This window comes from Sinohyriopsis cumingii, chromosome 18 (genome assembly GCF_028554795.1).
Source record: "Sinohyriopsis cumingii isolate HCF-2022 chromosome 18, ASM2855479v2, whole genome shotgun sequence".
Classification (NCBI taxonomy): domain Eukaryota; kingdom Metazoa; phylum Mollusca; class Bivalvia; order Unionida; family Unionidae; genus Sinohyriopsis; species Sinohyriopsis cumingii.
The window spans coordinates 75,070,572-75,175,132 of NC_142978.1; the positions used below are offsets into that span (position 1 = coordinate 75,070,572).

Genomic DNA, 104,561 nt, shown 5'->3' on the forward strand with positions numbered 1-104,561 from the left:
GGTCTTTGCCCGTTTGCAGCAAGACATTTTTACCTGCCCTCAAGAAGGCTTCTTTTGGATTTTGTTTGTCGATGATGACATTTTGGAGAAATTCTTTACCGTGTGTCAATGCCGCATCTTTCAAGGCGTGCAATCCGCGTGTCACCATCGGTTTCAACACCGGAGCCACCGAACGAAAGGCTGATTTTAGCATATCTCCTAAACCGTGTCCTCGCTGTCGAGCAACTCCTCGGTACACTGGATACATGTCTTACGAGTCGTGAGAGAACCGTTTTCGAAAATGGAGTTTCACCGTGACTTTTCCTTTGGTGAATGATATATTTTGTCCCAGATCTCCTTTTATAGCAATGTTGACCGTGTCCAAATAAGACTTGCTGGCAGGCAAATAATGAGGATGTACAAATTCGCGGTGCACGTGATAAGTGTTTCCACCTTCCTCATCAGCGGCCGTTACAGAATCCACTTTGAAAGGAATGACACGCAGTAACGGTACGGAGGTGTGTCCCACCACGTTGTACACCACCACATCGGAGTACACAAAGATCAAATTCAGTCTTTGGTTCAGTTCTACTGGGGAACGAAATAACTTGCTAAAAGAATCGTTGCCGGAAATGACTGGCAATTCATTTTTCTTGAGCAAGGCCATCCTCATCTCCGTATCCCCACCCAACATGTCAAACAATTCAGGACAAAATAAAATGGACATGATTTTCCTCCTCTTAGGAAATTTCATGAGGAAGCGACGAGATACTTTGTGGTATTCCAGGGTGACACTTTTTTTTACACTCTCCAAAGCTTTAAGAAACACGACATTAAACCTGGAAGCAATGGTGCTCACCAAATGTTGACCACTAAAATAATAGCCTGGAGGAATGAACAAGTGATAGGTGGTCGACTTTTGAGTTTTTGTGCCAGGGGTTTTCTTATCATATTTGACGTGGGCATCCAAGTACTGTTGCAATGGCTCGTCATGAACTTCCACCGTAAAAATATTTTGATTGGGAGGGACATTGAGGACTTGGTTCGGGTGAATGATTTCCACTAAAGCCACTTCCCAATGGGCTTCGTGATCTAATTGTATGGCCTGAGGTAATTTGGCCGTGTAACAGCACAACGTGTTGTTAGGAAACACCTCCATGGAACTGTCACTGGGTAAGGTTAAGTAAAATTGGTTGTTAGTGTGACTCATAATTCCAGAGTTCTGTGGCTGTCGGACGGGTTACTAGAAGTGAGAGGAGTGTCTCCGCTCAAAATGGGGGTGTTATTGTTGTTGGAGTGGTGACTGGCACTGGCACTGGACACAAGGTTCCCGTTGTTCCCGTTGGAAGAGAATTTCAGGGAGGGATTGGGAAGCAGGTAACCGATGCAACTGCTTAATAAAATGGTCCACAATTGTTTGTCTCCTTGTTGCAAACTCAAATTGGCAATGGCTGCCCCGATGACACAATGCACCACAAAGATTTGGCAGAAAAAGACGATTTGCGTTTTAGGCACACGTTCTCCACACCACACCCACAAGGGTTGTTTCTGTAAATCTTGCAGAGAAGAACTAGGGTGAAGGAGTGGTCGACGTAGCTGTGTCTGTGTGAAAGGGCATGATGGTCACTTCTTTTTATAGTCGATGACTTGCTAAGCGTCGATCCAAGAATCAAAACTGGGTGGATATCCTTTCCAACGTACTTTGACTTCTTTGACACGTCGTTTGCCCACTTTACGGGTTCTGCGTTCGAGAATGCTTTCGATGTCGTACACGTCGTCTTCTCTTTTTTGGTGACACGTTGTAACTCGGGCAAATAAAACGTTCCTTTGAGCACTTCTCCGTTCATGTCTTCCAATTTATAGACGGCAGGATCACGACCATGCACTTGTCCAGTGACACGAAACAATTCGGTAGTCCAGTTAGGTAAGTAACCTTTGTCGAAAGTGCGTTTGGTTTTGCCAATGCGCACCCAATCTCCTACGGCCAACACTCCACTTTTCTTGGGGACAGCCCTCGTCGGGGACGTACCAAACAGGCGCTCAAACACCAGCACATCGTTGTCGGGAGTCACTTCTTGCGGGGCACGTCCGATGCTTCGATGGTAAGATTGGTTGTACGCTTGCACTAGGTGCGGTAAGATGTCGATGTACTTCAGAGTGTGGTGATGCGTAAAATATTTCCACATGCGTTCTTTCAAAGTGCGTTGAAAACGTTCCACGATGCTGGCTTTGGTTTCGGGATTCTCGGTGGTAAAAAAATGAATGTCACGTTTCTTTAATTCTTTATGGAAAGCTTGGTTCAGAAATTCGGTGCCTTTGTCCGTTTGCCATCGAAGAGGGTGACGACCGCTTTGTTTCAACACTCGTTGCAGAGCTCGCACTAACTCACTCTCGATTTGGAAGTCAAGGGTACGACCCAGGCAAATTTGGAAAAGACGTCGATGACACAAAACAAATATTTGTAACCGCGATTGTAGCTGGCCAAATAAGATACATCGGCTAAATCGGCTTGCCATTGATGATCGATGCCTTCCACTCGGGTGCGACTTCTGGAAAACTTGCGTCGAATGGGTTTGTGTAAAGTGTAAGTAGCTTGTTCTTGTAACCATCGTTGCACCTGGGGTAAACGGAGGCTTTTCAGTCGAGTTTTGGCAGCACGATACAACTTTTGAACTCCTGCGCAACCTGCAGGATGCGAGGGATCGTAGTAAATGCTGGCTAACACTTTTTCCATTTTTTGTTTGTGTGTTAATAAGACACCCACTCCTGGAGGATGCTACTCTTTTTCTCTTGGGGTATTTTCTTGGATTGTAATGCTTTGCGTGTGCGACCGGCAATAGGTGTCGAGGAGGAGGATGTCTGAACAGGGGATATCGGTTCTTGTTCCACTACTGTCTTCACCTTCTTTTTCTCTTCTGATGAAGAAGGGGTGGTCATCATCTTTTTAATCCATCCAATTCTGGAGGTAGGTGGTGTTGTTAACTTGCGTACTTTTTCTGGTGGAGTTTGAAACCCTTCTTCTTCTTCTCCTTTTTCTGTCTTCGTCACTGGTAGTGGTGGGGGTAATGGTGCTGGACTTTTCATCAAGGTCTTAAAATCTTTCAGAGTGGGAAGAGCTGTTTCGTCTGAGGCTTTCTGGTGAAAGAGTTGCAGTCGTTGCAAGAGTTGACCGTACTTTGCGATTTTTCTGTTTCGGACAAATCTTGGCAATCCATCAAGGTCTGCAATTCGTGTTTAAACTGATACATCTCAGTCAAATTGGGATTGGGAGGTAAATGCGGGGTGCGTTGTTCTTGCCAACGATGGTATTCCATCCATCGTTTGTAAGGTACTAAAGCTAGTTTTCGTCCTTCCATGGGATGTCAGGGGTCGATTATGAGATCTTGGGACTTCAGAGGGCCTTTTTATCTTGCTCCCATCAGTCCTCCCAACACGGTTCCCAAGACTCCTTTCAGTAAGGGATCTAGCAAGAGGGGTAAAATTCCTCCACGTTGGACCAGCATCTTCTTCTTTTGGCGAAGGGGGATTTTCTTTTGAACCATTTGGCGAAGAACGTGACGATGTTTGCCTAAGCATTGTTTCTGGTGTTTGGACAAAGGGATTGTGTCTTTCAAGACGTTCAAACAACATTCGCACACGGTATCGATGACCTCTTTGGAGGCCGATTGAATGAGTTTTTTTTCGCAGGGGTGGAGAGGCTTTGGACAGGACAGATAACATGTCCCCATATTTGACTGAACGTGGAGGCAGTCCTTTCCTTTTCTTTCCTTGGGGTTTAGAAGAGGAATGTTTACTGGAGGGTGACATTTTTGCTTGTGGGTTCCGGGACATTCACCAAACATACACTAACGTCGATGACTTAACATACACCCTTTTATCTTTTTTGGGGGGACTATCGCTTTGTCATAAAGGTGACAATGTTTTTTTCCAAAATCGCCAAGGAATCCTCCCCTTTGTTGACGCCTCTTTTTCTTGGAACGACTGTATCTTTTCTTAGGGTAACGTCGATGCTTGGCTAAGGGCTTTGTCGGATGACGAATCTGCCTTTGTCTCTTTCTTTTTTGACTTCTTGGAGGTGACATCGTTTGCAAGTTCACTGATACCCCTACTTGGTCGCAGGCCTTTTTTTTATACTGGAACGCGTCGCCACTGATTGTCTTTACGTCGTATCAACTTCAGGACAGGCATGATACGTCGTGCAGGGGTACGTAACGGACTAAATCGAGCCAGTTCTTGCTTGGACAAATCCAGTAAACTCTGTAACATGACCGATCTTTCTTGAACTTTGATTTTGGGAGAAGGTACTTTGTGAACAGCGGCCACTGCCACTAAATTGGAGGGTCCTGCCACTGGGGAAGTTCTTGGGGTCATCAACGGAGAAGTTCTTGGTGTGATCAACGTCTCCAAGTACTCTTCAGTTCTTGGTGTCATCAACGGGGAAGTGGATGAACCTGAGGCTGCCGGAGACGCGGTCACCGCCGTTGCAGGTCGTGGTTTGCGAGTGTAAGGTTGCGTCCTGGCCGAAGCGCCTCTCTTGCGACTAGTTTTTTGTGGACTTTTCTTTATTGGGGACTATTTCTCTGTTTCTTTTTCTGGGGGCTTTTCTTTTTCCGGGGTGGTGTCTGGTAAGAGGAGGGTCCCGCCACTGGAGAAGTTCTTGGAGACACGGGTCTCCTTGAGGACCTGGTCTTGACACCGTGGCTTTTTTTCTTCTTCTTCTTGGAGCTTCGTTTGACTTTTTTCTTGGGGAGAACTTTGGGGGCATTAGGATCCCATCTTAAGAGAGAGCGAATGATGACCTCTCCTAGAGTACCGCTCCCTCCAGGTTTCAAAATGATTTGTTTTTTGGTTTGAGTGTCGATGCGGGGATCGGCCAGTTGGGTCAAAGCGACTTTGTTTCGATCAGAAAAGCGTTTGATTTGATGAGGAATCTGAATGATCCCTTGCGGTAATTGACGTGCAGTCACCGTGAACCATCGTAAGACTTCTTTGAGACTAGCTTCTAAGACACGAGCCCGTATTTGTGGATTTTTTTCTCGACTGATGCCATACAAGGCACGAATCAATTTGACGGGAAGATGCGACTGAAGGGACGTCATGTTGACGCTGTGTGAGACAGACGAAAAAGGGTCTGAGGTTTTTATAGATTTTTTTTGGTGCGGTTAAGTCGAGGACGGAGACGTGTACAGGACAGGCTCTACGTCTTGGCCCCAGTGGTGAAACAAGTGGGTACGAAATCGCAAATCATCGGGGGTCGTAGGTTTCAAATCGACGAGTAAATATGCGTGTGGAGTTTGAGTGGCATCTTCGTACGCCTGAGTCAACCAAGGCGTTCCTAACTGTTTGGCTAAGACTTGCACTTGCGATTTATCTCGAGGGCTTTTAAACAAGACCACGTAATGCGCATTGAGACTGATGGTGCGATGGGCTTTACTTTGTTGAAACAAATTTTGGGTGATGTAAACGACACTGGCATTACGATGATGCCCTTTGCGCGTGAAGAACAGTTTAATTTCTTCTTCGTCTTCTCCTAACATGTCGTCAAAAATGACCAAATGGGTTTGACGGGAATCAGAGACGATTCCGTCGTCTTCTTTAGGAATGCCTTCCACAAACACGATGGAATCGCCTTGACTTTCTCGCAAGAGGCTGTACGCCGATTGCCACTCTTTGTAACACCACACGATGCGTTGAGGTGGCCGATCAATCAAATGATGTTTATGTTCGATCAAACGTTTGACGAATTCGGTTTTGTCTGAACCGCTAGGTCCAGCAATGAGCATGTTAAAGGGATGGCGAAGATACAAAGCCTCCCAACTGGCACGATCTAAGTGTTCGTCGATGACTTTGACAGTGGAGGAAGAGGGAGCAGAGACAGCAGAGGTAGTCATAGTGTCAGGAATGTCACTTGTGACACGAAAACAAACAAGACAAGAGTTTATATACTTTTTTCAGAACACGTTTATTGAATGTTTTAAACATGAATACGAAAGACAAAAAATACATAAAAGCCAAAGGCTTAAGTATAACGATAAAAGGGACATGAAAACCATTAACGTGGAATAAACACAAGTGTCTGTACAACATGTTTTGGGTAATGTTCTGACCAGTTCTATAGGGGGTAAGGTCACACAAGTGTCCTCCCGAAAGGGTCTTTCAGGCATGTCCACCACAGTCCTGTCCTGGGTAATGGGTTCTTCTGACACCGTCACTAACACTGGTTGAAAAGTGACTTTTTTCCTTGAACAACTCTCGTGCATACTGGGCCACTTCTTGGGTCCAAGCCTCAAAACGCCCTTTTTTCCAGGCACGGACATCTGTCCAATGGGGGTGTAAGTCACAAGCTACACACACATCGTCATACACGTCTTCGTTAGCTAAAAGTTGACGAATCTTTTTTTCCAGTTGAGGTCGAGAAGTATCCAGATGAAAACGCAAGGCTTTGAGCAAAAGGAGTCTTTCCTGACCATTTAAGGACATTTGGGTGGTAAGTACTGTTCGTAAAGAGTCCACAAGGAATCGGCTGGTAAACGAAAGCCCAGAAAACAAGTCACTAAGACACACACTATGCGTCGTCCCAAATTAATTGGATACAGTTCTTGTAATAATTGATGGTAATGATCCACAGTTTGAATATGGTCATTGAGTTCCTTCCACGGAATCTGTTTAATCACATGTGGTAAAAGTCGTGGCATGGCAACCTGTTTTTATACCCTCTTTGTTTCGGAAACAATACACGTACTTTCTAGCCAGAGATCTTCGTTCTCCAGTGGGGAATCTAAATGCTCCAAACTGTAACCTAAACTTCAAAGTTCGTTTAGAAGTTTCCTCTTCCTCTAAGTAGATTCCACGTAAAATATGTTGGTAATCCTTTAACTTGTCTTCCTCAATGCGTTGTACTAGGTGAATCTCGAAGTAACCAAAATGATGAACACGTGGATCATCGGGGGCCTGGAAGTATTGAACAAGGTCTGACCACTGAAACAATTTCTGACGAATCAGTTCTCTTATACCATTCAGGTACCAGTGGTTAAAGATTTGGTGACGTAACGGATGCACCTGTTCTTTACGTTTGACTTGTATTTTGACCAGCTCTCGGTAAATGCGTTCTCTCAACTCCACAGGCAAAGCACGAATGTTCTCTTGTAAAGTATCCATGAATAGGTCATACTAAATCCTCTTTCTGACACAAGAAATGTACCGTTTGCACAGACATGGTTTTAATTCATTGTCGAATCTAAATCGTTTAATCACTAATTTACACATTACATTAAATCGTTTAATCACTAATTTACACATTACAGTGGTCTAAGGTTGACATTGCCCGGGGTGGGAGTGGGAGACAAGCGCCCCAATCCTCCAAAATGCCCCATACGGCCTGCGTCACTTACTGCGTCTGTAAACTAAAATCCAGCTCCTGGCCTTCGCGAGTGGCTTAGATGTGAAGCCCGGCAGACCATATTTTCTACTAACAGGAGAAGGGGTGAAGGCGGCCCACTGGCGCCTTAAAACCAGTTGCTTCGGGTAGATGGGACTCGTAAACCTTGGATGGTAGCTCATCTAGGAGAAGGAAAATTCCGATTCCAAACCTCTGCTACCTTGTGGCTACACCCACTCATGGGAAAGGCTAAGGGAGTAAACCCCGACAGAAAATCCGGAGATGGAGTCCCTAAGGCGGTATGACATTGACTTCAAAGTCATTCCGGCAACTCCTGCGACGCCGTTGGTGCCAAGCTGTATCGGCATTCGTCGTTCCCTTGGGCACACCAGCTGCGTGGAGAGGGGGGATCTGCTGCATGGGCAACAGCTGATTCTCCATACCACCCTGCCCAGGCTTCATAGCTCCACTGGAGAGGACACTCCAGCGTCGTCGTACGGCGTCGGCACAACACGAGAAGTAGCAGTTTACCGGTTCTAAGTCAAAGCTCGATTGGCGTAGAGCTTGGCGCCAGGGGTTACTTCTGACGGTGGGAGAGATCATCAGGTCTCAATGGACAGCTACCGCCCGCCTCAAGCTGGGCAGCCCACAGTCAGTAAGGTGCTGCCCGCCATGGCCTGCCTGCTTCACTGGGTGCGTGGAGCTTAGAGAACCATCTCGACAAGTGGGCCACAAAACTCTGCACCAGGAAAGACTAAAAGAAGAAATAAAAAGACTCCAACTCTTCGTTTTGCAACCTGGAACATCAGGACCATGTGTCCTGGATTGACCACTGACCTACAGCAGATCGACGATGCACGGAAGGCTGCCGTCATTGCCAGAGAACTCTCCCGACTGAACATCGACATTGCCTGCCTCCAGGAGACCCGACTGGCTGACAGCGGCACCATCAGGGAAGCCAATTACACATTCTTTTGGCAGGGGAAGCCCTTGGATGAATCTAGGCAGCATGGTGTAGGCTTTGCCGTCAAGAACACGCTAATCGCCTTCATTGAACCTCCATCATCAGGTACTGAGAGAATCCTTGCCCTCCGGCTGTCAACATCCTTAGGCCCTGTCAACATCTTCAGTGTGCACGCCCCAACCCTCTACTCCACCTACGAGGAGAAAGACAAGTTTTATGAGGCTCTGGATCAGGCAATATCCAGTATCCCCAACAATGAAAGCCTTTACTTACTAGGAGACTTCAATGCTAGAGTGGGAGCTGACCATGAGGCCTGGTCTACCTGTCTAGGCTTTCACGGAAGGGCAAGATCAACGAGAATGGTCAGCGACTGCTGGAGATGTGCTGCTCCCACAGCCTATGTGTGACCAACACTTTCTTCAAATGCAAGGAGATCCACCAGGTGTCGTGGAGACACCCACGTTCACGCCACTGGCACCAGCTAGACCTCGTCATCACCAGGCGTGCAGAACTGGCCAGTGTCCTCCTTACCCGCAGCTACCACAGTGCCGACTGTGACACGGACCATTCCCTCGTGGCCAGCAAGGTGCGAATATTACCCAAGAAGCTGCACCACGCCAAGAAGAAGGGTCACCCACGTATCAACACCTGCTGTGCAAGCAACCCAGAGAAAACACAGCAGTTCATCAGCAAACTGAAGGAAGCCCTCACCAAAGTGACACCTGATGACACCATTGATTCCAAGTGGTCCCATATCCGTGACTCTGTGTACAATTCAGCCATCACAGCTTACGGGAAGAGGGAGCGAAAGAATGTCGACTGGTATGAGGCAAACTGGGAGGAGATGGAGCCCGTGACTGAGGCAAAGAGGAAAGCCCTCCTGGCATACAAGGCTGCACCTAGCCCCAGAACACTACAAGCCCTCAGGATTGCAAGGAATAACGCCCAGAAGACCGCCCGCCGCTGTGCCAACACCTACTGGCTGAACCTTTGCAACAGTATACAGACAGCTGCTGACACCGGGGATACAATAGGAATGTATGAGGGTATCAAAAAGGCGACAGGCCCCCCAGCTACAAGACCGCCCCCTCAAGTCCAAGACGGGCGAAGTCATCACAGACCAGGGGAAACAACTGCAGCGATGGGTTGAGCACTATCTCGAGCTATATGCAACCCAAAACAATGTCACTGGAACTGCCCTGGACGCCATTCCAGACCTGCCTGTCATGGAGGAGCTAGACACACAACCCACCCTGGAAGAGCTCGGAAAAGCCATCGATTGCCTTGCCTGTGGGAAGGCTCCTGGAAGCGACGGCATTCCGCCTGAAGTCCTCAAGAGCGGAAAACCAGCACTGCTCCAGCCCCTACACACACTCCTCTGCCTTTGCTGCGAACAGGGATACATCCCACAGGACATGCGTGACGCCAACATCGTCACTTTGTACAAAAACAAAGGAGACCGTAGCGACTGCAACAACTATCGGGGCATCTCCCTCCTCAGCATCGTCGGAAAGTCCTTCGCCCGTGTTGCTTTGGCGCGCTTGCAGATCCTAGCCTCCCGCATCTACCCAGAGTCCCAGTGTGGATTTCGAGCCGGCAGGTCAACTGTAGATATGATCTTCTCACTACGTCAGCTGCAGGAGAAGTGTCGCGAGCAGCGGATGCCCCTCTACATTGCTTTCATAGACCTGACGAAGGCGTTTGACATGGATAGTCGGAGTGGACTCTTCAGACTCCTGCAGAAGATCGGCTGCCCCCCACGTCTGCTTGCTGTGATTATGTCGTTCCACGAGAACATGCACAGCACAGTGTGCTTCAGTGGCGCAACATCTGAAGCATTCGCAGTCATTAGCGGAGTCAAACAAGGCTGTGTCCTTGCACCGACGCTCTTTGCCATCTTCTTCTCCATGCTTCTCCAGTACGCATTCAAGGACTGCAGCGAGGGAGTGTACATCCATACCAGGGCTGACGGCAAGCTGTTCAATATCGCCTGTCTCCGTGCTAAGACTAAAGTCACAGAGGTACTCATCCGTGAATTGCTCTTTGCCGACGATGCAGCCTTGACATCACACACGGAAGATGGACTTCAGCAGCTGGTATGCTGCCTCTCCCATGCATGAAAGGAATTTGGACTGACCATCAGTTTGAAGAAAACGAATGACATGGCACAGGACACAGACTCCCTTCCCTCTGTCTCCATCGATGGGTACAATTCGGAAGTTGTCGAGAACTTCACATACCTCGGGTCTAACATCTCCAGCTCACTCTCCATTGATTCTGAGGTGGGCGGCAGGATTGCCAAGGCAGCAGCAGTGATGGCCAGACTTAACCAGAGGGTCTGGAACAACCCCAACCTCACAGAGAAGACCAAACTGCGTGTCTACCAAGCCTGCGTGCTCAGCTCACTTCTCTACAGCAGCGAAACATGGACCACCTATGCAAGACACGAGAGGAAACTCAACAGCTTCCACCTGAGATGTCTGCGGCGCATTCTGCACATCCAGTGGCAGGACAAAGTACCCAACACAGAGGTTCTAGAACGCGCCAACATGAACAGCATGTTCTCCATACTCAGCGAGAGGCGCCTTCGCTGGCTCGGCCATGTCAAGAGAATGGACCCAGGTCGCATTCCCAAGGACCTGTTATATGGGGAGTTAGCAGAAGGTGCACGACCAACTGGACGACCACATCTGCGCTACAAAGATGCTTGCAAGAAGGATATGAAGACAGCAAACATCAATGTCAACGACTGGGAGAGCTGTGCAAACAACCGTTCCAGCTGGCGTCTAGCTGTCAGGCAGGGAGTTCAAAACGCAGAGGAAAAGAGAAGAATAAAGCAAGCTGAAAAGAGAGCTAAAAAGAAGGATAAGCAAAAGCGTACTTTGGAGCTATGCCATCGTCTCCCGTAGACGGACGGATGCCAAGATTTCAAGACACATTACAATTCGTTCAGAAGTTTCCTCTTTCACTAAGTTGACATTGTGTAAAAGATGTTGGTAATTCGTTAACTCTTCCTCTGGAATTCGACGCAGTAAGTTTACAATGTAGTAGAGAGAATCATTAATAGCAAACCAATCCTTTTTAAAACTAGGGGATCGTTGATCAATGTCTGTCCAATGGAACACTTTCAACTGAATCAGTCCTTGTATAGCATTCAGGTACCAGTGGTTCAAACACCGGTGACGTAACGGATGAAATTGTTCTTTACGTTTGACTTGTATTTTGACCAGCTCTCGGTAAATGCGTTCTCTCAACTCCACAGGCAAAGCACGAATGTTCTCTTGTAAAGTATCCATGAATAGGTCAGTCCGTACAATTCACAATCTTCTCCTAGAGCAAAAGTAATCCACATAGTGAGTAATTTCTGACCACTGCCATTCAGGGTAATGTCCAAGGATCTCATTGAACTCTGTTGATGTGAACGGTGTAAAGCGATATAATAGGATGAATGCACCCTTGACCCAGAGAAATCTAACACACTGGTTGACTTTTTTTACTTTCCTCTTGTGAATTTCTCGACACAAAAGTTCTACAGTTACCCATTGAGATTTCACTCTGGCAAACCCCTGCCAAACTTCCTTGTAAATCTTCTCTTGCAGTTCTTTAGGTAATGATTCAATATCGTTTTTGAAATGGAGTTTAAATACTGGCCTCGGTGATGTCCAACATTTAACTCCTAACCAATCTGGTTTCTTCTTCAACGAGATGGTAAGTTACTTCAATGTCTCGGTCCCACTAAGGGTAAGTAATGACAATTCGGTGACCATCGAGCATGTTCTACGTAGGCCGAATCTTGTGGTTCCCATTGGTGAAGTGACACACCGCAACTGAAGCACTTGACTTTATCTCCTTCGTCCAAGTAGAAAAATCCGGCTCTGGCTAATTCTTCGGGGGTCGGTCCTCCCAGATACTTAGGCCATTTTCCTTTGAACGATTGAAGACGATTTTCAAAGTCGCAGTATTCCGACAAACGCACAGGAAACGAATATTCATCTTTCACAGGTTCGTTTCGATGAGGGTTGGGTGACATGGATAGGAGTTTGCTCAGGGCTGGATGACATCCGTAGGGAGGTAGACGTGAAGATGGACATCCACCTTTAAAACGAAACCCAGTAAAGTGTCCAAGAGGACGAGCGGCATCGCTTTCGCATCCCTCAGGTTTGACACGCACAACATCACTTTCCATGATAGGGGCAGTGAGAACAAAGTTCCCATGATGATTTACGGCATCGCTAAGGTCACAGCGTACAGCATCGTTCCCATCGCAAGGCTCACAATCGCATTCTACTTCAGAGTCCCCAAACTTGAATTGTGCCTGTCTGAACTTGTTTTGTGTTTCTCTGAAAGTATTCATCCTGTTCGCTTGGTCTTGTAGTCACAATGAACTATCGATCTTGACCATAGCCCCTTTTTATACTAGTCGCAATGCAGTCTCAAGCTTGTACATCGTTCCTTTTTTATGCCTAGTTTTGGAAGGTACCGTCTCTAAGGTACCGTCATAATTGTACCGTAGTGTAATGGGTGGAAAGGCCATAGAAACGTAAGGGCAGTACGGAGACCATCGAGTATGTTCCAGAATAGCTGAATCTTTATAGATACATAGATCCATTCGTAACTTCAGTCCGCAAGCGAAACACTGTACTTCGTATCCCAATCCAGACTCAGGTCCCAAGTAGACAAATCCTGTTCTAGCTAAATTATTCGAAGAAGGTAATCCTTCCCTATCCGTAGGCCATGCTTGAAACGTGTCCAATCGACGGGCACAATCACAATAGTCAGGTAAGAAGACCGGAAAATGGTAGGGTTTGAACTTGGAGTTCTCACTGGATTTTTCACTCGATTCTTGCTGTGGCGAAGTCATACTTCTGGTGGGTGGCTATCATCTTACAACCAATGTTTATATACAGACCAATACCAACATGTCCATACGGTAAAGTGAAATGATTGGGAAGTCGCACTCGCTTCTGGTACACGATTTGATAGACTTTTTCCAAGGATCGACTGACGATGTGGTGAGTGGGTAAACGTACAATCTTGTTGGGCTGATAGGGGGTCACTTTGAAGTGTTCATCTTCTCTAGACTGCAAGGCTTCTTTCAATACGTCAAAGTTCACCACTCGACTGGTACGATAATTCAGAGTCAATCCTTTCACTTTACACTTCGTGTGCACTTCTCCTTGTTTGTCCCGGTATTCGTAGCCGTAATTGTTAGGACCACCACTGGCGAAACTTAGAATCTTGTCCTCGGGGTGCTCGTCTGTCCAGGCTACTAAACGGTCTCCTTCGATGTCAGGGTGCTGTTGACTCGGGTGATAGATGTAAATGCAACTGTCCGTGTCAAAGTACAGGACGCGATCCCCTAACAGTTCTAAAGCTTCGTACAATTTTAAGCGAGCATGAGCTGTCACGTAAGCCGCAATGATGACATTTCCAAAGGGGTCGTCTTGTACAAAGTCCAGATCTTCTTCGTAATTCACTAAGATCGAATCCTCGCGAACGAGGTCCACGCGTGTCATGAATTTGGTTTTGTCGTGAATCATCTGGAAGTAGCGGGAAGGTTCTGTCAAATATTCCGTCTTGGGTAAACACGGTCGTTGTGCCATTTTACCCCACAAGCAATTTAACATCACTTTAGCAAACGATCGCCTGCCTTCGTTTTTCTCGATATGATCTAAAGTGATGCCTTCTTGTGCCTGGTATTTCTCTTTGAATTGTATTTGGTCTTCGGGAGTGTGACACCAGGAAGGATAGCCGCTGGCTTCTTGCTTCAGTTTCAAAAAGGCATCCACGTAGTCGGCGAAAATGCCTTTCTGAGTGGGGTCACCCTTGTGGTATTGTTCTGTCTTGGGAAAGTGGTAAATTTCGTACACTTCTAACAGTTGGTATCCCATGTCCAGAGCTTTAAACAATTCTACGCTGACCCAGGTTTCCGTCAAGGCCCGTTCTTCGTGGGTGTGATGACAAGGTTGATCTTGGTTGTACGTTTCGGCACAAGTACGGCACAAAGGAAACATCAGTTTGCCTTGACAATGGTGAGGTAAGACGGGATTTTACAAGTCCGTGGGAGGCAAAACTTTGCACTTGATCAAGCCTTCGTATTGTCGAATGTTTTTCGGGTCGATGTGTTCCGTGAACAATTGTGGGTGCCTTGCAAGAAAGCGACAATATTTGCACACGTAGGGATACAGCGAACACACGTCCAAGTATTTTATTTCTTCTCCTTTCTCTTCGTCGGCTTGGTACAGCAAACAGGTGGCATTTGTCCTTCCTCCGTACAAACTATCGCTCAGGTTCAGGGGGTCCATGAACTGGTAACTTTCCACGACACATTTAAACTCGGGATCGGTTTTCAAACGGCGATCGTATTTGTGTTCCCACATTTCCACCACTTGGTATCCTTCCTGTTCTAACTTTAGACGTCGCTGACAAGGGGCCTGGTACAAGTCTTCCATGGTTCGTTGTAAAAACTGATTTTTAGTACCACGGTCAGGGTAACAGACGGGACATCCGTGAAATAAGCAACCGTTAAAATCGTACACCATCTTGGGGTTTTCTAAGTCCCAGCCATCGACCAAATGCGTTCCGATGGTCTTTTCGCCTCCTCCGTTGCGGGCATGCTGAATCAATTTGTCTTCCTTGTCGCACAAGTAATGTAACCAGCGTAGGGCTTTGACCGAGTATTGACGTTTGACTTAGTTGGTCATTTGAGGACTGATGACAGCCACGGTGTTTTCAGGCATAAATCGTTGCCGGTAGACTAAGGAACACGCTTTGGCAATGGTGCAAGCTTCTTTCAAAGGATCGACCCCTCCGTGTTCCATGAACAGTTCTCGAAATTTTCCACAGCATCGCCGTAAAATGTCCACGTCGGAACGACAATACTTTAACATTTCTTCCTGAAAGTCGAAAGGGTCCGAGGCGTGAGGCTGGTACCAAGCGTAGAAAGCTTCTCGTTGTTCGGTACGCATGTTGTCAGGGTCGTAATAGTGAACCTCAGGCAAATGGGGTAGAACGGCGTGTTGATTGGCTTCCGTATTGAAAAAGTGTGGAAAGTACCCTTTAACCATTTCTGTCATTCCAAACGTTTTAGGCATTCGACTCAAAGGCATGGCCAAATAGTTCATCGAATCTTTAAACTGTACTTGTCCCACTTGCTATAAAATGATTTTGGCTCCGTTCAAAGTCACTTTAGGACGTTCGGTGCCATGTTCTGTATAGTATCTGAGAAGAAACTGTCCATCGTATCCGGAGAAATTGTGAGCCATCACCGTGGCATGGCGATGACAATCTCGGTAACGTTCGATGTCCTCTTTGCTCCACGTCTTGTCGGTGGGGTGTAAGACCCATTGTGCAAAATCGGCTAACGTGTTCGGTCCTCGAAAGATTTTTTCACGCTCTCCAGGAATCTTGCTGCAGTGAGGGCAATGACTGAAAATAGTTCTAGAATGCACTTCTTACATGCTCGATGAGCCACACAGAAATTAGGAATGTGAATACCAGTCTCTTGCATGCATTCAAAATCGAAAAAGATGAAATTGCCTTTTTTCTTCTTGTGACCGCCCTCTTTCTCTGGTTGGGGTTGGTATTTTTGCACGTAGCATTCGTTTTCCAAGTCCACGATGTGGTGACAAATGTGACATTTTTTCTTTCCTCGACATACGTGTGCCTTGGCACTGTTGGTACATAGGCCTTGTTCACAGGTAGGGAACAATCTCAGCAGTTGACAAGCACATTTCTGCTGTGAACCTTGCGTCTTCAGATGTTGTTGGTAACAGGCAGGGCTGACAAACGTGCGCAGACAAGCTGGACAATGCACTCATTCTTGCCCTTCGTTCAGACAAGGCTGAGAGGTCAAACATCCTGAGCATTTCGATCCGCAATGCTTGTGTTGCTCTCGATTGTTATAGCCATAGTCACATTTCTCACAGGAATAACCGTATCCCAGGAATGCGATGATACTGGTAATGGTATCGAAATGTTCATCGTGATGATAGAGGTGAATGTATTTTCCGTCCTTAAAGTCTTTCCCTCGAAACAACAGAGACCCGCGCACTTCTTGAGGGTGCATTTTCAAGGTGTAGCGTGGAGCTAGGAGATCTTGCAATTTCAGCATTTCAGGAATGCCACAGGGCTTGTCTTTGGGCAAGCCAGGTTGTTGCAACAGGAGTTCTGCTTCCTTTCGTTGTTTGGCTCGGTCCGATTGTCGAATAGTTTTCCAGGCTCTTTTCCATTCTACCGTGTCGTTTTTGTCGACATATGTTCGTCCCACCACGACAGCCCTTGCTAAATACACCTGGTCTTGAGAATTGTGAATTTGGACGAGGATCTTTTTGGTGCTGCGAAGGTTGTTGACCAATAACACCTTATTGCTTTGTCCGGTCCCTTGAGGAGGAGAGACGTGGGTCATGTCCAGTGTGGCTTTTCCATCGGTGATGTCAAACTGGTCATTAGATTGTTGCACGTGTTGAATGTTGTCCATGACTTTGGAAGCAGTCAATTCTGCAGGGCTGCTAAACTCGATCCAAACAGGGGATTTCAAGCCCCCGTGTTGTATGGAAAGTCTCAAGTGATCGTCTTATTTGGGTTGGCATTGACGCTTGAGTGTGGTGAGCAAAAAATCCCACATCTCGGTGATGAACCCGTCTGCTTTCTATAACGGTACTTCGGACCTGAAATCTTTAAACTTCACCGTGTATTTGTAAGCCGTGGTTCTAAATTTTCTAGAGGGACGCTTTTCGGTCTCTTGAATGGAATAGTACTTTTCAGGGTTGACTAAGGGTGGTGAACTTTGTTTAGAGGAAAACTCTCTCGGTTTGGATTCTGGTTCACTCATGTCCTCTTCAAAATCACTGGCATGAATTTGTGCCAAGACTTCAGCCCTGGTAAGAGGCGATAGATCACGTTTCTGCCTCTTACTTTCTTCTTCTTTCTTCTCAAATGAATTGGATCGTTTCATCTTGATAGCAAAACGTCAAATGACTAAAAGTTAAACACCATAGGTTACTTTATAGTCATGACAGACCAGCGTATATAAAGGGTGTGTGTCTTGTCCTTCCACTATTCATTTCACTCTCAAACCGAGCACAACGATGGAAGAGACTACACAGATCGAACGTTTCATCAGAGCTTTGCGAGGGGTCATCCGAAAATTCTCTTCAGACCTGCCGAGGAACTACTCACCCTCCTATCGAGGTAAAAGTCAAGATACGTGCTATATCTGTCAGAAGAAAGGGCATTGGTCTTCAGAGTGTCCAGACCGTAAAGAAAGAAAAAAGGGGCTAGAAGAGACAAAAGTCAAGATACCTGTTATTATTGTCAAGAAAAAGGACATTGGTCTCCTGATTGCCCTAAGAAACAAGAGGAGTCAGAAGAAGAGAGGGATTCTGGAAAGGAAGAAGAAGAGGAAGAAAGCAAACAGGTGAAGAAAAAGAAACAGGAGAAGGAAATAAGAAGGGAAGAAAATGAAGATGAAGTGGAGGAAAAGACTGTGACGTTGAAGAAATTTAAAAAACAGAGAGAATGAACAATGAGACAGAAGAAGTCTATGAACTTTTTAAAGTGCTCTGCTGTGAATTGTGAATTGGATTGTTAATATTTATAAAAGAATAAATTAGGTATACAAAGTAAGTGTCTTTGGGTTTTGATTTTAAAATAAGAACCTACACTCACGCACACTCATACACAGACACGTACTATAGGGGTAAAATGGTTTTTTTTTTGAGTTATTGGCAATTGAAAGTCTATCTCTTTTCGAGAGACATGGGTGGCCCTGAAAAGGCCCTTTTTGGTGTAGGGGTGAGTTTAAGCAATCAAATTTAGCTGCCTTAAGCCTTGCCACGGCCGAGGCCTACTTCTGGACTGCGTACTGTTGATGATGATGATGATGATGATTTGGTTGAAATCACTAAGGGTGGTACGGTAGGCTTAGTCACAGAGTTGGAGTGTTAAACTCGGGAAGGTCGTATTCTCTTCGGTCGTAATAAAGAAGTCTGATACATTTGTTTCAGACTTCTTAACTCCTCTAAAATGTCTAACAGTACCGTGACCGTTTGATTTTGACACCCTTGTTTCTTTGCTGCTGCTTCTTCTTCTTGTTGTTTTTTCTTGCCTCTTCTTCTTGCTGCTGTTGCTGTAGGAGAAAAGCTTGTTCCGCTTCCTTTTGCTGTTGTATAAATTTCTCCAATTCTTCTTTCTGTCTCTGTCTAAAATTTTCCACGTGCGGTAATAAAGGAGAAGGTGACGAAGGTTCCGGAACAAATTCTTGCGAGGTAAGAAAATCCACAAAATCCCAATTCACCTCTTCTGAAAGTAAGTCCGGGTTCCCTTGGGTAGTCTCCACGGCTGGTGCACCCCAATTTATCGTTTTCTGAGTTTCCGTCATGTTGAAAAAACTGTCGCATGGATTGACTGCACACAGGCGCTAGCGAATCTATATAGGACATGTGACGTCACGGACTACTCTCTTCGGATTGGACTTGGGCAGACTGAATTTTGTAACGCGTGTTTGGATTGGTTAACCAGCTCAATCCCTTTCAATCCTTCCTCTCCCTATAAATAAGCGCAGTTCACTGCATTCCTTCACCTGTTCTCGGCACCCCAACATGTGGACCGACGTGCAATCATCCACTCTTGTGTCTTCTATGATGTTCCGGACGGACATACCGATGTATGTCCGATCCAACTGGACAGTTATCCACAGGACAGACACCAACCTGTGGATGCGAAGAATATATGTGGAGCGTCAAGGATGCCTCAAAAGAGTACTCATTTACGGTCCTGCAGTCAGGCGCAGCCTAAGGACAAGAAGAAGACCAATGCGGTGCCCTTTATATTAACATACCCTTAATATTAACATAAACCCAAAGGCCCTTTTCAGGGCCCCTTCATAGGTCTCGAAAACATCTTGACTTTCATTGCCTACCCCCTTTTTTAAAAAAAAAAAAATAAAAATAAAAAATAGAGACCTCCTTGTTTCAAATTTCCCCCTGTTCCATTTCCATAGACCCATCAGGTCGGGACCGTATTGAAATAGGGTCCCGACCCTGTTCCATTTCCCCTTGACGCTAAACAGTCCCAAGATTTTTTTCCCATGTTAAATTCCCTTGAGGCTAAACAGTCCCAGGGGTTTTTTGTCCATGTTAAATTTCCCTTGAGGCTAAACAGTCCCAGGGTGGTTTGTAATGCTAATTCCCCTTGAGGCTGAATCGTCCCTTTACACTACTAACGCATTCAACTTTAAGGTTCGATACAAATCAAAATTCGACACTTTACATACATACATACATACACACACACACACACACACACACACACACACACACATATATATATATATATATATATATATATATATATATATATATATATATATATATATATATATATATATATATATATATATGTGTGTGTGTGTGTGTGTGTGTGTGTGTATGTATATATATATATATGTGTGTGTGTATATATATATATATATATATATATATATATATATATATATATATATATATATATATATATATATATATATATATATACGAATGACGTAAAAATCATGCATTTGCAACTTGTGTTTGTTTTTAAAATAAAAATGACTATATTCAGCTTGTTAAAGGGTGAAATATCGTACTCGCTGTATGTCACTGTATGCCACTCAAACCCTAACATGTGCCAATACATACATATTGGATGCCGACCACTACTAGTGGAAAAGGCGTGACCATGACGTTTTACAGATGAATAGGCAGGTGCCTTAGGGATATATTCCAGGTCAGTTTTTTTTCCATCTATCTCGCTACCATTATATATCGTATACAGATCCAAATTCTCACAACGTAGACATTATTTTACCGTTTCTTCATGCAATTTTCTATATGCAATAAGTAAATAAATAAATAAGAAAGAAAGAAAATATGAAAGGAAAAAGACCATTTGCACGAGGTAAGTGCCGGCATAAACTACTTTGATTTTGCATGCTGTAATATGCTAATGATTAGGGCGTGGTTTCCAGGTGATAGGGCTCCAGTATAAATTTCGACTGAATCCAAGTATCAGTGTGCGTTTAAGCCATCAGCACACAAACCGTGTTCTTTCCCCGTTCCGAGAAACCACCAATCTCAATTCAGAAATGCACCCACATGCACGGTTAGACATGGAATCAACGTTATTCTTCATTCTCTGCATTCTTAGAATCTCTCTTGCTGCAGAAGGTAAGCAAAACAATTTTCTGTCTACTTCTTTCATGCTTAGTGCGTCAAGTGTTGACTTTTTATTTATCAACAAGGATATATATTATACTCCCAGTTATAATCGACAACGTAAAAAGCAACAGAAAATGTATACATTGTATTCGCTTATCATTTCCAATGTTAATAGTTTTAAAACATAACTCTGTATTACTTGTTATATAAATTTTGAATGAATCACGAAACTCTGCGGCTAGGCTTTTTCATTTATTATATTGCTTCATTGTATGTATGACACAGGTAAAATATAATACAATGCTCGATCTGGTTATAAACAAATTAGATCAAATGATCTATCATATTTAAATAGCTTTGTGCATATAGCTGATGTAAATTCCATCTTCCTAGCGCGAGACTTATTGTGCACTTAAAATCTTACCTTTGTGTTCGTTCCATCATGTTTTGGGAATATACTAGCATGGACGTATTGTTAGCTTACTGGTACAACGAGATCGTGTGCGTGTGATTTGGATTTTTAACGTAGCTTTAACAATTCTTCATAATGCTACGATTTCTGCAGTGTGACAGTTTATAGTGATGTCTAGTACAGGGGCATCATGCCGCAGACATATAGCATGATGTCCCACCCAGTCACATTATCCTGACACCAGGCCGACCAGTCCCAACACTAACCTCTTAATGCTGAGCACCCAGCAAGGCAGTTGTTAGTATTTTTTATAAGTCTTTGGTATGACTTGACCGGGAATCGAACCTACGACCTGACGCATCCGATGCGGACGCTCTAACCACTAGGCCGCCGGAGAGGTCGGTACACGAGAGTTTGCGGCAGTTGTCATTATATGCGACATGGGCTAGATCCCAGCTTGAAATGACTTCTAACTCTCTAGCCTGTTTGATTATATTGGTTTCATTCTATTCAATTTTCGATATTCATGTCTCCACAGGCCCGGCCCTCGAATGTGCGATCCCTAAGGCAGCATGTGGGGTCCCATTCAGCAAGCGATGAGCGCTGGGCCCCAAGCAAAAGAATTGCATTGTGGAGTTGACTTCCTGAAAGCGCGGGCCCCAAGGCGGTTGCCTCGTTCGCCTTGCCCCAGGGCCGCGCCTGTGTGTCTAAACATATATTATAGATCTAAGGATGAACACTTTTCGGTATCTAGGTTTCAGTTTATACACCTGGTACTTTTAAACATGAATTGGGTAGGTTTCTTCCTAAAGCTGAGTGTTAGATTCTGCTTGCGTAGCGAGTGAGTTTCCGCACCCCTTTGACCATTTGTCGTAGAATGTAATTGGTAGGAGTAGCAATGAATATCGAACAGAAAAACGTCATCATTTTCTCACCCTAAGTTCATCCAATGACAATGTGCACGATTCGTGTGGAAAGTATTCAAAGTAACATAATACTTGAAATTTCTCGTTGTTTGGAGTTTGTGTTTGGATTTATACCTTCACAATGCTTCCGTAAATGTAGAGTGTTTGGCATATTTTAAAATCTCCTGCTCGTGAAGGCTGTTCCTAAGGTGATTTAGCCACAAAAGCGATACGCTTTTATTGAGCAATGCCCGTTTATGTCCTTAAGTTTTGGGGCCTGTAGCCTCAGTTTGGTCCATCACAGAAAAGTAAATGACGACTTGATGAATGAAAAAAATATATCAGGAGTTAAATGTGCCATAGATTATGGCTAAGGGGCGTTATGGGCGGGAATAGCAATCAGATATATAGGGTCAGATATGCAGCGGAGTGTTTCAGACGTCAGAATGAACATAACAATTATCTTAGGAATTTGTATTTCTTGGTATGATTTGTTTTTCCTTTACGTTATTGCTTTTGTTGAAAATTTAGCTTGCGTCAGCGACCTATCTCTTCTGCGAGAAAAGTTATAAAGGGAGGTAAGTCTTGTTAGAGTTTGTTTTATTAGGCATTCCTTGTTAAACAAAAATCCAATATGGGTGAAGAGCCTTTGTAGCCTCGTTCTGTCTGTGACCAATGGAGTCTTGTACAAACTTCTACAACTACAGGCCGCACACAACTATTAGGATTTCACTATATCTGATGAAATAAAATATTTCTAATCAAAATTAAAACATATCTTTGAAAATTCTTCCTCTACATCCGTTCGCACAGAGATATCTAAAAAACAAAGCGGTAAAGAGAAAATATGTGCTTTGTAGTATTTAAAAAGAAAGTTGCAGTACAACGATAACATTCTATATCTTTTACTTTCCTCAATTTTAATCCATTCATTGAAATGTGGACTATTAATAACCCATTATTTAGAATTTAAAAACAAAATAGTGAGCTTAACAAAATTCGTCTATACTTCGTATATCGAACTGATTTGTGCGCTTATACATTAAGCCTCTATTTACTATTTTTCCACAGCATTACGTAATTTTAGTTTGATTTTTCTATAAAATATATGTTCATATCATATTGTTATATCAGATTAATGTTTTGCTTTACACATTCATGTATCCCCTGTATCTTGTATTTAGTTTTTCCATTTCCATATCAGCATTTTATTTCGTATTTATAATAATTTGCAGCAACCTTATTTTTCGGAAGTTTTGCCATATCACGCGTTAGATCTTCATTGCAAGACAAACATACGCTGATGCCACTGCACTATCACGCGTTAGATCTTCATTGCTACTCACTGATGTTGAAAAGTACCGATTCATCATTTTAACATTCCAATAAAGAACGACTTCTGAAGTGGAACCACGATCTTTAGTTTGAACATATTTTTAAAACACTTTATTAATAAAAAAAGTTTATAAGTGACCATATCATTTGGAAGTAAGTGCAATTTGCATATAAATAAAAAGTAATGTAAATACATGACTTGTAAACATATCATGCAGAAGACACATATACATGTATATGTAATACAGAGAGAGACAGAGAGAGAAAGAGAAAGAATATGTTACCTAGATAAAGAACGTATGTATCTAGTTAATTAAAACGAAAATGTACAATACTGTTTGAATAGAAATACATTTGGAAATCATTTGCTAAACAATCATTAACATATAATTCGGCATGAAATGGTTTATTTTGCTATGTAGATAAAGCATTCTTGTCGAGATTAAACTGGACTGGCCAGTTTCTAAATCAAACTCGTATTTGATCAAGATCTGAATTAAAAACTGCATCAACCATTGATGATATTCTACTATTATGTGCAAACTAGTATATTACGAGTCTATGCTCTTACAAAAAGTAACATAAAAGAGTGAAGACATCAAGCTTTGTAAAATTTAGCAAATAATTTTATTTCCCTAGAATATCAAGTGAAACAAATAGAAGAAAAAAAATTACGGTTATACGAATCAAACGCAAACATAATCTAAGAATACAAGTCCTAGTAATAAAAGTCCTGAATGAAACTGAGTTCGAATTCCGATTAAATCCAAAATGGAAGACGATGACGTATATTGTAGCCTGCGAAGTGCTGTTATTTCAACAGTTTCTTGTTGAATCACAGAAGATATTATTCCGGTTTTGAATACAGTATAACTTCCAATAAATGTTTTAGTCCAAGAATTTATCTGAAGTACTTATGTATCATAAGGGAAAGAATCACGTGAATTCAAAGTAATTTGAAGAAAATACAATAACTATCCCAAACTGGTCATAACAACAAAAAAAAAACTTGACTTTCCAAGTGTTCAGGCACGACTGACTAAATTCTTATCAAAGTATGAGTTATAAGAGTAACTAAAACGCAAAACAGATGCCCGGATGGGGGTAAAGATTTCATCTTTCCAGAAGGAATAGAAGTTTGTTAGATGATAATTATCATGTCGTCCAGGTATAGCCTTGACTTAACAAGTCTTACTCTATGAAAGAATTTAAAAAAGTTCTTCACCAAAACTCTTACTGGTTCTGAATCAAGGTCAGAAACTAGATACATTGTTTCTGTTATTAGGTGTGAAATAAAAGTCAGGTCAAACAGAACTTAATTCTGATAAAAAAATCAAGTCCAGTAAACAATATTACATTACAATAACATGTAATGGAATTTTAAAAAATAAACTAACAAACAAATAATTAAATTACATATACATAACAAGTATCATCTGCAAATAAATAACAGTATATGAGATTGATTTTTTTATCTACATTGTCATCAATGAAGAGAAAAGGACCATGGGTCCTCGAATCGACCCTTGTGGTACTCCTGTACTAATACTGCTCCAAGAAGACTTTCCACCAAGAATACCCACTCATTATAAAGATCACCGCGAAACTATGGCAAATGTTTTAGAGAATTTCTCACCCTACACTGTTTATAAAGACGGCCGAGGTGCCAGAATCTAAAATCTATTTTTAACCTAGTTGATATCACAGACAACGACCATGCCTTTTTACCAGCTGGATCTTACAGTAAAAATTGTTCTTGTGAAGTAGCTGGCTAACAGTCCAGTCAGCCGAAAAGTATAAAAAAGAATAAATAAATAAATAATATATGCAATCAAAACCAGATTGAAATGTGGATATTATATGATTAGACAGGAACTATTCTAAACCATTTTGTGTGCAGAAATTTCTCGAAAACCCAAATCGTGTCTTCAATCTTCTTTAGCATGAACTACTATTTCCGCTTTGATTACTATGTCGATCACGTTTGCGTCCTTCAATTTTCTTTAGCATGAACTACTATTTCCGCTTTGATTACTATGTCGATCACAGGTTGCATCCTTCAATCTGAATATCATCATTAATAATATTATCGTCAAACCAAGATTCCGTGAATATCAGTACTTCAAGAGTATTTAATTCTGCATATACTAAGCCTCGTTTATGTACACTTGGATATTAAGCCTCTCTTATGAGTTATACTTTTGTACATTAGGATGGATTAACTCTATGCATTTGTAAAATCTACTTATGTCAGAGATACTTCTGCCTGTTGAAAACGATTAGGTGGAACTGCTCTCTATGCCGGAATTAGATTCAGTATCGTCAGCCGGTACGAGAATTATGATGGACCATTCAGTGGCTATGTGAGTCAGGTTAAGTACATGGATTTGAGCCTTGATATTCAGATATGTGACTTATGAGTAAGATTAGGTACCTACAGTTTAGCCTCGATACTCGAGTATGTGACTCCTGAGACCGAGTAGGTACATGGATTTGAGCCTTGGTACTATAGCATGTAACTCTTGAGTCAGAATAATTACATGGATTCTAACGTCGGTTCTCGAGTATCAAGTTCCTGGGTTAGAGTAGATACATGGGTTCGAGCCTAGATATTAGAGTATGTCACTCCGAAGTCATAGTATGTACGTGGATTTGAGGTCTGATACTATGGTATGTAACTACGGAGTCAGAGTAGGCAAAAGGATTTGAGATAGATACTCGGGTATTTAACACCTGACTCAGGATTGATACGTGAATTTGAGCCTTGATACTAGAGTATGTAACTTCTGTGTCTGAGTAGGTACATATCATTTAGCCTTGATATGCAACTCTCTGAGTTATAACTCTTTGGCTCGGTACTTTCAGATAGTTAAAAGTTATACTGTGATGACTTTGTAATCAGATAGGAGACTGTCAGTGACAAGGTTTGCTCAGGATAATTACCCCTCCTCTTCCTATAAAAGAGGTCATAACGTAATAGTACGTAAACTACCGTATCTTATCCAATAAAATTCTTTTATTAGATATTTCATAGTGAGATGTTCAAATATATCAGTAGAATATCACTTTTGAAACAAATGTTGTTTCATATATAATGTATATCTGAACTTACGCATGTTATTCAGACGTGCATTTCCATATTTAAGCATAATTAATTTATTCTCTCTCTCTCTCTCTCTCTCTCTCTCTCTCTCTCTCTCTCTCTCTCTCTCTCTCTCTCTCCATCAGGATAAACATATCTTAATATGTGTCAAGAACGTTGACCCTCAATTATACATTTATGTAATTAATGAGAAGGCGCCGTCAGGAATGACTAAAAATGAACCTTAAAAAAATGCAGCCCTCAAGCATTGACTTTTTATAATTAGTTTTCCAAATGAATCATGCAAATTATCAATGACTGAATTTAAAGGACCTGTTACAATTCGATATTCTGTCACCACTACAGTATCCTATACATGTTATACGCAAAACTCTTGATTACATATAGTAATAAAACTGTTTAATCAGCAGTTTAACTGTCATCAGAATCAAAGTCATATCTGAAAACGATGGGAAAATCAGATATTAAGTAGTGTCGATTTCAAATCAAAATTAAGTGATAATCAAAATTTGGGTGCAGCGTCTATTACCGAAAAAAAACCTGCAAGTTCTGCCAACACTCAAAATTTACGTCTGAAATAAACATAGGAACCAATTTACTTGCATATAGATGATACTCATTCAGATCTACTCCTTAATAATGCTAGGCGTCGAAAACTGTTGCAGCGTTTGTCATGTTTCAAAAGTAATATTCATTGCATGAATTCGCGCAAGAAATGTTAGAACTAAAATCAAATTCTCTTGAAATGAAAGCATTCATTAATTTGATAAAACACAATTTGAAGCATTGCATGAGCAGTCGAAATTTGCAAAATGTTGCTGTCCAAACATTATTGTAAAATTTAGGAACTACTGTTTATCGATTTTATGATGCAGCTGTTAATCGCATTGACAAAGAATGGAGAAACAAATCCATGTAAATGGAAGGTTTTGGCTTAAAAGACACATAATACCAGAAAAGCTACTTTTTTGAGTGGATATAAGGAAATATTGCCACTAGTAAGATTATAATGTTTCCACTTCGCTCTTTAAATATTTCCTTATCTATAATAAAACAAGATAAATATCCTCTATGACATTTTGGCAGAGCAACTGAATCCGTAAACCACAGCCAACACCAAAGTCTTATGTAATATATTAATATCAAGCGTCCTTTCCGATTAAATTAAAACTACTCGTGATTAGATCACACAATATCATAGCAAAGCTAATAGGTGCTCATATCATGTGCTATTTTATATTCGTGGGCAATTTCGAATGAGTGAAGCACTGTAAGAGGAAATATATTTATTGTAGAAATATTGCAAAGCATAAACAACCTTTCTTATTCTTGCGATGTTTACGACTTGTGATTATGTATTTGATTAATTATAGCGAAATGAAGGCTGTCTTGCCACACTCTAAAACAAAGTGCCATGCTCAGACCAAAAAAGGTAATTGAACTGGTACCTATACAGACCCAAATTTATAAGAAATGACTAAATAACATAACCAAGATGACAGGTTTGAAGACAAATTATGTGTAATTTGCATTAATTTATTCAAAATTAAGTAAGCACTGGGAAAAATACAATTCAGATTTTTTTATCTGATCAGTAAGAAAGTTTACCTTTTCTTACAATTAGACCTACATTTGAACTATATAACTATGTTTTCCTTTATATAATCTATCGTGCATTCACTAAGTCTTAGCTTTTGTAGATTTTAACTTCTACATGTAATGTTAAATTTACAACTCCCTTCTTGTGTAACTCTTTTCTATACACGTATATTTAGCATAGAAAATATATTTTGTGCATGACATTTAACTTTAGAATTTAAATATAAATTTCAGTCTAACTTTCAGTGTTGCTGTCTTGTTTTTTGTCATACGGAAATACCGACTTTAAATAAAATATTGCCTATGTCTACGTTCTGTTAATACGAACACCTTTTCGGGAATCAGCAGTACGTTGTCTAAGAAACTTTTTGGTCAGATTACAAATGGAAATATTATCAGCCCAAAAGTGGTGCAAAATCATATCTGGACATAATTTAGTATATTCACCTATTTGTTAAAAGTACCATGCTATTGGTTCGGATTTGCGCGGAAAATATATTGCCAAGGTTGCATACGCCTATCTACCATTAGACCGCTACGCTTGTTGCACCCTACATCATATGATGTTTTGGTCTTAACGACACTTTAGACCTCTACGTATGAAGTACGCTACATCATGTGATGTTTTGGTCTTAACGACACTTCAGACCTCTACGTATGAAGTACGCTACATCATGTGATGTTTTGGTCTTAACGACACTTCAGACCTCTACGTATGAAGTACGCTACATCATGTGATGTTTTGGTCTTAACGACACTTCAGACCTCTACGTATGAAGTACGCTACATCATGTGATGTTTTGGTCTTAACGACACTTTAGACCTCTACGTATGAAGTACGCTACATCATGTGATGTTTTGGTCTTAACGACACTTCAGACCTCTACGTATGAAGTACGCTACATCATGTGATGTTTTGGTCTTAACGACACTTCAGACCTCTACGTATGAAGTACGCTACATCATGTGATGTTTTGGTCTTAACGACACTTTAGACCTCTACGTATGAAGTACGCTACATCATGTGATGTTTTGGTCTTAACGACACTTCAGACCTCTACGTATGAAGTACGCTACATTATGTGATGACTTGGCCTTAACGACAACCATGCTAACATATTAGGTCTTACACCAAACTCAAACGAATTTTGCCCTTCCATCGTTCGGGGGGACAAATTTTAGGGTAGGAAGTTACTAAGACATTAAATCTAATGAAACCTTTAAATTGAAATCAGAATGAAACTTGATGTTTCTTACTTAAAATGTGATATGAAAAAGTATAGCATTAAAATGTAACTCGCAATTTCTTACTTTAAATGTGTCATGAAAAGTATTTAGTAATGTGTTTTGCCAGCAAAAAAGAATATAAGCGTTAGTATGTTACTAGCGATTTCTTTCTTTATAAATAAACGTTTACGATTTAAAGCTCAAGTTCCTTATTCAAACTATAAAAATGAAGTGCAAAGTTACAATATCAAGCATACTACATTATAGTCTTGTATTAATGCTTACTACACTGTGGAACTACAAAATAATCGAAGAAAACGGACTCAAAACATACAAAGGACATGAATTATTTTTCACGCTACAGTCAGCCGACACTTTCACATACGTCTGTTTTTTTGTAAGAGTGTTAAAAAGGCAGTCTTGAAGTTAATCTAGGGGTTGCATGGATATGGATTATTTATTTTTTACTTGAATGGGATGTGGGGTATCAGGTACATTTTATATAACACATATGAATACTTGTTTGAATAATAATATTTTTTGAGAGATCTTTATAGATTTTTACAGTTACATTTTTATTATAGAAAAACAAACATAAAGGATATTTCGTCATTTACAGAATATTATTTGGAAAATGGTGTTACGAGCAAAGAGTCTTAATATAGAGCTAATCATGCGACTTCCACGTGAGTCTGGATTTGAAGTCTGTTTTTCCCCGATTTAAAAGGGCCTCAAGACAACAGTCGCTATCAGTTGAAGGATTCTTGAATGCGCGAATACTACAACAATTTCTCTAATCTCATAATGACCACACATCACGAAACATTAATTTCGCTCTTACATATTATTTCTTGTTTCACATTTGTATGACTTTTAGTAATCATTTCAAAACTGAATAGTAGTACTTCACCTCACGCAATACAAAACGACCCAAACACCCAATACAAAACATTATTCATATCTCAAATTATTAAATATATATACATACAAATTTATCCGGACAATTTATTATGTTACGAACTTATGGAGGATCCATTTTATGAAATTAATCCATGCTGTCATAGAGTTTCATGAATTCTGTACGTTATGACGTTTGCTTTTAGAAATTTGCTAATTATTCGAGTTGACATAGTCAACAAAATTACTTAATCCTAACAAAGCTGTATATGGAAACATAAGTACGAATATCACACACCCTAAGTTTATTACAATTGCATTTGAAGAATAGTTTATTATAGAGTGCACTACCACACCTCGATGTCATAATTTCAGAACGCTCTGTGTTCATTGCCTTTCATATATCGTGCAGTTTCAGTTCCGTCGACGCAATTTTACATAATTATATCTAACTTAATTCATTTTGTATGCAGAACAACTGGCTACCAACCGAATTAACTGTATCTTCAGTATGATACAGTTGCTTCATTGCTTTCTAAATATCTGTAACAAGATGATATAATATTATGAGGATACAGCGACTCAGTATTGTCATAAAACGACGACAATATCACAAATTATTAGATGAACAAGCGACTCGTGCGGATAATTGTTTCTAAATGCCGACACAATTCATAAAAAAAGTATAATTATATACAAATATAAGCCAATACTTCACCACGTCATCTGTAAAGAAGATTGTACCTTGTATTAAAGTTAGTAAACGCAAATTTGATGCTTTATACTGTTAGCAAGGACGACAAAACCGCTCTCATACTGTTAGCAAGGTCGTACAATAACGCTATCACGCTTTTTAGCAATGGCGAGAAAAATCGCCCTCATACTGTTAGCAAGGACTTAAACAGCTCTCATACTGTTAGCAAGGACGACAATAACGCTCTCAAACTGTCAGCAAGGACGACAATAACGCTATCATACTGTTAGCAAGGACGACAAAATCGCTTTCATACTATTAGCAATGACAATAATAATGCTCTCATACTGTTACCAAGGACGACAATAACACTCTTATAATGTTAGCAATGACGACAACAAAACACTCTCATACTGTTACCAATTACGACAAAACGGCTCTCACACGTTTAGCGATGGCGACAAAATCGCTCTCATACAGTCAGCAAAGACGACAAAGCACGTCTTATACTGTTAGCAAGGACGATAAAACCGCTCTCATACTCTTAGCAATGGCGACAAAACCGCTATCACACTTTTAGCAATGGCGACAAAATATCTTTCATACTGTTAGCAATGACGACAAAACCGCTTTCATACTGTTAGCAAGGATGACAAAACCGCTCCCTGGGAGGGTAAGCCGCTTAAAATAGTGGTAGCAATTACAATTCAATTCACTTGTTTGTTATCATAAAATAATTACTACAAACTGCGTGGTTATCAAATGTTATACCTTCAACTTTAAACAGATACTCACAAAACGTAATCAGTAAAAGCTGGAAAGGAGAGGATCTACAAATTAAGAATAACTTTTATAACAAATTACTGGGAAAATAATAACCAATCTCTTCTTTAAGAGATTTATAAACACATTTATCTAGTGAACATATTTTCTTTTTACCAGAAGCTAACAATTGAAAGTATTTATACATGAAGGTTTGTTAAAGAAGTACGTTATAATTAGGTTTACATGTAAGTTAGTATATACTGGACTCATTAAAAGACAATTATCTTCATCTTGAATATCATGGATGTCTCAAAGCATATAATATCTTTAACTTCTATCGATTCTATTGCTTCCATATCTCCATGTTTCGACTCCCAGATTATGAGAAACACCCAGTTTTGTCAAATCTGATTTGCACTAACAGCTACACAACTTGGTTCGAAATGATCTTAGATACCAAGTCAAGTTTTGATATGTTTATATAAAGACAAGTTATCATAAGTTTGCAATTTATTATTCAAATCTGACAGAAAGGCATCTGTAACCCTTTGTTCAAAACTTGAAATAAACTTGGAGCAATTTACAGAACATGGGAACATTCAAACTTCACCAAAACCTAAGATGTTTCAAGTATCTTTTAAGAGTGTAACCCAGGAAATAATATTATTTATTTACTTCCAATGAATAACTTTCTACACACAGTACTCAGTATAATACTTACAAAATTTATAATTCTAAACTAATACTAAACAAACTTAATTCATTGTAAGCTAAGTAACAGCTTGTTTCATATTACAAATAAGGACATTTATTGCATTCAGTGCTTTATCAGTCAATGCTTTTTGCACATTTGGTTAAGTTTCAAACAATGTTTGTTGAACGTTGGAGATATTATTTCCTTCTGTTTTTCATACTTTCGCTTATCTTAGTGGACCCCGATTACCAAAGACCTAAGGTTTAATCAGGGTCAATATCTAGATCCATTTATTTTACAATAATTATCAACGATGTTTGCAAACCCAAGTTTTTGAAAATAAAATGAAACTCGTCAGCAAACAGTACAAAAAATAAAGAAAACTCGTCTCCCTCGGTACAAATGTTCTCAGGTACCCCTCGGATAAAATAAGTGTCTCCAATACAAATTGAACTGGACCATGGATAAAACAAGTGTCTCCAATACAAATTGAACTCAATCATGGATAAAACAAATTTCTCCAAAATAATTTCAACTGGACCAGAGATAAAACACTTGCCTCCATATTATTTGTACCAGACCTTTATAACAGTAGGTAAAAGATGTTACTATATTAGAATATATAACTTTGAACATTAGAATTGAATTATTCGTTATAGATAAGATAAAATGAGATAAGATTCCGTAGTTTGAGCCGAGGATGTTCAACACAATCAGGTTACACTGTGCATTGTTCAGCGCAACAAAAATATGCTAATGTAAAATATAAAGGTTCTTTATGTATGCGGAGAGAGTATCTTCAGTTCATGTTGGAGTTTTTGTTTTAGGTTTTAGTTTTTTGTTTTTGTCTCTAGTTTCATGTTTTTCTTTAAATGCATTTTAACAGAGAGTTATCAAAAGACATGTTCGTACATAGCAACACTCCCCCCCCCCCCCATTTTGATTGCAATGTACAAATTCGTTTCTGGTCTATAACATTAAAGGTAGGATGGTAGGATATGTTTCTGTTGTTTCAAATGCTTGGTTACAATTCTGAAACAAAGCAAACATATAAAGAAACTAAATTTTACACACTTTCAACTTCAATACAACTTTCCAAAATTATAACCTATGACACACATATATGTGGTTGCACTTCTCTGCCCTTCAAAGAAATTTTCCAATGGAAGCAGACCATGTAAATTTTTCTATCCCTCAGTCTCTCAACCCTACCCCACCCACGGGTCCGATCATTGCACGATGTCACCACCAAGCTATGCTTGCTTATATTACTGGGGTACCAACCGTACGTGCTATATTCATATTTGCGAGAGAGAGAGAGAGAGAGAGAGATGTGAATTCAATAAAATTAAAATGTGATCTGCACAATGTTTGGAAAACATGCAGACATAAAATATTTTAACTGTTGGGAAATAAAAAAGATCAAATCACCGCACGGTCTAAAACTCAGCGTCGCTATTGCCTTTAATTTAATGATAGTTTTGTGTCTTGTTTTGAAATTTTACCGAGAAACTTCCAACAGCGTGATACAGAAGAATTCTGATGCATTTTGTCTGTATCCCTTCCATAATAAACTGGCATAATAAATCTGCCTTCTCAAGTAATAGCCTTAACATATATTGAACCGGCTTTTGGAACCACTACTTCAGGTCGGGATGTTTCAAACTCGGGATAAAACTGTGAGTCTGGACTTCGGAGCTATGATCATCATGCATCGTGAATATCAATAGTTTAAGAGCTTCAATCACTGACTCAAATAAACTAATTTTTACTTGCAGACAAGCACGTCTAATAGGACGCAGTGTCATCGTTCGCCAATGTATATCTTAGTCTAAATATCTTGAATTTCATAAATTTGTAATTGGAGATTACAACATATACAATATATGAGTCAAACGATTAGAACGAAAGACAATGGCTTGAAATATTCATATTCTTTGACGATTCAAACATTTTAGATACAAATGCACCAATTAATATTAGGAATTGAAACAATTCGATGCATTGTTCTTTGTAATAAGAAAAAGCACACTTCCCACTTGTGAACTTGAGCCTATTATCTAAGGCCCCGTATGTTCAAAACTTTCTCAGTATAAAACTCAAGCTTGAAGCTTATAAGTGGACAGTCTATGACTTAAATTAGTGGTCAGTTATCATGACGAAATTGTTAGGAATTTTAAAACTTTAAATCCTCTATTGAACTTTAACTTTTAAGGATATAGTCGACCAATCAAATCTAAGTTTAGTTTTTTTCCGGTAGAGCTCGAGTTCATGCTGGTAAAGGTGTTAAAAAATATTGCTCCTGATATGATCTGTCTCGACGAAGCCTCTAATCCATTTGGCAGCCAGTGATTCACTCGAACAGGGAAAATTAAGTGTTGTTCAAGTTACCGCAGTTGATGCACAGGACGGTTAATATACTATACTATACTGAAAAAATTCTTTAAAAACCTAAGTGTCCCACTTAAACGGAAATCTGAGTTACTAGATTTTGTGAAGAAATATTCAGTTTTAGAAGATCGTCGATCTAGTTTGAAACATTTCGGTTTCATGTGCTGTTTTTTTTTCTTCTGCCAAAAGACAATAAATATACGAGAACAATGAAACTCTGCATCTGACTAGTAAACACACACACACACACACACACACACACACTGAAGAAATTACCTTGTAATGATTCAACCATATTCTTGAAATCGAAAGAATCTAACGCTGAGTCTCCATTACTTGGGAAAGTGCAGCTTTATTAATTTTTGAAAGGATTAAGTTCGAAAAAGATGAGACTTTCCTGAAATCCTCTGTGTTTGTGTGTGTGTTCGCATGGACTACTATCATTACCTAGTTTCCTGGTATTTTCAATATTGCGCAACATGTGATTCTTTAAGAAAATTAATGCCCTGGCTACTATAGGTTTAATCAAAGCATATCATTTTCAGCCTTTTCCGTGAAGAAACCTCAAGTCAATCGGAACACTTTCGGTTATGTATGCGAAACAAAACTATGCCACGGATGTAAGTCGGCGGAGTAATTTACAGAAGAAGCATACATTTTTTTCGCCGGAAATGCTTTCGGAACAAAGAAGCCGCAATCTATTCGGACTACCTATGCAATGGTCTACCATTGGGATGACCATTGGATTGACCAAGAGGTTAGAAATGGAGCAAATGAGATCAATTTTTTGTAAGCAGCTTATTGTTAGTTTCGTTTGGGAGCTTTCTACATTTCAGCTAACGACACCTGACAGCCATATTGTGTATGAACAGGAAGCGAAATGGGAACATGATATAATCGATATTAATAGATGCTTGTTGTATACACTGCTTTTTTACTTCGTGATTATACTTCTGTTAGTTCAACATCTTTGTCTCCACAGTCCATGAGTGTCGGGCACTTATTTTATTTTATCTAATATGACTGGTACTCCATTCTGCTATTTACCAGAAAAAAATATTAGGACAGACAGGACAAACATTTTAAAAAGATTATTTCATTACATTTCAGGAATAAAACTGTTTCAAGAATCAATGCATAAAATACTCACCGTCTGCAATACTCAGGCAGTAAGTATACTTATAATTAGTACTACAGCATCACAAAAGCTGAACGAGACCGGTCCTATTGGTTTTAATAAACATAAGATTGTTATTATATTTGATAAATAGCGTAACTTTCAGCATTTCAATACTGTCCATTATATGATCCCCTTGAAGCTATTTTCTACTTTGAAATGCACATCTCTCATGATATGAATTTGACTAGTCACGTGCGGTTCATAGCCGAATATTCTTTGCAAGTATGTTAGTCAATGTTAGGCTGAACGCCCATCTATACATTAGCCTAAATACAGTTACGACCGACATTTGCAACTTTCAAACCATTATCAGGAATTGTAATGGATGTTACATTAAAATCTGAAAGGCATGTGCTGATATTTCTAGTATTTTTAAACCCTGTAATCATGATGTACTAATGCAGCTACAGTATCTCCGAATTGTAAATGAATAACCTGCAAAAAGTGCTCTTGCTATTGATTAGAACAGAGGGAATATATCAAAATTTAGACATAAAAAAACTTTATTGATGTATTTTTATTTCTGATAACAGTATAAGTGGTGATTATTGCAGATATGAGTTCTTCAAAAGCCAAGAAGTTGTAGTTCATTTTAATTCATCAAGGGCTGGCATTGTTTGACACTATCATTACTTTATGTGCGGCCAACTTTTGAAGGTTAACAGAAGTTTGTAAACTCGACAAAAGTATGAAAATGATTTGGTCAATGGTTGCAATAATTGCGGTACCTTTTGGTCAATGCTTGAATCAGTTGATGTGGCTGATAATCATACAAACTGTCCAGTGAGTTTATGTTGAATGTATGTGCAATGTGTTTGCATGAGGCGGTCATCGCACATGGTAGCTTTTTTAAGTAAAGGTTAAATTATACGGTGCCCTACTGTAGTGTTCTACAAGCAGTGCTATATGGTAATATAGAATTTCCCACTCCTGAATCAGCAACTTAGAGAACTGAGATAAGGCTGAGAGATAGGGTGCTAGATGCAGGTCTGACAAGCAGGTCAGATTATAGTATGTATGTTGTAAAATCAACAAGTGTTTGTATAAACTGGTCTTTTCCTCTCTCATTACAAAACCCAAACATTACACTTACCTATCTGTATCTTAGGGACTTACTGTTCATCAGTTGGATATAATTAATGGAACCCTGGATATTTGTATTTTAGGGACTTACTGTTCGTCATTTGGGTAATATTAATGGCACCCTACATATTTGTTTGTATCTCAGGGTCTTACTGTTCGTCATTTGGGTCAGTATTGTTTTGCTTTAACACTGTTAATATTCAATACCGAACATATGGTATGCTAAGAAAGATTATACAGGGATCAAGATATACCAGAGGTACTAGCAATTTGAGCACTGAGCACAAGTTAATTTACAGTTTAAATCCATAAATTCCAAATTAGCCTCACTAATCGTTGCACTACCTTATCTTAAATGTGTTTTACATACTTGGTACGGTAAAATGAATGGTTTGATGGTTGTCGAGTACATATTTCAAGTCAGGAGTGATACCATTACGTTCAGCTCAGAATACTGTACTGATAATATTCTCATCGTTTATGCTGAACGTTTACTCCACTGGCCTTGTATTTGTCAGAAAATATTGACTCGGTTGGCCTTGTATTTGTCAGAAAATATTGACTCGGTTGGCCTTGTATTTGTCAGAAAATATTGACTCGGTTGGCCTTGTATTTGCCAAAGAACATTGTCTCAATTGGTCTTATATTTACTTAGTAGGATATGTATATATCAATGAACATTTACTTACTTGGCCTTGTATTTATCAATGAACATTCACTTACTTGGCCTATTATTTGTCAATGATCATTCACTCACTTAGCCTTGTATTTATCAATGAACATTTAAACATTTTCTCTCTGGACCTTGTATTTATCAACAAACATTCAACTCACTTGGCCTTGTATTTATCAACGAAAATTTACTCACTTAACTTTCGTTTTGTCAGTGAACATTCCCTCACTTGGCCTTGTATTAATCAGTGAGCTTTTACTCAATTTGACACGTATTTCTCCATGAACATTTACCCACTTGACACTGTATTTATCAATGAGCATTTACTCAATAGGACATGCATATATTAATGAACATTCACTCAATTGGCCTTGCACTTTTTTTGAAATTCAAGAAGAACTCGAGTATCATTATTTTGATTCGATTATTACTGACGTACATTGATTGTAATATCAATTTTTATTCGCAGAACATTACATCAGAAAAGATTATTTACCGCAAAAGGACGATGCTGTTATATGAATGTAAAAATATTAGTACTGTTATAGTTTGGCTGAATAATACATGCAATTAAACGCTCATTTATATTGTGATAATAACAAAACGATGGTATCTTCCAATAACTGTGAAACTTCCACATCAAATTGCCATGCAACTGTGTAAAGAAGTTCTCTTACCTGGATGATCCAATCAATAAGAACAATTGTATCCAACTACACCGCTTCCACTGACCGGTACGGTATTACTTTGAACAAAACATCTCAGATGTCAGAGGAAACAGTTTTGATCTATGTTACTCTTTTAATTTACAGGGTGTGTGACGGGGACATTTTTCGACCATTACAACATCTCGTTTTGCGTATAGCTGCTAACAACAGTCCAACAAGGAAGTACTCATCACTTAACGAATACAACAACTCTAATGAAGAAGACGCTTTAGCGTCCTTTAATAATCAAAACTGCTTAACCCAAGCAATGAAACTGAACTTTTATAATTTTATATATTTTTTAAGAAGACTGGACAAATATTAGTGAAAAATAATTGTGTAATTGAAAATGTACTTTCCTCTCTGTTGTTCTTCTTTTGAATTATTTGTTTATCAAATTTTAAAAAAAATATTTTTCATGTATTATTTCTAAAATCTGATATTATAAATTTTTACAGTCTTAACAAGTTTTGCTAAGTGGCATAATTGGACATAAATTCTGAAACATTGGATTCGCCATTTGAATAATGTTTGACATAACTAAAAAGTTTTAACTGAGAAAAAAAAAAACTTGTATTGTGTTCACAGAGGCGGCGTTAGGAGTACGGGCGGCCTAGGGCCGACCATGACCGCGTGGGGCCAGAGTATCGGTATCTCGATGCGTGCATTACGTGCGGCCTGTATCAGCGTTTCCAAATTACCGGAGAATATAGCTTGACAAACTCATAAGGAAGACCTTAGGCCTGAAGCGCGCCCCCCCCCCCCCCCCAAGAGCGGGGTCTGGGGCTGTCGCCCCACTTGCCACCCCTAAACGCCAGTCCTGCGTGTTCATTAATAAATTCAAAATATTTAATCAATTATCCATTTTAATTTTAACTGTTCTACGTTTACCTCACGAGTTCTACTCGGCACTATGTCGAAGAATTGTAATGATGAGATGTTAAAGAATATACTTACATACAGACACGTTGTGCAATGCCGTTAAAACCAATACTTACAAAAATAGATACTCATTGTGTAGTGCTGGTAAACCCTATACTTACATATAAACACATTGTGTACTGCCGTTAAACTCTATACTAACATACTGTACATATATACACAATGTGTACTGCCGTTAAACTCTGTACTAACATACTGTACATATATACACATTTTGTACTGCCGTTAAACTCTGTACTAACATACTGTACATATATACACAATGTGTCCCTAAAATTACATATGCTTTACATAGGGCACTGCCGTTAAACTCTATACTAACATACTGTACATATATACACATTGTGTCCCTAAAATTACATATGCTTTACATAGGTCACTGCCGTTAAAGCATATACTTACATATATAAATACAGATTGTATACTGCTAGTACTAAGATATGGAATAGCCAAGCGAAATTGGCGTTAGTCTAAGTACACATATATGTAAGTACTGTTGAATTAAGCACGATTATTGCTGCGCAAGAAGGATGATTGATTTTTTCGTCTGGTCTTTACGATGAATTTAAGCTACTTGTGTTGTGTATTTTTGATATAATTTTCAAATGCACATAAATAAATATGCAAGTAAGTGATATATTTTGTGAAAAAAGTCTTTAAATTGATTATGAGTTTCAGTGTTTATCTTAAATAAAATGCTCTTTTTCCCTTTCAGGTTTTCACTGGGGATACCACGGTGTCACGGGTAAGTTTAACATGAACATTATAAATTTATTTCGATTCTTTCTTTTATTTCCTCAGGAAGATAATGTTTCATAAATCTTTGACAATAACAACCTGACAATATATACATTGTCATACACGATTCAGTGCGCATTCAAAAATATTCCATTATTTCAGGAACGATTGTCGAGTTTTATATGTGGAAACATTTCATGTTTTAGTGGACCTATTGTCACAGGAATGGCGAAGCGACTTTGTAGCATCGAATTTTTTGTGATGGTGTAGGGGTTGGAAAGTGCAAGCTAGGCTATAGCTGCCTTAACCCGCCCCCACGGGTTTGAATCTCCGTAGAGTACGTATTAAAATTCCACTATACTTATTGATTATATTATTTGTTCGCATTTTAGATTTATGTTAATGGCAAAGCACCTCCCGATGTATTGGTGTATATTTGTATTTTTCTATAATAACCTCTACATATTTTGATGGGGCACCGGATGGTGGAGGGGTCTAATGCGCCCGCCTTTACCGATCACTGCCATCTCACATATGTCCGCGAGGGTTCGAGTCCAGGGCTCGGCCAATGTGTGTATGTGAGAAGGCTTACCAGTAGATTTCCGCATGTCAGTGGTTGTTACCGAACTTCTCCCGGGATTATCCTCCACCAGTTATAATGGCCACCAGATTATATATATATATATATATATATATATATATATATATATATATATATATATATATATATATATATATATATACACACACACATTACACACACACACATATATATTTATATATGGTGGCCATTATAACTGGTGGAGGATAAACCCGGGAGAAGTTCGGTAACAACCACTGACATGCGGAAATCTACTGGTAAGCCTTCTCATAGCCTATCTTACACTGGGAAATGGTGTTAAAGCCATAACAACAACAACAACATATACCTAGAATTCTGTCATAGGAATCCAGAGTAATAATTAGTGAGTCGATATGCGGGTGACCTTGCAATGCAGGAATGCAACTTTGTAGCATTCTATTTTGGCGATGTGTGCATGGTAGAAATGGTATTGGGGCTGACACGTACCGGTGCCGTAACCCTCGGAGCTGGGTTCACATTTCTGCATTGTACGAATTATATGTGTATTTATCCACAATGTGAACAGAGATATGTTATTTTCAAGCAATCTAGGTTTTCTATATGCTGTAAAGGTACACTTCCATCTTGTAGGGATAACTTCTAAAATGCCATGATATTGAAGAAATAAAGTATATTTTTTATTTAAGATTATGGTAACTGAAATACAAATCACCATTTGTTTCACATGATCTCATGTAGAAACACGATTCCGTGTTCTTGCCATACCACAACTATAACAGTTTTTATAGTTACAAGCAAATTCAGTGTGTATCCCCTTTATGTATACATATTCAGCGTATTAGGATAAGTAACTAATGACATGTACTATTCAATATCTGTTGACGTGTAATAACAACGAAAGACTGATGATATCCGAAGACATACACTTTGGCTGAATAACATTTGACAACTAAGTGCGGTGAAAGAAGAGATGAAAAGAAGTAAAATGTAAATAAGCAAATACGTCATTTTATAGCATGTATTTCCGGAATGTTTCGAAATTTTCTTCATCATTACCAATACCAACCACAACTGTACTTTCAATATGGATACTTTAATAACCATCGGATTACGGGTATGCTTGTAATATGACCGTCAGTCAAGGGACCGGGTTGACAGGACGAAGACCAATTGTAACGTAGTCGAGCTAACACCCTTTGAGACTGAAGTGGTATTTAAGAAATAACAAACACGTATGCAAGTGACAATAAAAAGATGTAGTATTCTCTCACACTAATGATGAAGTAACATGACATCAAAATAAATACAAAGGTACATAATATGGATCCAATGGAAAACTATGATGAAGAACATATATACATATTTGAAATATTCAATAATTATAAAGTTGTCTCAGATAATTAAACACTACCATGCGTTCTTATAGTCAAACACTATAATGAAGTTCTCTTAGTCAAAGACTATGATCTTCTTATAGTCAAACACTATAATGAAATTCTTTTAGTAAAACACTATAATGAAATTCCTCTTAGTCAAACAATATGACCTTCTTATAGTCAAACACTATAATGAAATTCTCTTATATGTCCAATGTTTACTTGACATTTCATATGCCCTTTGACCCGTTCCCCGGCTCGGTCATTTCAACCATCCAGACTTCTCGTGCACATCATATACGCTTGCACTTTCCTGGCGGTCTTTCATCACTATTTCTGCGGCCTCTGGCTATACCCGTCAGTCCACGCACAGTTATCCACACCTAGATACTCATACCTAGTTATCCACAACTAGTAATCCACGCCTAGTTATCCACACCTAGTTGGCCATTGGCTTAAACTAAGACATAATGGCGATCCCGCCCAGACAGCTAAATACATAAAGAGCTTCCCTCTAATGGCTGTGTCAGTCAAGATCCCTAAGTAATATATATAGTCGCGCGCGTTAACATATTATGCATGTGCCGCGCAAGCAATGAAGGCGTCACGCGATGCAAATAAAAAGTATATTTACAAGATACTATGGCGCGCGAAACACGTCAATACTAGAATTTATGGTGGTCTAATCAAGCCATATCAGGTATTTCGTAACACCAATATGGCAGTCCCCATTACATGGCATTGTGGTGCTTGCCACGTAGATCGTACGAAATGCCCAATGTATATGAAAACGTAACGCTCGTTACCGTAAATACTTTAAGGGTGATGCCAACTTCCGCCTATTCGATTGGCTCCTTAGAAACTCCACAAATGTATGTTATAACCCGTCCATTTACTTCTTACATACAACTTGTTTTAAACACTAAATTGTTAAAGTTATTGAATTAAGGCACGTTCTTTGCATATAGCAGTAAATATATTAGCACAGCAAATAACACAGGGATCATACGTATTTTTGTTTGGATGGCGCAGTACGTAGTATAGTCGGTGAACGCTGATACCACAAATGAAATATGTGATTGTTCATAGCTGATCGTGTTCATAGCTGATCGTTCATAAAAACAACAAAAGAAACGAGGGAAAAAAATACTTGTTCCGATACAATTTAAATTTTCCCAAGTGATGACGCCGATCCAGTACGTTGGCTTTACTTAATCTTCTGCCAGGACGAAGCGCTCACTCAAACAGATATCTAAAACGGTCGTTTCGCAGTAAAGCCCGCTTCTTAGATTTATGGAGAAATAAGTACTTTGGCGAATCTTACAGTATACTATCATTCATTTGTAAGTAACTACTTCGCATGTATGTACATGGCATTTTCCAGATTCTGAACTGTGTTTTGACTTACACTTAAATAAGAATACAAACCAATTACTGAGAACAGATAAAAATTAGAAGCCAATTTTTGCGAGCGTCTTTATTTCTATCGCTATGAATGAATAATACTTATTTGGACGTGAGAGCATGATGTGTATTTCTACTCAGCAAATCCATCTTTTATATGCGACCGGCGAAGAATCCAGCATTATATCTTCAGTATATATATATATATATATATATATATATATATATATATATATATATATATATATATATATATATATATATATATATATATATATATATACTTTTGGTCATTTGCTTCTGATAAGAATAAGGATAACAACACATCAGGGCATTAACGTTGGGTTAAATCTGATAATGACACATAGATAAGGCCACATTGATACACATCGTCCAACAGTGGTGCGCGCGTATCTAAGTTAGGAGCTGACATTCACAGGTACATTATTGTAAGAGTAATCAATTGTCTTCCCAGCTTTGCTACATTGGTACTTAATACACGCACCGCACCATCAGTTCATGACTTTCAACAACTTGAAAACAAACCATTAACGTTGACTACGTGGATGAAATCGTCGTCAGTAGTATATGGGGTCACCTTACCGTCAATGGACTTTAACGTTAAAATAGGGGTTTGCACTTTGGCGTCAATGGGACTTTAACATGGGACTTTAACATGGGAATGTCACTTTGCACTTTGGCGTCAGTGGGAATTTAACATGGGAATGTCACCTGGATGTCAATGGGAATTGAACTTTGGGTGACGCCATGAGGTTTAATGGGTCAAAACATTTTATAGGGATTTTAATGTATTTGTAAGGACAAAGGGTAGATAGGGACAAACATATAAATACACATTTAAACACACAGAAAAGACGACAGAAATGTTCTAAAAAGAAACTCACAGAGAAAATAGAGGCTCAAAAAAGAAAAGTCTTTTGTATGGGTTCAAAACATTTATTCAAGTATATACATGGGCTCTCTGGCCTGTGCTTTGGTTTAAGCACTATTCATTTAATACATAAGCATTTCTACATCAAACAAACCTATTTACTAGTTTTTTAGTTCTTGGCTCTAGTAAACCTGTTTACATTTAATGTTCATTTATAAGAAAAAGCTAGCACAAAACAAGTAACATGCAATCAAATAGGACAAAGTTCATGTTTCTCTCTCTCTATTCGTCTCACACGTTGTTAAAAATCTGGTCAGCTAGCACTTGTGTCCCAGCGTAGATGTTTCCCATCACGTACTCCCTTTCATTCGTAAATCGGCTGTTATATCCATCGTGCTAGGTACACTTATCAGTAAGCAGATCAAGTACAGTCATCGTCTTCTTCCCATGGAGGTACAACGTATACCATATGAATGGTTACTTTTCCTTCGGTGATGTCAAATTTTCCTCTCATCGACTGCACGTCTTCAATAGCCCTCAAAAGTTTGGAAGAAGTTATTTCTGCAGGTGTGCTAAATCCGAGACATACAGGTGAGTTCAAACTGTCGTGATACATAGATAGGTTCAAACGACCTCGATCTTTGACTTGGCAATGACATTTGAGTTCCACTAACAGTGAGTCAAGTAGGTCCGTAATGAAACCTGCTACTTCCTCGGCTGAAATATCAGACGCGAAGTCTCTACATTTCACCGTGTAGGTGTAAGTTGTCGTTCTAAATTTTCTTGAGGTCGCTGTCTGAGTCATTTGGATGCTAAAATAATCCTGTAGGTCTACTGAATCCTTTCCCTTTTTGGATGTACTTTGCTGTGACGGTATGGTAGTGAAAGAGGTCAGTGATGTTTGTTCCTTCTCTTTTTTCATCTGCGTAGAGTGATTCATCTTTCTCGTTGCTTGTCCTCGCAATGAAGTGTCGTTCTTGGAAGTCGTCCCTTTCTATACTGGCTGATATCGGTATGTCCATAAGGTAAAGTTTTGTGGTCTGAAAGTTTCACTGGTTGCACGTAGTTTGTCATGATGTTAGTACATAAATAATTAAGATGTGTTACTGCATTGGTGATGTGATAGTGAGGCAAAGAATCACACCCGAGTTTCTCGTTGGACTTGAGTCTTACGCTCTATACTTGCTGTTTGAAGGGATTCATTTTTTCTCGATTGGTCTTAGTAGTGACAATGAACTGTTGGTCTTGGACGTTGTCTTTTTTATATGTTGACCAATATTGATGTGACCGTACGGCAAAGTAAAGTGGTTGGGAAGTCGCACTCGCTTCTGGTACACGATTTGATAGACTTTTTCCAAGGGTCGACTGACGATGTGGTGAGTGGGTAAACATACAATCTTGTTCGGCTGGTAGGTGGTCACTTTAAAGTTTTCATCCTCTCCAGACTGCAAGGCTTCTTTCAATACCCCAAAGTTGACCACACGACTGGTACGATAATTCAGAGTCAATCCTTTCACTTTACACTCTGTGTGCACTTCTCCTTGTGGGTCCCGGTATTCGTAGCCGTAATTTTTAGGATCGCCACTCGCGAAACTTAGAATCTTGTCGTCAGGATGTTCGTCTGTCCAGGCTCCTAAACGGTCTCCTTCGATGTTAGGGTGTTGCTGACCCGGTCGATTGATGTAGATGCAACTGTCCGTGTCAAAGTACAGGACGCGATCCCCTAACAGTTCTAAAGCTTCGTACAATTCTAAGCGAGCATGAGCTGCCACGTAAGCCGCAATGATGACATTTCCAAATGCGTCAGCTTGTGCAAAGTCCAGATCTTCTTCGTAATTGACCAAGATCAAATCCTCGCGAACGACGTCCACGTGTTTGATGAATTTGGTTTTGTCGTGAATCATCTGGAAGTAGCGGGAAGGTTCTGTCAAATATTCCGTCTTGGGTAAACACGGTCGTTGTGCCATTTTTCCCCACAAGCAATTTAACATCACTTTGGCAAACGATCGCCTGCCTTCGTTTTTCTCGATGTGGTCTAAAGTGATGCCTTCTTGTTCCCGGTATTTCTCTTTGAATTTTATTTGGTCTTCGGGAGTGTGATACCAAGAAGGATAGCCACTGGCTTCTTGCTTCAGTTTCAAAAAGGCATCCACGTAGTCTGCGAAAATGCCTTTCTGAGTGGGGTCACCCTTGTGGTATTGTTCTGTCTTGGGAAAGTGGCAAAGTTCGTACACTTCTAACAGTTGGTATCCCATGTCCATAGCTTTGAACAATTCTACGCTGACCCAGGTTCCCGTCAAGTCCCGTTCTTCCTGGGTGTGCTGACAAGGCTGATCTTGGTTGCACGTTTCGGCACAAGTACGGCACAAGGGAAACATCAGTTTGCCTTGACAATGGTGAGGTAAGACGGGGTGGTATAGGTTCGTGGGAGGCAAAACTTTGCACTTGATCAAGCCTTCATATTGTCGAATGTTGACCAGGTCGATGTGTTCCGTCAGCAATCGCTGGTGCCCTGTAGGAAAGTGACAATATTTGCACACGTAAGGATACAGCGAACACACATCCAAGTATTTGATTTCTTCTCCTTTCTCTTCGTCGGCTTGATACAGCAAACAGTTGACATTGGTCCTTCCTCCGTACAAACTATCCCTCGGGTTCAAGGGGTCCATGAACTGGTAACTTTCCACGAGGCGTTTAAACTCGGGATCGATTTTCAAACGGTGGACCGTATTCGTGTTCCCACATTTCCACCACTTGGTATCCTTGCTGTTCTAACTTCAAGCGTCGCTGACAAGTGTCCTGGTACAGGTCTTCCATGGTCCGTTGTAAAAACTGATTTTTAGTGTCACGTTCAGGGTAGCAGACGGGACATCCGTGAAATAAGCAATCGTTAAACTCGTACACGATCTTGGGGTTTTTTAAGTCCCAGCCATCGACCGAACACGTTCCGATGGTCTTTTCGCCTCCTCCGTTGCGGGCATGCTGAATCCATTTGTCTTCCTTGTCGCACAAGTAACGTAACCAGCGTAGTGCTTTGACCGAGTATTGACGTTTGACATAGTTGGTCGTTTGAGGACTGATGACAGCCACGGTCTTTTGAGGCATGAATCGTTGGCGGTACACTAAGGAACACGCTTTGGCAATGGTGCAAGTTTCTTTCAAAGGATCGACCCCTCCGTGTTCCATGAACAGTTCTCGAAATTTTCCACAGCAACGTCGTAAAATGTCCACGTCGAAACGACAATACTTTAACATTTCTTCCTGAAAGTCGAAGGGGTCGGAGGCATGAGCCTGGTACCAAGCGTAGAAATCTTCTCGTTGTTCGGTACGCATGTTGTCGGGGTCGTAATAGTGAGCCTCGGGCAAATGGGGTAGAACGGCATGTTGATTGGCTTCCGTATTGAAAAAGTGAGGAAAATAACCTTTAGCCATTTCTGTCATTCCAAACGTTTTAGGCATTCGACTCAAAGGCATGGCCAAGTAACTCATCGAATCTTTAAACTGCACTTGTCCCACTTGCATGAAAATGATTTTGGCTCCGTTCAAAGTGACTTTAGGACGTTCGGTGCCATGTTCCGTATAGTACCTCAAAAGAAACTGTCCATCGTATCCGGAGAAATTGTGAGCCATCACTGTGGCATGGCGATGACAATCTCGGTAACGTTCGATGTCCTCTTTGCTACATGTCTTGTCGATGGGGTCTAAGACCCATTAGGCAAAATCGTCTAGCGTCTTTGGTCCTCGAAAGATTTTTTCACGCCCTCCAGGAATTTTGCTGCAGTAAGGGCAATAACTGAAGATAGGTTCTTGAATACACTTCTCGCACGCTCGATGAGCCACGCAGAAATTAGGAATGTGAATGCCAGTCTCTTGCATGCATTCGAAATCGAAAAAGATGAAATTGCCTTTATTCTTCTTCTTGTGACCGTCATCTTCCTCTTGTTGGGGTTGGTATTTTTGCATGTAACATTGATGTTCCAAGTCCACGATGTGGTGACAAATGTGACATTTTTTTCTTTCCTGAACATACGTGTGCCTTGGCACTATTGGTACGTATGCCTTGTCCACACGCGGGGCACAATCTTAGCAGTTGACAAGCACATTTCGTCAGTGAACCTTGTGTTTTCAAATGTTGTTGGTAACAGGTAGGACTGACAAACGTGCGCTGACAAGCTGGACAATGCGCTCGTCCTTCGTCCAGACAGGGTTGAGAGGCCAAACATCCTGAGCATTTCGATCCACAATGTTTGTGTTGTTCTCGATTTTTATAGCCATAGTCACATTTCTCACAATAATAACTGTATCCCAGGAATCCAGTGATACTGGTAATGGTATCGAAATGTTCATCGTGATGATAAAGGTGAATGTATTTTCCATCCTTAAAATCTTGGCCTCGAAACAACAGAGGCCCACGCACTTCTTGAGGGTACACTTTCAAGATGTAGCGTGGAGCTAGGACATCTTGCAAGTTTTGCATTTCAGGAATGCCACAGGGTGTGTCTTTGGACAGGCCAGCTTGTTGTAACAGGAGTTCTGCTTCGTTTCGTTGTTTGGCTCGGTCCGATTGTTGAATAGTTTTCCAGGCTCTTTTCCATTCTGCCGTGTCGTTCTTGTTGGCATAGGTTCGTCCCACCACGATGGCTCGGGCTAAGCACATCTGGTCTTGAGGGTTGTTAATTTGGACGAGACTCTTTTGGCGCTGCTAAGGTCGTTCACCAATAGGACCTTTTTGCGTCCTGTCCCTTGAGGAAGAGAGACGTGAGCCATTTTCAGATCGTGTACGAGTTTAACGGTTGCTTATTTCACGGATGTCCCGTCTGCTACCCTGAACGTGACACTAAAAATCAGTTTTTACAACGGACCATGGAAGACCTGTACCAGGACACTTGTCAGCGACGCTTGAAGTTAGAACAGCAAGGATACCAAGTGGTGGAAATGTGGGAACACGAATACGGTCCACCGTTTGAAAATCGATCCCGAGTTTAAACGCCTCGTGGAAAGTTACCAGTTCATGGACCCCTTGAACCCGAGGGATAGTTTGTACGGAGGAAGGACCAATGTCACCTGTTTGCTGTATCAAGCCGACGAAGAGAAAGGAGAAGAAATCAAATACTTGGATGTGTGTTCGCTGTATCCTTACGTGTGCAAATATTGTCACTTTCCTACAGGGCACCAGCGATTGCTGACGGAACACATCGACCTGGTCAACATTCGACAATATGAAGGCTTGATCAAGTGCAAAGTTTTGCCTCCCACGAACCTATACCACCCCGTCTTACCTCACCATTGTCAAGGCAAACTGATGTTTCCCTTGTGCCGTACTTGTGCCGAAACGTGCAACCAAGATCAGCCTTGTCAGCACACCCAGGAAGAACGGGACTTGACGGGAACCTGGGTCAGCGTAGAATTGTTCAAAGCTATGGACATGGGATACCAACTGTTAGAAGTGTACGAACTTTGCCACTTTCCCAAGACAGAACAATACCACAAGGGTGACCCCACTCAGAAAGGCATTTTCGCAGACTACGTGGATGCCTTTTTGAAACTGAAGCAAGAAGCCAGTGGCTATCCTTCTTGGTATCACACTCCCGAAGACCAAATAAAATTCAAAGAGAAATACCGGGAACAAGAAGGCATCACTTTAGACCACATCGAGAAAAACGAAGGCAGGCGATCGTTTGCCAAAGTGATGTTAAATTGCTTGTGGGGAAAAATGGCACAACGACCGTGTTTACCCAAGACGGAATATTTGACAGAACCTTCCCGCTACTTCCAGATGATTCACGACAAAACCAAATTCATCAAACACGTGGACGTCGTTCGCGAGGATTTGATCTTGGTCAATTACGAAGAAGATCTGGACTTTGCACAAGCTGACGCATTTGGAAATGTCATCATTGCGGCTTACGTGGCAGCTCATGCTCGCTTAGAATTGTACGAAGCTTTAGAACTGTTAGGGGATCGCGTCCTGTACTTTGACACGGACAGTTGCATCTACATCAATCGACCGGGTCAGCAACACCCTAACATCGAAGGAGACCGTTTAGGAGCCTGGACAGACGAACATCCTGACGACAAGATTCTAAGTTTCGCGAGTGGCGATCCTAAAAATTACGGCTACGAATACCGGGACCCACAAGGAGAAGTGCACACAGAGTGTAAAGTGAAAGGATTGACTCTGAATTATCGTACCAGTCGTGTGGTCAACTTTGGGGTATTGAAAGAAGCCTTGCAGTCTGGAGAGGATGAAAACTTTAAAGTGACCACCTACCAGCCGAACAAGATTGTATGTTTACCCACTCACCACATCGTCAGTCGACCCTTGGAAAAAGTGTATCAAATCGTGTACCAGAAGCGAGTGCGACTTCCCAACCACTTTACTTTGCCGTACGGTCACATCAATATTGGTCAACATATAAAAAAGACAACGTCCAAGACCAACAGTTCATTGTCACTACTAAGACCAATCGAGAAAAAATGAATCCCTTCAAACAGCAAGTATAGAGCGTAAGACTCAAGTCCAACGAGAAACTCGGGTGTGATTCTTTGCCTCACTATCACATCACCAATGCAGTAACACATCTTAATTATTTATGTACTAACATCATGACAAACTACGTGCAACCAGTGAAACTTTCAGACCACAAAACTTTACCTTATGGACATACTGATATCAGCCAGTATAGAAAGGGACGACTTCCAAGAACGACACTTCATTGCGAGGACAAGCAACGAGAAAGATGAATCACTCTACGCAGATGAAAAAAGAGAAGGAACAAACATCACTGACCTCTTTCACTACCATACCGTCACAGCAAAGTGCATCCAAAAAGGGAAAGGATTCAGTAGACCTACAGGATTATTTTAGCATCCAAATGACTCAGACAGCGACCTCAAGAAAATTTAGAACGACAACTTACACCTACACGGTGAAATGTAGAGACTTCGCGTCTGATATTTCAGCCGAGGAAGTAGCAGGTTTCATTACGGACCTACTTGACTCACTGTTAGAGAAACTCAAATGTCATTCCAAGTCAAAGATCGAGGTCGTTTGAGCCTATCTATGTATCACGACAGTTTGAACTCACCTGTATGTCTCGGATTTAGCACACCTGCAGAAATAACTTCTTCCAAACTTTTGAGGGCTATTGAAGACGTGCAGTCGATGAGAGGAAAATTTGACATCACCGAAGGAAAAGTAACCATTCATATGGTATACGTTGTACCTCCATGGGAAGAAGACGATGACTGCACTTGATCTGCTTACTGATAAGTTTACCTAGCACGATGGATATAACAGCCGATTTACGAATGAAAGGGAATACGTGATGGGAAACATCTACGCTGGGACACAAGTGCTAGCTGACCAGATTTTTAACAACGTGTGAGTCGAATAGAGAGAGAGAAACATGAACTTTGTCCTATTTGATTGCATGTTACTTGTTTTGTGCTAGCTTTTTCTTATAAATGAACATTAAATGTAAACAGGTTTACTAGAGCCAAGAACTAAAAAACTAGTAAATAGGTTTGTTTGATGTAGAAATGCTTATGTATTAAATGAATAGTGCTTAGACCAAAGCACAGGCCAGAGAGCCCATGTATATACTTGAATAAATGTTTTGAACCCATACAATAGACTTTTCTTTTCTGAGCCTCTATTTTCTCTGTGAGTTTCTTTTTAGAACATTTCTGTCGTCTTTTCTATGTGTTTAAATGTGTATTTATATGTTTGTCGCTATCTACCCTTTGTCCTTACAAATACATTAAAATCCCTATAAAATGTTTTGACCCATTAAACCTCATGGCGTCACCCAAGTTCAATTCCCATTGACATCCAGGTGACATTCCCATGTTAAATTCCCACTGACGCCAAAGTGCAAAGTGACATTCCCATGTTAAAGTCCCATTGACGCCAAAGTGCAAACCCCTATTTTAACGTTAAAGTCCATTGACGGTAAGGTGACCCCATATACTACTGTCGTTATAAAAGTGATACATATGTCTCGCCATGCTTAACACGTGCGACAATTATGAATGTTAGCCAGCTTGAGGTCTATTTTTGTTTTAATTAATTGACTAAGAAGGATGTCCTTGGCTTGAGTCGTAATGTAATGTCTCACTAATTATTCTGAATATCTTTTCAGACTGATGTTAGCAAAGCATTTTCAGTTCTTTTTGTTGGTTTTGTTTTCCAGCTCCTTTTCACGTGTTTCCTATTTTGTTGTCACGGTTGCACATCAATTTTTAAACTGGATAGTAAGTCACTGATCACTGATTATTTGTCATTTTTTACTTACTTTATTTCCTCTTTTTCTTTCATGGAGACGGGGATTAAATCCTTTGACAACAATGTGAGTGTTTCGTGTTTGTGTGTGTAAAATGTGTCCATACAATGAAATTGGCATGGAGGGAGGGGCATTTGGCATGCTTAGTATATCATTTCTTTTTGCAAAACTTGAAGTAAATCCTTAGTATTCAAGTTTATTTAGATTGGATTCTGTTAACAATGTTTCTAAAATCAAGTGATATTATTTGAATAATATGCCAATGGACATCTCTGTTCTTGTTGTAAGTCAATCGATCCAGAATATAAGTGTATGTATGTCCCTTGCAGGTCCCTCCTTTTGGGCGCAGCATTATAGGGACTGTGCAGGAAACATGCAGTCTCCTATCGATATTCCAATAGAAGAGGAGGTTGAATATGTAGACAACCTTGGCTTTATAGAGTTCTACGGTTACGATGGCGTTCGTGTGCATAAAATTAAGAATAATGGACATTCGTGTGAGTATCAATGGTTTCCACACTCTGAAACCATCAAATGACACAGCCAAAGGACGTGTATTTATTTTATTTTTGTCTTCACACTTCTTGATTATTTACCCCTACCACCGTCCATTAGTATGCATATTTGGCTATTTGCATGTTCATCAAGCCCCCGATACTGATGTTGTCTCCAGATTGGTTTTATTTCCAGTCTTTTTGAAACCCCTCTTCTAGTTGTTTTGGATATTTTATATGATCTAATATTTAAGTTATGAACAAATCACTGTTGCTGGCATGATTATTTCACTGTTAGCACGTGTAGTCAAGAGCAAGGAGACCTTTAAATTAATATCTTCACCAATTGATTATAGTAAAGTTTCACTCAGTTTAATGAGTGTCTGGAATATAACATGATTACAAATTAACTGTTAAAATGCACACATGCACGGGCTCTCTCTCTCTCTCTCTCTCTCTCTCTCTCTCTCTCTCTCTCTCTCTCTATATATATATATATATATATATATATATATATATATATATATATATATATATGGGATTTTGCATCTGTAAAGACAATTATCTTACTACTATTAGTTGGTCCTGTGCGAATATACACAGTACACAGCAAACTTTCACGGTAACAGCCGACAGTACCGCTCAGTCGAGGGTAAGAAACTTATTACCCCTTTTATAAGTTTATACACTAACCAATATTATTATATGCTCATTTTTCCCCGTTAGCTTTACATTGTCAGAATCGTGCTATTTTACCCGATATTGATTCCACGCGACAATACACATATAGCATTCACCTGCATGAAGGAACTACTTTCTATTGTAAACAAACAATGGACGCGGACACCAGCACTTTTGATTTGTACACAAATCATGTACACTCGCGTAAGATGCTCTTTACGTTGTGGTTGTTTAAATTTTTTTCTGAATGAACTAAAACAGATGTTTCGTCGACTGCCACATACCAGCTGCTTTGGCACATTCCACGTTGATATAATGTTACGGATTTAGGCAAGCTACAGTATATAACAGACGCAAGATAAGGTCCTTACAAATAACATACGAGTGACTAGTCACATACTCTCTTCTTTAGCTGGTAATAAGAATGGCAAAATAAAATATACTTACAGTTTTACATCCTGAATTTCCTCAAAATGTATTTTCTTAATTTTGCAAATCCGAATTACATGAGCCATGTCATAGGTTTTCAATCTGGATTACACATTTCGAAATTGTGCTGTAATTTCGATGATAAGTGCAATAGCATCCTCTTTACTGCACTCAAAATGAAATAAACATTAAATTCCATAGCGTCTTTTTGATAATAGCAATTGAAAGACTTCATATTTTTCCCATTATGATTTCAAACATTCAATGACAGAAACAAAAACACATTTGCAGATGTTAACACGCTTCTTCAGTCTCATGTATTTCATGTGGAATTGTCACATACAAATCCAGTCCATAATCACGAAATTTCCTAGAATGGAGAAAAATACCAAAATCTTTTCATTCCAGATCAAATGGAAAAGTTGTTGCAATGTACTTTTATTCACAATATGACTCCAAATTTCAATGTTAACTAGACACGCCATTTTCTTTCGAAAGTTATGTCGAGTGCAAGTTCAAGTTCAAGTTCAAATGTATCTGGGCTGAGTTATGTGCGCAGTAATAATGTTGATTTGTGTAATGATGAATATGCGCTTGTGTATTTAGTTTGGAATGCGGCATGCATTTATTTACGTTGTTTCTTGTAGTGTATTTTGTTTAAATAATTAAACCTTAGGTAGAATAAAAAAATGAGCATATAATAAAAAGGTTACTGCATTTGTATGGGAAAATATGAACTCGTTTTGTCGGAAGGATATACTGCACTCCCAAAGTCGTGCAGTATTCCATCCAAAAACTCGTTCATATTTTCCCATACAAATGCAATAACCTATAACGATTGCACATAATAATATTAACATAATTGCTTGTTCCGAGGAATAACGGATATATTTGATTTCATGGGTGAAAATGCACCCGTTCTGTGAAATATGTCCGTTATTCAGTCGATGCAAACAAATATTCACAGTGTGTTCCGTTATTCCCAGTCGGAATTTTGCCTATGTGTCAAGTCTCTTTTTGGGGCCCCATGGGGTCATGGAGTTATTCCCTTTCGTATACTAATATATCGCCTCGGAGGTAAATCCTGTTTTTCTTGAGAGCAAATTTCATGTTGTTATATTATTCATCAACGATGTGGCGATGAATAATCGTCCAGTCGACCAGAAGGTTATATAAGTGGTATTGCATCGTTTACAAAATTATGTTGAGGGGTATATTTTTCCAGATCGGTCTATCATCAATAAATAATATGTATGTGTAGGGTCTTTAGTCTTAAAACAAGTGTAATTGGGATATATCTTTTTGTTGCAGTACAAGTTGATGTCAGTGGGGATTCCTATATCGCGGGTGGTGGACTCGAAGGACTATATAAAGTCTCTCAGTTACATTTCCACTGGGGAGTAACTTCAGACAGCGGTTCTGAACACACAATCCATGGAAAAGCTTTTCCCATGGAGGTAATCCAACAAAATGATTCCACTTTCAGTGACATGTACCATATGCACGACACTTGTAGGAACTTCGTCAATTTCTCTGGAATTCAGTCAGTAATAACAGCTTTGTTTCCACCAGGCGCCCAAGTAAAAATTTAAATGATGACGGTGTTCTTCGACGATATTTGTTTTGTTATTCTTTATTATAAAATGACACGGACTTGTGCCACGCTTTCATCTCAGTTTATAATTTGCATGCACCCCCGCCCTTAAGGCGAAGCGTGGCCATATTATGCATCTTGTCTATCCGTCTGTTCGTCCGTCCGTTCCTTGTTTCATTTACCTGTAATAACTTTAGTACCCATCGATCTACCGTTACCAAACTTGGTAAATAGTTTGCTTTTTGGGCAAGGATGTAGCCTATCGATTTCGGGCTGCAGCCATAGCACCATTATAGCTTCCCTAGTAACCACATGGTAAGCCTATTTTTCAGCTTCTCCTCTTGAAGTACTGAATCACTTTTAATTAACTTGGTTGGAATGTTTTCTTTTACAACTTTTATCACATCATTGTCTTGGTTGGCCTGCTCGTAACAGTATTGCATCTTTGACAGCCATGTGAAAAATATACTTCTTTGACATCTTCAGAACAAATTATCCGATTTTGATCAATCTTGGTAGACATAATTACTAGGATACGTTTATTAGTATCATTTTCAGGTTTATGGCTCCCACTGTGTGACTTCCTTAGCAACAAGGAAGAATCGTTTTATTGAAAATTCTTCTTCAGGATGGCCAAGCCATTCTTTAAAGTCAAAGTTGTTGATAGGATCGTTTCATTGGATATGTTGTATTAGAATTGGCCTTTGGCACCGCTGCTCTGGCAATGCTGTTGCTTCCGTAGTATCCATGTGAAAAACCTACTTTCAACTTCTTTTCAAGAACGGCTGAGTCATTTTTATGTAAACTTGGTTTTAAAAATTACTGTACATTCTATGAGATTTCTGAACAGGGTGTTTCTCCTATGAAAGGTGTTCAGCAGTATATGTCCTATTTGAATTAAATTTGGGATGGCTCACCTGGCAAAGGTTTTGCTTCCATAACAACTGAATGTTACGCTTATTTTTAACTTCTACAGAACGGATGAGAAATTTTAATCAAAGATGGTAGGAATGTTTCTTGGGCTGTGATTCGTCATTCTTTTATTCAGGATATCTCCTCTAGCAACGACGTGCGTTTCAAACAAACCTTGAGAAAAATGTATTTTTAACTTCTGCTGCTTTAGACCTACCGAGTCGGTTTTGTTTAAAGGTCATAGGAACAATTCATATCACAAACCGATTTCAGAATTTGTTCCAGAGCGGATCGATAGCAATGATGAGGTTTCGATAGCCACTATGCGGTGGATAACCTATTTTTAATTTCTCCAGAATGGCTAAGCCAGTTTTGATCAAACTTTGTAGGAAATTTTCAGTGGATGTTCTTTCAGTATTATGATTCAGATGTTTCTCCTAGCAAAAGCGTAGCTTCCATAGCAACCAGGTAAAATAAAACGGAGTTCCATTTCTTCTCGAGAACGGCTGAGCTCTTTTTTAAAATCGAATATTGGAAAAACATTTCGGATATGCTCTACCAGATTTGCCTCGGTTTAGTACCATTAGAAATGATGCGTTTTCTATAATAACCAGGTAGCAAACACATTTTCGACTTTCTGATTCACCGTGATAGATGTTTCCTTGTGATGTGCTGTGCCCGAAATTGTGTTTTAAGTCATTTGCCTACCAACGGTGTGGCTATGGCTAGGTGGAAAACCTTCACACACACACAGACACAGACACACACACACACACACACACACACACACACACACATATATATATATATATATATATATATATATATATATATATATATATATATATATATATATATAACAATTTATTTCGAGAAATAATGATTGTATAGAACTAAATTTGTTAGGCAGTGTTCAGTCACTGTCACCTTCAGGATACATAGAATATCAAGTTTAGCTAAATAAGAAATAGAGCTAAACAACAAATATTAATTTCCGTCAGTTTGGAAAAAATATCTGGAAATTATCCCGAAATGTGTATCTTTCAGCCCAAGTTACCTGTTTTGTCAGTGAATTCCTTGAAAGCTGGTAGTATGGGGGATTCGACAATTTAGCTGTCAGTTGGACGTAGCTACTTTTGACCAAATATACTTACAATACAATACAATACAATACAATACAATATATTAAATTCAAATATCGCAGCATCGGTAAACCATCGTCGAGGACATAATTGGCTTTATGTGTTCAAGTAACTACAAAATTAGAGGTCCTTCTGTTTTTTTTATTTTTTTATTTTTGAGATATCAAATACCAGTGTTGACGTTCTGTTCCGATTTCCTGATGCAAAAGTGTGCTTCCTTATTGAGCTGTCTTTCTTAGGACCATATAGGAAATGTTTACCTTAATATGTGAATCGCGTACCCAGTACGCATAATATAAATTTAAATATAATTGTAAACCTGACAATATTCGGCTATTAATTACATCTTTGAAGAGAAATGCTGACCATAATGGGTGAAATGTTTACCTGTCACGTGTTATGTAAAGAGGAAGGTGTACCCGACTAGGATATCCTTTTGTCAATGATGTCACGTAGCTCAATAGTTTGCGTGCTGGAGTAACGGCCGAAAGGGCGCGAGTACGAATCCCATCATCGGAAAAACCCAAATAGGCAACCGTGGTATATCGGTTGGTTAGTCACTTTCCTTACATCACTTCGGTTGTAAATAGTCTGACCGAGTTGCTGTTCAGTAAAACGAGCAATCAAACTAATTTTCTCTGCATACGCAGTTAAGAGACCGATCATTTAATTTTCGAAGGGGAGTGGCTGGGACTTTTTTAAAAAAGCATTCTGCCGCTCAAACAGTTTGAAAAAGAATATTCCTGCTTTGATTTATTGTAAAAACATCTATTATATCCATTATATTCGTTCATAGAAATTAACAATCTACAGGTTTTAAAAGAATTCCCGATTTGAAATAAAATCCAAGATCCTATCCTCCAGTGAAATGAATAATTGCGTAGGAGTGATCGACTGAATCGTGCAACGCAGTAGCTTTTAATTTGTATTGTCCAGTTGGTCATTAAACCATTCATTGTGATCATATGACTTCAGATGAGGAAAACAGGGATTCTAGAATTTAATTAGAGAGGTTATTTTTTTTTTATTCTCTTGCTTCCACGATACAATGGTTCAAAAATTTAACATAGCTACTTAACCAAGAAAAGATAGCACAATGCAACCATAAAATTTACTTTTTATGATTGCTATCATGATATGGGCGCATTAGGTTTCGTTGCCATACTTGTTCCCATTATAAAGATGGCAGTGTATTTTTGCAGATGCACATTGTACACTATAAGGTAGACTATGGCAGTATTATTGATGCTATTGGCAGTTCCCACGGTCTTGCTGTCCTGAGCTTCATGTTCAAGGTAAAATTGCAGAAGCACCTCGAATATGTGATCCCCTCACCCACACCCTACACACACACACACACACATACACACACACAAGCAAGTGTTGAAAATCAACCCATCTTAAAACAAACACACACGCAAACAAGCAAAGAAAACAAAACAAGAAGGACGTTTTAAGCAAAATAAATCTGCATGATTCAAAAGTTTTTATGTTTTGTTCATTCTCTTTATAAATAATACAATTCCTCCAAGTCAAATTAATATCAGAATTACTTTACGTGCCGTAGACGTTCTTGTGTCGTAACACAGAACATGTGCGTGCATAAATTATATAACTTTAACTTTTGTTGGCTACCAAATATAAACCATCGTGCTGATATGGCCAGGGCATCAAGCGTTAATGGGCCAAGATATATATATATATATATATATATATATATATATATATATATATATATATATATATATATATATATATATATATATATATATATATATATATATATATATAAATGCTATAATAAATATATTACACCGTCTTCTTGCATGTTTGTTAAATTTTTATATAACTTTGTTTAGCCTACTGAATCCAATTAGTAGTGGGAGACAGCGACAGTGGGTGTAGCTAGGGCGGAGTGAAGTATGGGTGGGGTAAGGAAGTTAAACCATTGTGAAGTTTTGTAGCCGGTTAATGCTCATAATCGAAACGTTAGCGGTTATCGGTTATCCCAGTAATCATCACATTCCTAACTATTGAACGTCAGCTAAACATAAGCATAAACAGACTTTAATGGACAGAAGAAAACGGGTTCCACGTTTCAAAATAATAAAAAAAACTGTACACTTCTTTCGATTAAATAACATTCATTATGACCCAGAACTCTATCTTGACGGTTGTCTTATTCCAGATGTGGACAAGAGCAAAATTTTAGGGATTATTTTCAGCTGTAGTGTAAGTTATTCCACATAGTAGATATGTCGGAGATAGGCATAACCGATTTAATAACGACTCGTGGAATAACACAGATTACGGAGCTGATGATATAGATCGAAACTTGATTATGGGTCAATTGTATTTATGGGTCAGTTTGTAAATCTCACTCGTAGATGCTTGATCCAATACAGAGTCAAAGACTTCGAATCTGAGTGAGTTTAGAACTTTTACTTTTCAACACATCTATTTTGAGGCAAATGAACCATCACTTTTTCTCAGACGAACAAAACTGACTGTTTAATATGCTACAACACTATCTTCTACTCCATCAAACTACGCATACAATATAATTTTTGGCCAGAAATACCATGCCTTGTACACTCAGAAACCAAACTTCATTCCACCTTTTGGGATACAAATTGGTCCCCATTTAGAAATAGAAAATGTCAGTGTAAATATATTTAGTGAATTTCTTAAGATCTGACAATTGCGAATTCAAAAATTCATCAGCAATACTTTTCTATTTTTCAGGACAATTTCAGTGAAATCAGACTCTCTTATTGTAAAAACACATCCCTGTATACCAATGGTTCAAAAGATGGAGACAAACCTGGATCTGCCATTGCAGCCAACCCGTAACACCATCTTAAGTTATTTAGTGGATTAAGCCTCCATATTTACTGCAGAAATTACACCCATGCTCAAAAGTTTGCAATTCCTTTAATATCTCCGCAAAATAAATTCATCATATTTTCAGATTTCTTTTCCACATTGAAAGCCATGCAGTATTCAAATCTGACAACCCGTTAATATATCTGATATTTCAGATAGAAGATGATCGCATACAATTTGTAAAAGGTATTCTTTAATGCTGACTACCTAGTCATCCTGATGTAAAGGGTAAAGAAAGGGGAGAAAATGCAACCAAAGCTGCCCTGTGGTCACCCGTTTCTTAAAGGAAGTTGCCATATATTGACCTCAACTAATGTATAAATTCGTTATACTTGGCAATACATGTGGAATAAAAGTTGGACAAGCAAACTTAAGAACAATTTCACTTTTGAAGACAGGCATTCCTTGTATAAAACACATTGGAGAGTTGGAGTGGTAATGTACCTCTAGCGTATCGGACACACATACCTGACTCATGCATAACTCGTAAAGGGTGAACCTCGACGGGAATGCATATCATGCTAATATCCACAGACGATTGAGCACATTCTTGTTGCGTGTCTCGACTTCCACTATTTGAGACAAAAATACTTTGACGTAAACTAATTGAAGAAATAGGAGGAGAACGTACTACCCGAGAAAATATTGAACTTCTTAAGAGAATGCGAGTTATCAAAATATTTTAGTCATGTTTAAGGATTTTACGCGTATCACCATTACCTGTTATTTTATATACTTTTTACAGAATTTTTACGTCTGAGCGTTTCATATTACGCCACGTTGTACTTAGTGTTTACACTTTTTTCTTTTTATGAGTTTGTCTTCCCAAACCTTTGTAGAATTTATTTGCACATTTTTGGAATTTTTCCCTCCATTAGCAGTAAATAGCCATGTTTGTGTAATTAAAATCAAAATACATGACGAATGAGTAATATTAACATTTTAAATAGGTACAGAATATTGCATGCAAGCTTAAATGACTTTAAGGCCGGCGCAACATTGGCGACTAAGTACGGTTATGTCCATTTCAATAGCATGGCAAAATATGTAATGAAATGTGTAAATATTTATGTTTATTAACAAGTGTTAGTTTCGTGTATCTTACACATATATTCAATATTTTCTAATATGTGAATCGTGATTGAGACTTTCTTCATCTATCATCTAGATAGAAGCGTGACTGTACCAAGCAAGCGTTGGCGGAAACTGCCTTTGGAATGTTTCTAAAATATTTCAATTTGTCATCAATGAAATAATGTTTGAAGTTTATAGTTTCTTTGCATTATATAGATGTGCTCAAAATTTATTATATACATATGTACTTTTTATTAATTTGTAATAATCAAACATATCTTAAATATTTCGGGATGTATATATTTCCACAATTTCAGGTGAGCCCCTTTGACAGTTTCTACTACTCAAAGTTCCTGGGAAAACTTTCCGATGTAAAATATTCTGGTAATATTAAGTTTTAAATATATTTCATAAGGCATAAATAATATATCATTAGACACCAAAAAAGATTATGGTTTCCAAATGATTTAAATATTTGAAGATTAAATATTGTATATACGGGTCTTCATTAAACATTATTAACTGCCACATTTATTTTGCTTCTGTAACATCCTCAAGTTGAGAATTAAAATGTATTACAAACAGTATAATGAACGTTTCTGGACCATAGTTTCAATTTTAAAATACTGAATATAGTAATAAACCATACTGACCCACAAATGATTTTTTTAAATCAAAGTGCAAGAAAAGTAGTGACATGTCAATTTTTGTGATTGAACACTTTCGTAAGGCTTTGCATTTTGATGTTCATACCACTTTCGAAGACAAAAAGGAGAAACGTTGAAAAATAATGGTTGAACTATTGTTTCTAGTACGTAAATATCAGAGTCTTCAGATTGTACTAAACAGATTACACAAATAATACCATTTCCTTTTTATGTTCGTCTGTTTGCTATGTTTTCCTGTATTAATCGTTTGTTAAAGGTTTTTTCTACTTCTTCATTTTCTTCATCTTCAATCTCTTGTACTATAATTCATAGGTTAAAACATTCTTCTATTCCCTGCAGTTCTGAAACAAACTATTTTATTTCTTGGAAGTGCTAATTAGTTTGATGGTTATTTGGAGTCCTCCTCTGTTTTAATTTTCTGTCATCTTTAACGAGGTTTTCTTCGACAGCAATATTTAGTTCCAGCTCTTTTTGTTTTAAAATCCTTTTCTACTCTTTTACGGGAATGTTTAAAAAATAACATAGAAAAATTTTAGACAGGAAAGAAACGATCAATACACACAAAGGACATAATGAAACATGCTTTGTGAAACACGCATAATAAGATGGAGACAGTAAATGTGAATTTACGTTTTTGGAATGTCAAGCATATATTGTATCGATAAAACTTGATCTTTTGGTATTTTTAATTTAATCGCAAAGGGTTTTAAGCCTTGGGACAAATAAAAGACGACTTTACAGATGTCTATATATCTTTGAATCCTTGTGGCTTCCTAAGTCTAATTTCGATATACTTCGGATGAAAAGGATGGATTCGTTTCATCATAATTGCAGTATTATTCTTCGTAAATATAAACGGGCTGAAATTATATTCAAACGGCACCACATTTCGACAATCATAACTCAAACAAAATTGACGGGTAATTAATAGCTATATTTTATTTACCCACATACCTCCTTGCAAAATGTCAAAGGAGTATGTCTTTTTGTATATTGTTACAAATTCTGCTCGCGGTAGAAATAAATCCTTCTTAAAGAATAATTCTATATTTGGATAATTTCCAAATTTTGCAAGTCATTATCTAAAAATGTCAGATATTATAAGTGTTAATTTAGGAGAATTGAATCAATCATATTCTGCCATTCAAAACGGTTTATCAGTAGACACATTATCGGAACATGATCGTACAAAAGGTGATTTTTCATATGGAACCACACCTTTTCTACGCTAGTCATAATTGTTCTTTTACTTATTTTATCAGGAACGAAATTCCGCATAGATTTAAAAAATATTATTTGTTTCTTTATGACGATGATTGTTGAATTTGCTTTGGTAATATTAAGAATAAAAATGCACAAATTTAGAACTATTGATTACAAGATTAAGTTTCCCATATATTGTGAATTTTATTTGATTCTGTTCTCCGTAAAGTTTCTGAATATTTTGCTTTTTGTTTCAAAGTTAATTTCTACAATCTCTTCTACATTCATAAATAACCCAACTCCCAATGAATATAAACCTGAAGAAAAAAAACCATAAATTTGTCCTACCTGTGTTTAACAATAACCACGTCTGTATCACTTTAGTGTTGTTTATATTCACATATAATCTTAACATCTGTTCAAATAAGCCTAAAATTTATATCGAGATATCCGATACAAAACATGTCATTTGCGTACAGTGCCATTTTTTTTCTACCTATTTATGCATATATGTTTTCTACAGTTATCCCATTGGAGTGTAATAGAAAGAAAGAAGACGAATATGTTTTCAATCAATATTTGCGAAATTATAAAGAGTTATGAAGAGATATATTTTAATGTTATAGTAATAAAGACTAAATAATAAAGAGAAACCGTAAGCATAATGAAGTTTCAGTAATTCTGAGTTATGGAGAAATCAACTCGCTTTACGTTGATAGTAAAATATGTAGCGACTGATAGGCAACAAAATAGTTTAATTTGGTTTGGTATTTTACAAAATAAAAAAACGATTGTGAACTTTTTTTTTACTGAGTATTTAAACAAAAATGATTGGAAAGGCCGGTCTTAAGGTTCAGATTATAGCGGGTAATAATGAAAATATAATGTACCAAAGAAATAAAATTGTTGAGAAAAGTACTTGCGTACTTAGGGTCAAATAAAATTTCGGCAAAGATCCAAACAATTTTTAAAAATTATTTTATTATTTTCAACACAAATCCAATTAAAATTCGTATGCTGTGTGAAGTAAAACTCTCAGAATAATTCATTTACAATCAAATCAGTAGCAAAATGCATGATGTATTTTATTCGACTTTTATCTTTTAAAATAATTAATTGAATAGAGATACCGATGGAATTCCCCAAACTAACATCCTGTCATTTAAAAAAAAGAAGTGACCGGGAAAATTTCTATATGGTACATCTTAAAAATTACCTTAAGTAATTTCTTTGGTCTAAAAAGCCCGTTATGAATCAGTAGATTTGTTGATACATTTTTTCTCAGACTTTCGGGTAAAGATCGATTCTTGACAAGTCCCATCGAAAATGGGTTGTAGCCCAGAAAAGCCCAAAAATTTGATTTTGAACACAACTCACAATATTTGATTAGTATTTTTTTATTTAACACTAAAATAGATAATTCCGGTTTTTATCGAAAGAACTGACATTTACCTATTCCTTTCTGTCTGAAAATTATGGACTCTGTTTAATCCGTTTTTACTGAAAACCGATTTAAACTGTTTATCTATATTCCCGATATGCAACTTCTCATAATTCCCTTGAAAATGCAGTATATTAAGCTATCACTTTCGCATTAATATAAATGTTAATAACGAGTTGGTATATTAAACGTGAAACTCTTCATGAGTAAATTATATTTATTCTGCGAACGTTCCAAGGTTTTGTACATATAAATATTATCTCACATAGAAGAGTGATAAACTATATAATCGATGCTTTAACTACATTTATTAAATGTCAGATGAAATTTTCAGCCCTAAAATGTGAGAAATTTAAAATGAAAGAGAAAAAGAAAGGAAGTAATATTATCATTTCTGTGTATACATGCAGGTGAGAGCACAAATACCAGCCTTATGCGACTGTCGGAAATGTTACCAATTTATTGGCAGAGTCTGGATTATTTCCGCTACACGGGGAGCCTAACTACACCCCCTTGTAGCGAGAATGTGATCTGGACCCTCTTCACGAAGCCTATCTACATTTCTGAACAACAGGTACTTTCTAAATATATACTAATTTCCAGAGACAGCAATATGTTTTCATTAGTTTTCGTTTGTATTTGTATCAAGGTATTTGAAAGTGATATATCGTTACACGAAGGTGACAACGCAGCCTGTGTCCTTTTAAAGGTTGTCTGGTAAGGAAGGTAAGTTTGCTTACTAAAGTATATGATATACTGGAAAAGTTTTCTTAAATATTGTAAGCGACCTCTACTTCCTGTCTGCTGGGGAGGGTTAATTGAAGAAGTTCCAATCAACAGTAAAGTCAACGAAAATGTTTAATGAGAATAACACAACTATGAAACTGGAAAAGCTGTCAGCATTACATAATATTCATTGAAATAAGACAAATATACTCCTGCAAGGAAACACTTGCTGCTTGCACTTTTGTATTGTAACAATTTGATACTGACATTAATTTTCGATGTCTTGTTCCTGGATCATTTCAATAAAATGTCTCGGCACATAATAGTCTGTTTCAATGTTAAATAAATGAAATAATGATTGGATATCACAAAGTGACCCCAACAGACGAGAGTTGAAGATTTGTTTTGTATTCGTTTAATCCAGGTTACCAATGTGGTGGCTGATAACGGCACGACAATTTGGAAGATTAATTTACTTACTCCAACATTTCCTACGTAATTTTCCAAAAATGCTTGCCTTTGCATACTGCTAAAACACAGATGTTTAAATGTTTAAAGTATTGCTTATTTTACTAGCTTTTCACCTAAATAATGTCCAAATAATTCAGAGTTTTATTATTACTCTGTCAGTCCTATACTATGTTATTACACTGGACAACAAATTTTTACAAAAGTCATGTTACTGAAATAAAATTAGTCAATTCTTATCAATTTTTATGTGCTGAACACGAATATGACAGTCAAATTGCAAAATTGGCTCTAGTTATTTTGTAATCTGCAAGAAATTAATGTTTACATAACGAAATGCATTCCAATAGTAAAAGGTCAACTGTAATAGCCTACCTATAAAAAATCAAGTCATTGACTACATCTTAGATTTCTTCGCCTGTCTCTTGTACAGCTGTTCGGGAGCATCTCTGAGGAGTGTCCAGCAGTAGTCAGCCAGCATTGTAGTGGACCATTTTCCCTGGTATCTTTGTTCCATTGTTGCGATATCTTGATGAAAACGTTCGCCGTGTTCATCACTAACAATACCACAGTTGCTAGGAAAGAAATCCAAATGGGAATGAAGGAAGTGAATCTTTAGAGACATATTGCAGCCAAGTTTCTTATACTTCATCAACATGTCTTCTACTAGTTCCTTATAGTTTTCTGCCCTAACATTTCCGAGGAAGTTTGTAGAAACTAGGCGAAAAGCATTCCATGCTTGTTTCGCGTCACCTTCCAGCAAGTTGTTGAACCGGTCATCTTTGAAAAGCTCTCGAATCTGAGGACCCACAAAAACTCCCTCTTTAATCTTTGCTTCGCTGAGTCGAGGGAATTTTTCATGCAGGTATCGGAATGCTGGCAAAGTCCGGTCAATGGCTTTCACGAAGTTCTTCATCAAACCTAGTTTGATGTGAAGGGGTGGTAGCAAGATTTTCTGAGCCTCAACCAGAGCTGGGTGTTGGATATTCTTCTCTCCAATGGCTACATTCTGCCTGTGAGTCCATTCCTTCCTCATGTAGTGCATTTCCCTTGCTCGGCTATCCCACTCGCATAAGAAACACATGTATTTTGTATATCCTTGCTGCAGTCCCATTAAAAGGGCAACTACCTTCAAATCACCACAGAGGTGCCAGCTGTACTTGTTATACTCAATGGAATTCAGTAGCTGCCTTAAGTTATCGTATGTCTCTTTCATGTGGACAGCATACGCTACTGGAATAGATGGAAGAATGTTTCCATTGTGCAAAAGCACAGCCTTGAGACTCAGTTTCGAAGAGTCCACAAATAGTCTCCATTCTTGTGGGTCATGAGTGATTTTTAAAGCATTCATGAGGCCCTCAATATCGGAACAGAATATCAGATTACTTTCCTTTCTGAAGAAAGGCTCCAATTGCTGGTGGCGCTTTCGATATGCAGTAATTGTGACATCTTCTTCTAGAAGATTCCATTGTTGGAGTCTTGATCCTAGCAATTCTGCCTTGTTCTTTGATAAGTCCAAATCACGAATCAGGTCATTTAGTTCTTCCTGTGTTATTCTGTGTGGGGTTGATGATGCACCACAGTGAAAATCTGGATCACTGCATGCTGATGGACCAGGAGAAGAACAGGTCGACTCACCTTTGTCTTCGTCAGATGAATCAAGAGAATATTCTGCTGGAGGTTCTGGAATAGGAAGTCCCTCACCATGTGGAACTGGTCTCAATGCAGACGGAATGTTTGGGTAGACTATTCTCGACTTCTTTCGCTTCGTTATTCCGCCGGAAAGAGGAGGAACCAAGCAGAAGTAACAGTCATTTAGGTGGTTGCTTGGCTCTCTCCACACCATTGGGACTGCAAACGGCATTGATGACCTTTTGCAATTCAACCACTGTGAAAGCTGTGTTGTACATGTAGCACAGCATATATGCGGAGCCCAAGGCTTGTCTTGGTCACCAACCTTGCATCCGAAGTAAAGATGATATGCCTTCTTCACTTGAGAATTGATACTTTTCTTCTGGTTGGCAAATGTCACTTCCCCACAAATATAGCAAAAATTGTCCGCGGTATTAACACACTTTCGAGGCATTACTGTTCTTTATTGTACGTAAATGGATAAAATAATAAGTTTTATGTAACAGTAGCTTGAACTGTCTCGCACAACGTCTAAAATATTTTAAATGCTGAACCTATCTGATTGGGCTTTATATAGTACACTGCTTACGTCAGCTTCAGCAGCCGCCTGGCATTAGTATAATAGGCCTACACATGTATAGTACACTGCTGACGTCAACTTACTTCAGCAGCCGCATGGCATTAGTATTGCATTGCATCAGAAAATGATGCAATCAACTGTGGATGATGTGAGCATGATGGTATTATGCAATGTTACATCATTATTCCGGATGTTGCTGCAGTCCTACTGGAGAAATTTACACAGTGAAACATAGAAAATGAGGTATATGAATATCTTCAAAACGAGAGCCAATACAAATTTTTCACGGTTATATTCGTGTTCGGCACACCAAAATACTACAGATTAGGGCCTTTTCAAGTCAGTAATGATTTCACTGTTGACCAGTGTTATTATTATTATTATTATTATTATTATTATTATTATTATTATTATTATTTAGCAATTTATATATGTCATTACCTAAAAGGGGTGTTGGACTTCACAGGTGTTACTTCTGGTTTTGAATTTGACCTTGCTCTGCAGTTATCTGACAAGTACTGTCTTCCACTCCAATATATAACCATATAACCTCCGGTTTTTAACCACGTGACAGTACTGAACCAATCAGAATAGGCAGACCTTATCCGTCAACGAATCAGATGTGGCAAATTGACAAACCTCAGTTAAGTGCAAACTTTGCGATATCAACCACATATGAATACGGTTCAATATATCTCAGTATGTTGGGCGTTCTCACAACTTATATCTTACTCTGTACAGCACTCTGAGCCAAAAACTCTATATCCTAATTTGTCTATATAGTTTACAGTAGCAGAACAACGGTTCTCTTAAAGAACTGCGGTTGCTGTAGACCTCTACCTAGTCTATGATACAGCTATGCACAAAACAAACTGCATTACTCAGTAAATCTAACAGTTTTTATATAAAGTCAGTATATTTAAGATATTACTTTCGGCAATAAGTTCACCGTGACTTCATCTGAGTGCAAATTAATGTGAATCAGATACCTGTAATATCGAACAATCAAGGTCATGGGTCGCAAAGGGACAAATATGGCGTCTATAAGAACTTGACGTTGAACAGTTCGTTTACCGCGAAATACAAACAACCTGAAACTTAATGTTTAATACACGTGTCGTGATGTTCACATCAAGCAATCGCATTATGGCGAAACACATTTGGTACTAAATGAGGTAACACAGGCATGTAATTTGTGCAAGAAACGGTGCTGAATGTAAAATGTCAAAACCTTGACAAGCCAAGTGTAATATAATGATCACAATGGTAATAGCTAAAATTTATTGACAGAAATTTCCTACAGGCATAATACGTATGGGATTAGCCAACTAGTAATTCAGTATAATTTGCCTCCATGGACCGCATTATCGAAACTAGAGAGAAGCTATACGTTAAAATGCATGTAACCACAAAGTAACTAATTTGCTACAACTACATGCTCTTGCACTGCCCAAGGTCCAATGAGCTAAACGTGTATTACTAATGTCTTAAAAGAAACATCTCTAATAACATATGTAGATTTCACATGCAGCAGTGAATATCCACCCCAATGGTGCACAGCTGGCTAATCCTCCGTCTATGATACTATTTATAAAGGTTATTTAATTTAGAAAAATTCAGGATCTGTGATCATTTTTGGGTAATCATATAGTTTGTTGCTTTCAATTATCACGCTATAAACATTAACAAAGGGATCAATCGTATCACCGATTCGACTTTGACGATTGTCCGTAAAGAAAACAACGAATAGGTGCAGACCCATTACAAAATAAGATGAGGGTGCATAATCAGACTTTAGCACATATGTTTTATAAATTGTGATAAGATAGATACTTAAGTGACTGACGAGATCATCAAAACCATTATCAACATAAACCACGTCAGCATTGCGAGATATGTGATAACATTTTCTGCTTATATTAAGAAACTGCACATGCATTGAACAACAAATTAGACAGTCTTTAATTCTAATTCAACTTAACTACATTTTGTTTCCACATATATGTAACTCACCCTCAGTCCATACCCGAGAACGTTAGGTATACGTGCAGAGTTCGAAAACTATTACAGTTTGAGGTTTTGAACCTATGCAAGAATCATTGGAATTATTTTGAAGGGCTCAAGTTCGATAGACTTAACTAATTTAAGACGAAAAATTAGGTTTATAATAACTGACTGCTCCAATATTGTTGAATGGTAAAGTCCATTGTTGTTCCAGTTGTCATATTTGTTATTACTATTCTTTGTTTAAACAAATAATGGAAGAAATGCATACAGTAATCAAGTATTCTAGATGAAAATTAGATTCAGTTTTAACAACGAATTTGTAATTTGAAAATGTCTAGGTTTTCTTTGTTATTTCCATAGTGGCAGCACAATGTCACTGTCAGCTATTAATGTAACATATTTTCGAATTTTCGAGGTTGAATTGAACACCAAACGACACTCGATTTCTGATATATTATTTTTGAAAACAAAAATGGCTGAGAGATGTGAAATAATTATCAACCAAAACGCTGCTAGATAATGGGTGAAAACTAGTTTTAGATGAGAACTAGACAAGACGAATTATCTCGACCAAGTATATATGTAGAGGATTTACTCTGAGCTTCCTAAATGAAATAAGACCAGCATGTTATTATCAGAAAAACTGCTATTCAACGAAAGGATCAGTGACTATCGATCCATTTCTTTATCAATAGTAAACAGCCAATACGTGTGAAAACCGTGGACTATTAGCATCCATGATTCACGATATTGACGTGGCTGAAGCAAGCATCCAAAGTTATACAGTGATGTATAGCAGTGACTAACAAATCCGCCTATGGAAGTTTCTTTTTCACTCGACTTTTACTGTCTCTCAATACTTTAGGCCATTCCTTCTGTGGTCGGACTTGTCGGTGATTTCCTATTTCCGCCAGCAAAGTTTCTAGTTCGACCATGCTAATTATCTTATCTTCGACAACCACTGAATGCAGTTAGTGATCGTGTTGAGACTGCTTTCTGCCGTTGAAAGCAGTTTTGAATAGACACGTATTCGGGAATTTAATCGTAGCGAAATTAATTTGATAGCACCAGCAGAGACACCGGTTTATTCGATATGGCCCCAACAATAATTATGAGTGGTGACCGTATGATGGTTTTCGTGGTTGCGATTCCAGTCAATCCAAGACCTTCTTTTGTTGCCACCGCAAGCTCACAAATAGCACCTCAAATCAAGTAAGCGCGAATATATTTCACGATCATCGCGGTTCTCTTGGTGATTTCATTAGTTCCGATTATATTCTTTTTCACATCGGTGGTTTCATTAGAGTTCTTCTATTATTAATACAATTGCGTTGTACAATTGCACGACAGGCAGACCTAGTCCGCTCTCATCACGTCCAGGTGTATTTTAACTAACTACCCCTTTTTACTGGCACTACAGTCTTACAATTATAATAATCTATGCCTGAAGAATACTAAAATTTTCGACAATTGTACGTTCTTATTGTATAGCTCTCTTTCCATTAAAAACATACTGAATGCACATGTGTCTAGTGTTTTAAACGATCGTTATCGTCATCGCCCAATAACTGTTACACGAACAAGTGCGTCCATGCTGAATAACATTCGAGATCATTTTTCATTCACTTGAATCAGTGTTGGTGTAAAGAAAGTCTTTGGTGAGCGTACACAGGGTAAATCCAGCAGTGAAATCTACATCGTTTTGACATCTGGTGGTGCAGTCAATTTTGGGCGTTTGCATTTGCGGTATTTGTGTACAAGTGGAACAAAATCACCATCAATCTTAGCATCCTTGACTACTGGTAATTTCAGCACCGTCATCAACACGGCCACAATCTATCACTTACATAATAATCTAATCTTAAACACAAATGCCAAATACTGTTACATAAATCGTCCTTAGCTCTCAATGATATTTTTTTTGTATACTCAAAAGGTTTTGGATTACTGGTGTCGGGTTAAATGCATATTACTACATATGTACCAGGCTTATTATTTATCGACGGTGTAAATTGATTACATCCAATAAATAGCCAGATATAATAAATAAATACGATCCAGTCTCGATACTCCAGATACGATACATGAGGGGCCCCGAGTGGCCGAGTGGTCTAAAGCGTTCTCCGTTACGGATCACTGCCGTCTCACCGCTGTCTGCGCCGGTTCGAGTCTCGGATTCAGCCAATGTGGGTATGTGAGAAAGCTTGCCAGTAACTTCTCGTGGGTCGGTGGTTCTTTCAGGGATTTTCCTGGGTTCTTCCTCCACCATTAATACTGGCCGCCATGTATAGTCTATCGTGTGCTGAAAAATGGCGTTACATCCCACAACAACAACAACTATTGACGTGTGAAATTTAAGTTTATCAGAACTATTTACGTCTTAAAAAATAATTCGACTATTTCTTATCTTAAATTCAGTTGTTTCCTTTTTGTTGATCAGTACTTTTGTGTATGCTGTAAATGAAAACTTTAAACATGTTGTGGTGGGGCACGTTAACGATTATTGATTTACGTATTGTTTTGTTGTATCATTATCATCATCAACATACTCTTTGATCAACGCATTCGACACACCAGAGTTTCTAATTCCCACTTTATCAGTGATTTCAGCCTGGCTTTTGCGACAGTTCCTTTCAATTTGACAATAATACATTGAATACCACGTTCACTTGGGTCAGCGTCAAGAATGACAGGACTAGTAATCTCAGTCAAATCCACATTTCTAGATCAGTTTGTTGGCGAAAGTTTCTTTTGACTTTTGGTTTTATTGCGTTATTTATTCTCGCAAGTTGATTTTCACCAAGGCCAACCATCACTTAGAAGATATTATTATCTATAAATGTCACATGTTTAATAATGAATTTACTACAGGTGCATCAAAGACCCTCATTCGACCACCAGCACCCTCCAACAAACGGAGTCTTATCAGAAAGTATACAGCATAACACAATAACCACCAAACTAAAGCTGCACCTACCCCTGCATGAAAATATATATTAACAACGGATTGCTAGAACAACTCTGGCTGTTCCAATGAATAGTAATAAATTGGCTATAATGTCATGAAGTCATGATGGAAAATCTCCAAACAAGTGTCAATGTTGTAATGTCTATCCATATACGACATCAGATTGCGATACGCACATGCTGTTTGAATTTAGAGGGTTCCATGGGGCCGTGTAACCTCAAAGAAATTTCAGTGATTTGTGAGTGGTCAAATACCATTTTGTTACGCTCCTGGGCATGGTCTTGATTTACATTTTGTAACTCCACAAACGTTTAGGCAGCAATAGATCCGAGATATTCTTTGCCTGGATTTACTTGTAACAATCGCGGCCATGCTAGAGGTCCGCGTTCATCAATGCGTTGTAGCGTGACACTTTCAGAATATTTTGACCTCAACGGTTCCGCTTCTTTGTGTCTGCTGGAAACATCCACAATGATCAATGCGTACATGTAAGTGCGACCCTTGACACCATCACTTGGAAGAAATAAGAAATCAGCCTTATATACCACATTAGGTGCTTGGACATCAAACCTCGCACTTGAAATTTGTCTTGGTTCTGGTAGGTACATTTGCCACAACGCTTGTTTGGCTAGCCATCCTCGAGGAACCCCACGAGTGACCTTCGCAAGGATTGTAGTATATTTTTGATAATGTCCGATTTTTTGTGTAAATGTCCATCTACGTTTATATTGCATAATTTATTTGTAACAATGAGTGGACTTTGTCAACCATCCAAAATAATATTGGCCGTCATACTTCCATCTTCGTTCTTCGAGTGCAGGATTAGTCACATTTACGTCATGAATGAGATCCACGACGGCACGTTTACTCACACGCATATAATCTGATGCTTAAAAAGCTAGGTCTTGTCGGAAAAATGCACCATCAAAGAGATTTACGGGCGTTTTGGTTGGCTGTTAGAATAAAGTCGTATATTCAAACCGTGTACGATGTCCATAGTAATTGTTACCAGGGATGTGTTTTCATCAGGGTGTTTACTCCATGTTGCCCATGTTCATCAATGCAGCGATATCATTTCGTGTTTGAACTGGAGTTGGAATTGCATGACATGTTTCAGCACTACAATATGAAGATATACTTGTAATAATATACTGTATTATTCAATGTCATCACGATATATGAAACGATTTGAAGATGTTAAAGATATGAAGAGCTCTGCTTTGAGAAAAACCTTTTTATTTTTCTGTCATTACCTTCCCTGCGCAGGCAACTTCTAAACCATCCAAGTACGGCGATATATTTCCAAATTCAGTTCGTGCACTGATCAGTGCTCCTGTGGGATCAGGAAAAACTCAATTTTTGTTGAATATGATTTAACAGTGGTTGAAGTGCGATCGGTTGTGCGTGATTGCGCTGTCAACTGTTGATCAATTGTGATGTGTTTATATTTGTTTCAAAAAGCGATAAGCGCCAAAACCACAATTCACCGATTTATTTTTCAACATCGATGAAGCACCTACCATTGCAGATTTGGATGCCAAACGAAAACAATCTTTTAGCATACGACTATGTGATGCTTGAGTACCAAAATCAATCCCGAGAAAATATTGTCACGATGTCGGCACAATGATATCGACTTGATTAATTTGACTCATCGATACGCACATTTATCATTTGTTGGATGATGTTTGTGAAATGTTTGCGTGAATCACAAATGACCCGTTTAGTTTTCTCACCATTGACAAGTCGCGTGGTAAAATATCACGTGGGTATGGACACGCACGTGTCGTGCACGAAATTTAAAATCCCTAGCAATTATATACAATGTCTTCCAGTGATATTATATGAAAGTATGAAAAACGACGCCGTAAAGCTGGTAATGAGCACAGAAATTAATTCGCAATGATATTGCAGATCGAAATAGTGTCAAAGATTTGTGACAGTAGCGACAAACTGTGCGAGACGACCTCAAACAAACATTTGTACCACTGATTAAACCACCCCCAAAAAATTGTCAAACGTGTTGCATATGTAAAAAACGGCATCAAGTGCAACTGTGGAACAGGTGGAGAGTTTACAGAAACAAACGAAGAACCTGGTCTAATTCGTAAAAATAGCTATACGCACCAAGAATGTCAAGAAGGCAAAAAGACCAACTGCAGAACCTATTAGCACTTGCCAGCATCCATGCTGAAGTCAAAGAAGACATTGTTGAAAATGGAGAAGTCTTTGGTTTGCTCTCAAAAGGCACCCGTGTACATGATGATGTTAGACAGGCAGTTATGAAAATACCAGACTTGCCACGTGCGTACAAGTCGGAGATGCAGACACTGGCTTAATATTTTTCGAACGTCCTATACGTGCTGCTCTTTGCAGACCCAGCAAATGGAAAGAGTACATGATGAAAATACCACCCAAGAAACATGATAAACAAATAGATAAGGAATGGCCTGATATGGTATTCAATTAATTTAAAGGAAAGAAACAAGCTAGCGGTAATATAAATGGAAGAACTGAAAAAGGTAAAACTTCACAACAGGCAGAATTTATAGACCTACACGTACCTCAACAAGGATTGCTAAGACTTCGACGACCTAAATTGGAATATGCTATACAGAAAGAACTTCAACGTGTATATGAGGAACAACGTGAATATGAGAAACAACAGCAACATAATCAAAATCGCTCAGCAGTTGTACCCCCCCCCCCCCCATGTGCACCCCAAAGCAAAAATTAGTTGTGCTTCGACCTGCAAAAACACCAGAAGAACAACAACATGAAAGAGAACACGAACAGCTAAAAAGTTTGCTAAACCCGAATTTTGTACACCAGAAGAAAAATCCAAATGGGTGAAAGAACAAATAAAAAGTGGTTCCAGCAAGAATCTAAACGTACAGCGGCACCCACACAGGAAGAGGGAAAGAAAGGAAGCGGTTTTGATCAATTGTGTGATGCTATCAATGATCCAGTAGAAACACTCGTAGGATCAATTCGTGCGGGCAACAACGCACCAAAAGTGATTAATGAGGCCACATCGATTTGACAACGATTCATCACCAACATCATAATGAGCAGAAAAACATTATGTGTGTTGATGCTTTAACAATTGAAGATGTCAGTGATGTATACCGCAAACCGATGATGAGTTCTGAAACGAATGAGACCTGGTGTTCTACACTAAACATATGCTGCGATGAAACATACAACATAAATACAACATAAACGCGATGATCACAATCTAATCAATGAAAACTGGGACTTTTTTATACACCTTTTACCTGTGGGGAATCACGCAAACTTGAGCATCGCCGTGAGTTTATTACAGTTGGCCTAATATCCAAGCAGAACTGTTTGTTGGTCTTGACACTAATAATACGTTTGTGTTTTCATCAGATCGTGGATCAGCTTGTGGTATGGTAGGACTTCCTACAGGCATGTACGATATTACCTCAATCAATGATGAGGTCCGATGAAGAATTTCGGTGTTGACTGGTAAAGACTGTGAAATTTATATACGTGAATATTAGCCCACACAAGCTTCGTCATTATAACTGAATCTCAGCAATAGTTAGTTCGCATTGACCAGTCGTAATCGAGAAATGCTTTTGGTTGGCTCAGATATTTTCCCGAAAATCAACAATATTTGCGTGCAGGACCTTCACGGACTAGGTATCATGTCAGGTCTGATATTATCAGAATTACCTCAACGACGCAGATCAGTTTAATTAAGAAACCTTCAATGAACTCAGGTCTGAAACTACAGGCGTAGTTATTCAAGGTTATATACTGTCTGGGGTTTCGCCAAGTTTCGAGCCTTCTGATTTGATATCAATTACGCCAGCGTTACTTTTCTAGCTTCCATGGCATAATAACTGGTTGACACGTATTCGTTTTACCTTGAGGATCAATACGGGCAGGACGTAGATCTTCGAGATAAACCATTAAGGATACAAATGTACATTCGAGATCGACCTCATATTTAATGTAATGGCTTACGTGGACCTTTGAGACCCGAGTGTGTTCTTAGCACGAGAAAACTCGTTTACGCGGCATATTATGGAAATGGGCTAGGTGACATTGTTTGTAGATTGTTGACGTTGTTTGTAGATTGTTCAAAGGTGCTTGCTGGATTGCCTTCACGCACTCTACCAGACACGTGACAGTGCGAGTCGTTGATAGTATCAAAAACGTTGCTGTGAGTCTGATGACAAAAACTGCGATTTCAAGTGACTCAGTCGCTGCCAGATCGACTACAATGATTGGTGACTCGATCACCATCAAAAGAGGTTACACTACCATCAACAGAAACAATGCCAGCTGCGATACAAAGAGGTTACACTACCATCAACAGAAACAATGCCAGCTGCGATAGAAAGAGGTTACACTACCATCAACAGAAACAATGCCAGCTGCGATACATACAATTATTAGTGAGGCCGCTCAACAGCGACTTTCTGACTCGGTGATTGCAAATCTGGCAATTGGAAATAGATTACGACTTTCTGACTCGGTCATTGCAAATCTGGCAATTGGAAATAGATTACGACTTTCTGACTCGGTGATTGCAAATCTGGCAATTGGAAATAGATTACGACAGAGTACGTGAGTAGAATGAAGTGACAATGACTGACTTGATCTTTGTCACTGCATGACTATAGCTGCTTGTTAAGGCCACTTCATTTTCGTGAATTATTAATGCTGATTTTCCACTGGTCACACGTGTGTGGCTTGCTTGCTAAAATGGGCAACAGTCATGAGAGATAAAGGCTCTGACTTAGAAAAGTAATAAAAGTCAAAATCCTCTTTTATCGTACTTTATTATTATAATTTATTATTATTATTATTATTATTATTATTAATAGTAGTGGTAGTAGTAGTAGTAATATTCTAGCATTTTTAAGGCAAACTTACATTAATTTAATTAATTTAATCACCCGAATATAGACCTTGAACATGATAACAACAAAGAAGACAGGATATGTTGAACTTCTTTTAAATGTAATAAATATATTTTTTGCACCGTGCATAGAACATAAACCAATGCATGTTTAAGACCTTCATTACTTACGTAACTAAAGGATTGCTAAACTATTTTCAGGATTATTTATCTATATTTCAGTAGGTCAGTAAATATAGCAAAATTAAGTGTCCCAAATATTTTCACGTGACTTGGCGTACTCTGTTTATAGAAACACGTCAAAAGCTTACTATTCTTACAGAGAGAGAAATAATCTCCTTGCGAATAACATTTTAACCCACCCACCCACACCCCAAAAAAGAAGGAAACGAGATTTTTTCACATTTGATGATTATAATAGAGATGGACATATTTGTTGAGAATAAATTGTCGCCATAAAGGAGTACAACGTGCAGTACACAGATTACCCTGTTAAGTAATTTCGATCGACCTTTATGACCCACATTGAACGAGTTATATCGGTGTCACGAAATAACCATGCCTAACCCAAAGCAATTAGGTTGCGATCTCTACCACCATACATCCACTGCTCCCAAACTATATGTTACTGTGTTTTTCAAAATCGATTCCTTCCATTTAGGCATTGTGGGATTGCGTATTACGTGTAAGATTTACTTACCACCGAAACAGAAGAGCTTGACAACACTGAAACACTAGACACCTCCTAAACTGAAGATTTGACAGAAGTTTTCCATTGAGCATGGGCATTTTTCACCCTCAAAAACACAAGTTGCAACTCTTTTGCCAAGATTTTTACTAAGATTAAATTACAATCAAGACATTAAATGAAGTGACCTTACCAAGTCATCATAAGAAAATGAAGTAAATGGGTCAAATGTTTGGAAGTATTTTGTTGGACTCTTTACATACATATTTGTTTACCGTGATGGTAAGCTTATTGATAACATCCCAAACTGGATATAAATCAGATGATGGCAGAAGCTCTCATTAGCCACGATGACACCGAGAGCCATCCTCCAACGTATATTTTGGTCTTGTGTATACTTTTTTAATCACGTTTTCATCTTTTTGGATCTGTTTTTGAAGGTTTCGGTAACGTTAGTTCGCCTGGGAATGATTATTTCATGGTGACAGCGCCGATGACATGCTAGCATAGTATTAAAGTTAACGACGGAATGTATTAATTTCATTACTCATTACTTTATGATTGTGATCGATATTCAGTCTGATGACGACATGACCTCTCACCCATCCCTATGTTTCTTCATTCTCTGACTAGTATAGAAATATATGCATGTTGATGGAAGAACAGGAGTGTATTTGGATGGGTTGATTGTAATCCAACATAGTGCATGCAGGCACTTTGGCCTTACCCAGTACTATTTAGTGCTACCTATATGAAAAGGCATACTGTCTTCCCTATATTTGCATTTAAATATATATAAAGGTTTGGGTTTAAATTCCTTTCTTTATTGTTTTTGCAGCTCCAGTATTTCCGGAGTCTTTACTCCATCGAGAAGCCATCACTACCTTGGATCTACGAGGAGTACATGAGCGACAACTATAGACCAGTCCAACCACTCAACGATAGACGGGTTCTCAAAAATTTCCAGTTTTCACTCGATGTACTGGATGAAGATGAGAATATGTTTGATTCTGACTAGAAACCTATAACGTATTTTACAGCAGATGAGTAACATCCGATATACACTATATATATAAACTTCTCAACTTTAGATCGATAATTATTCAAATTCTGCCAATATTTATGTTGACTATCGTAGCTGGCAGTGTCTGTTTACCACAATGATTGTTTTCTAAATGAAGCAAACGGAAGCTGCATATCTTTCAAATTCATCACCTAAAACACGAGTAGAATTATTAAAATACTCCATTGTGATATTTTCAATGAAATCAATTACATTGTTTGTTTTAATCCCCTTCTTTTAATGTTTGGAAATGCACGCCTTTTACCCAAAATTTCAACACCAGTCACGAGAGAGTTATGGTTACTTAAAAAATCGTCTTTCAAAGACGGCACGTTTTTTTAGATGAATGTGTGCACTTGTGAGTATGATCTTAGGAAAGTGTTAATGGAGTAAGAAATTATGGTAAAATAAATAAGATGAACCCTAATATCGAGCAAAGCTTGTTGGATATGTTTCTTTATCTGACATCGCGTCACGTCATGGATATACTATTGTCGAATTACAAATAAGATTAGAAATATGTGAAATTTGTAACAGTAAGAAAGTCCATGACCACGAAAATAATGACCACTATGATAAAATTAACCTCACTGGCTTGTATTTCTTTATTCGCTTTAATCATTCAGCATTTGTGCTGAACACTGGAAAACACTGTCGGTTCCTATAAGAACTTCCAATGCGCTATTATCAAATGAATATGAATGGAGCTTGTGTATACTTGTTTCAGAGATATCCGCACTCACTATGCCATGGGATATCGCGTTTTATCGTCAGTTCAACAGAGAAAGATGGGTACATAAGAAGCCACCATGTTCAGACAGAAATTTCGTAATACGGCGATTTACTGCGAACAGGTCATGCATGACGCAATCATATTATAATAACACAGACAGGTGACATAGTTATTTGCAATGTTTACAGATTATTTCATCAGTTTTAAAATATATTTGTGACTCTGATTGTAAAAGAACACGTTTAACTCTCGTTCCAGCAGGTTAAGAAGAATGGACATGATAGGAATAAATATAAAATTGTATCCTTCTCAGTTTAATCATTCACACCGGCAATCAGTTATAGCAATTTCTTAAAACGAAGTACATCTGGCCTACACAGAACGAAGGATTTTGGTCATAAATATTCATACTGAGCATCTAAGCGATGTTAAATTCAAATCATTTTCAGGGATATTAAGCTCAAGTAGCCATGATACTGGTCATCTGGGGTGTATGTGTTAAATTCAAGTAGCCATGATCTTGGTCATCTGGGGTGTATGGGTTAAATTAAAGTAGCTGCATACTAAGCATCTGAGTGAGTAAGATTCAGGTATTATTCGATTCGTAAGGTTCTTGTAGTATTTGATTCGTACTGAGAATCTGAGCCAGTTACACTCATCTAGTATTCGATTCGAACTGAGCATCTGAGTGAGTAAGATTAATATAGTGTACATAATGAGCATTGGGCGATGTTGAAAGTAGCTTTCATACTGAATAGATGAGGGATGCTCATTTCAGTTTGCGTTTATACTGCCTTATCCGCTCTGTATACTGACAACACTTTTTGTATATCCTGGAACTGATAAGAATTAGGTGTTCAACAAGTGTTTTGTCTTGATTTATTAATCTTTTCGGTGTTTAGAAAGATATAATCCAGAAATTAACTATTCTGAATAAGTTCAGAAATCTCAACCGAATTTTTTTCTTTCAAGCAATCGAATCTTTCGATTTTGTCCAAAATACATTCGTCAAAATTGCTAAACGTAGACCAAACTCTAATAAACCCAGGGGATGTGCTGTTTGCATTTACATCTCCGTAAATTGTGCACTTCTTAATTTCTAAACATAGGGAATTATCGGGATAAGTACTAATATTCGGTTTGGAAGGGCTTACTGTTTTATGAATCATACAAATGTGAAACTAGAAAATCATGCAAATGTGAAATTAGTCTCGTGTTGTCTGGCCATTATGTCGTTAGTTACAAATTGTTTGCAGTATTAACGGTCATAAGAACCTTACAATTGACAACGACTGTTGTCTTGAGGTCCTTGGAAATAGGAGAAAGCAATGGACTTCAAGCCTCGCTCACGCCTTGTTTGATTAACTCAGGAGAGATTTCTACCACTTAACAGTATATACCAAACGATGTTGAATGATTTAAAAGTTCCGCCTAATAAAGTAAATTGTGCATATTAAGTGAAAAATTCACTGTCAAGACCAGGATTGTATGAGTTTTGGGTTAATGAAAGGGTCTATAACAGTTAAAGACCGTTTTTTTAAATACATTTTTAAGTTAAGGCTGTGGAACAAATTTATCCAAAATTGGATGGATCATCTTACAAACGTTAGTGACAGATGAATTTATGTAAATATTGCATACTTCGGAATAAAACTTTACTTAGTAAATATGCAGATGTAAATGCTAAATTTAGAGCATCCTCTCGCTGACTCAAACTTCAAGCGGGGAGATGGGTGAGACCGTATAAATCAAGCCATGATAAATTCTGTTCCTTTTGTAACTTTCTTCAAGATGAAAGCCATCTTGTACTTGAATGTTTATTGTAGAAAGATCTAAGAATCAGATATATTGGGAAATGTTTGAGGAAAAGAGCAAACATGTCTTAAATTTTTAGAACTTATGTAAGCCAAGAATAGTTGGACTCTGAATTATTTTACTATCTATGTTTATATAACTTTTGGCACATCAGTCAGGTCCTATACCCATATATATTTACAATATTTTGAATGATCATTGCTTAAACATGACTGTAGATTAAAGATTTTATATTTCATATTATTACTTTAATAAATAATTATATCTCTTTCTATCTACATATATATTTTGTGAATTAATCTGGTTATTTGAGTTGCACTGACCTGCCTCTGTATGCACATGTAATTTCTTATTTTACCATGCTTGCTTTGTATATTGTGTACTAATAGTCTGATACCTTGTTGTTTATTGTACTCTCAGCCATTTATTTTTGTTAATTCTGAAGTTATCAGCAACTTTTTTATTGGGCTATTGGAAATAATAAATGTTATCCCTGATATGGAGACCATTACCATTTTTCTTTAATGTTTCTATTGTTAAATATCTCGAAAATATTTGTATGCAATGTTATATTCCACCTCATCACACATGCACACAAAGACTTCCGAAGCAATATGCTGAGTCATAGACAATGCGTCATTTCAGCCAAACCTTACCTATGGATCACATACAAATAATGTCGCTGGCAAAGATGTGAATAACACTGTTTTGTTTCCAAAATTAATATTTTGTTTTAATAATGCTCTCTAACTGAAACGTCAATAAAACCCATGTCATTTACAGTTACTGAATATTAAACATGAAACCTGCTTACAAGAGTGATAACGTTGAGCAGTGAGACAATACTTCCTATTATATAATACAAAATCATTTTGCTGTGCCAAGTTTTAGTGCTAAAAAATCATAGATGCCATCGTTTCTAGAGAAATCACGTTGAAATCAAGTTAGGCAATATTTTAAGGGAAATGCAAGATTGCGTTGATGAAGTAAATACATGTCATTGTCCACACGCGATTGAATTTAATCATTGTCATCTCACTTTATAGAATATAGTAGATGCAACATATCTTCCTATAATGTCGACGATATGGTCCTAAAGAGGATGCAATCCATAGGAATCAAAATAAACGACCGCCCAATGGGATCCTGGTGATGACTCGTCCGTATCGATAATAAAGGTCAGAACGTCTTTAGGAGCTGAATTAGAAGTTCACCTTAAACACACACCATTGGAGTACAAGAAAATACACTTTAACAATGATTCAGAAGGTAACGATGCTCTCAGGTATTCATATTTTCATAGATAATGATAAGTCAGGAGTTCTCACTTGACTTTTTGCTCTAAAATACCTGTCAAGCAAGTAGATGAACAGACAGTCTCTGTATTCTATGCGTTCCGTCTTTAGAGAAGTCGATGGAGGGTAAATACTCGTTACTCGAGGTTTTATACCACTCTTTCAAAATTGTCTCTTCTGACACGAGGATCCATGCTAGTGGGCAAACGTTTTAGCAGCTGACCTAGGAAAACGCAACCTTCGATCTTGGACTGGAGTCCAGAGGCAAATGTGATGGTGTTTAACTTTCACTCGTAGTACTGATGTTGGTTTCCACTTCATGTAAGACATCGAAACCTCGTGCGTCAAGTTTGGCCTTTTTACATCTTAAAGTCACCATATATGTAAAGCCAAATTTTAGCACTCAGTGAAATACACCACCCTTTCCAATCTTAGGCCCCAATTCACTGAACGTCATAACTGTAGATATGGAAAAATGTTTTAAAAACTATTTGAAAGGTAGAGAAAGCACAGAGCTAATGCTTTGAAAATATTTAAAATAATGTCAGAGAAAACAAAACTAACGCTTTGAAAATATTTTAAATAATATCATATTAGTGTAATACAGTACAGATCGAGCAAATGTTTCCTTTCTCCACGCACTGCGGTAGGGCACATAATCCACGACACGATTGCTGTACCCTAAAACTCCATGGTGGAAAGATCCGTACCTAGCAGATAGCTACAGACAGCAGACCGCAAGCACTAGACGTGCACCTCGAACACATAGGGTCTGATAGACATTATTCAGCGACATTTGAATAATCAATACATCAATACCACAATGGAAAGACTGATACATGAACGTAATTTACAATTGAAGAACCATCCTTATGTAGCCTATGTAATTTGAGAATACACAAAACATTTTAAGAGATTTCAGGAAATGCTCTTGATAACCCCCTCCCCTTTCTATCTCTCTGTGTGTCTTACTATCAATCAATCAATTAATCTATAAATCAATATATATATATATATATATATATATATATATATATATATATATATATATATATATATATATATATATATATGTGTGTGTGTGTATATACGTATATATATTTACTTAAAAAACAAATGCATATTAAAAATAACTTTTGGCACTTTATACCCATACATGTTTCCTTATTTTAAAGATTAACGGTCATCCGTCCTTGCACCCTTTTATACATACATACCTTTATCCGTAAATATTTACAAAAGGTGTGTGTGTCTGATTTGGATTTTAACGATGCTTTAACAATTTTTTAGTCATATCACTACGATATCTGCAGTGTGGCAGTTTATAGTGACGTCTAGCACTGGGGCATCATGCCGCAGATATGTAGAATGGTGTCCCACCCAGTCTCATTATCCTGACACCAGGCCGACGAGTCCTAATACTAACCTCTGAATGATGTGCGCCTAGCGAGGCAGCTGTAAGTACCATTTTTATCTATAAGTCTTTGGTATGACTCTGCCAGGGTTTGAACCACCAGTTCACCGGAGCGGTCGTATAAAAAGGTAGCATATATAAACATTAATTAATGCACTAAAACCTCCTTGGAACGTGAATTCCTGGTATAATATAGGCGGTTTGTATACAGGGGCTGTATCTAAAAAGAACCAGTTTAATCAATTCCAAAATGTATGTCCATCTTTAGCGGAAATCATGTAACAAGAGGACAGGTCCGGGAGATGACGGTTCGTTATCAGATATAAAATATGTAATAAATGTTTTAATTCCTTTGTATAAACGGACATTTTTCTTGAACATAATGACCAAATTCTTTCTATATTGTAGTATATGGCATATATCTTTTTTTGTTAACAAACCTAACTGATGATCTTATATTTTCGACGTGTGCGATCAAGTGGGCATGTACGTCAATTTGTTGATGACGAATAAAGCCACAAGTCAACAAGACTGTACCCATAATCTAAGTATATAAACACTCATTTCGGGGATTTACGTTAGCTTACTGGGCACTATTAATTACTCGTCGATTGGAAAACGGAAGCCTCCACTTGACACTTTACCGCATGCACCGCTTGTTTATTATTTATGATGTATCGATGAGGAAAGGTATCTGCGTTTGCTCGAGAGCTCCAAGTGGACAAAGGTGAAATTTTGAGTTTTTGTTGCCAAAATTGAAAGGGTATCATCTTACATTTGGATAATTTAGAAAATAATTTTGAAAGAGAAACTGTCTTCTTGTGGTTGATGTTGATGATGGTATATTATAGAGTCTGTCCAACAATGTAAGCCTGTGTACGAGAAACTCTTTGCTTGTGGTTGATGCTGATGATGGTAGAGTTGAGAGTCTGTCCAAAAGTTGTAAGCCTGTGTTTGAATCTGGGTATCTTGCAATCGATGGTTTGGGATTTCAATCACCTTATTCTGATTAGTTTACAGGTGAGTTCTTGATGCTTACTAATAAGTTTTCTTTTGAGGAGGAGGGTGTCTGTTGTCAAATTAGTGACCTCATTGTGCGGTGGACCATGATGTTCTGGACGTATGAACACCTTCTATGCATAGTGTTTATTATGGCTATATTAGTGGGTCCTACGGTTAGGTTGCTTGCAGTGAACCGAGCATTGCTACCTTTTGTGACGTGTCTGATGGTCTGTTTCTAGGACCCCAGACCCAGTTTTAATAATGGTTGCAATAACGCGGCCCCTGTTCGACATATACGACTTCTTATTTTGGGTGTGGCTGGAGTATTGTGGAACTACTTATTTGTTATTGTAGAACCTTTTAGTGTGTTTCTGGCTGTGTTTGTCAGATTTGATTGTTTTATTTATTGTTGACCCCAGCCACACATTTTGGAGTGATTGCACTAGTGCAGTCCCTGTTCGACACATACGTCTTTTGTTTTGGGTGTGGCTGAAATGTTGACGTACTACTTATGTATTGAAGTTGTACCTTTTAATATGTTTCTACCTGGGGTTTATATTTTCCCTCTTTTCCCAATGGCAGAAAAATATCGCAAGATGTTTTGTATATTATATTGTTATTCTCGGAACCTGGTTTTAGTAATTCTGGGTACGTAGTGTTGGCTTGAAGAGTTGTCCGCTTTTTTTTGGGGAATTGGCGTCGTTCGACGTTATATTTGAGGCAAACTTTGATTACAGGTTGCAGAGTTTCAGGAGTAGGGCAATGTGGGGAGTTTATGCCCTCTCTTTGGGCTCCAGGCAGAAACCGTCCAAAGATACTTGTTAGCAACGTTTTACAAGATTTTTAATCCTGAAGTGACTTTGTATGTTTGGGACGGCGGCATTTCACTTTATGCATATCTGTATTGTGTAACTGACCTTAGTCCAAAATCAAGTTAATGGTCTACCTAACCAGTAACATTTATTTTGTAAACAACATAATACATAAATAAAATTTCTCTCTGATTATAGATTAAATATCCGGAGTACCGTTAATACTTACTTCTATCTGAATATAGGATATTAGCTTTTCATTCTTGCTCTATTATTGTCTTAGGTTTTTATATCAATGTTTGTTTACTTGAAAAATTACTCATTCCTGCCTTAACATCCGAAACAGAATCAGCTTTATTACTGTGTTAATTTTTTTTTAAATTTGGGTGGATAAATGTAAAATAATTATGGACTTGATGCGAGAAATTATATTTCCAGCCTAAGTATTTGTTGGGATGCTCTTTCAACAACAGCACACATTGAATTAGAGCTCCTTACTGATATTAATATGTCTCTGCTTTTAGGAAAAAGGGTTTTATTATTATTTTATCATTATTTATGTTATTATTTGCATCATAGATTGTATTATTAGTTTTATCATCATTTTTGTTATTACTTGCATAATCAAAAGTATTATTAGTTGCATTATTATTTATATTTATATTTATATATTGATTTGTATTATTATTTGAATTAGCAGCCCGCATTACATTTCTTATAGATATAAATAGTATTAATTTTTTAAAGTAGCAGCCTGTATAACATTTTTATGTAGTATTTGTATTATTATTTAAAGTTTGTTCTAGAAAAAATATCCTTTGTTTCTGTTTGAATACTTTTTGAATTTTTATTTAAATTTTGTATTGAAATTGCAATCACTGATACTTCTGAATTATTTAATTAATCTTTATATGAACTGGAACCTACCTGATTTACTTTCGTTATTAACTATATGAATTTGTGTTTGAATGTTTGACGTGCGACATTCAATCCGGTTTAAACTGGATCACCCCTTTTGTTATGCATCGTCTAAAAGTGTATACTTATTTTGTTACACCTACTTCATGGGTCAGTGCAACAGTGATCTTGTAAGGAATATTAATTGACGAAAAACTTAAATAAACTGAATAATCAACATTTAACGGTATGTGATCGAATTCTAAAAACGTATCACATATAGTTGGAATATTCAGTGAGACCTTTGAGACCCAAACGTTAACTAAGTCAAGTAATCAGATCGTTGAAGTTTATGAGATCGTCTCAACATAAATATTTGATGCAATGTAAAAATGTTTTACAAAAGCTTAACAGTGGCACAATTAAAAACATGTCTTGTTACTTTCTTTTAAAAAGGTTTTTCTATCCAAGTCTTGGCAAACACAGACAGCGAACATTTTTTTCGAACGGAGGATGATTTATTTTCATATCGTCACAGTATATCTCGACTCGCAGGCTAGTTTTCTCTCTTTGTTACCTTTGTCTTTGATACACAGTGGTTGATAGATGACAATCGTTTTCTATGCGACAGATTTCATTAGCAGGGACAATTATTTAAGTCCCATAGGAAACAGAAATATTTTTCTTTCAGACCAAAATAATGCTGACATTGCGGAGACAATACATTCATTCGCACTAGCAGAAATATTTTCTTTCAGTGGCAAAAAATATATGGTCGAATTTTTTTTAACTCATAGAGAAAATACATATCTTCTTTCTAAATAGTTTCCATGACAGGAAGAAAATTCAGATTTCTTCACACAAAAGATAATGTTCTCACTTAAACGAATATTTTATTTCTATCTAAAATGCAAGTAACTGACAAGGAAAATATGCTCTCTTAGGGAAAAACTAGTTTAATTAGCTAAAACAATGCATTCAGGTTTGTAGCAAATAAGATAATACTTTAGACTTTTTACAATTTGAAAAATAATTTGTAGCCAATAGCTGTCCGATGCCGTTTCACTGCGAAAAATCACATCTATGTTACCTTACTGTGCGCACTTTCCATATCCAATGCACCTCATGTTATTTGTACCAATATGTCCGATGTCCCAATGTGTGCACACTCATAGTCCGTATCAAATTGTTACCGTGGATAACACATGATTATTTTTTATTTGTGTAGATATTGGAAAGATTAATAACTACAATTTTTAAAAAAAATGTGATCAATCAATATCATTAACATAAATTAGGTTGTTTGTGATGATATACGGTAATTAATAACAATAACTGTTTGAAACGAACGTTATCGGTCTAACACTGTGCCAATGAATCTTTGTCGAGAACCTGTTTCTAAATACTTTATGTCAAACCTAACTGTTTACACTATTTCGTTCGAATTAATCGTTATTCCTCAGATAGAAAGCTAACCCTTAAGGCCTTTCCCCTTAAAATTGAATTATATTATAATAATATTAAACATTCATTTAATTATTTTCGAAATGTCCAGGATCATTGAAAAGTAATCATTTTACATAGTACTGATGAAACGTTTTCTTCATGAATTTTTCAAAAATAAACATGTGATGATTGACATTTATTTTACATATTGATTAGTAAAATGACATGACTGACTACAAGGAGCACTGAACAAAATCCTATATGACGTCAAAGCACGAAAATATGTAATTTATTGATAAGACTGGTTGCTGTGCACTTTTGCTGATCAGAACAAAAAGGAATTCAATCAACATTAGAGGTGTCCGTATTGAGATATTTCCGTTATCGAACGTTTGATGTTTTAAACTACCATCCTGAACATTGTGGAAAGAAAAGGGGAAAAAACAAATTATGCACATGATAGTCCTTAAAGTCCAAGAAAGGATATTGATAGTGTTTTTTGAAGTCTCCAGATAATTGAGAAAAGTTTCTTTTGCACATTTTTAATATATGTGCGGGAGATGGGTTGGTGGTTGTGTACACTGCCAGAATAGTTGTATTACATATGAATAATTCTTGCGACTAGGCTGTGACATTACCAATTACATCTATGCTAGCCCGAAAAGCGAACTGAGTAAACTACAGTTTCGTGATCATCGACTACTGCAAGCATTTCGAGGAAAAAACAAGTGAACAAAACAGTATTTTCGTAATCCACACTATTTAATGCTTTACGCGGTGCATTCAGTCTTTTCGTGTTGCTGCTGTTCACAATATATTCCAGAAATATTCAGTGAGGTAGACCATTCCTTTTGACTACATTTTCAAATCTGACGGAATATTGAGATATGAAGAACAATTTTTAATTTAGTAAGGAAGTTGGTTAAAACTTTCTATTCGGGCGTACGAGATTCTAATTTCAAAATTGTAGACAATTAAATTTCGTCGAACATAAAACTAAGCAGATGAGAAACAACTCTTTGAGTTGGCTAGCAAAAAACATCAAAGCAACTAGAGATCAGCTTTCTTATTTGTCTGAAAGCAGTTAGATCGTAATTATCTTTAATGTTTGTCTCTTTTGAGCTGTGGCAGAACAATATATTTTGTTAATCAGATACAGTGCGCAACATTGGCTACAAAACATTGACAGTATCCGTGCATTTTAGTTATGTTTTGATTATGGCTTTGGTGACTTCTATTGCATTTATAGGCAGAACAGACACGTGACTCAGATGGAAAATAATGCATTAAGATTGTGGGATGGATATATTGAGGGCGAAATCATTTCAGAACACGTTTTGCTTTGAAACTCTAAAGGGCAATACTATATTCTTGTATTTGTCATCAGTGTACCTATATCGTAAATATATTCAAATCTCTAAGGAAGCATGCCATTGACAATAATTTGTATTGACTCTCACTACCTGTATATAGTGTTAGGACTCTAGGTCTTAACCTATGCAACAGAAAGAAGTGAAACCAAGTTTAGTAAAATCTACAAACAATTTATTTCTCGTAGTTAAAAAAAGTGACAAGTTAAGAGACACTTACATTATTATTATGAACTAAATCCCAAATAATCCTAAGTGTCCTCTCACAAGTCCAAAATATAGAATGTTCCAAGTGAATTCCAATATTCTTGAATGTCCTGATGTACCACAATGATAGAATAAAGAATGTGTTTGAACAAGTTTTCACAAATCCGAAAGTATTGTTGAAGTCCAAAACGTCAATGAACACAAGTGTAAGTCCAATTAATAATTTAAATAAATAATTCCTCTAGAATTATATCTGAACACAATTATAAACTCGGATCATATATTCCCAATGACGGATAAGAAACAAGAATGAATAATTGTTTATCAAAATTCTATATGTAAAAATACCTACCTGAGTTACGATGCAATAAATTGTTCCGGAAAAAAAACTTTCGGATGAAAAATTCCACTGACTCTTGAACTAAACATATTGTTTTCTACCTAAATTCATAAGAAAAGTCAGGTAGGCATAACCTCCCTTCACAAATTCTCAACCACTGTTATGGCAAAAGTCAGGAAGTCAGAAATCAAGCACAATATAAATGAAATATACAAAACAACAGTTGCTTCTCATTTCAGGCAAAATTCCACACAGACACAGACCATGTCTTTATGTAGTGGTCTTCTAACAGCAAAGGCACAAGACCTTGAATACAAGCAGTATCTTTGGTTTGTTTCAAGAAAGCACTTGGCAATCGTGTTCCTTTATGTGCTTTAGAGAATCATGCAGTTTTCGAAACAGGCTTAACACAACATATGTGATGTGCGGGTCGCTTGGATTTGTAAGATGTGCGTTGACGAAGGCAACCGCTGATACGCTCAGTCTCAATGGACAGTATTATAAAAATAGGATCAGTTGACAAATATTTCTTTGTACATTTTCAGCAGGAACATATTTTTTATGGCTAAGTTTTACTGAACCAATTTTTACTTGCTACCTTTAAGACGTCATTAGAATCAAAGACTTGCCATCATTAAATGATTTTCTTTTGTGACTTACATTAGAGTACTTTTAGTTGTCTCACTTTGAATATAAGTAAAGACATTGTGTTGCAAACTTGCTACTTGCTCCGTATTCTGAGAAAGCTTCGACTAATTAGAGCAATGGCCTACGTCCAATAGCTGTGGAAATTCTAGCAACACGTGGACACATACGTGGCTTAGGTTGTTCCGCAGTACAAGAATTGATTCAGCTATAAATGAAAATAATTTGCGCATTTGCAGCGCAGATGATTTGTACTATTGACTTTTGCATTTTATAAGATCAGTATATACCTGAGAAACTTTTGGAAATTAAATTTGAATGCGGTCTCTGCCCTAAGCCTTATTCACATTAATAAGTACTGAAAGAAAAGCTACATGTGCCGCAGGATCATCTTTGAATGAAAATAGCCTGAAATACTATGATCCTTTTGAACTAAATTCTCTAAATATGAATAAATGCTGACATTAAAGCTTGAAATATATACGCCATACTATTTAGTAAAACTATTAAATCATTAAACCTCAGATTGAAATCAATTCAGTTTTTATTTATGGGGTTGTTTAATTGTCCATTATTAAATATGTAAGTTATCAAAAAAGGTATAACTGCTCAAAATAAACCCCCATAATTTACCTGTCATAACTATCGTAAACATAAAAGTTTTTTTTTTTGCCATGGAAGTCTCCATATCAGGATGAAAGGAATAAAGAGGATGACCTCTAAAACTGTGGCATTATTCAGTATGTCTAATCTCTCCTAACGCTTGACCATGCCATCAAAGGAAAATACATCGAAGCCAGAATTTAGAAAAACATGCACTCTTTGTGTATGATTAAAATATTTGCTTTTGTTCCAGGAACGTCAGAAATGCCGTTGTCGTCATTGAAAAACATAGCTACATTTTCACGTCTGGTGCAATCTGGTCTGGTTTAATCTTAGAATGGTGGTAGGTTTTGGTAATGAAACAGGGTAATATCTTGTCCATTTTCCGGTTGATTATTTTAACGCTACAGTGACTTCCATATTCCGACTTATGCATAAGCAAATGATTAACCTTGATCAGTCTTGATCATAATTATACGCAAACAATACGAACAGGTATTCAGATCGGAAATAGATAACAAGGTATTTTTCGAAGATTCACATTCAAATTTTCCTAACATGTAATTTTCTTATTCAATAGGTATATACTTTTAAGGCACAACTTTGCTATAAGTCAGATGTAAAAAGGACAAATTAAATACATTCAGTAAGGGAAAGAAATATTCATTATCCATAAAGGAATGTCATACTGATATGTGTTTTTTTTTTTTCGGGGGGGGGGACTGAGGATGTGCAATGTTCAAAACAAAACAACAAATTATTTTGGGTGTCACATTTTAGGTGACTTATGACTCGTTTGATCATACACCCAGTGCGTATCACTGTATAAAATTGAACATATAGATTAAGCACATACCTCGGACAAGTACCAGGTAAATCTTGTTTTTTATATATAAATAAACAGCCCATTTCCTGTCCTCAAACGTTATTTAAAATCTAGAAGTGTGAGTGTAATTTATCACACCTTGCTCGCGGACATGAGTGTATTGTTTCAAACTAGCACACTTGAAGAACGAAGTAAACGTGACAAATGGCATCATTCACGGTACCTTGTTTAAATGTCAAATCCAAAAGTTCTCAGCTAAGTACGGGACATGTTTTATTGGGACCATAAATAAAACTTTAATAAAAAACAACATACAACATGGATAAAGCTTTGTGCAGCAAATACGTTGGGGTATTCATCCTAAAGAGAACCATTATAACACGTCTCCAGTCGACATTTAATATTAAATGATCATGAAAAAAAAAAACATAATAAAAAAGAGGACATCTTCACAAAAACGCAACCCTAAAAATCCCATCACAATCCATTAAGAACTTTTTGAGTTAATTTTAAGTTTTGAAATAATAATAGGAGATACCCTTTGCATTATATAAATCTTATTATTCATGAGTTTGTGTCGTCTCATATGAGATTAGAAGATATTTGGAAGATATGAAACAAATGTATAGTAATTGTCTTGAAATTTTGAAGTATAATCTATATAAACTCATGCAAGAGATTTGCAAGGTTAAACAATCTTAGCAGAATCATAAATTAAACTTTCAATGATGTACATACATTTTTAATTTTGTAAACTCTTAGTATTATATTTAAAGGAGAATATTCACATGTCAATTTACACTTTTGAAACGCGCGTGTGTGTGTGTGTGTGTGTGTGTGTTCTTACTTCTTGATCTGAATATGGATGCATTTTTAAGCCCTGATCCTGACACAGGTCACACTGGTGTGCTTCTGAGGAACAACAACGTACAGTGTCTATGAATATAAGTTTACCTACGATAATTTATGACGTTTATACATAACACTTGTATTTTACGTCAATGCAAACGTTAAAGACCTTGAGGGTGAAATAAATATCTTGCATAATAAACTTTACCCTCCCAAGTACCATTTCAAATAATTATGGGACGTGAATGTAATTTTTAACCTTGTAAGTGTACGTGAAGAACATAGCAAACTCCATTAATTGAAACCCAGTGAAATCTGTAACCAGTTGTAACAAATAGTACACAAGGTAACAAAATAATATTGATGTTCAAGGGAAGTCTACCCTTAAATATAAAAAGTAAAGAGTACATCATAACATGACAGTCAACGTTTCATCAGACTTCATTTAAGAAATTTTGAGATATTTCATTATTGAAATATTTAGGGAAAATAACATCAGTCCCGCTGATTCGTCTTCATGAGGTTTGATGATGTGAGAGCAGGAGTAACAAATATATGTAAATATTTGTAAAGCTGAATCGTCTCTTGTAAAATATATTATTGGTACGTTTATTCCAGTTTTAAAGAAAAAACTAGTGGAATACATGTGTCTGCAGATGTGAACAATTTTAGCCGCATTGATCACTCGATTTCGATGATTTACAAACAGTTGAATCTCTTGCAGTTTCTGCATTATGTCTGACGTACCATATTCAGATGTAATTTATTTTCAAAGCCTACACTTAGACTTGGAAAGGTTTCTGGTAAAATAAAATAATGTTTAGAAAATGGAATTTCCATTATAAGTTGCTAAGAACACGTTTACGATATTTAAGCTTTGAAAATATTCAACTTTATAACCACAGTCTAAGTTATGTACATTTGATAAGTCTGATCATGTCATGGACGAAATTACTAACCTGCGTCAGGTGTTCAAAAACATTTCGATAATAACTGTGTTGCAATTTCTACATGAAATCTGGAGAAGATTCAGATTCTGTAAGACAATTGAGTCACGTGGTTTGCAAACTATTTACTGAAACTCTAGCTCTGTGCATTGCCTCATAATTATCATAATGATGACATCTGAATATGCTGAGAATAAATTATGGCAGTGGAAAATCAAACTGTATATTTTGCTATTTGTCCAGATTCTAAAATGTATCAGACCTAAATCTTTAAAACCATCGTGAACGAGATACAGATGAGGATGCACATAAAATAAAAAATGGTTTTTAATAATTGTAACCTTGCAACTCTCAAATATACCACACTATACATATATATATATATATATATATATATATATATATATATATATATATATATATATAGAGAGAGAGAGAGAGAGAGAGAGAGAGAGAGACAGACAGATGCAACAATACTTCACAATATGTACAAACCTAAACAATACTACACACGTCAGACTTTGAAGACAATTAGTGAACATCAAATAATAATTTACACATATCAAAATTTAGACTGTGTCTGTCTTGTAATTGGCTAGTGCTTGAAGTAATGTGATACACGGAACTGTTAAAGAAGAGTCTAATGTTGCATGGTAACTGATATTTCCTATGTTTGCGTCTCATATATTGAGAATAGGGATAAACTAGTTGCTGCTGTTGTTACACTATGGTCGAAAACTAATTAACAGAAGAAGCGAAACCAATTGTTTGGTGAAATCAATAAATATATCTATTTCTCTAAGTTACAAAGTGAAATATATATATATATATATATATATATATATATATATATATATATATATATATATATATATATATATACACCAACTTACAGCTTTATGGATTAAATTTCAAATGATCCGAAAAGTTCTATCACAAGACCAAAATTATATAGTATTTTGAATAATCTCCAATCCTGAATGAGCTGATGTACCAATATTCTTGAATAGGTTGATGTTCCGACAGTCTTGAATAGGTTGATGTTCCTACAGTCTTGAATAGGTTGATGTCTTGATGTATGCCAATAAAATAATCAAGAATGTCTTTAAATTAATTCACAACAATTCCCCAAAAGTATTTTAGTCCAAAAAAGCCATTGAGCACATTGTGCTTCCAATGACTAATCTATTTAATAAGTGATTCCTCTCAAATTATATCTGAACACGACTGAAAATGATTGCAAATACCGATCTTAAGATAGGAATGAGTACTTTTTTATTACAACATTGTATAAAAATGTGAGACACAGTAAAATGACTAGGATGTTCCAGAACATTCTAAGATTGTAAATTAGGCTAAACATTGAACTGAGATATCAGCGAACAGCTTATTTATAGCCTACAAAGACAAAATAATCAATATTAATCAGATAGCCCAAACCTCTACCCTCAATTATGGACAACGGTCAGGCACAGAATACAAATTAAATAAACATCCCACTCTGTTGTACAGTGTTTCACACGTTGTACTTTTGCCGGTCGTTTCGTGTTCATGTGCCATATATATACCTTTGAAATGTTAGCATTCAACTTGTACAGGTGATCTGGGACTTGTACTCGTTTCCAAATAGTAAGTGACATATATTGATAATGCCAACACTATTTGATTGGTAGATGGGACCACTGTCTAAATTTTCTTTCACAGAGTTGTTAAATATGTTTACAAAGGCAAATTAATTTTACGTGGATCGCTAGCCTCGTGCTTTACCAATGCGTTTTGTTGTAGACTTTTACCACAACAAAAGCAATGTTCAATATCCTACATAAAATTACATTCCGCCATTTCCCTAGATGGCCATTTTTCTACTCAAGACCAAACACCGATTCTAGGGACAATTGGAAAATATAAGGATAATATTAAACTAACCTTGCACTCAAAAAAGCAACATTAATATTAAACTAATGAACATATTTAAACTGGAATTCCCATGGTTATCCAAGTGCCACATTTTGGAAATGGTGACCATAATGCTATTCCCCACTGTCCCCCAATTGCCAAACTATGAGGTGCTTCAGTAATATGCTAGTAATACACCAAAAAACTTTTAAGCACTTAGAAAGACTACACTACAGCTGGAGAGTAGACCAACGATAAAACTCTTACACTAGGATTAACCTGAAAATGGAGTAATAGGTATAGGAAAGTAGATGACACTTTTAGTTCTAAAATGGTTCATAATGAAGCAAGCAACACCCTGATTAAATTTCACGAAAACATCAACTTTAAATCTACGTCTCTAGATTAGTTTGTAAGGCAAATCTTTTAAATTGATGCTAACCGGATGATTAAGTCACGGTGAATTCGATCTCTGACCGGGAACACATTAAGTTTGCAACTGTGCACAAAGAAAGGAACAATCTGTTAAGAAAATGTACATTAAGGGTGATAACACTAACATAAGAAGGCCAAACTGGCTGATATAGCTCACATGTTTCACATCATTAAGAGTTCACTATTACACTAAGTAGGCTAATGCGGTACAGCAAGAAGACATGCTATGAAAATTAGCTCCCAAAGATTTCATATGATGTTGATTTTACATATTTTACTATACCCTGATAAATATTCTTTCTGAAAATGAGAGGATAATTAATATGCACAGTCTCTTGCTCTCAATCGAAGCCATCCAAAGTGGTGATGCTAATAAACCCAATAATTAAAAAATATTGATTCAAGAGTGATTACGTGTCGAGTAAATTAAATGTAACATCATCTCATTAACATGGATCATCTACTTATTATACCCCTCTATGACCATGATATTAAAAGCCTATATTCCAAGTTTGATCAAAATAAGCGACAAATATGGCTTCCAGAGTGGTAAAGAAGATCTAAGATTACATCAATAATATGCATTGATCTCACTTATTATCGACCCCATCCATGATCTTGATGAGATTAGCCAATATTTAAGGTTTGGCTCAGAAATATGGCTTCCAGACTGGAATCAAGCCCAAACAATCAAATTCTAGAGCACTGCATTAATATGCATGCATCTCACTTGTTGTCGAACATTTGCATATGATCTTTCTGAAAAGCTTATCTGCCAAGTCTAATCAAAATCGGATCAGTAATATGACCTCTAGAATGGTAACAATGTTAGCCAATCAGATGCATGATCACCTCATTACTCTGCATAGATCGTGCTCATTATTGATCTCATCTGAGATTTTGATGATATAAATCAATTTCCAAAATTGGTTGAAAGTAAATCAGAAATATCGACTATTAAGTGCTAAAAAAGAAATTGTTGATGGACGAACACAAGCAGATGATGCATGACGGTCGCATGGCCGTGGCATACGCTCCCTTGTTTTTACGACCAGGTGATCTAACCAATTGAAAATTTCACTGGTAAAATTGTGTCCTTAGTAAAATTGTATTTAATATTGTCAGTGTACAGAGACTTCCCTCTGAAGCATGAAAGCCTTGGGTTTTCATGGTAGAGTTTTACTTTTTTCTCTCTAGAATTTGGATTGTAAACTGCAGAATTCCTACTACAGTGTTGGTCACAAGTATCAAAGCCACAATGTGGTGGAATGTACGTATATATGTATTAACCTTTAAAGGTAATTCAGCACAATAATGACTATTTGGTGCCAGCAATAAGGCCAATACTAAACTGTACAAAAGGAAGAATTGCAGAAAAATTAGGAAGATGAAACCTGCAAAAAAGGTTTAACACGAAGTACAACAGGATAAAATATAAAATGTAAACATATCAAAATTCTGTAAGAGAGATATAACATAAGATATAAACGTAAAACATGTGTTATGTAAACCTCATTGTCCCAAAACGTTCAAAATGTAACATCATCATAAAGTTTCTTCATTGATTTCACATCAAAATATAACCCCACAAAATTATGCAATTTGGACCCATCCATCTGACTTTTAGATCGCGAAGTTTCTCAGGTATAGTAGTTGTCGGTGTAAAAGGCACAACATATCTTATGTTCTGGGTTGACGCTTGTATGAAGTTAAAAGCCACCTTTTTTCAATATCCTTTATTTAAAATGTGCTAAGAGGATCAAACACGAGTGTCCATTTAAATCAGATTTTAAAACGAGTAAAATAGATTCTATCTGTTGTGAGCTTGGATGAATTGCTTGAGTTTCTTTGGAAGGAGCCCAAATGCAGCAGTTTAGTATGTACACAGGAAAAACAAACAAACGGTTTAGTAAAAAGGCGCTGTCATACTACGTCGCAATACATGACATAATGGTGTCATTTGCCAAGTCAACAGCGGTGTTTACAAATTATTACGTTATAAATATATGAACCTACGAAATTCAGTGCAGTCACAAAGACAATAATAATATTCGAACGAAATTACTTTTCTCTACATTATGGCCTTATTTCTTATACGCTTTAACAATTCTGACATGACTCAGAGCAATCACAGTGTAATGTAATTGATGTACACCTACTTCTAAAATCCACTGCATACATTGTTTTTACATTAATGTATGATACAGTTGGTAGAGGGAGGAAGATACACCCGAAATCATGATAGTATAACAGAATGGTGGTCTAATATTTTCACAGACCATCATAATTAACGTTTTAGGTACTCTCCCCCCCCATTACCAATCATGAAATTTTAGCTCAAGTCGTGAAGATAGGCCCTTGTATTCTTATATTTCTCAGTACTCATTATATTTCTAATTTGTTCATATCTATAACATCATAGGATTGGATTAAAATGAAAGATCTTTGTTCAGGACCGGCGCCAGACCCAGCCAGACTATCTGGCGCCCTAGGCAAGGTTAGATTCTGGTGCCCCCCCCAAAAAAAATATCAATTTCTAAATTTATAAACAATAAAAAAAAATTAAAAATGCGCCCCCTGAAATCAGCGCCCTAGGCGGCTGCCTAGTTTGCCTATACGGTAGCGCCGGCCCTGTCTCTGTTATAGTTTGAGACTGATAATCTATTTTGATAGTCATAAATATGCATCTATAAAATCTCTTAACAACACGTTCAAAGTGTGTTGTAGAATACAAAAGTGTGTGAACCTCTGCTGATAGAGCAGATTGTGGTGAATATAGTGGTAAGCACTGCTGTGTATTTAATTTGCATTCATATCTTTAGTCAGTTGACCCTCCTTTGTTTAGTTCCCCCTTTCCCCGGCTAATGGTATTTCCTCAGACTAAAGATTATCTTTTGTCCGGTATACAAAAATGGTTTTCGGATGTTATTTATCAGGTATTGGACACTAATATTTATATTTGATTTGATCTGCTGAAATTGAGATGACCTATACATCCTTGTTCATTGGAGTTGTCTTTGTTATCAAACATCTGGGAAATTCCATATTTATATATCTCATTCTTAGTCCATGGGATCCCTCATTAATTTGTTTTATATGTGCCGCTAATTGTATTTCCTCAGACTCGGTTTCGTAATTAGTACAGTAAAATATTTTATTTCGCATGGAGTTGTAAGCCACATCAACAAAAGTAGGTGACTTTTTGTCGTTGCAATTCTAAATGAGTGCACTCCTCAAGAATACATCACATTAACTGAACAGGGCCAATCCGATAGAAGGATTTAATCCGGACTCTTTCGGCTGCAATTTGTGCATGCTAACCACTGCAACTTCTATCTATATTTGTTGCTTTTCATGACATACGGGAGGACCCATCGGGCCCATTGTACAACAAGAGACTGCAGGGGAAAATTAATCTAGGATTAATGTAATAGGTATAGGGTCTCCTCTTTGTGATTGATAATGATCTGTTGAGGCTAAACACCATATAATGCCAGTGTGCCTTGGAATTTTCACAGCTTTAAAAATTCGGAAAATACGATCTCTAATTCGTGCATTTAATCATTATTCTAAGGGATCCTCTTTTGTTTTTGTCTTCATTCTCTGGTTAATGGTATTTCATCCGATACACCATTATCTTTTGCGATACATAATAATGGTGGGTTTAGGATGTATAGATAGGGTAGTAGATACTACCTAATGATCTGCTCAAGATTGGATACATTGTTTGAAAGGCTCTTATATAATAATAATAATAATAATAATAATAATAATGAGGACTTTGTATAGCGCATTATCTTTAGAAGCTCTAAGCGCTTTACAACATTAGACAACACCTATAAGATAAAAAAAAAAACATATAATGATATGATTACAAAAACAAACACCATGACATTTGAAAACATAATAAAAACATGCTCAGAATATTTAAGGTAGGAAACATTATTAGGTCTTAAAGTTTGTTCTTGCAGTCGAAATAAGTGAGTTTTGAGAGCACTTTTCAATGGGATCACTGTGTCTTTGTGTCTAAGTTCAGTGGGCAATTCATTCCACGTTGCTGGGCCCTGGTATGCAAAAGAACGCTGTCCATATGACTTTGTTTTCATAGTGGGAATAATGAGTATACGATTGTCAGAAGAGGAGCGTACGTATCTTGCTGATGTGTACACATGGGTGAGGTCGAATAGGTATGTTGGTCTAGAGTTTGTCAGTGAAACGTAGCACAGAGAAAAAATTTTGTGTTTGCTTCTGGATCGAATGGATAGCCAGTGTAAGGGTACAGAGCAGCGGGGAGGTTTGCTCTGATCGTGGTACTCTAAGTATGATCCGAGCAGCTGTGTTTTGAACTTTTTGAAGTTTCTGCAGTAGATATTGAGATGAACCAGACATAATTGAATTACAATAGTCCAGTCTTGAAAGTACTAATGAACACAAAAGTGTTTTAGTGGCATCAACTGAAAGATATTTGCGAATGGAGCTGATGCGTCTTAGCTCAAGATATGCAGCCTTGCATATGTTCATGACATGTTGGTCCAGAGTAACACCTATGTTTCGTATTGATTGTGTGAATTTTATGTTGGTGTTGCTGATATTTATTGTTTGAGGTAAAGGATGTGAATGGGAATGTCTTTGTGTTGTGATCAGAATGGCCTCAGTTTTATCATCATTCATCTGCAGCTTGTTACATGTCATCCATGATTTCTTATCAGAAATGCACCTCTTTACACTTTGGATGGTAGCATCAACTTCATTTGGGTGGCTAGATTTGTATAAATGGGTGTCATCAGCATACAATTGGTGAGACACTTGATGATGATCTATGACACTTGAGAGAGGCTGAGTGTATAGAATGAAAATAACAGGTCCAAGAACAGACCCCTGTGGAACACCACAACATAGATCAACTGGGCTGGAGTGTATTCCATTTGCAGACACAATGTGTGTCCTGTTGACCAAGTAGGACTTGAACCACATGTAAGGCTGTATCATGAATGCCAAATACATGCTGGAGACGGTGAAGTAATATATCATGGTCTATTTGTCAAATGCTGCAGACAAATCAAGGAGAGTGAGGACTGTAATCTTTCCGCTATCCAAAGCAGGGAGAATGTCATTAACTACTTTTAGAAGAGTAGTTTCAGTACTGTGGCAAGGGCGATATGCAGATTGTACATTGCTAAAAAGACTGTTTGAATTCAGATGAGATACAAGGTGGGATAGAAGAACCTTTTCTAGGATTTTTGATATGAATGGGAGATTAGAAAATGGGCGGGAGTTCTTTAAATCGTTATGGTCTAGTGTTGGTTTCTTCAGCAGAGGCTTTACAATGGCAGTTTTGAAAAATGATGGGAATTCTCCTGATGAGAGAGAGGTATTAATAACATCAGTGAAGGCAATACTGGATGTAAGCACTCAAGCAGCAGTGATGTTGGAACTGGATCAAGTTCACACGACTTTGTTGCACTCTTCATCAGGATTGTACGTACGAAATCCATGGAGACAAGTTCAAATGCTGATAATGGTTGCCGCTCAAAATTCTGTATCCCAACTGTATGGTGACGACGAGTCAATTGAAACTGTGGTGTCAAGCTTATCTCTAATGGTTTGTACTTTGTCACGGAAGAAATTTGCAAACATGTCTGGAAGGTCAACTGGAGAGAAGGTAGTTGCAAGTAGTATAGATTTGTTCCTTGACATTAGCTTGTTAGTAATCGCGAGGAGCTTTTTGAAGCTGGAACTTTCCATGATCTTAGTAGTGTACTGAGCTGATTTCGCTGCATGGACTATATTTGTGACATTCTTCTTAGCGGCTTCATATATTTGCTTATGAATAGTGAGTCTGGTGGAAAGCCAAAGCCTCTCAGCTTTCCGGTGGTCTCTTTTAGCAGGGCGAAGCTGGACCCTAACACTGCTATACCATGGAGAACACTTTTGAATTGATACTCTGCAATTGGTAGCTGGGGTATGTTTGTCGAGCAATGAACGCAGGCAGTTATCGAGTTGTTCTGCTGTAGGAGGTAAGCAAATTGTTAGGTTTGCTTGGATGTCACGCATTAGTTTGGTTCTATTTATCCTATGGAGGTTTCTCTTAGTAGCAGATAAAGGTGGAGGGTTAGGGACTGATACGTCAAGATGGCATATAATGCAGAGGTGATCTGATGTAAGTTCATGGGATACCAGGGAGGACCGTAGAATGTTATCATCAGGTCTATGAAGACTTCAGTCTAAAATGTGACCATGTTTATGGGTGGGTTGGTTAACTGACTGTTTGAGGTTGAAAACATTGATGGAATTTAGGAGTTTTGATGTGTTTGGGTTTGCGGGACAGTCAAAGTGAAAGCTGAAATCTCCAAGAATAATCATTTTGCAACCCATCGAATTTCCATACACCAGGAGATTCGGAAACTGCTCCAAAAAGAGAGATTCAGTCAGCTTGTTTTTTTCTACTAGGAGGAATGCGGTATGGACAGAAGAAATGGACTGACCTTTGCTCCATTGTGAGCGTGGTTTGGACTAGTTCAAACGATGTGTGATCGAAATTTAATGTTGTGCTGTGATTAAGACGTTTTATCATGGTGTTCTTTGTGATGACAGCAATTCCACCTCCGCGAGAGTTACGGGGGAACGACTTGATGGAGGAACTAGTGGGTGTTAGATTCGCACACTTGGGCTCATCGCCTGATGTTTTTAGCCATGTTTCTGTCAGGAGAAAGATGTCGATATTCTGGTCGTAGATAAAATTAACTATTTATGTGCGCTTTTCCGGTGGTCCTACTGATTGGGCATTGAATAATGCAATACTAGAGGTATCTCCTGGATAGTTGACACAAAGGTTGACGAATTAATAGGGATTTGAATTAGGTTATCTAAATTAACGGTCGAATTTTTAAATTGTTCAGCCGGAAAGGGCATAAGGGAGATAACTGGAATTCTTCTTCCTGTTCTACGCTGGCCAGCTTTGAAACAACGTTTCTTTTTTCGCTTCCGTTTACATTTAGGTAATGTTGAATGTACACCCAGTTGGTTTAGTCTAGAACTCAATGTAGTGTGGAGAGCCATGGAGTGGTCATTTA

The 104,561-nt window shown here is 37.8% G+C and overlaps 1 protein-coding gene across 1 annotated transcript; it reads left to right on the plus strand.

Moving 5' to 3' along the window:
- The first annotated feature begins 20,379 nt into the window (after positions 1 to 20,379).
- Positions 20,380 to 83,007, plus strand: LOC149776998 (carbonic anhydrase-like). The gene is made up of 8 exons (XM_089941753.1): positions 20,380 to 20,527; positions 39,841 to 39,870; positions 52,733 to 52,900; positions 55,319 to 55,464; positions 58,858 to 58,950; positions 61,933 to 61,999; positions 65,338 to 65,501; positions 79,732 to 83,007. Exons 1-8 carry the CDS (start codon positions 20,446 to 20,448, stop codon positions 79,909 to 79,911), a joined length of 930 nt encoding a protein of 309 aa, XP_089797879.1. The 5' UTR covers positions 20,380 to 20,445; the 3' UTR covers positions 79,912 to 83,007.
- Positions 83,008 to 104,561: the final 21,554 nt, after the last annotated feature.

Coding starts and splice junctions, on each gene's coding strand:
- LOC149776998 (XM_089941753.1), top strand. CDS start 20,446: ATGCACCCACATGCACGGTTAGACATGGAATCAACGTTATTCTTCATT. Junction 55,465..58,857: donor GAAAAGCTTTTCCCATGGAG/GTAATCCAACAA, acceptor GTATTTTTGCAG/ATGCACATTGTACACTATAA. Junction 65,502..79,731: donor TCTACATTTCTGAACAACAG/GTACTTTCTAAA, acceptor TTGTTTTTGCAG/CTCCAGTATTTCCGGAGTCT.